Raw genomic sequence first — 144,179 nt, forward strand, 5'->3', positions numbered from 1 at the left:
TGAAGTTTTGTCAGGGCAGGTTTAGTTGGATATTAGAAAAAGGTTCTTCACCCATAGGGTGGTTGGGCACTGGAACAGGCTCCCCAGGGAAATGGACACAGCACCAAGCCTGACAGAGTTCAAGAAGCATTTGGATGACACTCTCAGGCACATGGTGTAACTCTTGAGGATGGTCCTGTGCAGGGCTAAGGGTTGAACTTGATGATCCTTGTGGGTCCCTTCCAACTCAGCATATACTGTGATTCTTTGACTTTAGGGACTGTGAAACAATAACCCAAACACACGCCAGCTCTGCTGCCAGGCAGAGGCACAGCAGTGACTTGGCCTCATCAGAGACTCCCCTACTATACCAGACATTACACTGTCACTGTTGTTTGCAGACTTGACATACCTCTCCCCTTTCAGATGCCACCACCATCTCTCCCCCAACTTCTTTGAGAATACTAAGGAGAAAGGGAGCTGCATCTGCATGTGGAAAGTCTTCTATCTGATGCTCAGTGTTCTGTGGGACTGCAGCGATGCTTTGTTTTTCCAAATGCAGATCTAGAAAGCAAAAGCATATGCAATGAAGTATTTTCTTAGAAGTAAACAACAGCTGAAGCCAAACCCAATAGAAACTCTACTTCTGTTTTCAGTCCTCTTGTGCCCTGTCTGCAGTTTTCACCTGATCTTACGGAGCAAACTATGTCCCAAGAAGCAGTGGCCAAGGGTAGACCATAGGACAAGTGGGGCTGAAAGCTCAACACTCAATTCCTAGCCCCACCAGAAATTACTCTGAGGTTTCTGGTGCCCCAAGCCCATCCTGTGACAACCCTCAGTCCTTCCTCTTAGCTCTGGATTTGTGTTTGGGGGCTGGTGGCTCCTCTACTGCTGGGCCAGAAAGGTCAATTTTCTCCTCACCAAAGAGTTCTCTGCAGTTCTCTACCAGAAACTCCACCAGTACCTTCACCTGCACACATAAAAGTCTTACTTTCAACATATCTCCCTGAAAAGACACCAAACAGTCTTTCTCGCCGCTCCTGAGCCTTGCTTCCGTGCAAAAGGTGGCTGTGGCTGTGGGGCTGCTCTTCCAGGCAGCCACTCAATCTACATTTGCTCAAGGGACAAGGCATACAGAGACCTCTGATCATCCAAGGCTGAAGACAGCTGCTTAATCCGGCATGGCTTCCAGCAGGAACTGGCTGGGCTCATCAGGTTTGACATCAGGTAGATGGTCAGACTGCTGCAACTCACTCTGCTGGTGAAGGTGTTGTGGCCGATATACTGGAGCAGGGGCAGAAGCTGCTTCAGCAGTAGGACATTGGCCACATGCAACTTCTCAGACACCCTGAGGGAACAGCAACCCAGAGTTAGAAAGCAGATGTTGCCTACAGCCATTGGCCAGAATTGCTCGAGGCAGCTGGGAGCCAGCATCTGTGTTGCACAACTTTGCAAGTACTCTCAGCCAGTGGTCAGGGCTCCTTTTCAACAGGCAGTTTGGAGAAAGGGGTTGATAGGAACCTCCTGCAGTTCAATGAGGGAAAGAAGGCAGTCCTGCACCTGTTGAGGGACAAGCCCTTGCACTGGTAGATGCTTCTGGACAGTCAACTGTAAAGCAGCTGTGCAGACACCTAGGGTCATGGTGGACACCAAGTTGACCAATTTAGAGACAGTAAAGGGCCCTTGAGGCAAAGAAGGCTGACTGCATCCTGGGCTGCAGTAGGCAAAGCATTGTCAGCAGATAGAGGGAAGTGGTCGCTCCCATGAGCTGTGTCCTACTCTTGGTTTTCCAGTACAAGACAGACATGGACATACTGCAGAGAAGTCCTGACCCAGCACCCTGTCCATTGTCTGTTGGGCTCCAAAGGTTGGTCAGTGGAGCCAACATCCACAAAAGAGACAGCAACATGAAGCTGTGTTGACACGGAACAGTGCTGGGAGGCAGCAGGGTTTGGCCAAGTAGCACCAATCCAGCACTGGCACCCCACTTCCCATCCTTGCAATCACTGCCTGCATCCTTGGTGTGGTTTTCCCATTCTTGTTCACCTCTCCAAAACACCTTGATATCTCCCTACTCCAGAGGAAAACCAATGTTGCGATTCTTTTCTTGTGCCTTGTCTCGAATAGTGCTAGAAATCAGAGCAATTTGTTCATGCAAACTCACTTCAGAGATTTCCCATGAATGGGTAAACCATTACGAGCAGATGCAGATCCCTGGAGTCTGGGAAAGACTCCTTCCTTATTCCTATAAACTGAATAGAAATGTATGAAAATCTAGTTGATCTTAAGAAATTGAGCTGAAATTTTGAATATTGGATATGAGTTTCAGAAAGGGAAAGATAAGAGCATGACTGGAGTTTCACCACTTAGAAAATTCAGTGGGAATATGCACAGTAAAAATACTAATTAAAATGATTGAGTAACACCGATTTGTTTCTAATTTACAACTTTAGCTTGTTCATAGCAACTCTGTCTTAACACTAAGCAAAGTATTTTTTGTCTACATAAAAGGTACACATTAAATGTGCACATTTAATCTCCTTTCATTTTCCAATGTTTCTTTAAGTGAAAGAAACAATTCTCTGGGAAATGTGATGGAAGTTCTCTGCCTGGTGTTAGACCAGGCAAGCAGAGGGTTACCTATGGCATGGGGGCAAGCAGAGGGTTACACTTACTACTGTTTAAAATCAAAACATTACATGATTTCTTATCACTACTTTCTGTACTTTGCGTTGATACAGTAAGGTTAATGAAAAAAATTAAAATATTCCTATATTTTGTTTAATCTTCAGAGAAAAATTTTCTTCCATTTGAACATGGCTTTCCACCACCTGTATAGAACATAGGACTGAATTCCAAAACTAGTTGAGGCACAACTTATGCAAAATATGAATTTATGCTTATATTTTAATGAAGAGAGCTTAACTTAGCTTAGTTTATAATTGGAGGCTCCTGACAGCTTCAAGTAAATGTTGGGGATTTTTTACTGTACCGCTTGAGGCAAATTAAATACACATTGGTATTTAAGTAGAAAGCAATTTAATGAACAATACATTGGACAGAGTCCTACTGCAGTAAGAGGTTCTACAGGGAGTCTGCAAAGACGTGGTATGAGCCCACTCCTTATACATGCTTGTGCTAGGACCAGTAATATGATTACAAATCAATACTGTAGCATATCCTATTTTATCAACAATGGAATTTGTTCTCCCTTATATAGACTTGTTTCACCTCTTGCATTCCTGTTTCTATTGTTCAACCTGGTTCTAGAGTTATGCTTTCCCACTGCCAGGATCAAGTCATTCCTTGATCTCCCTTTACCATTAGTGAGCAGTTATAATTTGAATTTCCCCTTCATAGAATGTCTCAAGTTAAACTTTCTGCAGCTGTTTTTCTATATTAGATAGTTGCTGTCAATGGCTCTATGATTTTAGGCACTTTGATTATTTCTCCAAAGAATGGCTGTTGTGGCTGTATCTGTACCCTGTCTCTATTTGCACTATGTAGCGTGATCTAAAAGACTGTGGTGGGCTGACCTTGGCCAACTGCCAGATGCTCATTCCCCTCCCCAAATAGGAGGGGTAAGAAAATAGGATGGAAAAGCTTGTGGGTCAACATAAAGACAGGGAGACTGTTTACCACTCACCATCACGAGTAAACCAAACTTGACCTGGGGAAAAGCAATTCAATCTATTACCAATTAAAATAGATTTTGGTAGTGAGAAACAAAGAAGAAAATTTTAAATATCTTCCCGCATCATATGCCCCCTGCTCCCGTTCAGGTCAACTTCACTCCTTCATTCCTGACTCCTCTATCCCTCTCCAATCCCCTGTGAAGTAGAGGGGAGGTAAGAGTTATGAGAGTTAGTCTGGACATAACAGGGTTTTATGACTCACTCCATTGTGAGTCCTCTCCATGGGCTGCAGTCCTTCAGGATAAATCTGCTCCATTGTGAGCTTTCCACAGGCTGTGGTTCTTTCAAGCCATATCTCCCTGTTCCAGCACAGATTCCTCCATGGGGGTACTTGACTTTTAGTGTTTGCACTAGTGTTTCTCACACTTTTCCCTTTTTGTTTGCCCTCACTCCTTATTTCTATGCTCAAGTGGTTTTTTACTCTTTCTTAAATGTTTTTTCATGGAGGTGGCACCAGCTTCCTCAAGAAAATAGTGAATGGCAGACCTAAAATACACTTTTCTGAACCCAAAAGCATCTTTCAAAGGGCTAGAGAACTGAACCTAAAAGTCTGTCTTCAGGACCTAAGTTACATTAAAAATCTGTTGAAGCATTGGGCTAAAGATCAGCTTTCATTTAATTTGAGAACAGGAAGTAAAGAGATCCAATTATTTCCCAGATTTCTTCCTACCAAGAAAAGGGAAGTGTGCTGAGAGGAGGGAGCAGAGGCTTACCTTGGGTAGTTAAACAGAACAATTCTGATATGCTGGAGGACTATGACTGTGTTACTGCACTGTAAAATATATTGTTCTCCTGAGTTTCTGGAATCTTTGTACAGGTCTCAAAGAAAATGCAGGGTGTGGAAAAGACCTCTGATCTGCTTACATGAAAAGCGCCATGTGTCAGCTGTCTGCCAGGGAGGCTGTTGAAAACTCACCTGGATTCATGAGGAGATTGCTTACACAGAAGTTTTCTGTGCTGTATCCTACACAATTGTCTGATCTAAAAAGGCTTTTCACTTCTTGCCAAGACAATCTGATATGTAAACTCCAGTTTCCTAAATGTTATTTCAACAATACTTGGTACCCAGATTCCCTTGCAAATTGAGGCTTTGCTATTCTAAAATAAGTGATAGGGGACCAGTATTGTTCCTGCTAAAGGATTTGCTGGAAATGCTAAAAAGGTGTGTCAAATGTATCTCCTAGTTTATTTTTGTGTGGAATTTCCTACTATAAGAAAGCAGGCTGGTAGGAAAAGAGATTGTAGTGAATAAAGGGATCGAAATAGGAATTAGTGTTTTCTGCACCGTATATGCAGCTTACATTAACAATACCCTTAAGCAGTGCAGGCTTAATGGCTCTTGGACCACTAGCTGAAGCCATCATGACAGAAAAAGCGTAGCTTGATGGAAGCGAGGAAGTACACGTGATGCTTTCCAGTGCCGTATCTAAGGCCGAAGATCTTCCCGGCACCCGGGAAACGAAACCAAAACTTGAAGGCAGGTCCGCGCCAGGAAAGAAAACCGAAACCAGGTGAGACGGGAGGCGGTGGGACCGCCCCAGGAGCCGCCCTCGGGGCTCCGAACTCGGAGCTGCCGCCGACGGCACCTTAAAAGCGGGAGAGCGGCGGAGCCGGGCCGGGTGAGGAGCAGCGGCGGCGGCAGGTACTGTCAGAGCCAGGGCTTGCTTAGAGTTTGTGGCTAGACTTGCCTTTGGAGTGGGGTTTGGGGCTGAGCCTGCGGTAAGGTTAGGGTCGGCCTTAGTTCTGAGGGGCTCGTGGTTGGCTGCAGGCATGATGCTGGAGCTGGGGCTGAGGTTTGCATAGGGTTGCAGTTGGTTTGGGTTTGGTTTAGGGCTGGACAGCATGCTGCGGAACACCTGGGACTTTGCGAGCAGCTAGGGAGCTCTCCCCAGGGTGGAGGGGCAAGAGGAGCGCTGGCAGGGAGTCAAAGACGCCTGGTTGCCTCTGCCCACATGTAGCCCCAGGCACCTCAGGTGTCAGCGTGTGCACTGAAGGAAAGCATCGAGGTAGCAAAATATTTAAACCTTGTTGGTTTTCTTTCTGAAAGGAGTATAGCAGTTCATACATGCGTATGTACAAGTACAGTTTTTCTTTCTTTGAGAATGGCTGACTTTACATTTGCAGAAATGGAAAGTCATTCTTGGTTAGGAGATTGTTGAAGTAGTGGTGACCAATTTCTCGGTTAGTGACAATTTCAGCATGAAGAAGTACATGATTCAACCTAGAACTGTGTACTGAAGACTTTGATATAACTTTTCCAATTAGATAAGAAAATGGAGAAAAGTGTCAAGCTTATTGCTGCTTTGACAAAAAGTACTTATGTAGGTACACAGAAAATGATTTTGTGTAAATGTATGTATACAAATAACTTACATTGTGAGAATAGGTATTAGAATTCAAGTCACCTTAAGCACACCACTGTAATATAGCACATTATGTGCACAGTATTTTACAAGTAGATAATAAAAATGTATTTTTGTTTCCTTTTTCTGCAGCTTCTTTTGCTAGGAACTTATACTAAAGGAAGGGGAAAACACAAAAGAAAACTGGGGCATAGTTTTCTGTTTGTGAGATCTGAAAAATGTAGATTTCACTTTCTTTTATTATTTTTTAAAAAAGGTTTTAAGAAAAATTATAAGACTAAAAATGACATCTAAAGGTCATATAGTCCTTTTATGACCTTAGGGAAATGAAGGGTAGCAATATCTAAAGGCATATGAATATAAGTTGGACTCTATGATCTCAGAGGCCTTTTCCAACCTAATTGATTCTGTGTGAATATTGCAATGGCAAATACTGCAACAATAAGTACTGCATGAGTCTGTCACCTAAGTGGAAGTTCGGGAAAACTGAAGTTCAGAAGAGCGGAGCTGATGAGGTAGGGACTGTGCAGTGTTATCCCAAGCTACTTGTTTGCTTTTTACCTCAAAGGAACTGAACATTGTGACCTAGTGAAGTATGGAGTTACCGTAACCATTACAGTTCTGTGCTTACTTGGTTTGAGAATTCTACCCCTGGAAAACAAAAAAGAAGAAAAAAGGTAAAACTGATTTAAGAAGTAGGATTGATACCGAACCATGATTACTCCCATCATGCAGTGAAGATGTTGTGGCATGTGTATTTGTGACTGGACTAGCATGAGCAGTGTGGGTACAAATCACTTGAATCAGGAAAGATGAATCATTCCTTGGAATGTGCCATGTAGATATACCTAATATAATAAATTATATCTAATCTCCCCAAGGGTCCATTTATGCAAAGTGCAAAACTAATATGTAATGCTCCTCTTTAGTATATATTAAGAAATACAAACTGATGTTTTCCTTACATTTCATTAAATTATTTATTATTTTTAGAATGAAAATATGTCTCTCAGGGAAGTTCAAAAAAAGGCTTCCTGGTTTTTCTTAAAATTTATTCCAGTGTGATTACAAAGTAGGTAATTTAATGGTTGAAGCCAAAGAGCATACTATATTTCCTGAAAATTATCTCTTCATTACTTAGAGTTTTCTTTTTCTGGATGCCATAATCAAGATCTGTGATGGCTTCTGCAGAATATCATTCCAAGAAAGTTGTTAATGAAGATACAAATGAGAGTAACGATGATATGGACGGTGTGTGTAGTGACAGTGAGAAAATGGGCTTCATTGCAGCAAAGGAAGATGAAGACAGAGAGAGTACAATTGACATTGATGAAGAGGATAAGATCAGTGACAAAGTGGAAGCAGCTGTTTTGCGGATGCTTAAAAAAGAGGTAGATAGAGAAAAAGAAGTCAACAACATAGATTACAGTCGCATTGAAGAAGAGAAACAGGAAGCATCACAAACTGAAGATGAAGATTTCAGAGCTGTCCAGCATGAACATGATTCTCAAAGCCATGGTGAGGAGCTGCTAATAACATATGCTCATGTCTGTTGCATTATCTTACATTTTGGCTCTTTTGTAATTAATTGATGAGTTAAGGTTATATGGTTCTATCAATAACCATGTATGTGATTATTTTAGGAATGAGAAAATGTGAATTTCTGAAGAAGTTGAGGATACACATTTGGGCATCCCTATCAAAGGCTAAGTAAGTACCATGGGGTTCATGGGAAAAAAATGCAATAAATGGTAATAGAAATAGTTTCTTTGAACTAAGTAGACATCACAGTGTAGTACCCCTTAGAGAAAGGAGCTATGTTCTTGTCACCTAGGTTTGTGGAAAACCAGGAGACCTAAGGCATGCTTAGGATTTCATACTTCCTCTAGCCACATGAAGGAAGATTCCTAGTATAATAGAAAGTCTGCCCAAAGAGTAGGGATTGTCTGCATGTTTGGGAACTGATCTACAATTTTAACTATTGCAATTTATTTTTTTTTCAAATTCTTTGTCATGCTTTTTTGAGAATTTTTCCTCACATGTTTTAAGGCTACTACTTTTACAGTATCTAAAACAGTTTGCCTACAAAATTTTCCTTTTCATTTATACCTTCTATAGTTTTGCATGTCAGTTCTCATGCATGATCTTCTGCTTCTCCAGATTTGGTTTCCTTTCCCTGCTTGATATGGGAAAGGAATTACCAGTAGTGACACTCACATTGCCGTTGAAGTGTCTCCTCTGCATTCTTGAGCTCACCTAAGAGATTAATATTAAATAAAGGCAGACAAATGTGTAAGAAGTCTGCATACTTTTTGTTCGTGGAAGGCTACTCATTGCATCAGATAGCAAACTGGGACTGTGAATCAAAAGCTGTTATCTCAATCAGAAAGGAAAGCTAGGTCTTCTCAGGTGTGGGACTAAGGTGAGTATCCAGCATTTTTGACAGCCTTGAAGAAAACAAGCACGTTTTTACTATTAGAGTATATTCTCCCACTACGCATTAACACTGTAATATATAATAAACAGTGTCGTATGTAATAGGCAAACATGAAAGCAGAGAAGCTTTAGCAGAAGAGCTTGCCGTTTCCTCATCTGGCCCTACAAAAGTTATTCTGACTGCATGAATCCAACATCATGTTGCTGGATTTTCATGGATTTTTAAGGAACTGAAGAATACATTCAATTCCTAGGATATATTAAAAACTAAGGTTTATACTTACCATCTTCAGATGCAAGGGATTTGTTTAAATTTTGACCTAAGACTCATTAATGAAAATTTTATCAACTCTCATAGTTATCTGAAATAGGAACTGGATGAAGAATTTTTTAATTCTTTGGTCTCTTGAAGTAATGGATTGTGGTTGGACTCTCTTGCTGTTTACGTGTTTTTCTGCAATAGACATTCCTTGGATAAGGGAGGTAGTCGTCATTGTCGTGATAGTTGCTATTTTTAGCTAAAGCTCAGGCAGGAAGGCTCTCAAAATATACCTTGTTATTACTTCCTGTGGGGTATTTCTTTTAGAACAGATAATGCTTCCTGCATAAGCAGGCATGGACAAAGGGTGGTATATAAGTCACAAAAACCTCAGATGCTACAAAAGTATCTGGAATTGTAAAGGAGACAATTTCTAATACATTCAGTAACTGAAAGGATTGCAAGCTATTTAGGAGTTAGATCCAAGAAAGTTGATTTGCTGTTGATTTTATTTATACATTTAATGTTTAATGTATTAGTAAGAAAATTTCTTCTGTCTCATGTCCCCAACTTTTCTTGCAGTAATGTTAGGTACATGTTTTGTGTTTTTCTTTCAGGTATGTCAGTCTGTTAAAAGACTTTGTTGAGTCTGAATTCTTTGTAATAGATGGGGATTCCTTACTACTTATGTTTATAGATAAGAAAACACAATATCTAAACTTCTTCTACCAAATTGAATGCTTTTTGCATGATTTCGCTGAAAAAGGAGCAAAATACGTCATTACTTTCTTCAAGGTACTGAATAAATAACATTTTTTTTCTGTTTAAACCACTGCATTCCTTTTAAACCAACTGCTTGATTCTAATCAGTCTGAGGAATCCGTTCATTGTGTCAACAAATGTAACTGAATAATTTCATTGTGTTTATTTCCCACAGGATGCAGAGCAGATGTTCTTTCAGTATCCTCATTTTCTTTTCTTACGTACTGCATTAATAGAACACCTGAGGCATAATACAAGCATAACTGTTCATACAGAATTTTCCAATTGTTTATCATCCAAATGGGAGATGTTCCTGAAGCAAAGCTATCCTTACTTCATCATCGTATCTGACACAGGACTGAGCTCTCGCCAAACAGACTTTTTATCTATTTTAATTGCTCATTCATTGTCAAAGAAAATCAATGTTGTGCTTGCTTCAGGACAGGAGTATGATCTTCTTAGAGTTTATGGATATCACGTTCAAAGTTTATATAAACACAGATCATTTTTTCAAATGGTAAGCTACACTACTTTGTTGTTGGTTTGCAATAACAGTGTTAGTTTGAATTAGAAGATTTAAATAAAATATCTCAATATGAGTATTTTAATTTACATATTAATATTATAAAGAATTGATATGTGACTTGTTTTCTTTAATCTACTGGTCTCGAAATCACTAACAGGTAAACTTTGTGATTGGTGGCAAATTCGTACCCTGTTCTCTATAGTCTCATTTCACATCCTTTTTCACTTTCTATATGATAGTCCCTAATATAGCCTTTCCCTTATCTTCACTATCACTTGTCTTAGTTGACTTATAATATGCCAGAGGAAGACTAGTGTTTAAGCCAGTGATGTGATTTTTAAAATTCTAGTCAGTTTTTTCTTGGAGGTTGAGGATTTGCTTATATCTTAATGGTTTCTGTCTGTGCCTAGTAGTCCCTAATGCATTGTATCTATTGACTTTTGCATATAACTTTGACTTCTTAGTATGAACAAGATCTGCGATGTGCCTGTGAAAACCTAGTCAGGCACAAACAACCATTGATCCATCTATATGAACATCTCAAGCTGAACCTGAAAAGCATACAAAAAGAGGTAATTTGACCTCTTTGATCCTTTTTCTTTTTTTTTTCTCTTTTTGTTGACTGTCTTCCTTCATTCCTTTACCTGAAATTATTTTCTAACCAGAACTAGGAGCTCTCTGCCTTATCCTGAAGTGATGCCCTAAGTCTGAGAAGGTCTTCTCTGTGGCCACTCTTCTTCACAGCAGCTTGAAACTGTTCTTTCTTTCAAGTTCACTATAGTAGCATGATTCAGCTGAAAGCTGATCAGTGGGATGCCACTAAAGGGATGTTTCTGTCTCAGCAAACGCCTTGTCTTGAAGAAGATAGAAACCATTTAGCATGAAACACCATTAGCACTGGGGGGGTGCAGCTACTACCCTCTGGAGGCACTGTGGCCGTTGCCCCATCCCCATGGCAGCAGCAGTGGGCCAGAGTAAGTGCTGCTGCCAGCAGCAACCTCTTCTGTAGGGATGTGTCTCAAAATCTAAACCTCACTATTGCAGCTGCTCAGGTTTGCACACTCAGTTGACTATTCATGATCTGGGAATTTTTTTCAAGAGCTAGACTAGAGTTGTAAGGTCTGTGCTTGCATGATTAAGCAGTGGTTCTACGATATTTTAACTTCAAAAAATTGCTATTTCTATGGTTACATAGACACATTTAATGCCTAATATACTCCTGCCATTTTCCTGAGCATAAAGTTACACTGCTGTGTTGTGAGCCTACTTCTGCTCCCTCAGAGGACAACAGCAAGGCTTCCTTGGACTTCAGTGGGAATGATACTAGTCTAACAAGGTGAATTTTTAGTCCAGAAAAATATGGTGTTACTCAGAAAGCATTTTAAAGCCCAGCTACTGCCAATATTTTTTAATTATAATTATCTTTTCTGAGGCACAGTCAGGAATTGAATACTCCAGGAGCAGAACCACATCAGGGTGCAGGAAGGGCAGATGGCTGCTCACTTAGGGCTGGGGCCATGGGAGGTTACCTGGGAGGGCAGGGCAGGGCCTCGGAGCCATGGCCTATCCCACTGCCCCAGGCAAGAGCAGGACAGCTGGGGGACCTCTGCAACCCTGGGCATCAGGCTGGGATGGGCTGAGGCCAGAGCAGGTTGTCAGCCTGCAGGGCTGTGGGGAGCTAGAGGCCAGCACTGCTGCTACATTGCTGGGGCAGGACTGACAGCCTGAAAGGGGCTGAGGTAGGACCCAGGGCAGGTGGGAGGAGGTCGCAGGGGTCAGGCAGGTACAGTCAGGGCTGTTGGTGCCCTCAGCGACATGGCAAAAAGGGGAAATTTTTACTAATGATTGTGCCCACTTTTTCTTCTGCAGTTTTTTATCCATTTTTTTCCCTTCTTTGATGAAACTCTGTACAGAATAGGAATAGTCTTTTTTCTTTGTAATTTTTATTATGGTGATAATTTATGCTATTCATAATGTTATGACTACAGGTTTGCCAGGCTATCCATTTGTTGAAACAACTGTGGCCTGAAGGATCTGATATTCGCCGTGTGGTCTGTGTTCTTGCTTGTGCTGTGGGATTAAAAATATACAGCAGCATGCTGGGAAATGCAGATACTCCTATGGGAGCAAACAGAATGCAATCAGCAAGAGTAAGAATTTCGTGAATATCTTCTCAACATGGTAACCCTAAGCATTTTGCTAAGAGGAGAGATGGCTGTCCTTCTAGATAAAAAGCTGAAGAGAGGCCCAGATTCCTCCTTTGTGATTACACTAAATGGTTTGGGTCAAATAATTGCTATGGCCACAGCTTTTCAAAGGGGCATGGTCTCTTTGTGGGTGGCACTGGCCCCCCTGTCACAGTGGCTGTTTCTGGGAAAAGTTTTACCTTAGGAACAATTACTTTCATAGAAAGTTTTATCTTAAGAAGGTAGTTGCACTCATTATTTTTCTTTTCCTAACATTCAGTGCTATACTAGCTTTCACAGAAGAATATGCTTTTCCTCGAGTTAGCGAGACATTTCAGTATAAAGGTTTCTTTCTATGTGTGGTCATTTCTGTGACCATACTACGAGCCTTGTATTTTCATCAAGTTAACACAGATGCAATATATCAGTAATATTTTATTAGAGATATATTCAGTAGACTAGAGGATAGCTACAAGTAGTTACTTAGCAGAGCTCAATTTCCGTACTGAGTTTTTCAGTGCAGTTGAGGAAACAGCATAGGCCTATATCTAGATATTAACTTTTCCTCTTAAAATCATAACATTTCTAGCCAGACAAACTGAAAATTGTTTTCAAGTTTTGTCTTGGTTTTCATAGTCATATTCCTCTTTGGAATTTTTTTTTTTTAACATTATAACTGTTCTGCATCTACCAGCACTACAAGAATGTTCATTTTCAACTAAGTGTGGCTACAAGTAGTTAAAATGGTCAAATAGATCTAAATTATTAGCTGCTTTAACAAAGTGCATACCACTGAATTAAGTAGTGGTGAACACAATTATTCTACTGAAGGATGTGGTCAACTTTTTATCTGTCATCTCTCAACAGAGAAGAAGTAAACACCTATCTCCTGAAGAAGCAGCTGACCTGTGCAGAATGCAATGTCTCACAGTGACTTTTCTTCTTCATATGCCTCTTTCACAGAGAGCTCAGATTAGGGACATGAAATCCTACTGGACAAAGCAAGTTTTACCACTGTTAAAAATGGTATGTGTAGCACTGTCTTAACTTCCTCTGACATAGGGTGCAACTGTAATTTCAGTTTTCATTTTCCTTTATATCCTGCTTCAGTCATCTGATGAGATTAAAGAACGTAATGTACCCACTGGAAACAAACCCTTTGTTTGTTTCTGAGGCTGAGATACTGAATGCCTTCTTTGCTTCAGTTTTCACTATCAAGGCCTGCCCTCAGAAATACCTGACCTAATTGACCATGAAAAAAATCTGGAGGAATGAAGACTTTTCTGTGGTTGAGGAGGTTTGGCTTAGGGACCATTTAGCCAAACTTGACATCCGCAAGTCCATGTACCATGATGGGATGTACCCACAAGTGCTGAAGGAACGGGCAGACATCATTGCTAGACCACTCTCAATCATCTTTGAAAGGTCATGGAGAAGACTGGAGGAAAGCAAGTGTCACCTCAGTCTTGAAAAAGGGCAAGAAGGAGTACCTAGGGAACTACAGGCCAATCAGCCTCACCTCAGTCTCTGGAAAGGTGATGGAACAACTTATCCTGGAGGTCATCTCTATGCATGTGGAAGACAAGAATAGGATCAGAACTAGTCAGCATGGATTGGATTCATCAAAGGGATTCATCATGCTTAACCAACTTGATTGCCTTCTGTGATGAAACAACTGTCTGGATAGATGAAGGGAGAGCAGTGGATGTTGTTTACTTGGACTTCAGCAAGGCTTTGACACTGTCTCCCATGACATCCTCCTAGGCCAGCATGGAAAGTGTAGGCTGAATGAGTGGAAAGTGAGGTTGATTGAAAACTGGCTGAAGAGCAGTTGGTTGTGGTCAGAGGTTTGTGGTAGTGGAACAGAGTCTAGTTGGAGGCCTATCACTAGGGGTGTCTCTCAAGGTTCAATACTGGCCGCAGTATTGTTTAACTTATTCATCAGTGACTTGGATAAAGGGGCAGATGCCTCCTCAGCAAGTTCACTGATGACACAAAGCTGGGAGGAGTCGCTGATACCCCAGAGGGCTGTGCAGCCCGTTAGAGGGACTTCAACAGGTTGGAAATGGGCAGAGAAGAATTGTCTGAAGTTGAACAAAGACAAAGGCAGGGTCCGACATCTGGGGAAGAATAACCCCAGGCACCAGTACAGGCTGGGGGATGAGCTGCTGGGAAGCAGCTCTGCAGAGAAGGACCTGGCGGTCCTGGTGGACAGCAAGCTGTCCACGAGCCAGCAGTGTGCCCTTGTGGCTAAGAAGGGCAATGGTATCCTGGAGTGCATTAGGAAGAGCGTTGCCAGCAGGTTGCGGGAAGTGATCCTGCCCCTCTACTCAGCACTGCATTTGTACATGTATGTGTACTGCTCCTCAATACAAGAGAGGCATGGAGTTCCTGGAGCAGGTACAGTGGAGGATGATAAAGATGACTGGGGGGCTGGAGCATATCTCTTAAGAGGACAAACTGAGGGATCTGTGCCTGTTGAGCCTTGAGAAGAGACAACTAAAAGGAGACCTTATTAAAGTCTGTAAGTATCTGAAGGGAGGGTGTCAAGAGGATGGAGTCAGGCTCTTCTTGGTGTTGCCAAGCAATAAGACACAAGGCAATGGGTAGAAACTGATGTACAGGAAGTTCCACCTGAATATGAGGAAGAACTTTACTGTGTGATCAAGCGCATATTGCCCAGAGAGGTTGTGGAGTCTGCCTCACTGGACATATTCAAGAACTGTCTGGACACAATTCCTGTGCAATGTACTCTAGGATGAATCTGCTTGAGCAGGGAGGTTGGACCAGATGACCCACTGCGTTCCTTCCAACCTGACCCATTCTGTGATTCTGTGAAACCCTACCTGGTTCAGGAATCTTGTGAGCCACAAATGAGTGCGGCTAGGAGAATGGTTGAGGCAAGATCTCAGTAGTTGACCTCTTCTTGGACATCTGCATTTAGTCAGTGTTACTCTTAGCGTACTGGGCTAAACGGATTTTTTTAGTCTCATCCAGTATGGCAAGTTTGATGTTAGACGCTTTTGTTGTTTAAAGTTGGTTATTGCAATGAAGGAGAACCGTGAAAGCAGTTTTCTGATCACAGAGAAGTCAAGTAACAATGTGGTTTTTTTCATGTCAGTAAATCTGTGGTAGTTAACCTTCCTTTGGAGATGCTTTGATACCTCCACATGTAAAGGTGCTCCATAAGAATTAATTGTTTGCTTTATTTTTAACAGCAACAGTTGTGTATGCATTTTGCTCTGGTACAGCTATGTGATACAAACGATTGGAAATTGGATTTAACTTACCTGCCTGATTTAAATGATGATTCGCTGCTCATAAATCTTGCACATTACTATGAGGTCGAATACACTAAAGGTATTTATCATTGTTGAACAGTTTACTTTCTTATAGTTTTTACTTTATTAAGCTGCAAAATGGGAATAAAACTACTTGTATGGGCAGAAATGAGCATAATTTTCTAATGACCCATAGAGCAATGGATACATTTCATGGAATAATAAGGAAACATTTTTTCTGTAACCAAGTTCAAAAAATCACATGTGCAAGTGTCTTATACCAGTACTCATTCAGAATACTTTATCATATCATATCTTTGATGTGCCACCTGTACTAATACATAAAAGAGTGATATAACATAGGCGGCAAGAGTTCTGGGTCACTATTATTGGGTATTCTCAATTCTGTTTGTTTTTTAGCCAGTTTTTTATTAATTTTGTCTTAGTGCAACACAGTCAGAAACTAGATTCAATCCCTACTGTCACTGTGACATTGAGTAATACTTTAATTTCAGATGAGATTGATTCAGACGAGGTCACATATTGTCTTAAACATACAGTAATTTGGGAGCTGGAGCTTTATGAACACCATCAGATGTGTTAAGATTAGCAAAAGAAGTTACCAAAGCTTACAGAAAAAGAAAATACGGAAAAAGATTTGTAGCAAATGTTCTTTCAGAGTAACTGCTTGTTGGTAATCCTCTGCCATGAGTCTGTCTGTGTGGTAGTAAACCAGAACACTTTATAAATCTAGTTACAAGAGGTCCTGTATGTACCTCAGTAAAGCAAGTGTAGAGGAATTTTTAAAGAAAATATAAATTAGGAACACAAAACATTTATTTTTATAATGATACCTATTATTGGGCACTAAAAAAAATTATCAATTCAAGATTCTACCTTGCAGGAGGCAAAGGTCAGAGAAACTCTTCTTTAGCAGTAGAGCTTGCAGACTTTCACAGACAGTCTAAATCTGGGTTTTTTTTCCAAAACACGTATTCTCAGTACATTTCCCTATTTACACTCTGGGCTATTAAAAACTGTGAACATACAACATTCTGTTCTAATTTGTTCTAGTGACTAAAGCCCTTGTATAAAAGTGAAGTTTTTGTGCCTGACGCCGCATAGGTAAATAGATAGGTTCAGTTCGAGTAAACTCAATTTTAAAGCAACTTCCCTCCCCCACCTTTCCTTTGCAGGATTAGAGTTCCAAAAGGATTTGGGGAAAGAAATGGAGAATGACTACCAATTTTTATGGGACGCTGTAAAAAAATTGGCAGTGAAATACAGTTTTGGAGATGCTTTCCCAATACGAAAAACATCCCAAGTATTTCTTGAACAGGAGCAGACATTATTTAGAGGTACTGGCAACTCCACACATTAATTTTAAAAGCATGATCCTCATTGGTATCACTGAAAGTGCTAGGAGTGTTGGTCTGATTTTATTGTGATCGCAAATTCATCCATGCTTCATGGGTCTTCTCCATCCTTCCAACCCACGAGCAAAACTTGCAGCTGATGCAAAAAGAAGTCTGATGTGGCCTTATGGGTGAAGTTCTGACTCCACTGTGGACAGCACAAGTATTGTTATTAACTTCATGGGGAATTGGGTTTAGTTCCGCGACTACTAGCCCAAATCTCTTGTATGGTAAAAAACGTTATGAGTAGTGTAATACAAGTAGTAGTAAAAAAACATATTAAGTACTCATATTTAAAGTAATGATTATGCTGCAGAAAGACTGTCTCTGAGGAACATCTTTGACATATTGACATGTTATGCAGATATTTGGCATGGAATCAGCAAATTAAGTGGAATATAGAACTGTTACCTTAATGGTAGAGAGTCCAGCCATCACTGTAGCTCACACTGCAATTCTTGATGGTTTTAGAAGTATGAGTTGTCCATAAGTGTCTTAAATTACACCATCATCCTGTAGCCCATAATTGGGGAAATGCATGATTGGCTCAGGGATGGTTTTCTTCCCTCACATACAAGACCTGTTCTGAATATCTGAAAGGATTAGGTAGAATTTTTTGCCTGATATCTGACATTCCTTGAGAACCAGCTTGTAACAGCCTTAAAATATTTGTTTTAAACTTAAGAAATTGTATAAATCTTTAGAAGAGACAGTTCATAAAAAAGTCAGTAAAGGCTGGAATTCTGCTTAAATTTGTGAGCGTTCTTCAGCTGGTTTCAAAGATTTCAAGTGGGTAAAGTGGGATCTAGTGGGCAAAAAAGTTTCTTTGTTTTCTGTGTGATATTAGGGCATCTTTTGGCAATTGTATTGCCTATTTCTGTATCTCCTTTGGCTGAAGACCGAAAATGTGGCTAGACTTCAAATGTGCCAAGGATACACAATGTTACTTGTAGTCTTTAGTCATCCAATGTAAGTGCGGTTTGAAAGTCCGTATTTAGGAGACTGTGATCTTTATGGAACCGGTGCAGAAACACAAATGCGTGTGAGATGGGATTGGTTGTAGCATTCAGAAAGTAGCACAGGTGTCTAAAATGGGTCAGGAGAACAACTACTTGAAAGCAATATTGATGTCTGCTACACTCTTCTTTCCACGGTTGAGAAGAAAAAAGAAAAGTGGAACTAGTGAACTGCTGATTACTTTTAGTAAATTTTAATTTACAGAATTTAATTTATAATGTAACTTGACAGAATTTTTAAGAATGATATGCAATTATATATATTCTTAATTAAACAATATTTTTTTTACACTGTTAAGTCTGTGAAGAAGAAATTCCTAACATTGGACTAATCCCAGTGAAATCTGATCTTGTTCAAGATTATGTTGGAGATGTTTTGAAAGACCTACCTGTTTTAAAAAGGTACCTATATGGTTTTTTTTCTAATGAAATAACATTATATGGGCTGATTTTCTACTCCCCTGCACTTTGCATCCATATTATGCTAAATTTTTACAAATGTAGAAATGTTTTTCATTATACCTGGGTAAAATGTCACATACATGTTTACGTGTATTGGTATAAATATTAACAGAAAATTCAGAACAAGAATGGTTAAGAGTAAATATATCCATATTTTCTCATACTGTTATTTGTTTGCATTATAGTCTTTGTTAGTCTACATTCTGGAACTGTTTTTCTAAATGTAAAATTTGTGTTTGAAAGGCCTTATCATAATTTGCAAGGCTCATATTGATTTCAGGAAAAGAAAAACATTAAATAAAAATACTGAAAAAAGTAAGAAGAAGTTATCCTACATTTGCTCTGCTATTTGTGGAAGTGGGTTTTGTGTTATGTAATGAGTATTTTATAGTCGTGTGAATTATGTAGTTACATTTCATTCTGTGATTAATCTGTATGAAAATAAATGCAAAAATGGTGTTTTACTTTGTTAGTATTTCTTTATGAAAAATTGAGGCTATCTTAACAGACTATATTTGGGATAGAATTAAACCCTTTGTTGTTTTTCTGCACAGTAAAACTGTGTTTTGATAAAGACCCAATTTTCAAATGTTTCATGAGAGAAGCTAGAAAACCATTTTAATTTCTGCTCTATTTCATATTTATATATTTCAGCAATGACCCTGCAATTACTTCACTTATTAAATACAAGGAATTCGATGAACGTCGTCACTGGCATTCTGATAGACCTTTGACTGAGGAATATGAGCGAGTGCCATGCAATGCTGATGGTAAGAATAACTAACACAAAACCCATGGGTCTGTATTGGACAGAACATTATTGTAAAGGCTATCATGGTTTTGCAGAAGGACTTCTCATTTCAGAAAACATTTGCAGCTGTACAAATACCTGCCAAACTGGAGCTACTGCAGTAGCCAAATTACACGTAAACTGATACACCGGTACATCATGTGCGTGAATTTTGTATTATCTTAAATTGGTCTGAATATAACAGAATGCGCACCCATGGTCAGATGTTCATCATACATTCCCATTTGTCTGCAAAATGCGTCACAGATTTATACAAACTATGTACATATGAAGTTTAAATATATAGTTAGGATAATGGTTAGTGAGCACATTCACGTACGTGGAAAATCTGCCCAGATGGTTGCACAGTGCATGCATAGCCAATCTTATCTTTTGAGAACAGAATTAAAATAAGAAGTAAAAGAAGTGGTTGTGGTTTAACCCCATCCGGCAACTAAGCACCCCAAAGCCACTCACTTACTTCCCTCAGCTGCAGCAGGATGGGGGAGAGAATCAGAAAGGTGAAAGTGACAAAACTCATGGGTTGATATAAAGACTGTTTAATACGTAAAGCAAAGGCCACATGTACAAGCAATGCAAAACAAGGAATTAATTCACTCTTTCTGATGGGCAAGCAGGTGTTCAGCCATCCACGGGAAAGCAGGGCTCCATCACACATAACAGTTACTTGGGAAGACAAGTTTCATTGCTCCAAACATCTACCCATTCCTTCTTCTTTCCCCAAATTTTATTGCTGAGCATGACACCATATGGTATGGAATCTCCCACTGGTCAGTTTGGATCAGCTATCGCAGCTGTGTTCCCTCTCAACTTCTTGTGCACCCCTAGGCCCCTCACCAGCAGAAAACGTGTTGACTCTGTGTAAGCACTGCTCAGCAATAATACACCTGATTTGAAGAAAATTAACTCTATTCCACTAAAACCAGCAAGAAGTAAATTTAAGTTTGTATTATTCTTGATATTACACATTATAATTTCCTATTAAGTTCTTTCCAGTTTGCAATACTACCGAAAACAAGCCTTGGACTTAGCTTGGAACTTAGATTGGCAAATTTACATGAAATTAACTATACAATACTGTATGTAGCAGGAAGTACTCAAAAATTTCTCTCAAAGATATTTCTATCATCAATAGCATCATACGGTGAATGAAATTGTGAAAAACCTACCAGAAGTTGAGAATTCATGGGTTACTGTTGGTACTTCTAAGGTTGATTATGGTTTTTATTCCGTGACTTAGAAATACTGTTTCCTGAGTGGGTATTTGTATTACTTGACCTATGAAACCAAAATTCCATCTCCTCCTGTTTTTGACTGGATGATTTTTTGCATTCTGTACACTGTGATTTCAGTGGGAAGTTTGGAGAGCATCCCCTGCAGAACAGTATCTAGAGCACCTTCCATAATGTTGAAGGTTTATGACCAATCCATGCGTGCCTTGCATGAATATTCTTATCTATTGAGATAAGTCTTCACACTCAGAAGCAGACTCATCATTTTGATTTTAGGACAGAGAAAGACAGATGCTTGAGTGTGGAAGCATTCATGTGCTCAGTTCAGAATCTTCCATTGCCTAGCATAAGTGTTGTTCCAGCAGATTTATATATTTACGTTCTGATGGCAGACTCTTGTTTTCTTGGGGAAGAAGTATCTTTCTGATCATTTGAATTGCCTTCAGAAGACACCTTTCTATTTTCATAGACTCAAACAGTAATAATTTCCAGACATCCTGTTTTTTAAGTTTTCCAACATTTTTAACGTGCATCTAAAGTAGTTTAAATTTGGGTCTATTGCCTGTCTCTCAGATAGACCAAAGTACTGTTGGATTTCAGTGAGTCTTAGTAGCCAACCTTTTTCAACATGAGATTTTGTCTTTTAGGTCAATTAGGAGTTTTTTTAGGAAATTTGTCAATTACCCAGCTATCTTTGGTTGGTAACAGATTAGTCTGGAATCCTATCAGAGCATTTTTTAGTCAGTTATATTTGTTTGCAGCAAAATCCAAAAGTCCAAAAGAAAGAAGAGAAATACAGAAGTTACAGACTTTTCGTCACTTTTATGGAAGCACTCTGGAAGACAGCCCTTCAAAACATATTGTATATCAAGAGCATGTGTCAGAGAATGCTAATTCTGCTGTCAAAAAGGCACAAAAGAAGCACGTGAGTATATTCAAGTTGCTCTTTCCAAATATTTTTTTCTACTATCCAGGAAAAGATTTCTACTATATGAGTTCTACAGCTGAAGTTTTATGTTCTGAATGTACTAGTGGTTCACAATTGAAGAAATTCAAATTTTTTTTGTACTTCAAATCTAATTAGCTAATTGACAAATGTGTTTTTGTTCCTAGTTAAGAATACTGATGAGTGATTTTATTTTAACAGGCACAGGTAAAAAAAATTAATAAATATGAACTCTGTGAAGGTTAAGGGGTTTTGGCTCATGATCAGTGTTATAATGTGGAGTGAGGGAAACTGGATTTCATTAATTTAATTTTACTTTTAGAAACTTGAGAAATACTAGAAAAAAACCCATTATTAAATTACTTATTTCCTTGCACTATTTGGAAACATACTCTGTGAAAGATCCTGTAGATATTGCGATTAATCCTAGCTATGTGAACATTGTCAGACATCATAGGGTATGTATCATGTGCTTGCATACTTGTGAACAATACTGAGCAATGGTAATTTGAGTAACATTTCATAATAACCTGTAGTATGGATTACAGATTGTGGACTGTTGCATTGCCACTAAAACTCTGTATATAAAATAACTTTAAGTAACTTTAAACTCTTAATTTTATTTAACTTACTGAAAAGCATCCAAATATGATCAGAATTACTATTAGCCATGTATAAAATGAAAGCTTGAAATTTAACTTTTAGACATTTCTTATTATATTTTTCTACATTTTTTTCTTTTTATACTACTTGTGAAGCTTTATACTGGCTTAAAATGAAGTTTAGGGAAGGCCTTATGAGCAACATATATTGGGATTCATTATGTCTTCTTCAAAATGACTTCATTAAAAAAATTCCCAAAACACAATGCATCGTACAGATTAGTTGAAAATTATAAAGCACCTGCTGTGATTGAGTGATTAGCTTGTTTTAGATGATGCTTGGACAGAGTGATGGTTATTTCTAAATATCTTTATTTTATTGGATAGAAAAGTAAAGTGGAAATAATTACAGAGGAAAACAACAGGCGACTAAAAGCTAAGGAAGAAGATAAAGAACAGAAGCAATGGCAAGCCTTATATATGACAACTGTAAAGGAAATAAAAGAAAACCAGACTGTTGGAATAAATAAATTGGAGAAGTTTCTCAAGACCTTTAAAAGTAAATCTGTGAAGTTCAGCATAGAAATGACAGCACTGTCTGCCTGTTTACAAGTGTGGAAGAAACACTGCAAAGAGCAAGGTATGATAGCCAAATTCATGTTCAGTAGTCAACTTCCACTTCCTTTAACCAAGACAGTGGGTGACTTTGGGCATTCTCAGCTGTAATAAAGACATGTAAATACAGCCCTGTTTCAGGAACATGAAAGGTGCTTTTAAGTGTTAACAGGCTCTGATCCCCTTTTGCAAGTTCAAGATGTGAAGTATCCAATGAAATTAGATTGTAGCTGTTTCCCTGTGTTGTTTGTAAACATTGCATACATAAATAATTTTATTTATAGATCTTTAATAATTATCTAGCATGCACAGTAAAATGTTTCTATATATATCATGGATTGTTTATTTAGATGAGGTGATTAGCTTGCAGTTTGAATAATGACAATTTGCACAAGAAATCTGTGATGCCATGGTAAGTAGCCTTCTGTTTCATCAGAATTAACTTGTTAAGTCCATACTCTCAGTCAGGAGAGTCCAAACACACACTACTCTAAACGTGTTCAGAAGAGTTGTAAACATTGGAGTGAAATATGTTGCTAATAAGACTGAGTAACAAATTTGTGCATCAGGAAAGTAAAATGGGGGAGCTCAGTTATTGTGTAGATGTCAGAAGTATGACTTCTTTTTATAGATGAGCATGCAGAAGCAGACAGAATTATTTGGGTCCTTGGTCTTCAGTGGCACTCATTGTAGAGGTGAAAGGAGTCGTCTTTGTCTAGTTGTCTTTAAATAAAATTAATCTTTTAATTGTTATAAATGTGGCTAAGGTCTGTTCTGAAAATACCTGATATCAGAATTCTCTCAGTGATACGATCAGCTCTCAGATAACAGTAGGCTGCTTTTTTTTTTAAAGGAAAGAAATCTAAAGATTTAAGCAAAGCTGTTCAAGTCATGAGGAGAATTCATATCCTTCTTGAAAAATATCAAGATCTCTTGGAGGAACCACATCTACAAAAGCTGACCAAATATCTAAAACTCCTTGGATTTGAGAATTTGGCATGCTCCCTGTCTGGCCAGGTAACTTTATAGTTAACTGGATCTGTAGCTGAATATTAACAGTGATTTCTTAAGCAGTGAATAATGTGTAGGACACCAATATTGAGTTTATTTTATTTTGCATTGTGCCATAAGATTTGGAACTATATTCTTGATTCAGGTATTAATCTTCTTTAGGTTCATGTATACAGTCCTCTGCTTGATGTGAGTTGTAGGTTTAGTAAGCTTCCCCTTTAATAAATAGAACTTTATATGGCTGCAAAGATAGCCTTTGAAAGAGACATCAAGATTAATTTGCTCTAGTTATGTCCCTCTGAGGCCTTAGATGTGTCTGAGAGGTACCTGAAGTTCAGTCCATCGCATCAGCTCAGCTCCGCATGTTAAAAATAAGTGTTAAAAGCTAAGCAGTGAGCAACTGCTCTTTAGCAGGTCCAAATGTGCTACTTTAGAACGGGAAATCTTTTGAGACTGTGGAGGTGGATGAAATCTATTCTGTTTGATGTTATGGTATTTCTAATCGCTTCTGAAGGAAACAGTTTCCAATACTGAATTGCTTGTCGTTATTAGCACTGCAGAGACTACCAGTAGCTACACTGAATTTGGCCTGAGGTAATTTCTCCAAGGACCGACCTTATGCTTTTCTGCCCACTGGCTGATTTAAGAGTAGTTTGATACCTTTGTGTGCAGATGGTATGTTATCAGGGAGAGGGGATGCTAGAGTGGCTCTCAGGCAGAAGAGGGAGTAGGTAGCTTCTCTTGCAAGAATATGAAGTCAATAACAAAAGGAAGGAAGATTACAGTGAACTGTAAAACCAGTATCAGTTACTTCAGTGTCCCATTTTTCAGGTGCAGTACAGTTAGGAATTTTTGGAAGCTTATTTTTGGAAACTGTTTATCATCCTTCCTTGAGGTTCAGGACAGAGGAGAGAGAGGAAGTGAATTTTTTGTAAGAAATTTTCTCCCCTTTAAGAGTGGAAATTATTTTTCTCTTTTTCTGCATGAACTCAACTGGTACACGATGATTACCTGTTCTTGGCTACGTAATTATTGTAAAGGTATTTGGTGTTCCAAAGAAGCTATACTACATCTTAGGAAGTAGAATTAAGGGATCCAGGGACCTCAAAAATTTGCTATAAAGGCTTAGGATGATAGAAGAGATATGTTGGCAGGTTTAATTCTTGCTCAGGAGGGTTCTACATCAGTTGGTGCATTTTGGACTTACTTTTGCTTTTGAAGCTCCTTGTTTATGATTATTACTTTTGCAAAGTTGGAGAAACTTTAGGAATAACTGAAATTTTCAGGAATAGCTGAAAATATTTCCTTGAAGAAATTAAAGAAGTTGGGAAATCTCCATCCTTAAAGACAGTAAAAACTTGGCTGAATAACCTGAGTGACCCATCTTAAATGCAACTGTTTCTATCAGTGAGTTGGATTGACATCCAGATATCTGTAGAATCCTTAAGGTTGGAAAAGACCTCCAAGATCATCAAGTCCAAACCCTGGTAACCTAAATTGTTATGTGATTTTCTGAGTTTCTAGTATATTTTATATGCATAATACTTTTTTGTACAGCTTTCAGGATCAGATGTTGTAACCAGATGCACCCATGAACATTAAATTTGCTATGTCTTAGGGTATACAGGCATTCCTTAAAAATACAATGCTTTTCAAAATTTGAGATCACAGTTACTTTATATTGAATTTCTTTTTGCAAGTGGGATTCATTGCACAAGGGATTGGGGCAGAGTGAAGAAGAGAGACATAAATATATGGTGAGAAGGCTCTGGCAGGCAATAGTTTGAAGAGGCTGAGCTTTTGCCTGGTAGCCAGTTTTGTTAGCTCTTCTGATAACAAAAACAATACCAACACTAATACTCGCTGTGGAAGACATAGTAGTTTTAGAACCTAGTCTCCTTCCAAGAGCACTAAATGTAACCCTAATGTAAGACTGTATAGTGTGGATTTCTGAGAGAAATTATTAAAAAAACACCTGCACTTTCATATGTTTTGCACAGTTCAACAGAGCAAAAGACGTGCCATTTTCTTAATCTCTTTCTAGCTTTCAAACCAACACGAGTTTTCTTTTGACCTTATAGACAGGAGAAAGCAGTAATCAGAATACAAGCAAATATGCTATTGAAGTGGGTTCAGCTCGCTTTCAGCTACAATACATGGATTATTACTTGCTCAGAGAAGAGAGAAATGATCCAGATCCCCGAGTGCAACATTTCATACCAGACACATGGCAGGTAATGAGACACAAACTTTTAGCATGAAGTTAATAGAAATGATCTTTTTTTTGTCTGTCAGACCAAATAATTGAAATAGACAACTTATAATTTGTAGTTCCATTTTTTTTCCACTAACAATTTAAGAGGAAAGAATACAATCATAACACAAGCAAGTTAACTCTGACCCTCTGTAGTCTAAAATCTGTATTTAAATTGTACATACAAAAATAAAAGATGTTTTCACAGAAAGAACACTCAATATGAACTTAATGACAAGATATTTTGATATCTGCTCTTCTCTTAGCGAGAACTTCTTGATGCTGTAGATAATAATGAATCCGCAGTGATTGTTGCTCCCACTTCCTCAGGAAAAACATATGCATCGTACTATTGCATGGAAAAAGTTCTGAAAACAAGCAACGAAGGAGTAGTTGTGTATGTTGCTCCTACAAAGGTAAGGCTGTTTCCTACTACATAGTATGTATGACTATGTCATGATTCTGAAACTGTTTGGGGTAACTTGTTACACAACTTTAGTCGATATATATTTTTTATTAGAAACAATATTTACATTCTGTTTTATATTTACATGCATTAGAGTATGCTTTTAAAAAGTCATCAAAATATTTTGGCTCACATAGAGCTTTTGTCTATTAATATTTGTATAGATAATTTAAGGTCAAAAACATTAATATATAAAAAAAGCTGTAGGTAGCATGTTAGGTAAATAATGAGAGTACCAAAAGTCTACCAATATGATGAAAGTAATATTAGAAAGCAAAAATGACTAAGCAAGTCATGTTTCTCTAATTGAGTTCCAGAGAAAATGTATGAAACTCTAAGTAGTGGGATACTTTTTAGTGAGAATTCCATCCTAATAGTTCAAAACTGATTTAAGTGCTGGGGCATAATGTTTTGGTTTCTTCTAAAATTTATTTTAATGTTCAGTGATATGATTTTTAGGTAGTGAATTACATGTACTGTTATTTGAGAACAATCTCTGTGGATTGTTTTCTGTAAGTAAAATCAAATTTTTTTGTGTTCGTACTCAGGTTGGGTATCAAAATTTCATTCGAATATCAGTCTGGATGCAGAAATGTATTTTAAACATGCAGCCCAAGGACTTTGGGCTTGTAGATGAAGTAAAGTGCTTAAAGTGCTTGTAGATGAAGTAAATGCGCTCTATTTTTAACTGCTTTGAAAATAATTAAAATACAGAATTAATAATGAATAACTCACTTTACACAGCACTAAATTTCTTTGAAAGCATTGGAGTATAATTGAAAATAAAGTACCATATCTTTTTAAAGTTAACATTGGTGAAAGTCTAGACTTAATAAGATGTTACATAGTACATTATAGTCTAGTACATTAATATCAGTGCCAAAATTGAATGCCTTTAAATGTCTCAGACTATCATATATCTTTAGACATACACTCTTTAATTTTGTTAATGATCTTCTTTATTTAAGGCCCTTGTAAACCAAGTGGTAGGAACTGTATACAGTCGATTCACCAAGAAACTTCCAGATGGATTGGCAGTGTGTGGAGTCTTTACACGAGATTATCGCCATGATGTCATGAATTCTCAGGTATATTTTTATGGGTGTTTAACACATAATAATAATAATGACTTCTGTATTCCATCTGGCTTCTGAAAATGTTAATTCTAATTAGAACAGTTGAGCCATTGCTAAGTCAAAAGTTCAGGAAAAATCTATGCATACCTGTACTTAGGTATGTAAATCTGTGGCATACAACCTCACCTCTTCATCATCAGTGGACGTGCAGGTTAAAAGTGGACTTGCTGTGGTTAAAAGAAAAACCATTAAAATCCTTTTGTTACCAGCATACAGAAGATGCCTTATAAATGTCCAGATAGAACATATCAGTAGCTTTTACCTTGTGCACTGATGTAGTCACTTCATTATAGAAGGCCACTAGGCTGGTCTTGCTTGTAATGGGGAGCCCAGAACTGGACACAAGACTTCAGGTATGGCCTCATCAGTGCTGAGTAGAGGGGAAGGATCACCTCCCTTGATTTGCTGTCCAAACTCCCCCTAGTTTGGACTCCTCCTAGTTTCCAGCCCAGGAAATCATTAGCCTTCTTTGCCACCAGGGCACATTGTTGCCTCATGTTTAACTTGGTGTCTACTTGCACCTTCAAGTCCTCTTCTGAAGAGGATTAGACCCTCTTGTTGATCCCTAGGGTACGCCACTGGTTACTGGTCTCAGCTGAATTTTGTATCACTGATCACCAGCCTCTTAGGCCCAGCCTTCCAACCAGTTTTCAATCCACTCACTCTGCTCACCTGGCCCATAATTCAACAGCTTGCCTGTGAGAATCTTGTGGGAGATGCTGTGTGAAGCCTTACTGAAGACAATATCTACAGCTATCCCCACATCTCCCAAGCCAGTCTTTTCATCATATGAGTTGGTGAAGCATGAATTCATGCCTGGTGAATTCATGCTGAATACTCCTGATGACTTTCTTGTTCTGTGTTTGTTTGGAAATGATTTCCAAGATTAGTTGCTCCATCACCTTCCCAGGATGAAGGTGAGTGACCAGCCTGTAATTTCCTCTGTCTTCTTTCTTACCTTTCTTGAAGACAGCAGTGACAAACATGCATTCACTCTTCTTTACCTTGAAATCACATACATACATATTTTTAAATGCTTTTTTAATATAGAATCTGCTTGTTGTTTGCTTGCAAATAATGTTTTGCAAACCTTTCTTCTTAGATACTAGTGACAGTGCCTCAATGCTTAGAAATTTTGATGCTGTCTCCTCGTTGCCAGAAATGGACCCAACGAATACAGTATGTTATATTTGATGAGGTAGGCATCTTTTAATAGTAACCAATTTAACAAATATAAGAAAAACCTTGAGAAAAATGTTGGTGACTCATTTTTTCATTACATAGTTTATTACTGGTAAAAAAACCAGCTTTCAGAAGTATTATTTCAGACTTGTCCTCCAGTGAAAGAACTTAAAACTCTGTTATTCTTCAAGAGGACATACAATTCAATAAAAACTACCAGGAACTTCCTTTATTTCTCTCAAGTCAGTCAACTGAAAAACTAAAAGCCACCACTGTAGTCTCAATGGCACAAATAGAACATACCAGACTGGGATCATACACATGACATATCATACTCTATTGGTCAGACTTTCCAGGGAAGAAGTCAATGATTAATCTTGTTAAATTTAAAATTCCTCCTGTATTGTTTCTTGTAGATGGAATTAATTGCTAATGATGCCAGTGAACATGTAGGGTACAAACAGTAAATGTAGTATTGAAATTTAAACTAATTTGCTATCTAGTTAAGTCTGGAGAGGTATTTACTGAACATTTGATTTGGATCCATGGTCGTTTGCTACAACATAAGGATTATTCAGTTCTCATCTTGCCAAACTTTTGATTTTTGCAAAACACAAAACTCCTGTTATGGATACACGTTCATAAGGAACACTTCTTCTTTTCTTTTAATCCTTTCTCCCAAAAACCTAGGTACATTGTCTTGGTGGTGAAATTGGAGCAGAGATTTGGGAACATCTTCTGATAACAATTCGATGTCCATTTTTGGCGCTCTCTGCTACTGTTAGTAACCCGGAACACCTAACTGAGTACGTGTGGAATTTTATTGCCCATGGGAGCATATTTACATTAGATATGAGCTGTTTTAGATAGATAGGTCAATTAGTATTGGAAAGACAACTGATTTGGAATTACAATGTTATACATATTATGCTACCCTCACTCCCCAATCGACACAAAACTATACTGTAATTCTTAACTTTGTAATGAGAACACACTCTACTTATTCCTTCAGACTCTGTAACTCTGAGCTGTGTGGAGGAATTCAGGAGGCTTTTACATCTGCTTGAATTGCCAAAGCACACTTATCCATCATCAGTCAGAGAAGACTCCTACACTATATATATATGTGTGTGTGTGTGTGTATAGGTACTATTTCACATTTTTTTTATTTGCACCCTGGGATAAGCTGGAGAAAATTGCACTGGAATTGGTGAGAAGGGACTGGAAATTCTATAGGAGAAATTAAGCAGATTGTAGTAACTCATATGTTATAGTTGTACTGATTTTCTTAAAATATATTTTACAAATCTTATTTTCATTTGATTTTTCCACTGTAGGTGGTTACAATCTGTGAAAAGGTATTGGCAACGTGCTGAGAATAAAATAGAAGGAAGCTCTACAAACTCTGAAAAGAACTTTACAAGACAATGTAAAGTGAAATCTAAAGTACAAGAACAAAAGAAATCATATCGTGTTAGACTAGGTGTGTATCGCAATATTTTGTAACTAAGAAATAAACTTTAGTGTGATTTCTGCAAAAACATAAGTCATGGTGTGTAAACTCAAGTGTTTTGGTTTGTTGGTTTGTTGTTGTTTTTTTTTTTTTTTCTTTTGAATAACAATAAACCTTACAGGATTAAATACTTGCTTTTTCAAACAACGAAGTGCAACATGACAACATTTTTGTCTCTTCACAGTCTTGTATGAAGAAAGATACAATGATTTGGAAAAGTATGTGTGTTCTCTAAAGGGTAGCGATTTTACCATTGAACACTGTCATCCATGTGCTGCATTAACAGTCAATCATGTAAGCATAACACTGGTGTCAACATTGCTAAGCAACTATTACATTTAGGCAACATGGATTCCATCAAAATTATTTCTGTATTTTTCTTTTGTTTATACTCCTTGCAGATTGAGAACTATGGCATTCCTTCAGATCTTTCTCTGTCTCCACGAGAGAGCATCCAGCTTTATGACACAATGGCAAAAGTCTGGCAAGACTGGCCAAGGGCACAGGTGGGCATACACAGCTGTAAGCAAAACTTATCAAAATAAATAGATGAAAAAGTACTAGAGTAACAAAGTAATAGATTAAGAACTCTTTAAATTAACATTAAATATTAATATTGTTCCAGGAGCTAGATCCTGAGGAGTTTGTCTCTTTCAAGAATAAAGTAGTAATAAAAAAGGCAGATGCAAGGAAATATGAACAGGAACTGAAGAAAGAACTAAGCGAATGGATTGTGCTTGGCCAAAGGCAGAAGGTAACAGTTGCTAGAGGGCACTTTGTTCAGATTTGTCCAGCTTTAGTATAATAGTAATTATATCTAGTAACATAATTATGGGAGTTTGCCCATATTTCTTACGTTTAACTGTTGCTTTACTTGAAAGATAAGCACTATTTGTAGCATTTTAATAAGCATTTTTAAGGTGATGTTTTCTCATCTCTTGGAATCAGATTTCTGATACTGCTGTGAGATATCAATTCATGATTCCTTTGGGTACCTCCTACAGTTGGTGAGAATATTGTACCTTTGATCTGCTTTTTTAGTCTACTTCTTTTTTGTTGCTTATATGAAACCTTCTGTGTAACATTATGTATGTTCCCATGTAAAAGACAGAAATTCGAGCAATGAGCTGAAAAACATGGTAGCTATGAAAATTCTATTTTGAGCTCTTGCCAAAGTCAGTTGATAACTTTCAGACCTTTTAGTCTGTAAACTATAAGTGACTATTCCAGTTCTGAATGATTTGAAAAATTTGAACTGATAGAATTTTACACAGGAAAATGGAGTCTTTGTATTTGCTAGCTTCCAGACAGAAGTATCTGCCATTAAAATCTCCATAAAACTATTACTTCGCTCAGGTGAATGAACTACTGGAGCACCTTAAACCAAAATCTGTGGATTGCTCAGAACAGCAGAAGTGGGAACATTTTGCAAACTTTGTTGATAAATTACATGAGATGGATAAGTTGCCTGCCATATTTTTTATGTAAGTATGTACATTTCATGTATTATATGTGTATTGCCTATATTCAGAAAAATGAGTATGGAGATAGGCATTGATAAGCAAATACCATTTACATGGTATTTATTACCTTTGCCTTAAAAGTGAAGGTCTATCAACCCATGTATCTTTATGGCACTGAAGTTTAGCTGAAATAAAACTGGGAGCATTTAATTACTGTGTGGAAAGGGTAGAATCCATGCATGATGTCTGAGAAACTTACAAGAAACTTAATCACATTAAAATCAGATTCTCCATTGCTTTGCTCTGGTGTAGTCAGTAAAACTTGTGGAAAGTGTATGCTGTCTATTTAGAGGTGGAAATGATTTATGTAAAGGCCAATTTGCCAAGCAAAAGGGTGAGATGTGATTTAGTTAATGTATTCGTTTGTTACATGGTGATACTCCCACTGCATAACCTCTAAAAATCACATCTTACATCCAGTGACAATGCATCAATCAACCTGGTTTGTATATATGAGGTGTAATTATGTAATATCAAACATGCACAACTTTTATCATATTGATAATACCATTATTGTCAATGATATTGCTTATATTAGTAAATTAGGCATGTACTTCAATGCTGGACTTAATAAAAATAAGCTACTTATCAGTAAACAGCTGTCTAGTGCATATGTTTGCTGTAATAATGCACTGGAACAATCATGTAAATATGGAAAGTTTGCTCATCTCAGTATAAAGCCTTGCCTGTCCTTGCATTAGACACTAGGATTAGCATACTCACTGCAATTTCAGTCCTCACATGCTTATGTGAAGATGAAAATTTTGCTCCTGATCTTGGTGACTGACAGATTTGAATGTGAATATTCCAATGGGTTTGAATACAGCCTCACTGTATGTGTTGCCAGCATCTTGTATGGTTTTAATTAACATTATCCACCTGAAGCAAGAGGAATGAAAAAAATTCTTTTTGAGAGTGAAGCTGGAGAAGTCTTCATCCCAGTTAATCTCCACGGTCCAACAGTGAAAAAGCTATGAGGAAGAACAGCCATGTGGAAGATGAGGACAGGCACCGATTCTCAGTTGGGTAGTTTCGAAGAACTAAAGTGACTTAAGCTGCAGTTTACTTTATGTCCAAGTGTCCATCTTAGGGAAACATAGAGTTGAGCATACTTCCTGTAGATAATTTATTGGTAGAACCATTTTACCACTTGGTTTCGTAATAATAGCTGTTTGAAAGAGAATGTAGAGTATGTTGGACATGAAATAGGGATCAGCTTCTAATGTTTAGATTCTAACTATCATCAGATGATAGGGCTCATTGAATATTATTTTAACAGCATTACATATAAATTGTAATAAAACTGTATTAGAGTTCACCTATCTGATGTATATTATATATTGTTTACTTCAAGATTTAACATCCATTCAGTCGAATGTGCAGCCATGACTGTATTCTCTAAATTGCTGGAAAAACAAGAAAGTATACAAGGTCCAGATCCTGAGAGGGAAGAAGAGCATTTAAGGGAAAAACTAAGAAAAGTGACCAAAATGCTAACAAAATTCCCTGAGTAAGTGTTATAACAAGATGTTATTAAAAAGCTTACGTATTATCACAAAATTACACTCTGTCATAACTTTTTTCTGGGGATTGCACCTTTCAGCAGCACATCCATCTAGCTTGAGGAATAGTAGTCCTGTTCTTCTTTGTGCTCTAGGACTGCACGCTGCTGGAGCAGCCGAGTGGCAGGTATCAACATATCAGAACAGCTCTTTTTCCAAACAGTAAGTTTAGTCGTACAAGTCCTAAAAACAGTGTAGCATTTGACCCTGCTTCTGGGTCAGCCACTGTGGGAGAATATTTTCATAGTTTAGCCTCACCAGGGTAGTGGAACTATGAAATACAGGTTCACCAAATGGTGAGATCCTATTTTAATATTTGTCAGCCTTTTGTTTGGATTGTACTGTATTTTCCCCCCCTTAACCTTTCATTTTATTAATTTTATGATCATAGAGTATGGATTTTATAAGACATTTGGGAGTGAAATATGGCTATAGTTATCAGGAATTTCAAGAACATAAAACATCTTCATTTTGTCCTCCTAATGACAATTTACAGTGCATTCTTTGGACATAATATCATGGAAGAATGAACTTAGCTGACTTTAAATTCCTACTGGATTTTCAAGTTCTCACTTACTACTATTAGACACATATTTAGACATTGAAGTACCTTAAAAATTTGCCCTTAAATACTCTTCCCTCCCCTCTCTTCTTCAAATCCTGTCCTAAATCCTTGCCGCTCATGACATTATTGGCAGTAAATCCATCATGTTTTTCTTTTAATTCTTCTCCTATGAAATCTAGTTAGCTTACAAATTTGCTAATTGAGGTACTTATAGTCTCTGTCTTTATCTTCCTTAATTTTTGTCCTTTCTACTTCACCCCGAATTACTTGCAGTTTTTCATATGAGCCATGATAAAATGAAGCTGTTAGCATTATTAGTATTCACATTAACATATATACCTACAAGTTTGAGCCTACAGTTTAAAAGGGAATGAGTCTGCATCTTTCAGTATCCAAAGAACATTTTAAAATTGAGAAATATATGTTAATTACAAAAAAATATATTTTAATTGTATATTTTACATAGGGATACCAAAAAGTTGAGCCCTCATAAAATGAAAAGCATGGAACTTCTTTCAACTAAAAAAACCAACCTAGAAATAAGGCTTAAAACACTAACTACTATCCCTTCTGTGTGTACTTACGCTGACCATAAAGCAGTGGATGAAGATGTAAGTAATTCACTGATAATTCTAACTTGGTTTTATTTTTGTATGTCTAAAATGTGTGAATTCATGCATAAATGCGTAAAAAGCATATAATGATGCGGTTGTACTTTATAACAGCATTCATTGACTTCAAGAAATATTCTGAATATTCCCATTTAAATGTGATTCCAATCTTAGATAACTTTAAGATGTATGGACAACTTTCATTCTGCCAAATAAAAAGATGTTGACTTCTTGCGATAGGAATCCTGGGATGTAAAATACAGTTAATTCACTTCCATGAACTTCCAGCAATGCAGTTCTATTACTTATTGACTCCTGTTTTTCTGAATCATCAACATAGTGTATATGGCACATTTGTGTACTTAACAAAAGATTTTTCAGACCTTCATATCTTGTAAAAATACTAAATAATAATTTTTTTTAGACTCCAAAAATTCTAGTCCTCACAAAGCAAAATTTTCTTTGCTTTTCAATGTGTTTATGTCTCCCAAGGAAAGGAGAGATGAGAAAACCATTGAAAATCTGCAGGTGTTCATCAGAAATATTAATGTATATATTTGGATAGAAATAATTAATGAATAATTAATGAAATATATTTATATGAGGTTGTTTTCACCAGTAGTGGGTGCCTGGGCCTTGATCCAAGAGATTCCCTCTGGTCTAAATTTTGTAAAACATGGCTGTGGTTCATATAGCTGTCTCTTCATGGAGCAAATGTAATTGTGATATTTATAGCTCTTAATTCTTAATTTGATGAAGTGTCTTGATAATACTTTCTGCTTATTGTGATTTGTCTTGAAAGAGGAAAATTGTGTGCATTGGGATCAAACTCTTGATGCCTTATCTTGGGAACTTTTAAGTCTAATAGCATTTTTGGACTGCTGTGAGCTGATGTGGAAGGAACACTGCTTCCCACAGTAGCACATGGGTTAAGGCAGTGAAGAAGTAGCTTAAACTTCAGAACAGATAACACTTAGAGTGAAGTTCAGAAAATACAGAAAAATTAATAACACCTGGTTATGCTTAATACTTTTGTGGTTTATACTTAACATTTGTTTATTTGTAGACTTTGAGGAAGATTTTTCATCGTCTTAGGTTTGAGAGAAGAGGTTATCTGCAGGAAATGATGGCACTGAGGGGAATTGGGTATCATCATGCATCTATGTCCGCTAAGCAAAGACAAGTAGTGGAGATGCTTTTCAGGCTGGGATACGTGAAGGTTGGTGAATTGGGATCAATTTTTTTTTTTTTTTAAGGTCTTAGTTTGTCCATGCATTTAATTTTGAAATATAGTGTACCTTTCACTAGTGGTAAAATATGTTGCATTTACACACTAAGTGCCACAGCCTTTTCCTCATCCTTTGCCTTTATGTTTCCCCCCAATTCAGTAAAGGATGGAGATTCTTGTTAGTCCTCCTTTTGTTGCTAATGTATTTATAGAAACATTTTTTGTCTTTCATTGCAGCAGCCAACCAAATGTATTTTAGTTAAATGAAGTCTATAGGTTTATTATATATTGTACTGTCTTCATGAAATATTTCAATTTGTGTTCAATTCCAATATTATTGCAATTTATTAGTTATTTCAATTTTCATAATAGATATGGTATAACTTTCAGGATAAAAAGTTTAATATGCAAATGTAATAACTATATGAATTACACTAAAGAGTGAAATTCCTTTACGTTCATAGCTTTGTTAAATTCACCAAATTAAAGCATGATAGATGAGAAATTTTAGCATTATATGAGAAATTAAAGCAAAATATGAGAAATTATAGTAAAATTCCTGTTGATTTAAGTTGAATATTACAGGCGTTGTTTTTTTTTCTTAAATTGAATATTGCCATTTCTAATAGATACACTCATGTTTGATATTTTATAGGTAGTCACAGCTACTTCATCTCTTGCTCTGGGAATCAACATGCCATGTAGATCTGTTGTCTTTGCTGAAGATTCTGTCTTTTTAGATGCCTTAAATTACAGACAGGTATGGAAATAAAACACCCACTTTTTATTGCAAGAACACTATACAGGTGTACTACAGTGTGTAGTCAAAAGACCTATTTCAGCAATTCAAAGATTACAATTGCTGAGTGAAGTAAAGGCATATATTTGGCTTTTAGTTATGGAAGCTGGAAAAACAAAAGCTGTTTGGTTCTAGCCAGGGTTTTACACTGTAAGAACATACAGTGGGATTGTAACAATGAAAGGAAAGATTGTTGACCGGATTAATGGGGACATTTGAGTTCTTTCTGTCTTGGAAGTGGCCCTCCACAATGCAACACAGCAGTGTGGAGGTGAGATTGCAAATGCAACAAAGCAGAATGTCTCTACTCACGGCACAACTTACTAGGTGGGTTGAGAGACTCTAACCTCTTCATCAGCACCTGTTTCCTGCTCCTGTGCTACTTTTCAAACCAGTATTCATGAAATACTGCCAGTGTGAGTGGATCTGTACTATATCTGGACCTATGTGCATCTCCCTTCTGCTGCACATATATATATATATATGACTCCAGCTTTATCACATCATCTGGTACAAGGGGCCAGACAAAGGATAGGTGATCCAAGCAAGAGAATATACCCCTAAGAAGGTTCTCCCTGCTCTTTTTTTATATTCTCTGCTCTTTATTCATTCTGAGACTACCTCTGCTCCAAATCTACTCAGAAATTATTTGGAACTAAATGTAACTTGAAAACAAAGCTAGTGTATAGATATAAATAAAGTTAAAATTTACCTTGAAGAAAAATAAATGTTAAAATGACATTTTAGAGAATTTAAGTATCCTGGCCAGTGTTTAGGTCTTCCATTAAATTTGGAAGTTCATATTAAAAAAAGTAAAGAAACACACCACTTTTGTAAACCAGCTAGATTTGAGGTACAACATATTTTGCACACATTATTTTAATAATTCTGCATAAATGCTTTATTAAGACTGTATAGATGGTATATACAAGTTAGGTATTTTTATTTAAAAATTAATAATGTTATTGTATTAATAATATGATTAATGAATATTTTATTCTCAGATGTCAGGGCGTGCTGGAAGACGGGGACAAGATATGATTGGAAATGTGTTCTTCTATGACATCCCACTGCCCAAAGTTGAAAGACTTATCAAATCCAATGTACCTCAGTTGAAAGGCCAATTTCCTCTGACTATTTCCTTAATATTGAGACTCATGCTGTTGGCTGCAAAGGCTGATGACAAAGCAGATGCTAGAGCAAAGGTTTAATATGTTTTTTTCTTAACTTCAATATAATTAAATACTGTTTCCTTAACATGAGCAGAAAGTTATGCACTTCACAAGTAACCAGCCTGCCCCAAATGAAATGGTATATTCTGCTATAACTGCTTCTAGTACCTGTGCCATCTTCTCCACAGTATTCTGCTGTCCATTGTCATGCATTTATTCTTTGCAATAAATTTTATCATCAGAAAGAATGCCACTAGCAGCAAAGTAATTTTATCAGCTTTTGTTCTATGCAGTATTTGCATTAAACCGGAGAATCAGCAAGTCTTCCAATATTTAAAATTTTAGTTGTATTTGAAGAAAAGATGAGAACATATATTTCCATAGGGAAGATAGGTGCTATGAAGTGCTACCTCAGTTGAAACAATGAGGGAATTCTATATATTGCTAACTTGTTTAAATACACATACTAACTATCTGTAATCAAAGAATTCTTATTCTTGCCATTTAATGCAGTGATTTAAGTAAACAACCCATAAAGATTACAAATTGGTCAGAGATCTCCTCTTGTAAGTGTTAAGGAACTCTTACCTCCAGATGATCTGATTTTTACATCCACTTCAGCATATAGACATTTATTTTTGAGAACTCAATGAATGAATTCAGACATAAGAATTCTTAAGATAACAATGGAGATTGGTAAACTTCTGTGTTAAATATTTATTATGTTCAAAAGGTATTATAGTGAAAGGAGTAATTTCAAAACTTCCTGGGTTTAGTTTACTGATATTTAAATCCTTGTCTTTTAGATCTCTGTATGAATTTAATGTAATTAACTTTACAAACCCCAGCATGCATTTTGAAAATGAGCGTACATTTGACAGAGGATAGACTTTTTCACTAGCATTTCCAAGAGTTAGGCATTCAATTTACATAAAATTTAAATAACCTCTACATAGCATTTTTTATCCTGAAAACCAATTGATAAACAAAGCATAAAAGCTGGATATTCATTTTTTTTCTTGTTACAATATCAACATTCCTTTGGATTTCTGATTTCTGGGTTTTTTTACTTTCTTTTTCCTTTTTATTTGACCAGGCTTTGTCAGTGTTGAAGCATTCACTGATGTCATTCAGAAAAGAAAGATATGCTGAAATATTAAAAATTTATTTTGTGTTTTCCTTGCAATTTCTTATCAAAGAGGTATGTTTTGACTTGTTCCCATAAAGGATAGTTTTTCTTAAATCTACAGATTCTTATTTGTTTATATTTGCATGCTTTAATTTAAAGAACCATATACTTTTTATTTCATAGCAATAGGCTATTTCTTTCTGTTACAAATTTAAGGAAACAGATAAAATTCTTAACCTCTTAAGTTTGAGGTTAATTCTGAGCTACTTATGTTATGGAATAAATTCAATATGGTATGGTCTGTAAGATTACAAATAGATTAGGAAAGTTAGAGTTGTGCACTTATGTTATGTATGAAAATGCCTGCATGTGAAATGATAGGAGTTTAAGACATACTAAGGATGACATGATTTCCAAAGCAAAAGTTTAGAAAGTAGACCTTAGATAAGACTGAAAATTAGTTGTACATCTCTCCATAGTAATAGTTTTAAGTTCGGTGGATACCATTTTGGAAAACTTTCATGCATGACTCCATTTTGGCTTACAGCTGAGGACTACAGGCAGTAAGTGATTACATTAACAAATCATCTGTGCCCAGGTTTCCAAGTCCTGCTCCTAGTATGATTCCTAACTAACATTTCTGCCTCTTCTGGGTGTCTGCTGTTTTTGAGATGAGGGGTCTGATGCTTCTGTTGAAGAGAAGAATCTGATCAATGTGCAGGAGTTCAGTAATGTTTCCAAAAAGTTACAGTTAGCATAAGAACTGGACAAAGCCTGGCCCACACACCTAGTATCCTGTCTCCAATAATTAGTGTATTAAAAAAAAACAACCGTATGATGATTCTCTGAATACTCTGTACTTGCTTACAAGGCATAATGCAGACTGATCTTTCATAGGAGAGCTGTCCTGGAATTTAGAGCCTTTAAAGGAGTTTTAATCCATGAGCTTGTCCTGTTGCTTTTTAAAACTATATAAGCTTCTAGCATCCAAACATCTTGCAGCAAAACATTTGACAGAACACTGCTTGCTGGGCTTTTATCTGGTCAAACATTTAGGTTAATAGTTTTCTCTTTAATGCACATTGCATCAGGCCTTACTTTGATGATTGTGTGCACGTTTCATTTGCAACATGATCTAAATCTATAAGGTCAAAATCTATACTTGCAGAAATTTTTGCCTTTCACTGTAAATTCAGTAGTCTCAATAGGTACCTATACATTAGGCTGAAAGACTGTTCTGAATATCACAATTGTATATTTTTGTTGTATCTAATTTCATCTTTTACAACTAAGCTATTTTTTTTTGCTTTCAAATTAAATAGGGCTACTTGGATCAAGAATGTAACCCCATAGGATTTGCTGGACTTGTGACACACTTGTACTATCATGAACCTTCAAATTTCGTTTTAGTGAGCTTTCTTGTGAAAGGTTTATTGCACAAATTGTGCCAGCCAATTAAAGGTAAATAATACTCCATTCAAGTTAATTGCAATCTATGGCAGGCTCTGTAACCTCGATGATACTGGGTACCTTCTTGCTGCTGCTACCTTTTGCTTGCCTCACCTTCATCTTCAGATCCTTGACCTCTGCCTCTACACACTCTGTGTATGCTTATATTTCTGTCTGAGAAAGCCAAGGCACACATCTGGCAATGCTGGTATCATGAACGTATCTTTGCTGTTTGTGAAACATTCTGGTGAGGTAAGAAGTAATGCCATACATAGAAAAATTAATAATTCTGACTCCAGAGTTAGATTTTAGTTCTATCAAGCAAATAAAATGGATGACTCCTCTGAATATCAACAAATCAAAAAAGTAAGTACTACTAATATCTCATTACCTGAGTTAAATCTATTGTGTGCACTGAGATATGGTACAATATGTTAACATATAGGAATACAGTAATGATTTGTACATACTATTAGTTGCTTAATTATCTACCATGATCTACTACTATCTATTTTGTATCTCATGAGTTGATCTTTATCCAACATAGTTTTGCAAAACCTCTGTCCTGACAGCTGTTATGGTCAAAGAAACTCCTGAATGGGAGTTTATTGTAAGCAAAAGAAAAACAACAGCACATAATTTTTTTTTACACTTTCATATTTAACCCAAGCACTTTCTGTTTTGACACAGACTCAACTGTTTTTTCAGAAGATGTCATGGAAAAGCTGGTTCTCATTCTAGCAAACTTATTTGGGAGAATGTATCTTCCAGCCTGCTCAATGAAATACAAACGCCAATTTTCCCAGTCAAAGGTAGAGAAAGCATTTGTCTTTACTGTAACTTGTGTTGTGTACCACTTCAAACAATTTGTTTCCTTTTCTCAGTTAGACTGGTGTCCTTATGGATGTACAGCGGCTTGGTGCTGCCCACCCAGATGCTCTCTTACTCCTCCATCTCAGCAGGCTGTTGGAGAAAATAGTATGGAGGAGCTCGAGCTCATGGGTCGAGACAAGAAACGGAGATTGCTTACCAGTTATGATCAAGGGCACACCAGCCTTAACTTGTGGAAAATGAAATCAATTTGGTGCCAATTAAAATGGATTTTGGTAGTGAGAAACAAAAAATAAAAATTTCAGCAGCACCTTCCCCTGCCTCTACCATCCCCAGGCTCAACTTTACTCCTTCATTCCTGACTCCTTTACCTCTCCCTTACCCCAAGCAGTGCATGGCTGATAAGAAATGAGAAATGAGCTGTGGTCCATTTTTAACAGCTCTGTCACTCCTTCCTCATCCATGTCACCCCTGCTCCAGTGTGAGTCCTGTCTGTGGGCTGCAGTCCTTCAGGATAAACGTGCTCCATTGTGGGTTCTCCATGGGCTCTAGTTCTTTCAGAAAACATTCAGTGGCTCTGGTGTGGGGTTCTTCACAAGCTGCAGTGTAGGTATCTGCTCTGGCATGGTCCTCTCCACAGAAATGGCCTCAAGGAAGTCTCTGCTCCACTGTGCTCTCCTCTATAGGCTGCAAGGGAATCTGCTTCATTACTTGGAGCACCTTCTCCCCCTTCTCACTCTGCTAGAGTTTTGTCTCCATCTAGGGAGCTGAAGCTTTTTGTGACACATACCAGTGATCCAGAAGGACACCAGCATGCTCTGTGGTATATGACACTGTAGGCTTAAGGCTTTTTCAAAAAATGGGACAGTATTAGTAGGATGAGCATTACCATTAGTTCTGCACAAAGTTACTCACCATGGGTGCAGGCAGGGAAGTGAAACATTTATAAGGTGCTGCTGTTGGCTCTTCTACGCAAGGCCTTAAAATGTTGGAGAACACACCTATGGCTGGAACAACAGAGGAAACTTCTTCTGTATTAGACTGTTTATGTGGCCAGTTTCCAGCGAGCATTACAAGAGAAAAAATGTTATTTATTTCTGAGAAGTGGTTAGTCATATAGGAGGGATTACAGGACTGTTATGGCTAATGGCAGCCATCAGTCTGTCATTTTGGCAGGGAAACCTGTTGAACACCAAGATAGACAAAACAAGATCTGAGAAAGGCAGCCCTTCAAAAGGCCACTTATAACTAGACAGAAACATCTTTAGTAAAGCTGTTTGCCAAGTACCCTGTAAGGAATTTTATACTTACTGTTTATCTTCCATGCCTTTTCTGCTTGAAATTCATGTTCATCTTTAAGGTCTGTTAATTCCAAATGTCCAGGCAGTGTGACAAGCTGGGTAAAGTTTGAAATTGCACACTTCCTTTCTTTCTATCAATATGCTCTGTGTGTACTAATATTTTATGTATGGAACAATGTAGAACTGACACTTTTGGACAAATCACCTACATTAAGCAATGAACTGCATGTTATTTAAGGTCTTCCTAGAAGATCTACCAGAAGACTTTGCAGATGCTTTAAATGAATACAACGCCAAAGTACAGGAAAATTTTGCTCATTTTCTTCTGACAATTGCCAAGCTGGCTGATATGGAACAAGAATACAAACTTCCACTGTCAAAGACAGGTACGAAGTGAAAAATTAATGCATGTTTATAATTTGTGAAATTGTATTAGGAAGATAAGGTTAATTCTCATGTTGTAAAGAAAAAACGTATGGCTTGAGATACAGTAATAAAGACCTACAATTTCTATTTCACTTTTGTTTTACAAGTATTACCAATTAATTTGTATGTGGCAGAAGTTTTGTACAGAGAAAGGATCATTTTAGTTGCTATTCTTCCATTATTCTGTAGGGGGAAAAACCAAAGGGACTATAAAAGAAAAAAAAACTAAGTAAAATTATTGAATAAAAGCCTTTTTATCTGATCATGAGTGCATTTGCAGATCCTCAAATACCTAGAACACTTGAATTGCTTTCAGAATCTTACCAAAGATTAGATTTTCAACATCTGAACAGCCTTAAGATTTAAGTATCAATTAAAGAACATAATATTTTTTTTAAATTAACTGAGTTATTTATGCCAATAAGTGATATTCAGTAAGAAAAGCAATATGAAAAGGCAAGCAAATTACCAAGCAATATAGATTGCCGTTGGGTGAAAAATATTTAACTACTTTATAATCTCAAATTATTTTCTGGAAGACAGATATTAAAGCAATGTAATATACCACTATCCCATTGTCTAGCTCTAAAAAAACGTGCCTTCAAAAATACTATTTTTGCAATAAGAAAGCACTTCAAATATAGGACGTCCTTTATTCTGTCCTTCAATGTAAGACAGAATAAAAGATGAGGGTAAACTAAGTCTTCTAATGGTAACATTGCCTTTGTTTTTGGCATAACTTTTGGCTACAGATGAGCCAAGAAGAAAGGTTTAAGTTGCAAGGAGGGAGATTGAGACATAGTAATTCTTACTATTAGAAAGCTCTTTCTTATACACTATAATCAGCTACACAGAAGTTCTCGTGAACAAAATAAACAAAGATATATCAAGAAGGATTTAAGTTTGGAACATTAACTCTATTTCCTGTCACTATCTACTGCACTGAAAACTTACCACTTTCAAACTAGATTGCTGAAAAGGGGTTTGTGTCTCAATAGCTTATGTTGTATATGAAACTCTTTGTCTAGACTTTACATCTCAGAATTGGCACAGCTCTGAACTAGCATCTTATTTGATGGACAACACCAAAAGCATATCTGCCATCTCACCTTTTGCATGTTTATCTGGAGTGGTTGATAATGATCTATTTCATGAGAACATCATTAATAAAGTAAGTTATTTTTTTCATGGGGGCTAGAATTTTATTGGAGTTCAATAAAGTATTTGTTTAATCACAATCTTCTTCCCTCTGTCTAATATGATAGCACTATTTGCAAGTGTCACTCTTTAGGAGAAATAATTCAGAAAGTGTCAAAAAATAAATATCCAGCATCAAGTAGCACCACATTGTCACAGTGCAAAAATCACAGAATAGATGGATGTAGGAAAAAAAATCTGTAAATATTTTGCTTTCTTACAAGGTCTCCATTGCTTTTGACTCTCAGACAAGTAAAATACTCTAAAATTTCAAACCATATCCCCATATTGTTTTCTCCATGTCAGGAGTTTTCATTTCTCTTTTTAAATCAACCACACAGTAGGCTCAAGGATCCTAGCGAATGGATGCAATACGGCATTGATTGCTTTGTAACTAGAATTGTGTTAGATAGCACATGAGTTAGCTTAATTCTAATATACACCAACATATTTACTGTCGACTTGCATTTTCCTGTGTTATTCTACATGGGCTCTGCAGTATTAGGGAATTAACACAACTCATAATTCTGTAATAGTAAAAAATTAAATTCCTACAACTGGAGATTTGAAATTCACCTTCATCTTTAAAATGTTCCATGTTTAAGTGTAATTAATGAATTCAAAGCATCAATGAATCTTAATAGATGATCTATGCATATGGAAAAATCCTAATCTAAAACTCAAGAGAAATAAAGTTGCCTAGTTAAACTCTAAATTACTCAGAACACTCCATAGCTGCACTAGCAGTTTAAATCGCATTACTAACAAACTCTCTCCTGTGTCTGTAGTCGAACATGTACTTGTGCAGATTTTTGGACTGGATTAGAAGTGTGGAACTTTTCAGCTGTGGGTCTAAAGGTGTAGGTTTGACAAAATAGGCATATAAACAAAACCACAGTATCTATTCAATAATATTTTTTGGTTTTAGGCTGTCTTACGTTCTCTTGGAGTTAATGTCACAAACTGCCCCCTGCTTTATTTGAACAAGTATGATAATCAGGGAAGGAGGAGGCCACTCAATGCATATGCACTGGACTTTTATAAGCACGGTTCCTTGACTGCATTGACAACTGATAACTGGTATGTACTACCATTTAAAAAACTGTTAAACATTACAATATGGTACACAAGTTCATCTTTTTGATTTTAAAGCCTTCTCCCTCCAGACTTTAGGGATGAAACAGCTGTTAAATGTGATTAGTCAAATGTTTTAATAGGAATAAACCAAACTGAAGTCTAATGGCAATGGCTGTAAAATATTATCCGGCTATTCAAAATAGGACCATAAGTGGGAAGTCTTGACTTCAGCAACACGAGTAATTTTGACAGGCTCTTCACGACATTTTTTATTTAATCAAGCCTTTTTTTCACAATGAAAAAGAAGAGTCCCTGAAATGAGGAAGTCCAATGCAATAGACCAGAAGATGGTAACACAGGAGCAGAGAGGTGTCAAAAGCTTGGTCAAATAATATAGAAACAGATTAATGAGTGAATGAATGATCAGTGTCAAAAGACACAGGCATCCAAAACACAAGCTTGGACAAAATTTGTCAGTAATTCAGTATTTGTATTAGTGTTGCTTCAAAACTTCCCTTTCCCTAATTTTTTCTAAGCATTTAGCAACTTGGCCTGATAAATCCATCATACTAGGATTTCTCTTTAAAGAAAACAAAAGCAAAACCAATGTACAACCATACACTAAAAAAACCTCTTTGCCCAAGCTGGCCAACCACTGCCATATGGAATCATATTTTCATGTTTAAGTCTGTGGCACATGCAGTCTTCCTCTCTTCTTTTTGCCTGGATCACTTACACTGCAGTTTTTCCAAAACTGGAGTTTTAATATTTACTTTTAGGTTGTCTTGCCTGTATCTTTTAACACTGATCATTCACTTTAATCTGTTTCTGTATTATTCGACCAATCTTTTGACATCTCTCTGCTCCTGTGTTACCATCTTCTGGACTACTGCATTGGACATCCTCATTTCAGGGACTTCCCTGTTCTTCACTGTGAAGAAAACCTTGATTACATAAAAACCCCCTGAAAGTTCTGACAAGCCAGTCAAACTCTTACACTTGATACAGCTCCTAAAAACTAACCTTTGACACTCTTTCACCTCCTAATTAAGCAATTTATACACTGCATTAGTCTTCTCAGAAGCTAATTTTTTTCTTTATTTTGCTCTTGCCGTTTACAGTCCTGTTGTCCTCTTCAAACTTTTAGAGACGCACTTGCTAAATGTTATGTGTAATTTTCATCATTATTGATTTTGCCTTTGATCCTCACTGGCCTTCTGTAACCTCATTCATTAAATCCATCTCTCTATAAAATGTCTAGATTTCAGTTCCTAATGAAGCCATAACTGTTTTATTTCCAACCCTGGCTCAAAAAAGCTCAACCACAAGCTCCCTCTCTCAGCTCCTCTTATCAAGTATCTTAATTTTGCCGTCATGCTCATAGCCAGTAACTTTTGAGTAAGAGAATACTACCTCACCCCGGGGGTGCTGTTGGGAACTTAGAATATTATCTGCTTTTTTGTAAACTCTTCAAAGCAGATTCTAATCAGAATAATTAGAATACACATTCCATGCACTGTTATGGTTACAATAGGAGAGTTTGGCATTAATGCCACATTATCGAGACACATGGAAATATACCAATTATAGTATCACGTTCTTTGATTCTATCAAGCTGATCTAGTAAAATATGTCCATGCCCATAGCAGGGGAGTTGGGACTATAGAATCTTAGAATGGCCTGAGTTGAAACGGACCTTAAAGATCATCTAGGTCAAACCCCCCTGCTATGGGCAGGGACACCTTCCACTAGACCAGGTTGCTCAAAGCCCTGTCCAATCTGGCCTTGAACACCTCCAGAGATGAGACATCCACAGGTTCTCTGGACAGTCTGTTCCAGTGCCTCACCACCCTCGGATAAAGAATTTCTTCCTAACGTCTAATCGAAACCTACCCTTTTTCAGTTTGAAGCCATTCCCCCTTGTCCTATAACTACAGTTCCTGGCGAACAGTCCCCTTCTGTCTTCCCCGTAGCCCCCCTTCAGATACTGGAAGGTTGCTATGAGGTCTCCATGCGACCTTCTCCAGGCTGCACTGCCCCAATTCTCCCAGGCTGTCTTCACAGGGGAAGTGCTCTAGTCCTCCTATCAATTTCGTGGCCCTCCTCTGGACTTGCTCCAACAGTTCTATTTCCTTCTTATGTTGGGGACCCCAGAGATGGATGCAGTACAGCAGGTGTGGTCTTACAAGAACAGAGCACTAGGGCAGAATCCCCTCCCTTGACCTGCTGGCCACGCTGCTTTTGATGCAGCCCAGGATACGATTGGCTCTCAGGGCTGCGAGCACACATTGGTGGGTCATGTTGAGTTTTCATCAACCATAACCCCCCCAAGTCCTTCTCCGCACGGCAGCCCTCAATCCATTCTCTGCCCAGCTGGGATTTGTGCTTGGGACTGCCCTGACCCAGGTGATCAACTAGATGATCTTTAAAAGTCCCTTCCAGCCCAAACCCTTCTATAATTCTAGTATTTCAACACAATATTGATTAAAAAAAAAAGTGCTATTCTCAATTACTAGAAACTGAGTTTATTGAGTTCCTTTATAGTAATCAGTGGTCCTTTTTGCAAAGTATAGGATCTTCCTCATTGGTAGAAAGCTTACACAATCTCCTGCTCAGTTTAGCCAGCAGGTTCATCTGAAATATAGTGTTCCAGTTTAGCTTGTGACAGGTTTGTTATTCCAATACTTGAAACCATGCTCCAAATATAATATTAATAAATTATCTTTTCTAATATTACTGAGTCTTGTATGTTTAATATAATTATAGAAAATATATTAGCCTCTGCAGCATTATTAAGCTTATATTTTTTCTCCACTGATCCTAATGAACTAATGTCAGTGTTAAGAGGTCATGCAATGTGCTCTCTGCATCCTTACCCAACCCACATAGCTCTGTTTATTAAAGGTGAAACAGTTATAGTGCATATTCATTTGATTATTTCTTTTTATTTCTTCAGGTTAAATGAAGGAGATGCTTACTACGCCCTCAAAGATTTTTCACTCCTCATTAAGTCTGTTGGGTATGATGAACTTGTGCTTTTTAGAATACAATATATATTTCATTTTAAAAGCAACTTAAAATGTAACAATGATATTTTTTTTTTTTTTAAACCAGAACAAGTCTGAGTGAACTATGTGATGATCCAAATGATAATGTTCTACTGGCATTTAAACAACTGGGCGAAAAATACGAAGAGAAACTGAAGCGTATTACTTAAAAAAAACCAAACCCAAAGCAGCAGATATTCTTACCAGAGATAGCAGCCTCTAGGTTAGAAAATTACTAGATCTGAGTTACCAAGTAAAATTTCAGAATAAAGCTTTAGTTAATAATCAGTACTAGTAATAAAAAGTTTACTTTAGGAAGCTAACCTTTACCAATTGACATTTTAGCAGCTCTAATGTCAACTAAGTAATATTTTTAATAAATTACAAACCTAAGTAATTATACATTATCTTTCAGTTGCACTTTTTTTCAGGCAGTGGCATATGTGTTAAGATAGCTCTCAGATATGTACTGAACAAATGTCACAGTTCTGACAGCTGGTGAGATTAGCCTCTCAATAGGACAGTATTAGAAACTTTCAGCACCTTTGTGAAGGATGTTCAGCAATTATAAAAGAAATTGTTCTGTTTTCCAAGGTTTCTATTTAATCATGAATAGTACTATCTTCATGAACCATTATAAAAGCTTTTAAACTGGTCTGCAGTTTTAGTTTACAAAATTTTAAACAGATAGAAGGTTTTATAAGAGAACACGGAAGTTTGATTAATAAAAAGTTCCAACCACATTGCTTCATTTTTCACCTCTTTAAGAGTCAGAAAGATCCAGGACACTTATGGCATACTTGTCGACGGAACAGAGAGATTTCTCTGAACAATTTTTCCTGCACTCTGTAGGCTTTGCTTGCCATGGAAGTGACAAGCATGTATTGTTTATACTTATAGACTGTGTGAAAATATGTGATGTTTATACTTGTTAGCTGTATGTCTAATTATAAGGTTTGAGAACATAATATGTTTATAGTAAGAAAACCTTGAGAACCTAGAGATAAAAGTACACCTGTAGATCTAGGAAAACCCCCTAAAAGCAGATTAATTAGAAAGAGGTTTCTATGCCAAGAATGATTTCAGGTCACCGGGACAGAGCCTCAGATCCAATAAACTGAGAGCACGAGACGCGTGCACAAACTGAGCTATCCAATCATCTTGTTGTGAGCATGTACCCTGAGCAAACTAGACTGTATAAATTTAACTGATTTAAATAATAAATTGGACATTGCTTTGATCACATTGGTCGTGTTGCTATGTCTCTGAGCCTCCCCATTGATACATACTCGTCAAGAAATCTGTGTAATACAAATCACTGAGTTTAGTAAAATATGTTTTTTATCTAATTTTCTTGGTGTTTCATTTTTTTGGGGGGTTGTTTTGGGGGGTTTTTTTTCTGGGAAGAGCAAAGTTTTCAGCAGTATTTTCATACAAATGCTTCAGTTTAACACTACCTTTTCATCTACCTGCAATCTGAAAATATATACACACACACACATATCTATGTTTAGATAACATAGGAAAGTGAGGCTTTGACAACAATCCTCATCGTCATGCAGAATTTCATAGTGACCAAGGGAGTGATGTAAGTTATTCTCTACTGATAATTAGCAGTCATGCACTAAGGACAGCTCTGAATCCCATAGTTTATTTGAATTGGCTCTAGTGTTCATCCAAGATCACTGATTCCCCTGGTCCTGGACAGGACAGGGTGAATTTTTGCAGTAGCCAGGAGGGGGCATGGCTAGGACATGGAGATTATTCTATACCACCTCACATGGAAAAGAAGTAATACTCTAAAAATTTCATAAAGTTTGGGATTAACCCTAGCTCATTAGGAATTTTTTTAGCAGAAAAAAAACCATTTTCTACAACTTTCTGACAAGTTTTATAGATGCCTTATCTGACTCTCTAAAATTGTTCCATTTCTCTCACTTTTATTAGAGTGAGACCAACTTCATCTGTGACACTCTCTGCCATGATCATCTCACTCAGCCTTTGTTTTCCATTTCTCTCCTACACATGCAGAAGAACATGACAAGAATGTCTAGAGACAACAGCAAAGAAATTCTTAGGAGAAAACCGAAATACAGTAATATTTAAGAGATGAACATAAAGAACTAGAAAACTGACAATTAAGAGAATTTTTACCACCTTCCTTACTATAATGCAGACAGAAAGGTAATATTATTCAAGTTTTATAAATACTAGAAATTCCCAGCACATTTAATAAAGGAATGCACTGCCACAGAAAAATTGAGGCCAAGAATTCAACACAAGTAAGGTAAACATTTCCTAGAACAACAATAGTATTTCTAAGTACTATGTCACAGTAAGTATATTAAGTGTTGTAGAGATTTAAACTTAAGTAGTATTTCTCTTATAAAGTTACAGAGATAATGTGCAGATTATTGATTTTTCTAGTTGCCACTGAAAAAGTCTGAAGGAGTATTAAACATTCTGCATTTTGATTTAATACTTGCCAGTTGACATATCTATCTGATGCAAAATTAATTTAAAATCTGGCACTAGCTTTTAGTGAAGAGTGAACAGGAAATAGAGCTTTATCTGAAATAGTACTACTGTCTGTGTATTCCAATAATTAAAGCACCATTATATCTTGGATCCAACAAAAAGCTTAATAAAGTAGAAAAGATGGTTTTTTTATCCTCACTTTACATCATATTTCACAGACTAAAAAGTCAATGAGTTTTGAATCATTAATACACAGAAAGAAGTGCTGTTTTCCCTTTTTCTTGTTGCTACATGGATTTTAAAAGGAAGATTTTGTGTTTTAAAAGCTAGATTCTCCTAATGCTTTCATCAAAACAGCAAATTAATATCTGTCCAAGTATACTCAAGCTGTTGCCAAAAGGAACTGAAAGTGAACTGTGATGTTTCCTTTTCCTAAAGGCAGCATTTCAGAAACATAACTGACACCCTTCTGCAATGTGTAACAAGAACACTGATGTGATGCTTCAAAGTGCAAGAGAAATTATTGAAATTATACTAGAATTTGCACCTTCAATATACATTAAATACATCACAGAAAAGGAAGCAGCCAAAGTGAGATACACAACGCAATTTTCAGTAACGCCTTTAACATCCTTTATTTTCCCTGTGGCTCTCTTCCCTCCCTGCTGTGAGGTGAATGCTATTGGCTGTACTCTACTGCAAGTGCAAGTGCTGCTGTACCCAAAGAGCAATCCTGCTGCTGAGGCTTCACCCAACCTGCTTTCTGGGACACCTCAGCTCTACACCACCCAAACATGCCCCACTTGCACTTCTCAGAAGCTCTGCATCCTTGAAGATGCAGCATTTACGGACATACTTCTGTCTTGATCAAGACATGACATTTTTGGTTGTTGCCTGACTTTGTGATTACGCTACAAATATTGCTTTATTGCACTGTACTTGCTGATACCTCGACTGGCAAGAATCAGGGAGAAGAACAGCTGTAAAATCACTAATATCCCCACCTTTTAAAGTGTTAAGTAGAATTTATTTATTTCTAGTTTATTTAAGTATAGTTATCTTCTATCTCACTCTTTCTTCATGTCTGATTTTCTTCTAGTAGACATTTTGTCTTCTGCAACAGAAAAATATTCTGATGCGTGGTTGGTATCAGTAGAGACACATGTTTGACTTAGCTCCTCAGTGTCAGAATTGCTGTCACTTGGCATTCCTCCTGTCTCATTTACTGCATGCACAGAACCTCCTAAAGATGGATCATTGCATGTGCCAGGAACAGAACACATTGCATTCTGAAACTGTACAGGCTCAAGTTCATCTTCCCTCCTAGGACGCATACAGCCGTTTGCAGCAACAGTTTCTTCATCTTCTACCTTTTTTTCTTGCTTTGTTGTTGCAGTAATTTGAATGGAAGATGTATTCTCATATTCAGCTGGAAGCACAACTGAACATAAAAGCTGACTACAGGAAGCATTATCATCATCAAGCATTTCTGCACTTTCAGCTTTTTTAGCTGAGTTCACAGGAAAGCATGAGCCTTCACATGGATGACTATGACTAGAAGCAGGCTCTGCAGACTCAGAGGATACAGGCTTCCCTAGATTTTCAAGTGTTTTGTCAGGAGATTTGCTCTTCTCCTTTTCCATTTTTTCAGTTCTGTTCCCAGAAAAAACCACAGAAGTAGTCGGTGATTCGGAGGTATTTTTGACAATACCTCCAAATGAAAATACTGATGAAGATAATGGAACGTTACTTTTGAAGGGAAATGCACAATTATTGGTGAGAAGGGGTGATTCAGAGACATCATTCACCCCAGCAGCAGTATTGGTTTCTGAAGTAACGCAAGTTACAGTTGTGCTGGATTCTGAGGCATGAGATCTTTGTTCCCATAAGACAGATGCTTTCTGTGTACCATATTCTGCAGTTTCCTTTGCACAAAGTGTTTTTTCTCTCATGGGAGATAACATTTTTTTGTCAGATGGCTTCTCAGACTGGTTAAGAAACGATGATGGTGGTAAAACCTTAAATGAATTACTGACTTCTGATCGTACAAACCAATCTCTTTCTGAATTGCCAAAGGGAAACAAAATGTATGGCTTTGTGCTTTCTGCTGAGTCTAAATTAGGACTGGCTGAAGAATCACAAACTGTGGTTTTGGTTTCACGACCACGTTTATCCCGGTTATCAGTTTTATCCACATTATCACATTTCCCTAGATAAAACTGAGGGAAAGCACATTTCCTGTCTTGCTTTCTAAAGGAAAATAGACCTCTATCTTTAATAAATCTCGGTAATGAGTTGTTAGTTGCACTGAAAGTAAAAGGTACACCAGAAAGTCTCTCTGCAGAAATATCTAGAGATTCTGAACTTGCAGCAGTAACAGCTACTGTTGCTGCTGGTTTTACACCTGATGAAGTGCTACAATTTGTGTCCATTTCGTTGAAAACAGTAACTGAGGATGGTTGTAACTTTTCTTTAACTAACAAGTCTTTAGAGTTCTCTGAGTCTTGAGTGGTTACTTCCTGGGAATTTCCCTCATGAAACAATTGTAAGTCACCATTTGTTTCAGAAAAGTTTGTATTTGTGGATGGGATGCTTCCAAGAAAATTTCTTTTGTCAAAGCGGCCTGCTCTTCGCAGGGTTGCCATTTTTATTTTATCTGTGTTACTTGCTTTGGTAGGTGAAGATACAAAAGGAGTTCCTGAGGACTTATCCTTCCAGGCCTCAGCAGTTAAAAATTTATATTTTTTATTTGCAGGTAAATTTTGTGTCTTGAACAAATTGTTGAGTTTCTGAAGTTCCATATAGTATTTGTAACGTAACTCCTACAATGACAGCAAAAAAATCCCATTATCTAAAATGGCATTTGTGGATTCAGAGGTTATAAAACTCACATATGATCCTAAGACTGAAGAAAGGTTTTCATATATTCTATAGCATTTATGATGTATTTTTCCATTGCTACTGGAAAGCAACAGAACACAAGTCATTACAGAAAAAAGTTCTTTAAAAACAACTGAACAAAATACACAAGGAATCCTGATGACAACGTAGGTTTTGAAACACGACAGTATAGGAAACTGTATTTAAAGTCACTATCAGAATCAGAAATAGCTAAAAATACTAGCTTAGATATTAAGTGACAACTTCTCATGAAAAACAGCCATCTGAAATCAATTTGGGTGGTGGGGTTTTTGTTATTATATGAAACTGCATTCTTAATGGCAACAGAAAATAGATGTTCTCCAAAATAATATAGCAAAAGAAAAGTAATTCTATATTTAAAGGACCTAAGTAACTTTTTTTAAGCATTCCAGCATCTGCCACTCGTATTCTCAGAACATGTGTAATGTGATTTGCTGCCAGCCATGCTTCACTAACTGAAGCTAGAATTACTCTGTACAGAACAATACTCAGCCAACCAAATGGAACTGTTACTAAGTGAAAAAAATCTAATTGTGTAACTACATCATTGGAAACCGAACAAAAAAGAGACTGGATTCAGTTTTATGTCAAATTATACAGCTTTAGAAGACAGAATTCTATTATCTTCAGAAAACAGAACACTGGCAGATGACCTTCTCTTCATATAAGCATAGGGAAGCTTATTTGGATTAGAAAGTTACAGATGTGACTCAAAAAGCCATACTAAAATATAAAAGTAAGTATTTGAAGCCAGTAGTAAGATTTAAGTTCCAGCCTTCTGAAGACAAAAAAAAAAAAAGTAAAATCCTGACAGCTTTAATACTTAGTCAGATTTCATTCTAGAATTGGAAGGTAACTTTCTACCAAGAAAAGCTTTTAAAACAGTTTTCAGTTATTTAGAAAGTTGCATCATAACATATAGTAACTCAGCCATACTTACAACAGATGTGCAATCATACCTCATGACTCAGATTTTGAAATGCTGACATTTGTGATATCGACATAAAACGAGTAGCGATCTTGCTACCGTCTGCTTCATCCTGTCCCGCCACAGGCTGAAAAATGTTTTGCAGCAGGCATTATATTCCATTTTGATAAGCCAGAACAGATGATATAGTAGTGTTGTAGACTACATAGTCAATAACTTACAAGAAATGTGTTTGGTATATTCTTCTGGTCCTGACACTGCTTCGTGATATCTTTAAACAGTGAGTTCTCATTTCCTTCATATGGTAATCCTATTAGAAAGAACACAGGAATACTATGGAGAGTGTATTAAATATGGAAAACACAGAAAGGCTCCTGTGTACCTAAATACTGATTCCAATTAAGAACAAGAGTATATTGCCCTAAACGAGACCCTAGTCATTGTTGAAACTTCTGTGATATGAAGCCAGAGGCCTGTGTAAGCAGTTTTCCAAATGTCTGGAGAGGCCCAATCCAACACTTTCTCTTGTGAGGTAAAACCATTTAATCCGAGCATAGCCAACATGCACATTACACTACAACAAATATCCATCTAGTTCAGCAACACACTTCTGACAGCAGCGATACTGGTTGTATATGAAAATTATACTTCCCCCAGATTCCAAAAATACAGCCTAGGAACTTTCTAAAGAAAACACATTTATAAACTCATTGAGGGCTTTTAAATGCATTTTATCATCCATTTAATTTGCCCTGATGCTTTCTGAACACTCGCATGCTTTTGCCATGCAGATTGTTCATTAGGAACTGATTCCGCAAGTTGCAGGTTTCTAGAGTGACCTCCCAAATCTTGTCTCCATTAAGTCCTTCTTCCCTACCTTTAACAATGCCTACATTAACAGGTGTTAACTCCAAAGCTATGATTTCATTAACCACAGATTTGATATCCATCTTCTTTGGCATACACACTGGTGGTCTTTCCCAGCTGGATGCTATATTCATCACGTCAAGCTGAGTTTTCATTCTGAAAAAGGAAAAAAAACTAACTAATTTACAACACTTAGTGTTTACATGCCAGCTAAACTACATCTGTCCCAAATCTTCGTTCACGAAGCCTAGCCATGAAACTACATCTGCCTAATATAAAAAAAATATTTTCAAAAAGAAATCACCAAGAGGGAGAAGAAAACAGAAAAATTAAGGCTCCGATAAAATGTCAAGTCCCTCACATTTTTTTTCTTAAAACTTATTACTTGATGATTCATTTGAATTAGGTTCCATACTCAATGAAAATTGTAAGTAGTAGTGTCTGTGGTTCAGCAAAAGGATTACCCTTCTACACTTTTCTTAGTGTACTTTCCCTGAATCTAAATTATACTCCTTCTTCAGAGGGCATTGCTAATGTTAGTCTGAAACACAATGTATTTTAAAGAACTCCATTTCCAATATTCTTTCTTAAACTCAAGTTAAAAAGTTATAAAAAACGTAATTAAGAATCTTTAGAAAGAAATCACAGGGTATGTGCACTAAAAGCACAAAAACAAAGGCACTACAAAATCTCCACACACACACTTACAGTTAAAAGATTTCTGTAAAAGCTCAAGCATGCTTTGGTGTTCCTGAGTTTAAATAAGATACCTAAAAATATCCAATCACCAAGTATTAATGAATTTCTATATTCGCTTTTTGTCAGGTAGCCAATTCAAAAGCTTGATTATCTCTGATCCCTGTAGTCAATTATTAAAATTCTTGATGCACTTTCAATAATTTGGAATACAGAACATCCAAAAATCTTAAAGTATTATGTCTTAATTGTTCAAAACTATTTTCATTTTAAATCGCTTATCTGATGATATCCAAAGTAACTGTTTTTTTAGTTTTTAATGTAAAATATCTAAAATAACACTACAGAAAGCAAAACATGAAAAAAATTAAAATATACCTTGTATTCAAGCCACAGGCAACCTATAAATAAAACAAGAATTTGTAAGATAGAGTTTTCATCCAACTGTCAAAAGAAGGTTATTGCTTTATCAAAATACATGAGAGACTGAATTGCCTGTCTTCATATCATGAAACTATAGGAAATAAACTTGTTAAAATATTAAAAACAAAACAAAAAAACCACAATACCAATAACAAAACAAACAAGCAAACAAAAACCACCACCCCCAAACCATTCAAATGTTAAAAAGCCTAGGAGGATGGTTTATCTTGTAATATTCTGCGTTAAAGAAAAAAAGAACTCCTTTGGAGCCAAATGAAGGGATTTAAATCATGATCCATATGGTTACCTAATCCACTTCAGATGTTCAGATATTTATAAGTATTCAAATGAAAGTCTATTTTGTATTTCTTGATGAGGAAAGCATCTGCTATGTGCTCTCAATATGCTATTACACTATTTAAAAAGCTGTCTTTTAGTTTTAAATCAGGCAGATAAAGGCAGTAAGAAGTGCACTGTACCGTAATCAAGTGGCACTTCCAAAGAACAGGTAATGGAAAGTAAAAAAACTGACTGGATTATAGCTGCTTTCCTATAAAAACCTGGTAATCTTGCTGTAATGAATCTTTAAAGAAAAACAATGTATTGTTATGGAGGGCAGGCCGGGAGGTGCTAAGTTAAAGAGGAAGAGAACAAACAGCAGGAAGAGGAAGAAAATGAACAGGAGGAATGGGAGGAAGAAGGTCAGAAGGGTAAGAAGGAACCAAAGGCAAAAGTGGAGGAGGAACAGAAGGCACAGTTCCATTGAACACTATGATGAAGACTTTCAGGGTCTTCCATACGTAAGTGTACATACTATGTAGGCACAGCATATGCCAGAAGTATCAAAGCTTAGCTTTGAAAAGCCTGATTTACCTCTATTGCACACGTTGGTGGGCAGGCTTAAGTATCAGTATAATCACCTTAGCTCAGGTATCTCAACACAGTACTCCACAGTGCAGCACAGACAAGTTAAAAGTTCTGCCTCAAATCTTTCCCCAGAAAGCATTTTTAGTATCTTAGAAGTTTAAAAATGCAATGGAGGTGCTTAATACACTAAGTATTTGAAAACAAATATGAAAAATAAAGAAATATGAGACAACTTTGAAGGCAGTACTAGTAAATAACTCTTCATCCAGCACTAAGGCAGCTTACTTTCACAGCTGGTACCATAACACAGCAAGTGTTACAGCAACAACTGTACAGTCAACTTTAATTTCATTTGTTAGTGAAGAAAAAAAAGTGTCTACTGAATACACTAAAAATCACCACTGATAAGCTGAAAAGAAAGCTTTTTCAAACTTTTCTAAAAATTAAGAGTGTTGTTATAAATAAAGTATGAAGAGTTAAATAATTTTAGTCTATTTTTTATTTATCAAATTTGTTTTCCCTGATTGAGTCATAATCATAACCTACAATATAGCAGGCTCTATTTGAGTTCATTATACAAGTGACATCAAATAGAAACAAAAGGCCATCACCTCCAGGAAACGCTGAGGATCACACTCATGGACAAGCTTTTCACAATCCTTCAAAAAATTCTCAATGGTCTTCTTGTGAGTTTCTTTCATTTTCTTCCAAATCTGAAATTCTTTCTCTTTTTTACCTCTTTGATTTTCAACATCTTCTAGTAACTGCTGTTTTTTCATTTCTAGAGTTTTGAAAATTTCTCCAAATTTCAGCTCAATTATCTCCACATCGTTGTTCAGCATCATCTAGAAGTGCAAGAATATAGGAACAGACGCAAATGCAGTAGCAGTGTATATTGACTTCTCTAAGTAAGTTCAGAGGACATCTATGCCACAAGAAGGACCTGATGCTCTATGTTACGATTAAGCTATCATGAGAAGAGAAACAAAGACACACACACACATAATATGCAGCATCTCTAACTCACATCCGTATCATTTGGTCGTTTTGAGATCTCATTCATCAGCTTCTCATTTATTATTCTCATTTGTTTCAGAGTGCTGAAGAAGGTTAACTGAAAGACAATTGAAACACTTTATTATGAGTTTATCCATTCCACAAATACATTTCAGTCTTTATCTAGAATCAGATCATGAAAAACAGAGCTACTGGAGAGGGCCCAGTGGAGGGCCACAAAGATGATAAGGGGTCTGGAGCACGTCTCTTATGAGGAGGGATCGCATGAGCTGGGCCTGTTTAGTCTGGAGAAGACAAGACTGAGAGGGGATCTCATTAATGAATATAAATATCTCACACCTGGGTGCCAAGAGGATAGTGCCAGACTCTTTTCACTGGTGCCCAGCAACAGAACAAGGATCAACAGCCATAAACTAGAACATGGAAAGTTCTCAATGTGAGGAAGAACTTCTTTACACTGAGGGTGGTAGAATACTGGAACAGGCTGCCCAGGGAGGTTGTGGAGCCTCCACTCTCTGGAGACATTCAAACCCCACCTGGACACATTCCTGTGTCACCTGCTCTAGGTGACCCTCCCTTGGCAGGGGAGTTGGGTCCCTCCCAACCCTAACTATTCTGTGATATTTTGTACAACGTATTAAACAAAGGTCGCAATTCAAAATATCACTTAAAACATTTAATGCTTTCCTGGATCAGTACACAAACTTTCTTTTGCTCTTTCTCAAAGTAATGTTCTTAGGCTTACCTACAATGCGTACTGCTGAAACAGCTGCTTTATACTTAAAATATTGTTTTACTCAACCTTTTTTTAACCTCCCTTCACACACATCTATCACAATGTAAGTTTTAATTCCAGTTTGACAACAAACTGAGTGATAGTAATTTTTTTTTTATACCTCACATCAAAAAAATAGAAAGCTGTTCACAACCAAGATATCTTGTTTTAAACTAACATTATCACAGATTTTTTTGCTACAGTATCACTAAATTTTATGTAGGATGTCTAGCACAAAGGCTGTTTTCCCCTGGTTTCCTGATTGACATGCAATTGGTGATGGGAAAGGTAGGAGAAAAATCACTGTAAAAGCAACTTTTGTCTTAAAGAACAGTCAGTGCTGTACTTAGTACTTTTCATTCACTACCATGTAGTTGTTTCAATTAGTCTACAACAGAACTGATGTATGACATGCCAACCTGCACCCAGTTTGAACAGGGCACGAAGAGCTCATCCTATCCTAATATTTTGGCAAAAATCACAACCACTACAACCAGCCAACCAAGCATTAGGCCAGGCAATTGCTTCCTTCATGCAAACTGGAAGGCATCTTGGTTTTACATTTATCTAATTATTACTCACCCAAACTATCTAGTCCTAAATATGTAATTATCTATGACCCAAATTACTAAGGCAGCTCAGAGAACCTATAAACAAAACATCAGTAGGTGGATTTTGGTGGTGTTAGTAAGACTGGCATCTTCCTGAACTTGGAACAACTGGATCCAGACATGCAATAAACTCTTAGCATCAGTGTTTTTTCGGCAAAGTCTCTATATGAAAAAAAACCCAACCCACTACAAACCAAAGCAACGACAAAAAAACGAAACCAAAACAAAAACTCTCCAGGTGCTTCAGTAAACTGGGTTCAGATCTGTTCATACTGTAATACTGCCTGGTCCCCTGTGTGGTGGACGCAGTGTGACGGCAGCAGGGGAAGGCACACCCCGGCAGACACGAACAACTCCTGCCTCTGGCTCGAACCAGCACAATCCCTCCGCCTCTCTCCTGACCACCACACTGCGGTTTTCCCTGCGTTTCTGAGTAAACACAACCCGTGACTGGTGGAATCCCCAGCGGACAGCCCGACTTCCCAGTCGGGCCCCTGGCGCGAAGGGGACGCCCCGGGCTTACTTTTTCTTCCTGGTACACCGTGTCTATGAGGTTGACGGAGTGGAAGATGCCCTGGTGCTCCTCGGAGACGCACTGCCCGCACCCCGCCTGCCGGCACATGCGGCAGTAGAGCTGCACCGGCCGGTTCGGGTGTTTGTGGCAGCTTCCCCCGAGCGCCAGCGGGGACAGCAGGTCGGACCCCGGCCTCGGCCCCGGCGCCGCCTCCCCGGTCTTGCGGCGCCCGCCACGCCGGACCGGTAGAGCTTGACCACCTCTCCAGGGTGGTGTTGACGGCAGGCGGCGACGCCGCGCGGGGCAGCAGGCACCAGGCTTCCCTGCCACAGCGGTGCACGGCACTCGGGCGCAGGCGGCGGGCCGCCCCGGCGCCCCCCGGCCCAGGCGCGCCTGCTCCGGCCCCCGCATGCAGCGTGCCCGCAGGCGGGCGGGCCTCGGCGAGGCCAGGCACTCCAGCACGCAGGCCCCGCAGAAGTTGTGCGAGCACAGCGGCAGCGTCACCGGCTCCTCAGCAAGCGACAGGCACACGGCGCACGTCAGGCTTACGCTCCATCGCGGCCGGTGAGGGAGCCGGGCGGCCGCCGCTCCTGCCTGCTGCTCTGGGCCTAGACTCGTCCCGCTTGCCCCGTCCGCTTTCCAGCTCGGCGGCCACCGAGGCGGCTGCGGCGCGGCGAGGCAGCCCGAAAGCCCCCGAACACGGCGCCTTCAGCGCCGCTTCCAGCCGGCAACTCCCGAAGGAGCGACACCCCGCCCGCAGAGGGCGGGGCGAGGAGAGGCGCGTTGGCGATAGGCGGAGGCCTGAGATTGACGTCGCTGCTGTCCAATAAAAGCAGGGAACGACACGGGGGGGGTGGGGCGGAGGGTTGTGGGGCCCGCCCCGTGCTTGGCGCGCGGGCAGTTGCGTTACGGAGCGCGCAGGGTCCTAGCGCCGCCGCCGCCATCTTGTGACGGGCTCTGCGCGGAGTTCCCACCCCGCGTGCCGGCCGGGAAGTTCGGGAGTCCGGGGCGCTTGCGGTGCAGGGATGTGTCCTCGTTCCGATCTGCGAGTGTGCAGGGGTAAAACGAAGTGACTCCACAGCGCCGATGTACGGCTGTAGCGATCTGCCTCTAGCTAGAGCTGCAAAATCAGAACAGAACTTCGGTTTAGGGTTGTGTTGGTGCTTAGAAGTTGGGACGGTGCTCAGCTCATTTTCCTTTTTTTTTTTTTCCCCTTAGTTTCTTTTTGCTCCCAAAGCCGTTCCTCCCAAAGTTCAGGCTTAACAATTAAACTATGCGCTCGAAATGTTTTGAAATTAGTTAAACTCAACAGGGACTCGAATAAAATTTTAAGTTTATTATAAATCAATAGAGTTGTAACATGAAGTCAGTATTTTCAAAGAAGCCAGATAACGCTGCAAATAGTGTTAATTCCACCGGCTGAGGGAAGGACAGGAGCAAGCGGCAGCAAAGCAACCAGATATTTGTAGGTTTCTGTAGCAGTGCTTTATTGTCTCACTGAGCTGCACCTGCAGAAGTGCCCGTGTAAAAACATGGAGAACGGCTCTTCCCGGTCGGACACCTTGTGGCTGCAGGCCAAAAACTAAGGGCAGATATTTCAGTGAATATTACCACACTTTCCCTCATTTCTGTGTCCGTAAGACGCTGACAGCAGGTACGTGCACACAGGCTGGGAAGTCGCATGGATAGGCTGCCCTCCATAGACTCAGGGTGTTTAAAAAGCAGCGCCACGTTCTCTTGTGGAACGGGGACTCGAGGCTGAGCTCTGCTGTCTTCATTCCTTGCTATGTGACTTGCTGTCACCAGGTGTCGTCAGCCTGTGTTTGCAGGTATTCCAGGGAGCGCCGCATCCTTCAGCCTCATTTGGAGGTGCAGTGTCATCGATTAGTAGTCAGCTCCTGAATTAAACCACCCAGGGCATCCTGGATATACCTCCATGCTCTGAAGGTCAATATTTAATTAATGATTAAAATGAAATAGGTACAGATGGAATTCAGAGTTTAATTCCATGGAACTTCTCTGCTCAAAGCTAACTAATGTTTCGCTTTCCAGGGTTTTCCAGTGCGTGGCACTCAATCAAGAATGGTTTGGGTACTTGATTCTAATTTTTTCTTTTGTTTCAAACAGAATAAGGGAAATGCCATGAAGTATGTGGGCCAAATGAAAGAGAATACTAAAGGATTCTGGTGAGTCACTGATAACAGATGGGGCAGATGCTTAATTTGATAGTAACTAAAACAATAATGTTCAAGAGCATAAAATATGAGGTATAAGAAGTAGGAAAGAGCAGAAAAAATTTACCTAAAGGAAGAAATCCTACTGATAAAATTAAAGAAAGCAAAATATTTTTTTTTTACTCCAGTGTGGAAGAGAGTAGGTTCTTCCAGAGCCTGTTGACAAATATTTGGAGTGTTGTGACACGAAATGATAAACATATGCTTACCGGGAGTAATTTTACCACTTGCTTCATTAATTTACATTAATCGTAAAACCAGAAATATTAATTAGAACTAGGAATAAAACCAGCTTCCTGCCAATATCTTTTTCTTGCCGCAAGGAAGATTTAATATTAGCAGATGTATAGTACTGATTTTGCTGATCTATTATGTAAGGTAGGGATCTCTTACAGTTACTGCATTTTGTATAGCTTCAATTTCTGTTTAAAATAGATTTGCACTCTTCAAAGTTCGTCTTCTTACTTAATAATCTTCTGCATCACCAGCGCAGATAGCAAGTAAAGCACTCTCATAATGCCCTGATGCAAAATGCTGCAAGAAAAAAAAATCAACATTTCAGTGACTATACCTTTTCTGAATTTTTCTTCTCTTGGTGTATGACAAGGACTAGACTGCTATATGGTTTTATAAGATATTACACTGTTTTCATAAGAATTACAGGCTGAGATTTTTTTTAATTTCACATACCTTGGTCTTTAGTTGCTCAGGCACCTAGAAACAATGCTGGATCAAATCTGTTTATTACTTCTTAAGTTCAATACCAAAAAATCCTGAGCAGTTTCTTAAAGTTGCTGTGCATCTTGCAGTTAGATTATAGTGATATAAAAAAAGTAAAGTGTCTTAGCAAGAGTAATTTTTTTTGGTACAATTAAACAGTTTCAAATTTTTGTTTTAAGATACAGAGCAAAAGTACAAGAGGAATACTTTTTGTTAAAGTGCTGTCTAAGCATAAGGATAAAACCAGATATTTACTTCAGTTTTGCACAAAAGTGGTATCAGCCTAACCTTGCAGAACAGCATGAAGTAAGATGTTTTCAATTAGTGTCGAAACCATTCACGCAAACTACTCCTCAGCACACACTGTCCTGCCCTGTCTATATACTCCTCTTGCATTGAGGAGGGACAAAATCACAGAGAGGGAGTGAGTTGAGAATTCACTGCTCACTTACTGAAGCCAAACCAAGGCACTGAAAATTCTCTGTTGTTTTTATACATTGCTTTTTTTGTTTGGTTTTGTGTTTGTTTTTTTTTTAAACCAAGTGGTTAAATGGAGATTAACCCTCTGTATTTTCCTGGTAGGGCTTTGCACAGTCTGTGTGATGCCAGTGCTGAATATATGCAAAAGTTTGCAGAAACTTACTTTAATGTCATGGAAGAGTGATTTCCCATATCTTTCTTTGTATCGCTGCCGTATATTTATCAAGTCAATCTCGCTCCTGGCGATGAGAATTCTAATAACTGTTTTATTGTGAAACCCAAAGTCCTAAAATGAAAAGAGAAGATGAGAGGAAACTTGACAATTGGACAATATGTGTTTGCTTATCTGTATATGTTCATAATAATGTTTAATAGATAAAGATAAGATATATCTATATAGTGTAGGAAGGTATATAGGATATATAAGATATATCCATAAAGGTATCCTAGACTTTAAAGGAGCCTAAACATTCAAGGATTTTATCCTATAGAGTTTTCATGTGCTCAAATGATAGAATTTATCTTACTGAATAAGGAGTGCCCACATGCCAGTGTTTATCCATGCATCAAAACTTTTAACAACGAAAATCTGATGATCTTTTGTCAGTAGTCTCAGGAATTCAGTTTGTGTGTAGCGGTTTTGACTGTCATTGTGGAGTCCATTCAAATTATACTGAAGCCAATAATGTGTTTCACAAGAACTGCTGCCACATGCGAGTTCAGTGAGACTTCTAACCATTGGTTTAGAATTCATATAATGTGTGTTCAGACGTGTTTATTCTGTTTCTAAATAAATTTTCATATTGTAATTCTGTGGAGAATGGGGACATCTAGTGACAATAAAAGTAGTCAAAACAGGTTTAGGGCTGGGTGTCAGAGACTAAAATAGTTGATGTTTTATGCATTCTCGGGTTTTTGACACACCTGCTGGGGAGTAGCCGAGCTTGCGGGCTCTTGACTGTTTCCTCCTAAAAGAAAAACAACGACCTCGGGCTATTGACACACCTGCCGGGAAGGAGCCGAGCTTGCGGGCTCTTGACTGTCTACTGTTTCCTCCTAAAAAAAAAGGGAAAAACAACCCCTTATGCCAGGAGGCACTACGGTCCCAAAAAAGGGAAAAACAACCCCTTATGCCAGGAGGCACTACTGTCCCAAAAAAGGGAAAAACAACCCCTTATGCCAGGAGGCACTAGAGCATATAAACTGACTGGTAACTTTGGGAATTCGGGAGTTCTTCTCCCCCACCGCCTGCGAATCAAGACCATCAAGCATCGCTGGACCCCGTGGGCGGTGACTATGGACATCTATCTACTCTCAGCTTTTCTTTCCCTTACTCCCCCTGGCTCTTATCCTGCCTTTCTCTCTCTCCTATGCATTTTTCTCCTCCCCAGAAAAGTTACCTATTGATTATGACAGCACCCCAAAAAAATGTTCACCTATCTGTTGATACAAAACTGTTAAGATAAATCTTATTAACTTACTTGTTGATACAAAACTGTTGAAATAAATCTTATATATTTGCATACACCGATTATTTAGCGTCGCTTCGCTTTAATCCACCCCAAAGGAATTTTTGATAAAACCTGAGTTACCCCCCCCCTTCTCTTTTCCTGGGGCGGGTCGTAACATTTTTGGCGTCACGGACAGGATCCTTTGGATGTGGTGGAGTAATCGGTGTAGTCTAAAACTGGTACCGAGGGCGAGTCAAATGGTGACTGTTCCCTCGCAGTAAAATTATAGTAAGAATTTCTCTCCTCTCGGTGTGACCCGGGCACATCAGACCTGTTGAAAGGTTTCCTGGTGTGGCCTGGACCTGTTGAAAGGTTCTCCGGTACCTGGACCTGTTGAAAGGTTTTCCAGGAGAGAGTCAAACCAGCCCTCAGAGGGTTAAGGGGGAGAAAGACATTAACCTAAGCTGGGTTAATGACTGAGGCGAAGGGGATGACACCCCGGGTTGAGTTATATGGGGATTATTCCCTCCTGATAGCTATCCTTGGTTTAGAACTGTTTTTTTTGGGTGCTGTCTTAGGCTTGTTCCTTAGAGCAGTGCAAAGGCAAAAATTAGCTATTCAAAAATCTGTAAGTGAAGTGACAAAATCTTTCCAAGAGTCAATGAGAACTTTGCAGGACCAACTAGGAAAAGAGGCTATTCAAAAATCTACCGGTGAGGTGATAAGGTCTCTTCAAGAGACAATGAAGGCATTACAGGAGCAATTAGAAAAAGAACGCCTGCAGTTAACTGCTGAACGCCAGGCACTGGAAAAAGAGAGAGAGATTAACTCATTGCTTAGGTCAGCCCTTGAAGATGAGGAGGAACAAAATGAAAGGCTTAAAAAAATACTGGAAATGAAAAATTGTGAATTGCGAGACATCAATTCAAAATACCCTAAACCGGTAGATGTTAACAAATCCCTGTACCCCTCTGTGGAATTAGAAGAATTGAAGCAAAGTTACCCGGAGGAGGGGGTAATACATATGCGTCCCCTCATTAAAACTGAAACCACTGGCCAGGGGGCAGATCGGCAAACTACCACACGAACTACCCCGTACACGGGGGAAGCACTGGCCAAAATTCAGGAAAAATATAGCCGTAAGGCCAGTGAGTCAGAGACTGAATATGTGTGGAGGGTATCCCTTACTGGGGGAGATCGGATTTTGTTGAGTGAAGATGAGGCCAGAGGATTTTGGGGCCCTGGGGTTTTCCTGACCACAAATGATAACCGAGCCCCGTGGTCCCTGACCCAGAGAGCTGCCTACTGGGCAGGTGGGTTAGACCCTATAGAAAGGGGAGATCCTTACACGATTAAAACACCCACAATTCGCCACATTGTAAAAGGTGTACAAAAAACCGCATGTCTCCAGTTAATGCATACAAAATTATTAGACCCACAACGACATTCCCCAATGGAACTCGAGGCAGACCCACAGAGATTTCCAGTTTTAATTCGAGGCCTGCCTGATGCACTAAAAGTTTATGCTAAACAATTACAGGAGCGCATAAAGGCAACCCCCAGACCTAGAGGAAGGGGTGCTCCATCAGGAATAACCTGGTTGGAAATAGCCCAAGAATTAATAGCTACTGGTCAGCAGCTGGGGCTCCCTGGTACCAATGGCCAGAGAATACACTGCAGGAGGGCAGGGAAAGTCCAAAAACCTGCCTCGCCAGGTATTTGTCAACAAAATGTGTCATCTAGCGGAAGAAAGAGATACAGTCTGTGGAGAGAAGGTGTTGCAAAAGGAATTCCTCTAGAAGTGATGGATAAATTACCCACTGCTAATTTAGAATACTTGATAAAGCACTGGGATAAGATCAAAGAGCACAAGGCACCCCCTAAGGGCAGCCCCTCTAAGGAGTCCAACACTGTGATCCCCTCAGCCTCTCCAGAAACCGGACTAACCAGTTTGACCAGTTCTGAGTCAAGGAACTGGACTTACTGCCCTCAAGTAAATAAGCCAAAAAATAGCCAGTGGGTTTATGAGAGAAAGCTTACAGAAAACAACCAGGGAGATTTGGTAATCACTTTTCCTCTTGGCCCTTTTAAATCTTTAGTTACATTCATGGTAGACACGGGTGCACAGGTCTCAGCACTCCAAACTGAAGCTGCTACCCAGTGTGGCATTAAGCCAGACAAAAAGGAAATATGGGTAACTGATGCCTTTGGCAAATCCCAACCCCAATACACTGCTCGAGTGAAATGCTGCTTACCTGGAGATGAGACAGCCCCAGAAACTACCATGATTGTGGGGCCACTACCAGCTAATATCCTGGGGTTAGATTTATTAAAGGGTCGAGCCTGGAGAGATGCCAGAGGGAGAGAATGGGTGTTTGGTCTCCCACCCCTCTCTGTCCGTCTGAGTTTATTTGTTTTTTGGAGAAAACATGTTCCAAACTTCTCTATTATTATTGCCCTAGTAACATTATGCCAGATAAGAAAAGGAGTTGGATAAATAGATACTTCCTTCTTTTTAACAATCGGTCCGTAGTGGGCCAGATTTGTTCTTTTGCAGGAACCTGCCAGCAGATGAGATCAAACTGCATGAAACCAATGGAGCTTCAATTACAGCAAGAGGCAGAAGAGATAACTGCCCCCACAACTGCTTCTATTATCAACTTACAAGTATTCCATGAGAAAACGAAATAGCAACAGGACTGAAGACTTATACTGTTCTTAATGTTTTTATCTTAATAACTTTGTAATATGCATGCCTATATGTATTTTTGTCTCAATATGTAAAAGTTTGCCACAAACATTGTGTTTGTGCTCCCTCTACTCCCAGAATTACTTGTGTTATCAGCTTATTAATAATTGTTGACCTATCTGGGTTTTGTTTTTTTTTTCTTTCATGAACAATTCGCTGATAAGATTGTGTAGGACGAGCCATCTTATGTACTGCTAGTTTCGTTTTGCCAAGTTTGTTTTATTATTTTGTTGGGGGGCAGGTTAGTTTGGGAGAAGCTTTTGAATGTGAGCAACATACTGGTAAAATTGTATAAAGATGTACTGTTAATTTGATTTTTGTCAAGTTCATTTTGTCCTTTTAAATATCTCTCTCGATTGAGAAACTCAACCAAATATAACCTGGGAGTTAGTACAAGTATTTATGCATATTTAGAATTATATGAATATGCATTATATACATTAGTCTTCTGCCTTGAAAGGCATTGAATTTTATATTTGGTTAAATTTAACAAAAACGGAACTAAATTTAGGCCTAAAAGAAAATATAAGAAAGCCTTTTACCAGCTCCCAAGTAACTCAGTGTTTTTTGATGTATAATTTCAAATATTTGTATGTATGTTTGTAACCTCATTAATGTTAAGAAATTTGATTGTAGTCATTGAGATCCTATTACATCCCCTATGACTACTCACGGGGTGGAGAGAGTAACTAGTGCAAATTAGCTTACTATGTTATTATACAATTAGCTTGTTTTTTTTTTTGAAGGGGGGGAGAATTGTAATGCATTAGGGCAATCTCTTCCTTTCCTTCACTCTTCTGTCTCCCTGTCCACTATACGAAAAGCACCGCCCACAAAGAAGATTCACAGAGAACGACAAAAGAAGAAAAACTATTGAATGCATAAATCACGGGGTGGTGTCAGAGACTAAAATAGTTGATGTTTTATGCATTCTCGGGTTTTTGACACACCTGCTGGGGAGTAGCCGAGCTTGCGGGCTCTTGACTGTTTCCTCCTAAAAGAAAAACAACGACCTCGGGCTATTGACACACCTGCCGGGAAGGAGCCGAGCTTGCGGGCTCTTGACTGTCTACTGTTTCCTCCTAAAAAAAAGGGAAAAACAACCCCTTATGCCAGGAGGCACTACGGTCCCAAAAAAGGGAAAAACAACCCCTTATGCCAGGAGGCACTACTGTCCCAAAAAAGGGAAAAACAACCCCTTACGCCAGGAGGCACTAGAGCATATAAACTGACTGGTAACTTTGGGAATTCGGGAGTTCTTCTCCCCCACCGCCTGCGAATCAAGACCATCAAGCATCGCTGGACCCCGTGGGCGGTGACTATGGACATCTATCTACTCTCAGCTTTTCTTTCCCTTACTCCCCCTGGCTCTTATCCTGCCTTTCTCTCTCTCCTATGCATTTTTCTCCTCCCCAGAAAAGTTACCTATTGATTATGACAGCACCCCAAAAAAAATGTTCACCTATCTGTTGATACAAAACTGTTAAGATAAATCTTATTAACTTACTTGTTGATACAAAACTGTTGAAATAAATCTTATATATATTTGCATACACCGATTATTTAGCGTCGCTTCGCTTTAATCCACCCCAAAGGAATTTTTGATAAAACCTGAGTTACCCCCCCCCTTCTCTTTTCCTGGGGCGGGTCGTAACACTGGGACAACTGATGACCAATTTAGATTCTTTAAAGCTAAATTGTAGTTTTATCAGCTAATCATTGATACTGAAATCTTATTCTCCAAAAAGAAGTGATGAACTGTGTTAAAAAGCTGCATGTAGAAAATCTGATACATGTTTGATTGGCTAGATTAAAATCTTTCTTATAAACCATTAAACCATTATGGACTATGTTTTCAAGCATTTGAATCGTGGGTGGGTTTTATTATATTGTATTATAAATTGATGTATAAAATGCTTTTGACCTAATATGGATATAGCTTGGCTGCAAAACCAGACACTATTTTAAATTCTTGCATTTCTTTTGAGAATTTTCTGTGTTCTTTAAAACACTGAGAAAATATAGTAAAATATTAATTAAAAAAAAAATGTAGAGGTTTATTCTTAATAATTAAAAACTTATTTCTGCATCACATATGTTGTCTGAATATAATATAGAATAAAGCTGTTTATATGATATTTCTTAAAATTGGAAAGGAGGTTTTAACTTGAAAAGCAGTCTTGATACAGAACATTGAGAAATATCACTTCTCCTGATAGTTGATATTTCCTGGTAGTTTTGGCAAACCTTTTTCGTGTCATGTACCAGAATCCCCTTTTGACAAGTCAGACAAAATATTGCCTCTTTCTGTCAGACCCTGGGATTTTTCTTGGTTCTTTGCTGCCACAGTTGTTGTTTTAGCTGAAACACTGGACAGCAGTACTGGCAGCATCTGGCAGAGGTTACTGGGACACTTTTGGAGTGTTGGTCAGAAGTTTTGTTCGATGTTTCTGGCTTGGAATTCCTACCTGTGTCATTTCTGCTCTAAGGTGATTCTTACTCATGGCTTACTCTTATGACAATCTTCTAAAGATTATACTTAAAAGATTAGCCTTATAAGATTATACTTTTGTTTTTATAAAACATAATGCATCATAATTTTCATTAATGAATGAAAAACAAAAGAAAATGTCTCCAGTGACATTCCTCCCTAGTAAAAGGAATTTGTAAGTGTTTCTTTGCATTTACCCACATTTCTCCTTGGCACTCATTTATTTTAGTATATTAGCACTTACTCAAAAAATAAAAGAACCTGCATGGAGTCCCACAAGAAAATATAACCATTTGTCTTTATGTAACACTAATTTATTATTTAATTTTTACCAATACTTATTAAATCTCCACAGACAAAAAATTACGTCATAGGAAAAGTGCACGTTGAGTTCTGCACAGCAGGGGGAGATACCGTCCATAGAAAAGAAATGTTTTCAATTAAAAAAAAATTGACAAAGTTATCAGACAGATACTGTTTTAAGGTATCTAAATATTTAACCCTTTACTGCCAAATGCTAACTGTAGCTTAGGCACTACTGCTTTGAAATTTATATAGGTACTTAAATTTATATAGGTATTTAAACAGTTTTAAAACATACAAAGATTGAACAGTGATTTGTAAGTACTTGTTTAAGAATGATCAAACAAACAAATAAAAAAGGGAAGCTGATTTTTAAGACATGTCAAAAATGACTACTTACATGAATTGCATTATAAAGCCTGTAAGCAAAGTAGGAAGGCTTGTCACGAATGCAGAGGACTAGGAGAGAAGAGTTGCAAGAGACAAACAGGAAATTATTATAAAATAATTTCTTTTGGCTTTGGGCTCCTTGAAATATAAAGCTGGCTTTTCATGACTCAGCTTAAAATTAAGCTACCAATATTCACTAACATAACTGTATTTGAGATTTTAAAAATATGGTACTTATTTTGGGTGGGTCCACATTGCTGTTGCATCAAAGAGGTTATTAAATATCAGTGAATAAACTCAAATGACTTCTTTATTGAACTATTATTCTTATTCTGTCAATGAAGAACAAAGGCACATAAAGCTTGAAACGTGTTTACATCCACCAAAGTCCTGAAAACATTGCCAATTATTTAGTATTTTTAACATCAGTTGGAAATGCAGTTATCATTGATCACACAAAGTTTGTTACAAAATAAAGAACAAATACTAGTTCTGGTCAATGAGGAGCTTGTGCTGCATGGATACATTTTTGGATTTACACAGACATGGGAAAGTAGTTAAAATATTCTTCTATAATTATGTCTGAGAATTTAATTGCACAATGTAGGAGATTAAAGTGAATAAAAATATCAGAAAATAATATTCTTGATGCACAAGAGATAACATACTAGATATTTACTAAGAAATTAGTGCTAGTAAAAGTAATATTATTACATTACCTATTGCAACCAGTAATTCTTGAAAGTATCCATCGTAACATTCGTTAATGGCATCTACTATGTCTTGCCCAGAGATATTTTGGAACTCCTGGAAAACTTGGAGGGGAAAAAAAACCCCTTGTTTTATTTTAGTTCATTAATAATGATCAATTTGCTTGTTTTTTAGTTCATTGCTCCCCCCAGTACTATAACTATTGAGTTCATTTTTTTTCCTTATTATTCACAGTGTTTCATTATGTTTATATTCCCCAGGTAAGGCAATCTAAATGAGTAGCCTGAAACCTGGCTTCCAGGAGATTCTCTGCCTGGGTTCTTCGGTCTACAGTCTGAAATGAATGCGTGCCACAGCCTCTGTTTCACTGGAAGCTTTAATAAATTCTCCATCTAGCAACATCTGTTTATGAAATGTAAGACTGTCAGGTCATTAAGGCAAGTTCCTTGCTCAGCTTGGCTAAAACTGGCCAGAGATTCACGGATTGTGACAGGAAGCCCTGGCTTGCATGACATGTGTAACATGTCAGTATCCAGACCTGGACACTCTCTGCATAATGTGTGTATCCAGACATACAAATATACAGAGCATGCTTTCTCCTTTAGGGAAGGAGGAAAATTTTCAGCTCACTGCTTACTACACAACTTGTGGAGGACTACAGTACAGGCAGAGCCCTCAAATCTCAGGAAGAGAGCAGAACATAAAGCAGGTGTGTTACATTATTTTAATCCTGTCAACACCAGCTGAATGAATTTGTTGATCCATGATAGCAAAGTAACTCTAAGCTACTGTTAGCAGTTGACATAAGAAATACAGTTGGCTGCACAGTGATAAACTTGTCACCAGACAGTTTTTCCAGTGCAGAGCAAAAACTCATACTTGTCACCAAACAGATACTATAGGTTTCTTTTCTACAGTGGAAGATCTGGATGAGCTCACATGAATTTCTTGCAATCTGCAATTATGTCTGATTCTCTATTTTTAATAAAAATGACCCTTGTGTTTCTGTGTGTATTTTTGTTATGGGAGAGTGGATGTACACACTGAAGTGCTCCCATCAAAAACTTTTTTGGAACTTCCAGGGAAAGCTTCAACACAGCAATGGGTTTTCACAAACAAACATTTGTTGAAAATACTCCATCCACCTCTCCTGAGGTATTTTCCCTCACAAAAGTTACTTAGGGAAAATGAAGAAAATCATTAAGAAAAATCACCTCATCCTGTTGTGTCATGTGTTAATTCTGGCAGCCATAGCATTTGCCTTTCTTTGGTCATGCATTCTTCCCTCTGTTATTAGGCATCCTGGTGCCTGTCTGTTCTGTCTACAGCTGTCAGGAGTCATCAGGCAAAGTTCAGTTTTGCATTACTTCCAAAATCCCATTAACATCAGTGGGAGTCTGAGCTCCAACAGTTCACACTTAGGTTTCAGGCTAATGCCCTGCTGCACACTGAGTGTCTTGGTATGCAAAGCATGGCTTTATTAGCAAGTCAGATTTTTCCTTTCCACTCTGCCTAAACAGCTGAACTACTGGATTACCCATCCACAACTGCTGGTGGCTTCTGTTGCAGAGAATCATTTGCAGCATGTTTTTGTGTTCGCCTGTTTTCTGCTGACATGCTTCCCATAGAATCTAGTATACCAGAAAAAGGAAAAAACATGCAAAATATTTTAAGTCAGTCCTAAATCACTTTTCAAAGTTTCTATTTTTTTATTTTTTTAATATTTGAGAAGTTCACATCTGAGCATATTTACCATTGCATCCTGAGCAGCCGTAGAAGGGTCTGCATATCCTTCCATCCTTGTTCCCTGGGAAAAAAAAATAACATTTTCTTCAAAAATTAAATCCTAAAACACTGTAGGAATATAAAGTTATCTCTATATGAAGCTAACTTGCATATATCGTCTTTTAGATTGGAAAAGTATATTCCATGGTTGAATTTGCAAATGTAGAAAATAGCCTCAAGTTGTCACATTATGTCTTCATTTTCTTTAATAAGAGGAACTCTGGAATGACAGTCACATGAGAGTGAAAAATGGGGGAATTGGATAAACCTATCCCATTCTTAGTCCCATTTTAAATAAGCTTTTAACCCACCACCACCATCCCACCACCATTTTCAGAAGTATGGATATTATATTGCTTACTGTAATATGTAACTCTGAGGGGAAAATAAGGGTAAGAGTAACATTTGCCATTCACTGATTAGTTCTTATCAATATACATAATACCAGAAGAATCTTTTCTCAATTTTTTTTCTCCCTGCGCAAATCATAGGAGCAAGCTCATCAAATAATGGAAATTTTGCTTGCTCAATCATTGTCTAAAATTAAGAACCAAGACTAAGAAATCGTTTGTCAAGTTTTATACACAAAACACTGAAGAATACTTCTAATGTTTCCATATATTTAATAGCTTTTCAGTTACACAAATCAAGCTAAATTCTTTAATAAACACACTATAAACTGAATTGTATAGCTGTTAGAGAAGAGCACACAACTCTTGGAATTGCTTTTTTGACCATAGCCATCTTGTAAGGATAGAAATCAACCTTGGTTGCAGAACTCTTAACAATCTCAAGCTCATGTAATCACTGCCTTAATATGTGTTTGAAACAGTTTAGTTTAAAATTTACAGTATTTTACCTTATATGTGAAAGGGAGAATTAAAATTATGTATTGGCTGTCAGCTTGTAGAATGACTGATTTGTAGCTCTTTCTTGTTAAAAATGTTAATGTATATTTTAATTAAGCAGTAAGAATTTCACACAGTGAAATTCCTAGCAATAAGATAAATTACTTGAAGTAAATTATGATGGAATGACTGCATAAAGTTACATACACAAGAAAACACAGGAAACAAAGACAAGTGAACAATAACATAAATAATACTCTACATGAGTCAAATGTCCACTTTTGCCAGTAACATTTGTATAATTATGTTTTAAATTGTAGAAAATTATCATATTTTGTTCATCTCAGACTAGACTATTAGTCAGCCTGAATTTGTAATTCTGTTACTTTCTTTAAGAAGGACTATAAACTATAACTTCTAGTCTGCCTCAGGCTGGACTTGAAAACTGTAAATACAGCACAATAGTAATTGAATAGTTTGCTCTCCATATGTGGAGCACATTTACTTCCAACTGTAGTCAGATATGTGTGTCATCAGTCCCAAGATTTAATAGAAATTAAAGCAAAGGGCTTCTGAAAAAAAGCATTAAAGGATGCATCGGAATGTTGCTATAGAATAATCTTCTGTAAATTGCATGGTAAAGGAACTAGAAAGGACCTATTTTAATAAAAGATCACTGAGTTTAAATATAAGATCATATCCAAACATGAGTGATTTGACTAACAATCTTCAAAAGTTGACAGTATAACGGAGTAAAGTTGAAGTTTCCTGCAGCTTTTCCTTGTCTTGAGAAAAATAGCAGATCTTATTAGCTAAGAAGTTGCTGATTTTAGACCTCTTTATCAATGCCTGGGGTTTAAGAAAATAAGGACTAATAATGTATAATCTTAGATTATTTTAAATTTAGTTTGTTTGATGGGTAAAATATGGTTTTAATAAAGATGAGAAGTGAGGTTGCTTAACCTCTAGCTTTTAATTTTCAAGCAAGTAAGAATTTTCATTATTAGGGAAAAAAAATGAGAAAAAATATTTCCTGTTTATAGCTTCTACTTTTGATGCATCTGCTCTTTGTACCTCAGTGAAACCTGCTGCTCTTTCATATCTCAGTAGGAACTTTTTCCCCAGACATACATATATTTATATACAGATATACCTTATGTATGCTGTTATTTCCTTGCAGTACCTTTGTCATTAGTTGTTACTCTGGATTACAAAAGATTTTTAAGATAATGAGCACAGTGACTACCATGAGAATGGGAACTTATGATCTGGCAAGGATGACCACTTCTTTGTATAAAACTACAAACTGGTAAAACTGCAGAAGTTAGTGTGTCATAGTGACACTTTGCCTCTGTGCAAACATGCTGTGATTTAGCATATGCAGTAGCACAAAGAACATCATAGTTAAAGCAGAGATCTCTTTAATACTTTATTTCTTAGTCAAATGTGGATATATCTCCATTTTCACATAATGTTTCAACTGGATTATATATTCTAATAATGGAGAAAAGAGAGCTTTAAAAATAACAATCTCAATTGTACATGCAACTAGACTCCTTTTGAAAAGAGACAGATGGAGCAGAGGATCAGCAGTTGAATAATCAGGGGACTTTATAAAATAACCTTTTAACCTTTGCCTCTATCTGATAGCCAAAGTCTGAGAAGATTACTCTCTCCCTCATCTGATTCCCACCCCCCCCCCCCCCCCCCCCGTTTTGGAAGTGTAGCCCTATTAAACTAGCTTTAACCACAGTCACCTTAAAATTTAAGACTTCTCAAATAGTATCAAAAGACATTATGAATTTTTTAGAAATGTAAATCTTACTACTTGGTTTTACAGTACCTGAGCAAGGTTCATGAGCGTATCTCTGAAGTGCCCTGAAGTCTCGGAATTGATATCTTGTTGAAGATCAGTATTATATTCTAGGTTAAACCAAAAGCATGTAATCAAAATCACAAATGATTATGCTCTGCATAGTACAAATGAAGATTGTCAAACAAAGGATAAATAAATAGGATTCAAATACTTGTCCATTCTCTATGGTGTTTATTCCACTGTAACCTGGGCAGGTTCTCCATGGACCTGGCCATGGGGCTGGCACTTTGCCTGGCCCTGCTGGGGGCACTCAGCTGCTGTCCCACTTGCCTGTCCACCCACCCACGTTGTTTCAGCCTTTGGAATATAGTCAGGGGAGGAGATGGGGAAGGGAACCAGTCAGTATTGAGGAGTGATTTTTGTAGTTCTCTTCCTTTGTGTGTGCTAATACGTCCAGAGCACACATAGTACGACTGCTACAGTGCACTTGTTAGAAAACATTACGCATTAGGTAGGCTTCTTTCATCTGGAAGATCTCCATGTTTGATCTTGAGGCTAATATGTCAATTAGGCATTTTTCTTCTGTGTCTACTCCCTGTGTGGAAAGAAGTAAATACAAAAAGATGAGTAGTAGAAACCACAGTTTTTAAAGGAAAGCAGTGCTGTGCTTATCAGAAGTAGCAAAAGAATAGCAGTCTCTGCTGGAGCAGTGCAGAGTGCATTTTAATAGTAAACCCCTGTATTTAAAATATATTTTTACTTAATCTGAATTTCAGCATGTATATAGCGAGTGAGGAATGAAGCAAGACTAGTGTTGACGGAAACATAATGGGAATGATTTTAGAGCTTTAGTAAGAATTTAGGATTTGCTGAAAGAAATCAGGTGCAAAGATTGAGCAAACGTCCCCAGCAAATATTAAGGCAATCTGAAGCAGACATGAGCACAGCTATTATGTTTGTCTTTTATCGTACCCTTCTTTCTTTCTTTCTTCCTTTTTTTCTTTTTTTTTTTTTTAATTTATTTAGGAATGCTACAGTCTGTAAATTTCTACCATAGAACTTAGTATCTAAGGAAAGCATCATGGCCATGCATTCAGTGCTGCAAATCATTGTTATTTTGACACAGGATTTGAATTAATTTTATAAACTTGAGTTGACATAAGATGCAGTGCGTATGCTGCTTTTGATGTGCACATGTATAGTGTTGGTGAGTATTCTGCATTTGGGATAATGGGAAAACGTGACATTGAGCCTGAACCTGTAGATACACGACCTGTTTTTTTACTTTGGCTATATAAATCCAGACCAAGATAGAATACTATAAGAAAGTTCAACTTTGAGCCACATTTAGAAAAAAATAAAGTTTGGCAATCTTTTCAATAATGTTAATAAAGGACATGATTCTGTTGTTAACAAAGATATTTCACAATTCTTTTGATGACAACTGGAATAAAAACGTATCAGTAGCTCTACAAAGTGCATTTATTTAAGTGTCTGAAGAAGTGTTAATATTTTTCTTTTTTTGAGGGGAATCTCAAAATTGTCAAGATAGATCATCTTGCTCAAAGTTGTATAACTTGTGACTTATTTGTGACAGTGGACAGTAGCAAATATTCATGGAAAGAAAAAAAACCAGTGTTGAACTCTGATATACCTTCCTATCTTTCAGGAATGGACTATCCAGGAATTTTCTGAGAAGGATTATTTTCAATAGCAAACAGTGAACCTGTTTTCAAAGAGATTATTAAAGTACTTGTGCTTTTGGCCTCCACAGTGCCCTGTGGGAATGGATTTCACTTTTATATACATAAATATAATATACATATTATATACATGATATGTGAAAAAATATTTTTGTTTCAAAGCTTCAGTTGTGTGAGGAGCACAGTCTCAGATCATGTGAAGAAAATGAAATTCTTTTTTCGAAATAGGCAGTCAGTTCAGTTTGAGTGGAGTGATCATTGCTTTGTCACAGGGTAATTTGTAAATGTTTATGCAAAGACATGTTCTGTTAAAGAAATATTGGTCTTTCCAGAGGTGGATTCTTAGTGTATGGCACTGGGTGTGCAAATAAATTTGATTTCTAGCATACGTAATAGCTTGCAGGAACAGGGCCTTACATTTCCCTGTATAATATTTCTTAATATCCTGAGTTTACCGTGGGTGTTAAATGGGTTATATTTGTTACATTACAAGGATATTATTTCTGCTAGTTTTAGCATACCGATGAATAAACTTCATATAGCACTGCATTTCTGATGACCTAGTATACTATGTGGTAGTATACTACTCCAGTGTACTAACTTCCATGAGTTTATCAACCAATTAAATGTCAAAAAAAATAATTTAACATATGTTCAGTACTCTAATTAGTGACTGCAACTCTAAGCAATTCTGAATTTGACAACTACCTTCAAGGCATGCCAGAGCTCGTGGGCATCGTAGGAGGCAGGTGGATACATCAAGCCAACCATAACTTCTTTGAAGTGATGAGAGAGATTCTCTTTTAGGTCTGTTATCAGATCCTTGAAAAGAAAAAGAAAGTGCAGAGACAGGATTATTTCAATAGTTGCACTTTATTAAGACAGATTAAAAAATTATTAGTGATTTTCTCTGTAAATGAATACAGATGGACTGTCAAAGATGAATTCTGGCTAAGATTCGGAAAAAAAATGTTCTTTTAAATAGCACCAGCTTGTTCTACTAGTATGGGTAAGATAAGAAAAGATGCATAAGCTAGTAGACCACAATGGTTTGTTGGTTTCTGGTTTATTAGAATACAGAAGAAAATGCAGGATTGTAAGTGCAACTACTACTTAAAGTTTTAGAACACTGAATATCATGGCAGAGCATCTGCAGCTTTCCTTGGCATATTCCCTGTGCAAATCTGTGGGAGGTAAGCACCTTTGGAAATCGAATCACATAGAATCCAGGTGATTTTTTGTGCTTTTTTCAGTGTCACTTACCATGTGAATAAATTAAAAAATCATCTGTATTGCTCCTAGTACATAAAAATACCTGCTTTGAGTTGCTGGAAGGTTATGTACTTTTGAATATTTTATATTTAAAATAAATTCACTACTTTTGACAGATACTGGATTAATAATAAGGAACCTCCCTCTTCCCCCTCATGTGTCTCAGTTCTTTCTTGCAAAGTAGCTGAGTAATGGGTCAGAGTTTCCTCCTCACTCTCTCCATTCCCGGTAACATCTTTCAAAACACTGCAAATGCCAAAAGCTTGTTAGCTTACTATTGGGGATTCTGTTAAAGGATACTTGTGCATGCTTTTTTTTTTTTTTTAATGTTTTATGTGCAGCACTAGACAGCAGTCAGGTATGTTCTGATCTAAGTCTGAATTGAAATGGTTCCCATGATATAAACTATTACATTTTCAGAGCTGCACATTTTTCAGGCCTGTACTTTGCTTTTGATACATTTCTGAATATAACTGATATATTTCTGAATAAAATTAATAGCTAAAGTAGCAATGAAGGAGGACAAATACAGATTAAAAATTAAATTTATGCTGAAGAAACATACGCAGTCTTCAGTGAATGCACATTAGATGAATTTGACAACCCCTAAATCACACCTGGAGTAGAAATTAATTCATTAAGACATTTCACTTCTGACAACATGCCTGTGGGAAAATGGATTAATAATACAAATGGATACTATTTAAAAATTACTCCTGCAATCAGAGCTAAGGGAAGTGAAGTATTAAAAAATAAGAAAAGACAACTCTAAATTGTCGTTATTTTAATTTCCTAATCATCTTTGCTGTACAAAATCTTTGAAGGCTAATTGTAGGAAGGAATCTTAAAGCTTCTCTGTATGTCTGAATCATGCAGCTAGTTCAGGTTTTTCTTTCCTCTTCTTATATTTCTCTCCTTCTAAGATGTTGTCTAATGAATGGGCATAGTGGCTACCATATTGAGCAGACTGAAGTGAAATTAAGAGGGAAGAGGATTGGACCAACAGTTTTACTTTAAATTGAACTGAGAAGGCTAAAACTGCTATTGCCTCACTGCATGTCTTCTGTGCCCTGCAGTGTTTACCACTCATAAACTGGGACTGCCAAATAGCACATTTGCTCAATGCAATATAACCATTAGGACAGATCACAGCCAGGGAAATGCTATCACTGGTGTGCTAAATTATCGGCAGTTCAAGGTGTGTGGTTTGCATGTGTAATGGTAACCTAATAAATACCTCATAGTAGAAAAACAGTTTTAATCATTTAGGTGCACTGATTTCAATCACTGTTGCAGTCTTTGGAAGGTGGGTAACTGTGATTCAATTATTGTTCTTTTAATGTCTGTTCAAAAAACACTCATCCATTCAAGGCTACATCTAAAGTATCTCAAATATTATGTGTTTGATTTTTTGCTAACAATCCAAATAAAGTCATTGATCTTCTAGAGATGAGTAACAACACAAAATCAACCCACTACACTGATTAAATCCAGCTCTTTTGCTCCCAGTTCTAGGAGAGTGTTTCAACATATTTAGGGATGAATGGTTTTGAGGTATTTTGATATACAGTTGGCACAAAGGTTGTCTGTGGAAAACTTGTTGGCTACCTAAAGGAAAAAATACACTGTTCTACTGGTTAACAAACTGGTGGTGTAACAGTGCCACATCATGTGGAGTTTTTGAATGAACCATTTCTGATTAACTCTAATTAAGGCTGATGGCTGTGTGGTAGCATCTGTGCAAGCTCATTGTTCTCATTCACGCTGATCGATTCAATGGCAAGCAGACACTGACCTTAAAGGAATTTTCCAGTGAGCTGTTAGTTTTACAGGCTTCAGGGAAAAAAGAAAACTGGATTTTGTTGTGTTTACCTGGCTTCTCTTAGGGGAAGAGCATGTCTAGTCAATTTAATCCAACAGTATTTATTTTCATACAGAACTTTTCATCAGTAGATTTCACATGAATTTTGGAAAAGGTGTTGCTATTTTTTTGCCCTTGTATAGCTGGTGTAACTAAGGAAAATGCAGGCATTGCAACTTTCCTGAAGTTATTTGGTTATCAATAGTAGATCTGGAAATAGAGTGAGGATATCTATCTCTGTGTATGTTTAAGAATTCATATAACAAAAATTACATTGTTATATACAGTAAAGATAGATAAACTACATTTGAAAAAAAGGCTAACTTTTTATGTCTTAAAATTTTTTAAACACCTTTCAAAGATTCATAAATTTAACATTAAGCAGCTGAGATGAGTACTGTGCTTAGTGTATGGATGGATTTACATGAGATGAGGCCTTAGAATGTCAGTGCTTGAGATGAGAACATTAATCAGTATGTAAGATAAAAAAGCCTATAACTGTTCATATGATGTTTTTCTTTGGTTACAATACTATTTTATTATCATGTCCTTTTCTAACTCTGTGCGGCAGACGTGCTTCTACCTCTGATACTGTCAGAGGTACTGATAGTCAACAAGCGAAGTTGTGTGCTGACCTGTCGGTGCCAGCCAGCTGTCTGACAGGCTTTTGGTTCCAGTGACTGACCTGAGAGAAGAGCTGACCAGCTGCACTGGAGGCAAGAGAGAAAGAAGTAAATGAAAGCACAAAGTGGCTGTGTCGTACCCTGCCATACAGGTCCCTGTATGCCTCGGCAATCATGAGCCGCTGGGAGTTGCAACGCTGAGTTAGGATATCAATCAACACATCTTTTTCACAACCTGTAAAGGAAACATGACACAGACTCTAAATTAACAATGTGTTGTTATTTACTTACATCTGTGATTTTTCGTGTTTTATTCAAGAAGATTATACTAATTTCTCAAAAAATTAGGTCAATAGACTAATATCCCACTGGTATTTACCAATATTAGTTATATTTACCCTGCTTATGTATCTTGCACTTGCTGGTGTAATACCATAAAAAGGTGAAGTAGTCTGTTATTACCATATGCATCATCACCTCTCTCAAGCTCAGTGGATTTGAAAGCATCCATAAAACAGATAGACGCTTTCATTTATTCAGAACTAGGCACAGTAACAGGATTTGTGGCTAAGCCTTGGAAGTCATACTTGTATGCCCTGTTAATATTGATTAAATAGTCATTTCAGGCTTAGGGATCTCTTTTATGGGGATGACAAATTGTGGTTAGACCATTAGTTGAAAAAGCCAGCAATATTTTCAGAGGAGCTGTATAAAATAAGTTATGAAGTTTTAAAAAAAACCCGTATTTTACCCCATTTCCAAAGACATTTTATTGAAGGCTACCTGTGATCATTTGCTTGATGGCTAGAGCATACTGATAAACTTCTATAATGAGTCAGTATTTATTGCTTGTGAAAAAGAAGATTACTAGCATATTCAGAAAATTATTTTAGAATTATGAAACTTTTTTGGCATCCCAGAGGTTGACTTTTGGTAATTTCAGATGGCTGAGCATTTTAGTGACATTCCAGCATAAATACATCCCCAAGTGTAAATCAATTGACTTTGTGATGATTAGATGAGTTGGACTGGGAAGTATGGGGTTCAGTTAGCATCTGAATGGAGTAGGATAATGTCTCAAGTTTCTGGCAGTCATTGTTGTATGGGCATATATACATATGTTACAGATACACATTCTGTACTTATTGCACCTTTGTAAGGCAGCTATTATCATATAATCTATAATTGTCAGGTTCCATTCTGACACAATTGCAACTGGGCATTGAATACTTTTGTTTTTAAAGTTGGCAGAGGAACAGTTGTGTGTTTGCTCTTTACGCTGCAGGTTTAGTGCTCTTTACGCCGCAGGTTTAGTTCTCTTTCTGTTGGATCATCTAGCCACAATTACACCAGGTTTTTAGCAAGACTCCAGTTTAACATTGGGATGATTCATTTCCATCAAACTCATAAAATAGAAGTATTACTGAAACTGTGCATAAGGATTTATTTTTACTTTTCAGAAAATAATTATCACCAGGAATCTGTATGGCTTACGTGGTCTCTAAATTAAAATAAGAAGGATCCAGATATAAATAACTCTACTAATTTCTGTAATCATGCTGGTATCAGTGGGACATCGTATGTGACTGAACCTCCTCATAAGAATGAATGTCGTGTACAAGATTCGGGGTCAGGGTGTCAGTGCCTGTAAAGGATATGATGACTTTAACTCCTCTGAAACTGAACTGTTTCTTTTGCCAGTTGTCCTTGAAATTAGAACTTTGTTCCATGTACTCTGATAGGTAGATTGAAAGTAAGGTTCATGGCTGGGCTTCGCGAACGAAGATTAGGGAAAGGTCTCTACCCACGTTTGTCACAAGTGCACTGAAAGTAAGGTTAATGTGCTTGTATTTACAGTATTAAATAAAGAATATCATCTCTGCCTTTTCATGTTAGCAACATTGCATTAAAAGTATTTTTTGAAGTTTAGAAAAATGTTTGAAACTTTTCATCTGTAGCCAACTTAGTCATAAAGATACTTCAGATGCTCCTTGATCTTTAATGCTCATTGTAATTCATTTAACATTAAGTCTGAGTCGTCACATTTACATTAAAGAAACTGAAAACAGAATGCAAGATTTGGTGCTGTACAACCTTGTGAAAAGCCCAAGGCATATAAAAGTTCTGATACAGAAAACAATTTTCATGTGAGGAAAATGTTTCAGATAGTAAAAAAATAGATCAATATTCTGACTCTTAGCAATAGCAACAATGTTCTACAGGAGAACAAAAAACTGAACAGAGAACAATGCTTTGATGAACAAAAGTTTTTTTGTACATACATTGAAAGCAAAGATTGCTCCTGTGTCAAAGATAATAAATTCTTTAAACTTTCTACTCCAGTTATTTTTATTTCTTGATGACTGATTAATAGTTAGCAGACCTTGGTAGCAGTTAATTGTTGAAGTTACAACTAAAAACCTTTCGTTTCTGAGCCTTCACTGTAGTGACATATCACAGATTCTGTTTTCTTTTTCTTGTTTTCTCAAGGAAGAGTTCATTACTCTAAGTGTTGGTATAGACTTTAGATTAATCTTGATCGTCTCTTAGTTCCTGTAAATGGAAATATGTGGTTTATTTGGACATCATCAGTGTGTCTTATTGTGTTTCCTTGAAGAATCAACAGATAGGTAGTGACACTTTTAATTTGTTTAATGTTTTTATTTTGCCTCATGCTTGTTGTTTTATGAGAGCTTTCTAGAAAAAAAGGAAATAGATCAGAATACTTACTAATTCCCTGTAGAGCTCCTCCTAGCAACTGGGCATCCATAATAGGGTTAAAATTTGGAGCGGGAAAAATCGTTCCTTGTGTCTGCTGAAGGAGAAAGCAGACTTTAATTGAGGTGTTTAACATTTATAGCACTGCATATATAATTCTTTTGAAAACTAACAGTCATAACTTTAAATTATCTTTGCCTCCTGAGGATAACAAATTATCTGTGGCTAACTGAGGAAAAGAGTGCACGGTCAGAAATTTTAAGGTCTGAGTGCCTCAAGATTTGAACAAAACTCTCAAATTTTTTTAGCTGTTAATCAGTAGCTATAGCTGGACAAGCTATAATTAAGCAATTGCATTGTGAATCTTGCATGCCTGGCTAATTTTTTGTTTTAAGGAAAAACAACTGAGAATAACTAAGAAGAACTGAGAAGTAACTGAGGAGTGATGAGGGGAAGGGTAATTCCTTCGGGGGAGTTCATGACCACCAACTCATTGTTCATGACCACCAGTTCATTGACCGCCTACTCAAAATAGACCCCAGACTCAAAGGTAGGTAAGAACTGCACATGCAGACTAATTAGCATGAGAAGCAACAGGTATAGCTAGCATGTAGTGGTTTGATTAGTAATTAATGAACAAGTTATGTAATTTGTAACCAATGAATGCTAATAGTATGATCTTGTGACTTTTCTTCCACATGCCTTAAGATGGTCACTACCAGAATGAGCAGGAATTACACTTCATGGCAAAGCTAAATCTACAGCAGTGAAAGTTGTATCGTGGTTGTCTTGGTGATGTCAGAAGCCTTGAGGGCATTCATACTGAATATCATTTCTCTAAATACAATGTTCTCCAACCCACCCACACAAGTAAGACAAAATTGTGATTCAGAAGTAACAGGAATCTTTTTGTAAGTTGAGAAGACCAAAGACATTTTTGGATCACTTAACATTATTAATACTAGAACTTTATCCACATCTCATGGACAGCATTGGTGGAGGTCTTTTTACTGATTTCAGGGAGCTTTTAGGTCATGCCCTTAATAAGTAAAACTGCTTTACATCTTGCTGAGAAAAGTAAGGAGAGCTTGTTAATGGTTAGTAGGGGGTCTCCAAGATGGTCAAAAGGAAGGGGCACTTGCCCTGTGAAGAGAAGCTCAGGAAATTTGACTTAGCCTGGGGAAGAGTCAACTTTGGAGGGACCCAACAGCTGCTCTGCAGTGTCTATGGGAAGACCATCAAGAACATAGAGCCATCCGCCTTACTGAGGTGCATGAAGAATGAAAGGCAACAGTCATAAAACAAACCAAAGAATATTCTGGCTCGATATGAAGAAGTCATTTTTTACTGTGAGGATAACCAAGCAGTAGAAGAAGTTGCCTGAAGAGATTGTAGAGCCTCCATCCTGAGAGGTTGTAGAAACTGAATTGGGCAAATCTCTAATCTACTCGTTCTGAATTTAGTGTAGCCCCTGTTTTGACAAGGAGGATGGGCTAGATGACCTAAAAACCCTCTTTCAATCTGATAATTCTATGATTTTTTTCAATGCAAAAAATTAACAGAAATTTCTCCAATAACATTTTTAAAATAAGTGAACATTATCAAACACCCATTTGTCTCAATGATAAGGGATTGAGTGATAAAGGTACTTGCATTATTCTCTGTGTGTCAGTCCCATAGGATGTATACTAATTCCAGACATATATTTTGAAGAATTCTAAACTTTTTTCCAGGATCAGGCACAAAACCTGAAATCTATGTTGGTGAAATTTATATCTGGTGATCACTGTTGTCCAGTGTACATACTGTGATTATTTGAGTTATCATGATGGAAAGAATTTTCAGAACCACTATGAACTTCATGTGCAATTTATTTATACATTTTCATTTCCTAAAAATGGAAATTAGCAAAGGTATAATGAGCAAGGAGCCTAAGAGATTTGACTATTAGAAGTGACAGACTGATATTTGCACATAAAATAAAGTTGTTGTTTATGGATATTTAAATATTTAAATAATTATGGGTTTTACATGTAGATGGGGCACTTAGGGACATAGTTTTGTGGTGGACTTGGCAGTGCTACGTTTATGGTTGGAGTTGATGATCTTGGAGGTCTTTTCAATGTAAATGATTCTATGATATTAAGTGAGCCTAACTGTAATGTCTGTATGGAAGCTACAGCAAGCCAGTTTATTTTTGCCAGTCATAAATCACTCACATTAAAAATATTCCTTCCCTAAATGAGTTTTATTTATAATAATCTAGGACAGATCCCATAGTGAAAAAACTGTTCTCTATTTCATCTGTATCTGAATGTATCTACACCCTTCCAAAGGGTGTTGGCATACAGTGAAACTGCAGAGTTGAACTTCTAAGCATCTGGGAGAAGATCAAAGTCAGTGCAGACAGCTCATTATTCATCTCATGGCAAATGTAGTAATTTGTAAAAAGAGGGGAGGGGGATTTTTAATAAAAAATGTTAATAAATTTTTTAATAATAAATATTGCCTTAAGGAAATACAGATATAAAAAGCATAAGAAGCAAAGAAGAAATATGGTCTAGGTCCTCAATTGGTGTAAATGTACAGAACTTGGTCAAAGTCGGTAAAGCTTTGGTTTAGACAAGATGATGGTTAAACAAATAGTCTTGTAACTCCTCTCTTACTCAGATATCCTTCAAATATCCTCATTACTAATATGCTACATGTTCCCACTACCTTCATAGTGAACCTTGAGAAAACTCATGAATTTTTTGTGGCTCTTCCCAGATTTGCATATGTTTAGATATATTCATTAGTGCAGTGGATGGGATACAGAAATCTAAACTTTTCCTTCAAGTTATCTGCACTCACAAATATCCATCCTCACAAGTGCATACACACACGTGTTTTGCTTGCCAAACAATGTCAGATTCAGTTCCTCAAGTTGGGTGCAAGATTGTGGATTTTGTGGATATGAGTATGGTATATTGTTTTGAAATACAAAATCAGATGTGTTCAACGTGTTGTGATACAAGTTCCTCTGTGAACACTGCAGCTAATAACAACAGGTTTCTTCAGAAGAGATTGTATTCCTCTGCCAAATATGATACAAATTCACTGTAAACTTCCAAGTCACTGGTAAGAAACAAATACATGGACAAATACAAACAAATGCAGCCAGATTTTCTGAAAAAAGCAGAGGTTGATGTCTGGTGTAGTCATTGAAAGGATGTGAGGGATTGCACATTTTAAAAGACTTTTAATTTTGGTATCTGGATTCTGGCATCTCTCATGACACATGCACCAGTTTGGTGGAGCACCCATTGTGAGCACAGTATTCAGCATGGCAGGGCTTTCTGCATTGGAAAGAGAGCGCCTTCAAAGGGCATCTGAAGAACATTGTTTCTGAGGGCAATTTGGCCTTTTTATGGGTTAGTTTAGACAAAATGATGTATGTGAGCACGGAGAAATGTTTTTCATACTGGCTTTCTCCTGGAGCATCCTAATGAAGAGCGTATCTATCGTTTAGAAGGAAGAATAGCAAGAGTATTTTGCTTTTTTCTCACAAAGTGTCCAAGCACCTGAAGGTAAGGCAAACAAATCTCCATAGGTGATTCAGTTATTTCTGACTTAAAGGATTTTAATCCTCTTTCTGCTGTCTTCCTCATCTACAAAAACACAGATCTGTTTTCACAGAGGTGGCGCAGGTGAGCACTTTTTACATCTCTCTTTGTTCACATGTGTTCATGTAACTCGCCTGTAAGGAACTGATTCCACAGTCAACTGTGCGGATGGAATGCAGACAGGTTTGTGTGGTGTTGGTTGAATGAATCAAAACAACAAAATAAATTGGAAAGAGATCGAAAAATTTATAATAATTCTAAAAAATGATACTTGCAATTTACCTTCCTTCTGTGCAAGAGCAAGGAAGTTACAGCTTTTTCTGACCGAAGCCATAAGCATTCAACAAAAGTATCAGTAAAAGCTGAGGCTGCTTTTATCAAATTATGTTGTGTAAAGTTCAGGCAATTCAATCTTGTGATGGAAAAAGCAATCTGAAGTATGAACAACCTTCTAATAATATTTGTTCAGTAAGTCATTCTGCTGATAACAAACAAAGTCAGACTCCTTAGTCTGAATGTTTCCCATAGGGAATGTCTACTGAAATAAAGTGCTTGCTTTATTACGTAGCTATGTGCTATGAGCCAGCTATACTTTGGCAAAGATATCTTTTGTGTGCAACTTTATTAAATAAAAATTTCATGAGTATTTTGATTTGCTTTGTGTTTATTGTATGTGTTACGTTTAATTTGAAAAATAAATTTTGCAATAGTAGAAGGGATACTTCTAAATATAGAAAATTCTTTCTCCAAAGCCTCCCATCTCCCCCTGAATGTGTATTTCAGAGGTCACAGATTTAATCTTGTCTAATTTCTTGTAGTTTTACCTGTGATACTGTGGGGAGCCATTTTCTCTGTGTAATCTCTGATAATGATGATGCCCTGCATTGCTGAATCTGGCAAGACTGCTGCTGTTAACAGTTTGTACATCTCATTCTTGATCTTGGGGGGACTCCATCCTATCCAGTTATTCATAGATAAAATATGTAATTACTAATATGAGTGGCATAAAATATAACAGAGGTAATCTTAAAGAACCAAATACATTCTGAAAGTAGTGCTTCCAATTCTTTTTTTCATGTTTCTTATGCTTCTGAATTAACAGTATATCAATGTCTGAGGATTCCTTAAAAAATATTTTTAAGTCTAAAGTGTGTTTTTAAGACTTCTTCTCAATTTAAAGTTGTGTTTCAGGAGAGTAGACAAGAAATTAATGTGATAGCCTCACCACTCAGTCCTGTGTAAGCCCTATTTTCTTGTTTGAGATTTGCTAGAGTGATTTTTCTGCTATTTTATTGCTGAGTGTCTTCTGAGAAAACTGCCACTGCTCCAAGACTGACTTTATCTTGAAGAACCAGCAGGCACCCAGGGGAGAATGTTTACATGGGCTCTGCATTACATGGCCCCATTCTGTCTGGGTGCCTCAACAGGGTAGTCTCCACTGGTTAGGATCCAGTAATCTAGTTCATAAAATAACCCTAATTTCTCTCCCTTTCTACTCCACAACACATGGAAATGGGAATAAAGAATAAAAAATTTACTTGACCTGTGAATCCATCAGAGAAAGCCTGTAATCAGGTTATAGATATGCACCCCATTGTCTACAGTTGCTTCTCTGCTTTCTTATTTCTGTGATTATGGAAAAAAACAAAGGGCATATCGGTGTGCCTTTCTATGTTTAGAAGAAGGGGAAATAAAGAGATGGTATTAACATTGTCTATTTTGGAGTATTAAGAATTACCATCTAATGTATTAGAATTTCTTTATAATACTATCAAAATATTGCATTATTATTATTACAGGTATCATAATTGCCAATTGTAATGACTGAAAAGCAAAAGAATTTCTCCTGTAAGTTATTTTTTAATGTACTACTGTTAATATCAGACACCATACTATATGCAAATATAGTGTCAATTATTGAAATACAATTGGTATCAATAAATCAGTAGGAGAAAAGAAACTGAATTTCTTGAAATCTCCAGCAGAAACTAATCTACTACCTTCGTCAGATAGATTTAGTCTTGCTGTATTCATTTAATTATTAGAAATAGATTACAACATCACTCTAATTTAAAGAGAACAAAAAAAGAAACGAAGAAAATCCCTTTTAAATTCTTAGCTGGTCTAGTAAAGAATGCGAGATCCCAAATTGCAGAAAATCAAACACATTAATAATGCCCATTCAATAACTATTACTTTAGAAAAACAAATATATTCAGTAGAATTTTATCAGAAGAAATACTTTACTAACAGGATTGGAATAATTAGTCAATTATACTTTCAATTAAAATAAGTAAGGAAAAATTTTCTCCTTTAGAAAATTCTATATTGATTTGTAAGTTTATTGGGAATGTACATGAAAATAAAATTGAGAGAATGAATAATTATTCTTATTAATAATAATTAAAAGAAAGTCCTTAGTGAACATAATTATCAGTATGCCAGGTACAGAGAGCTATTTCATATTTTGATGTCATGAAACTCTAGTAGCTTCCACAATGGAGATTTAAAATTGCACTATGAACTTTTCTTAAAGAGCGCTAATGAAACCACTTAGTATATTGCTACATTTTTTGATGGGAAACAATAACTGATATATGAGAGATAGCATTTCTTTGCTTTAAAATATTTTTCACACTGTGAACAAAAACAGATGTTTATAAATGTTAAATCTATTCAGTTACTTTATGCAGTTACAGATGGTCTTTTGAAGTTATAAGCCCCTCAAAGTAGTACCAGGAATAGGTATCTTCTGAGAAATTCACATATTTATTTTTAATACAATTAGGTGATAGTATGTAATTTAGTTTCTTGTGCAGTAGCTAAATGCAAGCATAGAAAACCCACAAACAGAGCCTCACGAGGAGGCTCGAATTGTTTTTTCTTGAAAGGTCTAAAATTCTGAGACAGGAACTGATAATTCTTTATATTTTAATCTTCATTTCAGACACTTGATATATATACTGTAAGTAACACCAGGATTAGACCCAAATCACATATAAATTAACTTCACCTGAGATTAATTTCTATCAGTAGAGGGAAATGGATCCCAATGTATGTGATGAGAACTCAAGAGGAATCAAAAGTTTTGAAATATTTCAGAGAACAAATCATTCTACTCACATAAGCTCCACAATACATTTTGATTTGAGTCTTCAAGTTCTGTTGAGATGAAAATAGTAGCTTTTCCAGACTAAAAGTAATAAATAGTTCAGTAAACTAATGTTATAGTTAAGTCTTATTCTGTTTTGGAGATTTGAGGGAAACCATCCAATCAAAGTGATATCAAGTGAATAAGGCTCCAAAGTAATGAAGCAGAACAACTGTGGGTACAGTATGTCCTTGGGTTTTATAGATTCTCTGTATACTTAGTCATTAATCATGTATTGAATAAGTGTGATTATAATGTAAGTAAACAGAGTCATTAGTACGACACCCTCTGTTCTGCTGTGTTGATTTTAAGAATCAGAATTCTGCTAGTCAGCGAGTGAAACACTCGCCTACAGAAAGTGCTTGTGTTAATGATTTACTTTTCAGATTCGGTCTGGTCTAGTTCCTCTTTCTCCTTATGCTGAAATTGCTCAGCTCATCGCTCGTTCCAAGAACTCTTTGTAGCTGGCATGCATAGGAAGATGCTTTATAGCCCCTGTATGTTACCCAGAGTAATCAGGTAGGCCTCAGGAGAACTGTGCAGATGAAGGGCTTTTCAAGCAAGTTACAATTCACAAAATCCTGTGAAGAGCTCATAAAAAATCCTGCAACGTTGCTGTATTTGAGGACTTCTACAGAATCTGAACTAGCCAACTGACAGCAAACCCATGTTTTTCGTGTCTAATAACGTGTATTTTTCTGCTCATGATAACTATTATTGTAATAAACTATTGATAAAATAGTGAGTTTTCTCACACACACACACAAACACACACACAGAGGAATATAAAATAGAGGAATATAAAAATAGGGGTGCAAATCAGTCTGTATATCGTCTAGTACAACTTGAATGGAAGGCATAGGCTACCATTATCCTGATTGGGTACCAGCATAGAAAGGTAATGTTTTTCCAATAGTTTGACAGTAGTAGTAGCGGAAAATCTGAATTAAATGACTCCAAATTTTCTTGGTTTTCTTAATGAATCCATAACAGGCTTTGAAGCACTTACTAAAACTTCTTTTTTTTTCCTTACAATTTAGGAAGGCTTTGGGAAGAATCAAAAAAATATGGATTAAAATGTAATATAGTTAATCTTCAATACAACAGAAAATGGATTAAATTTACAGGATTACATTAATGTTTTGTTCTGCTTGTGTCAAAATCTTCAGTGGTCAGGAACCATAGGATGTAAATAAATAGTCAAAATTTGTTGTTTTGTGAAACACTAATGCCTGGCACATAATGTGAGGAAAGCACTTAACTGATTAATGAACTAGATTCTGTTTAATGAAACTTTCTGAGAAAAGTGGTGAGAGTCTAGAGAAAATGGGAGAGAAAGGTTTCAACCTGCTTTTCCCTTCGAATGTCCTTTGGCTGTCCTTTCCTGCCATGTCCCCTCCAAGGCAAGAGGCAGGGCTTACCAACAAGGAAATGAATAACATATTTGCCCATATAATGCTCAGCAGAATGGATCCAGTGTTTGTGTACCAGAGTGAACATGTTGAACCTCACATTTTCTTCAGGATTCAGTAGGTCAGAGGTGTGAGTCATTTCTAGATGAGTTGCTTATCCTGTATTTTGGGGGAAAACCAAAGCTGTGTCGCAAGGGTTTTTGGCAATATCACTTTTGAAGAAAAAAAAAGACTGCTTGGAGATACTGCAGAAGAGAGCAGCAGTAATTACTTAGGCAGAAAGATAGGAAACACATGGTTTGTTTAAACTAAAGAACAGTAAAGGAGCCTTAATAATTAAAGAAAAGAAAAGGTGTTGCAAGGGAAAGGGAAAAATAATTTGTCTTCCTGTTCACAGTGAACTGGACAGATTAAATTTTTTTCCTGTTTCACCTCTATTTAATCTTTGCAGTTCTCACACAGTTATAGGGTGAGATTTTCATTACTCTGTTACTAGGCATTTAATTACTGGTCTGGTTGCTTTCCTTCCTTTTTGCTGTTAAAAGGTTTCTTGTTTCTGTTCTTTCTTAATTTTCTCATCTCTCACTTTGTTACCTATTCTTTTTTGGACAATCTTCATTCTTTTCTGTTGAAGCAAGGAGGGGCCATTACCTCTTCTTCAGGTCCTCACAAATATTGGAATTTCTCACCTGTGCTAAAGATTCTTTCTCAAACTTCCCCAGTCCTGCTCATTGATGTGCTTAGGCTTAGACATTGCAACTGATCATTTCCATGTTACTCTATTGGAAACCTTGAGTAAAAATAATGAAATATAATTAATTTTTATTAGAGATCTGCCTAAAAAATTATATTATTAAAATTAGAACTACAAATTATTAAATATTAAATAATTCTATTTGCTTTCCCTGAAAATTATCTTCTTGTATATCGGTTACAAATAAATTGAAAACAAAATCCACATTATTGGTGTAATAATTTTTAAGTATTGCTCTGGAGTCTCATCAGATAATTGAAATGTTTGTCCAATATTTCTGCAGTGGCAAGCAGTAATGTGTTAAAAGCATGGGACTTTGTGCTTCTGAACATGCAGTTTATGTGGTGGAAAGAAAATCTGAATATAACTGGGGCTGGTAGAATTTCTAGCTCTCACCAGAGTACAGAACGTATGAGCACACTACAGAGGTTAAGAAAAAGGGGTGGAAGGGTAATCTCTAGCCTTAGTGTAATAATTACAACCTTGGGTATTGGAAAAATGTGGCGATGGGAATTTCATTGACTGTAGGAGCTTGTGTAGAATGTGTATGGAGCATGTGAAGAATTTTACTCACCATGATTAAGCGAAGTATTTAGTAGCAAATATCTTAAGATGATGAATCACTGTAGGATCTATGACTCAAATCCTAAGCCTGTATATATATTACAAAAGGAACTTGGGTACTTACCTATCTGCCAATTCCACTCAGTGTTGCCAAGGCCAAGGTCTGCCCTCTTTCTGAGAAGAGCTCTGAGCATGGTACATGTACATGGGAGGCAATTCCAAATACTGTGGAGCTGCTAATCTGTGCCTTGGAAGGGCAACTGCCAGCTCCCATTTGGGATGTAGCTGTTGTCAGAAGGCTGACCACATGAAGCGATATAGGCTATTAAAGAAGAGAAGAGGGTTTGAACAAGACAGTGGGTAATGAAAGATGGTAGTGGGCACAGCTTTCTAGAAACAGCAGAAGCACTTACTTAGTGAGTAAAATTCTGGTTTCACAATTGTGTCAATATAATTTAGAATTGCAGTTTCTGGTGGTTCATCAGTGGAAGAAACTGAAAAACATCTTGGGCCTACAGAGCACTTCTCAGTCCTGAGTATCACTGAATTGGATACTGGGCAATTATGCTAAGCTTGCACTAATGTTTTTGACTTTCTGGAATTGCTCTAGCTCAGAGTTCTAGACTGTAAAGTACTCCAAAGTTTCATTGAAGTAATATTTGCTTAGGAGTCTACTTTGGCAACAGCTAACACAGTAGTTTTCAAAATATTTGAATCCTGACCACTCAAAACTAAACACCAACACATTTTTGGCAAAGCTCTAATTCTCTAAATTACCAACTTTGCCACTATCAGAGGTGCCTTCATTTCTAAGTATCACATAGATTATTTAAAACTAGGGAAGATGCGGTATACTCTCCTTTAATTCCTCAAAGTGCTTGCTGTTTCCCATAAAAAATTGCAGGCTTTTTCCACAATACAAAACATCAGGCCTCACAGCAAACATTTTGTGACATCCTTCCATGAGGTGGCTGCAAGTCTTCTGAGCTGGAGGGTAGAGCCAACAGCATCACCCTGAACATTCATGGTCTTGGTGCCCCAAAGAGAGATGCTGAAAGCAGAGGTCCACTGGATCTTCCTTCTTTCCTCTTTTCTTCTTCCCAACCTGCCGTGGCAATACAGAGGTAAAGCCATTAAGCATGTTCAGGTCTTCTTTGAATTTCAAGTGGTGTGCTACAGGGAAGATTTATTTGGAAGGAGTTAGGGTTTGCACCAGCAGCTTCATAGGCAGTATTTATTCTCTGGAGCAGGTGTGCTCTTAGCATCCTTGTTCATCCTGGTCCCCTGATTATCCACACTGGGTAGGTACCCATGTAAACTAGATGTCAGGGTTGAAGGAGCAAAACATGCTGGATTTTTGTTCCCTTCTGAAGCTCCGGTGTGACAAGGATGCTTGCCTCTACTGGGAGCTGGGTATGGCCAGGAGACTTTGAGGTGTCAATGTCACATGGGCTTAGCAGCCTGAAGGGGTAACAAGGTAGCTAAAGCTTTTTTTGGACTGGGGCTCTGAAGTTTAGTCAGTGATTTATAAGCTAGACTTCAGAAAGTGCAAGGCATTTTATTTTATTTTATTTTCATCTACAAAAGACCTTATGTGATATCATAGGAAGGGAAAGGAACTGAAGGAAAGTTAAAGAACTGGAAAGAGTCTAGATTTTTATGATCTTTAAACCCAGAGAGGATCCAAGTGACTTCTCTTGGGACAAGCATAGTTCATCTAAAAAAAAAAAAAAAAAGAGCAATCAGCATATCAAAAGAACAGAACAGATCCCTGATTTAAGAGAAAGCAGTTCTAGTGGGTCAGTTTCCCCTTTAGCTCCACTGCCTCACAAAACCTCCTCCCATTTTACCCTTCAAAAGTTTTCTGTATTTCTTTTCCTCTTAAATCTGCAAGCTACATTTAAACTACTGTTAGGTAAGGGAAGGTGAGCACATATATATACAGTTGTTACCACATTTGCAATTTTAGAGTGTTGTCTGGACAGAGGTTTGTTTTTAATGGGATGGATATAAAAATCGCTTTTATAATTTTTAATCTTACACTATAGACTCTTCCTGCCACTGTAATTGCATTCATTTACAGTCTTTGTATAGCTCTTTCATGTTTAACCTATTTAGGTTATGTTTAAGACTGTGGCAGATATGTACCTAGGTTTCCTAGGGTTCTGATCACTTGTTTTGGGGAACTGCTTGAAGCATGCTTTTCTCAACAAAAAGTCTAGGTCTGTTCCTGTAGAAGAATATATTTGGTTTATATATTATTTAGAGATGATTTCTTAGTGTCATGCCGTGTTTTCCTCTAAAGTTATTCTTGTTTTATGGTACAGTGCTAGTGTTTGTGGGTAACTTGTGTGTTTTAAGGGTGTGAAAACTGTTTCTACAAATTTGTATTTAGGAATGGAAGCAGTTGATGTGAATTCATTTTGAGGAAGATTTCTTGCTCTTTGGACCTTACTTCCACTGACAAGTTTGCATGTTTCTAAAATTCTTGCAACTGTTTTTCTGAATTTTGAGAAAGTACTAAAGCAAACATCTGTATACATGCAATTTTAACACCTATGGTAATGAAGGACTCAAGATTTACATTCTCAAAGCTTGGTAGCTACATGAAAGATAACTGTATGTTTCCAGCCAAGAAAAACTTTTCCTTATACAAGTATTTCAGCAGAACTTCTGATACCTTTGGAATGGTTGTATTTAAGTCACCATGAGTGCTTTTTTTTTTTTTTTTGTTCATACTGCAAGGAAAATCACATTATTTCAAAATATTTTTCTCTAACTACCATGGAAGGAATTTTTCACTGTAATGAGACTTTCCAATTATTTGCCTAAAAAAAGAAAAAAGAAAAGGAGTTAGCCAAGCTTAATTAATAGTGTCAGCATGCAACTTCAATGGCAATGTGTAAGTTCCAGCAGAATGAGAATCTGACCTTGGTATTGTCTTCCTACAGACATTTCACTTTCTCACCGTACACCTTTCTAGGAAGCATATTGTCTATACCAGACAAGTAAAATACATGTTTCTTGAGTCTTTGTTATTACCATGGCAACTGGTAATTGGTATTAAAAATTATTTCCCTTTTAAACTGATTTTTATCCTGTTCAAGGAAGATGTTTTGTTTACAGAAGTTAGTTTTAAATGATTAGTCATGGATAGCTTGGTAAACCATGCAATATAGATGGAAGGAAATGCCATAGTAATTGTTTTTACGACTTGAAATAAAGTACATATTTATCAAACATGTTCATAGCACTTATATTGCCTCAAAGTTTGAGTATGCAATAAAAACCATTCTGCTTTGTCTAATTTATTATTCCTTTATTTGGAAGTTGCCTTTTTTTGTGCTTCATAGTTTATGTCTAATCCCATTTCCCTTGTTTACCTCTCAACTGTTGTATTTCCCAAGATTACAGTAAAACTGAGCAAAAGATTAATTACTGAAAGAATAGACATTCAAATGAGCAAATTAAAGGCAAGGTCTTACCACAACCAGTTATTTGCAGCTTGTATCTCACTCTGAGCTGTATTCTGCATATTTTAGCACTGCTTAGTAAATTATACTGAATTTTGGCCAAGCTCTTATCAGCTTCAGGCTTCATTGAATATGAAGCCTGAAGGATCATTTGCTTAAGTAAAAACTGTGTGATTAACTTTATAATTCCCTTTTCCTATCAATATCTCACTTCACAGAAGTGTTTACTAATTGTTGATGTCTGTAGCACCATATAAATGATTATATTCCTCACTTTAATTTATTGCATGTTGTCCACAGAAAAACAGGATTATTTTCTTATTTTCCAAATGAAGGAAATAGTGATTAAGCCACTTGTGTAATATTACCTTGGAAGCTGGTAGCAGGTGTCAAGGCTTTCAGACTTTTAAGTAAAATTGCTCTCCTATGGTTAGCACAGATTTCCATTTACAGGAAGACTGTCAAAAATGCTGTTCTAGTGAAAACAGTCTCATAAGGTGATGGGTTGACAGAAGCACATGCCATTAAGGTTATTTCAGAGGCATGAGACTAATGATAGGGCACAAATATCACATAGTCTAGTTGGTATAAACTCAAGTAGCTTTGATTTGGCTCTGAGTGGGAGGGCTGTAAACTTAGGCTCAGCTCAGTACCAACAGCTCTGTAGTGCTCCTGGAACATGTGGATGTACATATCCACTTTGGGTACGTGCTGCATTTTTGTCTCAGTTTGAGGCAATTTGGAGGAGCAGAGGCCTCAGAAGTCTCCTCCCTTGGATTCAATACCCCTGGCTTCTCCAATACAGAGGGATGTAAATGAAAAACTAACATTACCAAGAAAACTGCTAATGACAATACTGATAAAACTGGGTTAAACCAACAGATGAGGAGAAACTTCCCAAGCCTCACCCACCAGACCAAACTGGGATGGCAGCCGGCCTCCCCCACCTGGAAAAACATACATTGTCACAGGACAGAGACAAGGTGGCTGCCCTTCCACAAGATTCACCTCCTCCATGCCCAGAAAACCTGTCAGGAATAGCTGAAAAGTCAATGCTGTTAGGAAACAGCAGATAGCTGGGATTCAATACCAGCAGGCCCTTGCATGGTGCTTGAATGAGATTGCCATGCTGGTATAGGCAGTCAGAGCAGGGCTGCAGACCCCCCATGCAACTGGAAGGACCCGCAAGACACTCACTGGGTCTAACGACAAGACTTCACTGTTGCAATTTCCATGTTTGTTGGTCAAAGTGGTGGGTGTACTCCTGTTGAAGTGGTGGTGACAGTCCAGATCCATCAAGGTGGTGGTAGGAGCCCCAGGCAGTGAGGGAAGCCCCAAAACACAGAGTTATATATGCTCAGGTTCAGGTGGGAACACCTCCAATACCTCCCCTGGGCAGGGAGTTGTACACTTGATAATGTAATACTGTGAGTCAGGAGATATTTTTGGGAGTCTTTGACACTTTTTAGGATGTTGCAGTGGTCTCTTACATCAGTGCAGCTGAGTCCACTTTAACCCCCTAGGTCTCATCAGCAAGAGATGAACCCCTTCAGACTGGGTGGGAATGTTCCAGGGAGTTATCACAGCTGAGTCATCTGTGTAAGGAAAAAGAAACACTACCTCACCTCTTTCCTTATTTTGTTTAACATCCAGCTTGTAGCCTGAGGTGTCAGGTGTGCACACCTTCAGCCCCTGGCCTGGGTGGCCACTCTGCATATTGTTAGCAAAGCACACTGCTGACTAAGCCATCAGCACCAATCGTCCAGTCTCCTACAGCACCTGGGCAGTCACTTCAGGTGCTCAAATATTTTGGTCATTAATCACTAGCAGTTCAGACTCTTTTAAAGAATGCAAAACATGAAAAAGCCAAAAAAGCATATTTGGGGAAAAGAAAAGGTGCATACCAGAATTTTTATGTAACCTAGGACAGCTGGGGATCTCTGCGCCACACTGTGTTGAGTGACGTGCCCAGATTTCTTGCTTTCTTCTTGTCTAGCATGGTTCAAGTGATTGTCCACTGTCCATTTCAGAAGGTATGCACATGTCTACACTGAAGTCCTATGGTGGCATCTCTCTGAATTACATTTCATGAATTCTAATTTCCTTCTAATAATTTCTCTTTGATGACTCAAAAGGCTAAAGTAATTAGCATTTATAAGAAAAAAACTAAGCTTTAAATATATTCACTATAGAAATGAAATATTTATATGAACTAAGACAGATTTCTGCTGACATAGCAGCACTGGCTGTGGTCCAGCACTATATAAACTATTCCTTTATTTTGACTTTTTTTCATGGGGTGGTTGGGCATGAGAATTAGGACTTTTTTGTGAAGAGAATTAATTCATGCCTGAGACAGAGGTAAACTTACAGAATATAGTGAATGCATGGTAAATTCAGGAAGTTACAGGGCAAGGTAGTGGAAATAAGGGTGAGTGGAAATGAGTCTTCCTTGAAGTTGTTTTCTTATGCTTAAACAGAATTTTACTAAATACAACTTAAAATATTCTCCTGGATGTTTTTCATAGTGTTCAAAAATGCCTTGTTTTATTAATTTCAACAAAATTCACTTTTTCTAGAGAGCCATATCAGAGGAAAAAGGCATTCCAAATTTCTTCACTACCAGTTTGTGTAGATGGCAGCAGTGTTTCATAGCCTTCTTGATACAATGGTGTTCCAGTTTAAATTTAATATGGTTTTCTAGAAATACAGCTATACATGGATTAACTCTTGGTTCTGATTAATGTGGTATTTTATGACTAAATTTATTAATGTCACGGTATATAAATCATAGACATGTAATTTATCTGATAACGGTTCCAAAAATAAATCAGGTAATTATATGTATATAATTTACTGAAAGCACTTTGAGCATTTGATATGTTTTTATGAAGAACATTTAATAATTACTTTATATATACAATGAAATGCTCATTGTGCTCCGATAGATGGCACATTACTTTTTAAATAAAATATATATATAAAAAAATATAAAACGGTGTTAATTGAGGCAATTTATTGAGCCTGGCTATGTTTGGAAGATGTAGCTGCAACTTTCTACTTTAATGACTGTTTTAAATGTTGTTAAGCCCTGTCATGTGTTGTGAATTGCACCAAAATCAGCATAGACAATTAATTAATGATTAGAGACCACTGATTTACAGGGACACTTTTAGAAAACAAAATATATGACTTGATGTGTGCTAGACTGTCAAATTACAGCATCGTTTCCACTATGCAAGCACTTGATCTTGCAGAGGATGAAACATTTCTCTACTGCATGTTTATACTGACAATGGATATTGCTTATCTCCTATGCAAGCTCTCAGAAAGAAGCAAAGTGGCTGTGGGTGTGTGCGTGGGGCAACTACAACTTAGCTGGAGAGTGGTTTGTTTGTGAGCTTTTGTTTCTTGTGAGGAACTTTTCTGTTGTAATGACATGCTTAAATCCATTAGCACATCTCTCGCCATAAAGACTGAGAAATACAATTAGCAAGTTGTTTACAGCAGAGTTACAGCTACTGTGACTAAAGTGTTGTGGATAGAGTGAATGAACTTATGAGAATTGTTTTCCAGAGATTAATTTAATAAAGGTTTGATATGATGCTGTAACTTAGCCTTGATTAGGTACAATGTAAGGCTCAATATTATGTTTTCACCATCAAATTGCTTCACATGAAAATGACATGATATTTTGCTTACATTATTCCAGAGAGTTAAGCCTGTTCTTACCACTTTTAATCCTAGTGATTCTATTAGCCTTGGAGCCTGGAAGCTGCTTGATTATAAGCACTGTTGAAGTTTCATTTATTTGGATGCCTGAATCTGAAGCAAGGAATGATAATAACTTCCATACTTAAGCTAGAACAATTTTCTGCTAGGGAGTGAAGTCAAAAGAGCATAAGTAAAATGTGATGTGTACAGAAGAAGAAAGAGTAAAATTAATGCTGTCTGTTTAATATTCTAGTGCCAGTCATCTGTTTTTAAAATCTTTGCCAATGCTGATAGTCACAACTCATGCATAAACAGGAGCTGATTTTATCTGCCTTGTGAATTTTGTGTGTGTGTTCTCCTTGTTGCCTTAGTAACTTGAGTAAGGTTGGCACTAGCATATGCACTTTCATCTGAAAAAAATAACATTATTTATGTCTACTATGCCTGAGGAAGAAAGCATAGTGATATAGCCAGTAATATAAGCCTAATTTTCCAAAGTTGGCCACAAAAAGAAAGAATCATCTTAAACCCCTCTCCAATGTTGAGAACATGGCTCTTTTCTGTGATAATTTGTATTTTGGTCATAATTTTCAGTACTGTGAGAAAGAACTGATAAAACCCCCAAATGGACTTTAGGATGCCTGATTTGCATTCTAAGATACACAATCAGTGGGCAGAGGCCCCATCTTCTCTCCATAAGTGGGTATAAAGATACTTTTTATAAAGTTACATAGATGCTGTTCCTGAAAAGCACTAAATAAGAACTGATACACACGTGTCTTTATCTTGTATGCAATATATTATTCTGAGAGTATAAATAACTTACAAAGTGAGACAGGAAACACTGCGTTAGGCTGAAAACAAACAATATGAGCTTGATTTCCAATATCTCCATGGCAAAGAAGGTATGAGTCCCCTTTCTTTTATTGTTCAGAGATAAATGAGTATTTCATTTATGATTGGTTTGATCTCTATATTGAAAGATCACCATTAATTTTTACCTCCAGTCTGTAGAATTTATGTACACCCAACCACAGTTTTTACTGTACATAGACTCTTATATTTAAGCTGGAGGAGGTACACCACTGTACAGATTTTTCATCTTGTAGAAACTTGCGTAACTTGCATTATACTTCCTTCTCATTCTTCCGAAGCCATTACATTTTTACCAAACCATTTTATATGTTCCTGCAGTATTTAGGTCCTCCAGTGAACATCTCTCCACAAAGAATAGCCATTACAGCGTGATGCTGGGAAACTTATTTTCCAGATATGTTTAATCAATATTTTATACTTATTCTTTTACTCGTGCTATCTTTCAAGGGTTTAAAAAAAAATTCCACAAATCTTTTTGTTTATGTATCAATAAGAGACCTATCTGGTAACAGTGTTTTTGCATTATGTTGATGTTGTGCAAAATCTTTAATAAAAAGATAATTAGAGTAATCTCAGTAGCATTCAGTCCAAACTCTGCAACATCTGTCATCAAAACTGTAGTCAGTGAATCTCTTTTTCTCTATTCTGTTTTTTTCTCTTTTCTATTGCACAGTACTTGGAAATGTTGTACAGATGACTCCTGTAAACATTTTGGCCTTGAATATTATAGTCTATATTTTTGATTCGATACCCATGATCTGATATTTTCCTCATCAGTGACTGATTGAATGAAGATTTCACATAAGAGGCTGTAATTTGAACTCAACCTTGTTTTTACACTCATGATAGCTATTTATCTTAATTTACCAAAACTTTGATTACAGATGTTTCCATATTTCTCTGGCCCTAACATATGTAAGAGTCATGTGTTAACTTTTCCTTAGCAAACTACAAAATCCAGGCAGGATACAATGGAGAGACTTTGCATCCTTCAAGAACACTCCTGCTTTTCAGCATACAGTGGGATTCATAATTCAGTCAATGATGAAACAAGTTGTGAGGAGACTGTGAGCCTCTGCACCTTTGTGCCAGTGGCTAAAGTTGGAGGTGATAGTAACAAGTGTGGACACAGGAGTGTTACTGGCTGAATGAATCTGCTGGCATACTACCCAGCAGAAGTAGAAACATTCAGCTGATAAAAGTATTGTTAGATTTTAAAGAACAAAACCCAAGCCTATACTCATCTTGGTTTAGGCTGTTCTTCTAACATATGAGGAATAAGACTGAAATTTTGAGCTCGTTGACGGCTTTGACTAAGTGATATTACTATTGGGGTGAATGCCTTAGCCACCTTCCCAGGTGCCCTGGTGTAATAGGCAGGAGGATCTACGAGCAGAACCAAAAAATTACAATGGTTAGCAAGGATGATGGTTCATTTAGCTTGAAGGTGTCACCAAGGTTAAGTTGCCCTATGCCCTGCTTCAAAACTGCTTCCGTAACAGATGGGTCATGATCAAAGGAGACTCCCTTCTGAAGGGGACAGAGGCCTGATATACAGACTGGACCCACTTCTCAGGGAAGTCTGCTGCCTCCCTGGGCAGCAGGCTAAAGATGTGAAGAGAAAGCTTTCTGCCCTCATATGGCCCTCAGGTTATCATCCATAAGAAGAAGAAGAAATCCAAGGGCAATCCAGAGAGACTTTCGGGGCCTTGGGACAACGGGTTAAGGGATCAGAAGCACAAGTAGTGTTCTCCTCTGTCCTTCCTGGTGCACTGAATGATGAAGGAAACAGGAAGAGACAGCAGATCAATACCTGTCTCTGAGTCTGATGACAGAATTTTGGGTTTTTTTATCATGGGTTATTTTATACAACACCAAGCCTGCTGGTGACAGGGTACACCTGTCTCAAAAGAAGAAAAGGATCTTACCTTAGGAGTTGGCAGGACTTATTGGAAGAGCTTTAAAATAGATTTGAAGGCAGAAAGAGATTAACCCAAACTATATAGAGCTAAGCCTGGGGCAGCACACCAATATTTGAGGGATGACCTCATTGTGCTAATGAGGTCCTTTGTTCTGCTGTCTCAGTGGAGGTAGGGGATGGAGATACATGAGGCAGCAAAGACACAAGGACTATTGATGTGTTAGAAACCATGGAAGTGCTTGAGAATGGTCATGTAGGAATTAAGGCTTCTCGCCCCAAAGAGGGGCAGGATCAATAGCCCAACTGAAGGGCATCTACAACAGTGCATGTAGCATGATGCTCTAAAGCTTGATGATAGTGATGATAGGGTTGAGCACTTATGGGTAGGAATTGGGAGAGGCCAACAGGGTGGGTATCCTAGTGTGAATCTTTTCAGACCACCCAACCAGGATGAAGAGATAGATGAAATACCCTATAAGTAGAAGGGAGTAGTTTTGTAATTGCTGACCCTTGTACTTGTGGGGACTTAATTGCCAGATGTCTGCTGAAAATCCCACATAGCAGAAAGGAAACAGTCTAGGAGGTACCTGGAGTGTGTGGAAGATAACTTCCTGACACAGAGGGAATCAACCAGGGGAGGTGTCCTGTTGGACCTGTTCTCAAACAGGGAAGGATTGGTGATGTGATAGTTGGAGGCTATCTTAGGCAGAGCAATCATGAAACAATAGTTTTTGATTCTTGGAGAAGTAAGGAGAGGAGTCAGCAGAACTTTTACCTTGGACTTCCAGAGGGCATACTTTGGCCTGTTTAGGAGGCAGTTGGACAGAGTCCCTTGGGAGGCAGTCCTGAAGGGCAAAGGAGTCCAGGAAGGCTGGACATTCTTCAAGAAGGAAATCATAAAAGTTCAGGAGCAGGCCATCCCCATGGGCCGAAAGATAAGCTAGCAGGGAAGAAGATCAGCCTGGCTGAATAGGGAACTTTGGCTGAAACTTGGGGGGGAAAAAAAGGAGAGTTTATGACATTTGGAAGAAGGGGCAGGCATTTCAAGAGGACTACAAGGATGCTGTGAGTTTATTCAGGGAAAAAATTAGAAAGACCAAAGCCCAATCAGAACTTAATCTAGCTACTGCCATAAAAGACAATAAAATATGTTTCTATGAGTACATGAGCTACAAAAGGAGTGCTAAGAATAATCACTATCCACAGAATTACAGAATCACAGAATCAACTAGGTTGGAAAAGACCTGATATCATCGATATCCTCTATTGGATGCGGAGGCAAACATAGTGACAAAGGCTGAGGAAAAGGCTGAGGTATTTAATGTCTTCTTTGCCTCAGCCTTTAATAGCAAGACCAGTTGTACTCTGAGTACCCAACTCCTTGAGCTGGAATACAGGGAGCAGAATGAAGCCCTCATAATCCAAGGGGAAATAGTCAGCAACCTACTACACCACTTAGACACACACAGATTTATGTGACCGGATGGGATCCACCCAAACGTACTGAGGGAGCTGGTGGAAGTGCCCACCAAGCCACTTTCTATCATTTACCAGCAGTCCTGGCTAACCAGGGGGGTCCCAAGTGACTGGAGATTGGCAAATGTGATGCCCATCTACAAGAATGTCCAGAAGGGGGAACTAGGGAACTAGAGACCTGCCCTCAGTTTGGGGGAAGGTTATGGAGCAGATCATCTTGAGTGACATCATGCAGCACATATGCGACAACCAGATAAACAGGTCCAGCCAGCATGGTTTTATGAAAGGCAGGTCATGCTTGATCTCCTTCTATGATAAGGTGACCCACTGTGAGAGACTGGATTAATCCCACTGGACTGTTGTGTCAGAACAAACCTTGTGCATGTGTGTATTTGGCCAGGACAGAAGGCACATGGCCCACAGCCTAAGGGCACCACGAAGCTCCCATGGGGCAACTGTCAAACAAAAGGCCCACCTGGATCCTCTGACTGGCTGCACCACCCCTCACTCTGGCCTGGAAGGCACTGAGTGGTCAGTTGGGCTGGACGTCCCACCTGGGAGAGGTGGCCATGGTAGTCAAAGCAGATAAATACAGGAGCACAAGAGCTCCATTTTGCCTTTTGTCTCAGGACCTGCCATCAACATGTGACCCTTCGGTGGTAGCTATGCAATTGGGTTATTCTAACTGCTTTCATTACTCCTCCTTTCTTCTCTTAATCTCTTTTCTTCCTTTGTTCTTTCCTTAATCTCTTGTGGGTAACTTAGAACCAATGAGTTGTATTTTTACTAAGTCCTATGTGGGTTGGTGTTTGCTGGGTACTTTAGTGGAATCTTCTCCTTGGTTGTATGTTACTTCTGTAAACCTTTTGCCAAAATGCCTGTTTTCTCACTAAATTAAAAGAAATCTCTTGGGAAAAAGTCTGTAGCTTTTTCTCTTTAGTGACTTCAAGGTATTAAGAATGAAAGGCTCTGCAAAAGTTTGTTGCGAACTCTTGGAGTCTTAATATAAAGTGATGCTCCCAGGAAAGCTTGATGCTTCAGGACTGGGGTGTTACATCCACTTAGTGGATGTTATTTAACTGAACATTAGTAAAAGCCATTGACACCATTTCCCATAGTATTCTGGAGAAACTGGATGCTCATGATTGGGGTGGCCGTAAATATGTGTAGGTGTGGTGCTTAGGGACATGGTTTAGTGGTGGCGTTGGCAGCTCAACTTGATGACCTTAAAGGGCTTCTCAAAGCTAAATGTTCCTAAGTCTATGATTCTGTGATGCCATGATGGTGACAGAAACAGAGCAGAAGAGGTATTATGGCTTTAAAAGGCATTTGGGAAGAAGATGCTAAGCAGAAAATGTGCTATGGACAAATAAAATTCACTTCGTATTTACATGGCAACTGACAGAGACCTGTCTGGTAGATGTAGGGCAGCACATTAGAAAAATGCATTATTTTTTGCATTACTGAACCAGCACTTCACACATCATTTTATGTAATGATGTTTCTGAGTGTTTTTAGATACTGCCTGGTGAATCCTGGAAATTGTTAATTCTGGCAAAAAAGGGACTTGAGGACAGCACAGACATTGATAATCCCATGGGTAAAACATTAGAAAAAATATGTTTATATTAATTAATAATTTACAATTGGTCTTTACCAATCAACATAATGGATTTGATCTTCCTATGGCTTGTATTAGGCACTATGGCTTCTTATGACTCCTCCTTCCTCAGAAAAAAAAAAAAAGAACTGAAGACATTAGGAATCCTGTGAAACAAGCTGCTGATTGTAATTCAGGTTTGCTTAAGTTCTCCTGTCAGAGGATACATTAACTTTTCTCTCAGATGTAAAAATTGCTGCCTCTTTTGCTGATTCTTTTTTTTAGGCTAACATCTGTTCTCTTGATTTTGGCTTCTGAGTAGGTATTTCTTCACAGCACATTCACATTTCTAAATGGCTCATCAGAGAGTCACTTCTGCTTCTTTGTGAAGAAGGCTACAGGCAGGAGGTAATCTTGTTTCATAGTACAGCTGAAGTCAGGTCATGAAGAAAAAAGTATCTGAGAAATCTTTCTTCTTTCAATAGTGATTCACAGGGTTTTCAAGAAATTCAGTTGGATGAATATCTGTATTGTATCAGAACTTTGGAATTAAAAAATAAATTTAAACAAACTTAGAAGGTGGTCTGTAGCCAGAGGTGTAATTTGCACCAGCTTGCCTGGGGCCATTGAATCAACTTGTGTCTGCCTGGCACAGTTCTTATCTTGCCTTGGTGGGAGGAATGGCTGGTTTTGATAATGCTTCTGCTTGCTAGGGCAGTAAGTGCCCTGAACAGTAGTGTAGCATTAGCTGGTGTTGGTGTGAGCTTCTCTCACTCCCCTCTGCTTTCTTGCTAGGAGCACATTTTTCCCTGCTTGCGTGGGTACATTTAGGTGTCTTTAGCTGGTACAGAAAAACTCTGTGAGTTGAACATACACAACCCAAAAGTGTAAAGCAGTATGAGTCAAGGTGAGGCGGCTGTGTTTTATCAGAAGTGGGCCTTGAGCTTGTAGGCAGCTAACCAGTAGGTCTGTAGGTGGTGAGGAGCTGACAGCAAGGATTGCAGGAGAAGGGTTATGGCACAGACCGTTGTGTGCCCTGAGCCTAGTCTAGATGTGGGATGCTCCAACAGCAATACAACTTCTCTACTGGAGAAGTACTATATAGTCTATTAGTTAGATCACTGAGAGTAATTTATGTTATTAGGCAAGGTTTAACCATGAAAGAATGGTTTGCTTTTGTCGTATTCATGTAAAGATGGAAACATTTCTGTGATGAAGGTGGTTATGCAAGGAGAACACATAATCACATTTCAGAATATATTCTGCAAACGTATTTGTTTGCTTTAGTGTATTTTTAATTTTTCTTTATTTGCTGCAGTGTTTTCCTCTTTAGGAGGATGACAACCTAAATGCACTTTTGTCCTCTGAGGCTGGCACTGCCTGTGAAATTCTCCCCACCCTCCATGCTTCTGTTGCCAAAGCATTTTCTGCTGACCCTCCACTCACTTGACCTGGCAGAGTGTGAGAAATGTAATGAAAAACAGCTTAGTGAGTCTTGCTATTTCTTGGTCAATCTGTAAAACATGAGCTTCCTTTCCAGTCCTGTAAAGGGTTTTCATTTTTGTTTCTCCAGCAATGATTAGGCAATGGGAAATCACAGGATAATAGAAGTTTTCTGTTCAGTTATTAGTTCCTCCCCTCATCATGAAATCTTCTGAATTAACTCTTCTGTTGTGTCTCAATTACCAGGCATCTTTCAGCTTGCCTGGCTTCTTCTGTTATAACTCTCTGAAGATAAAATGGTAAAACTTCATAATCACAATAGATAATTAAAGGGGGAAAGATGATGTTGACACCCATGGCCAATTAGCTTCACTGGAGTCTTTTCCTGAGGACACTGTCGTGGTAACATGTGCCCATTACTGGAAATCTAGCAGTGGTCTATGTGCCTTGTGCAGATCACATGGAGCCAGGATCTTTCTACTCTCAGGGGACAGATCAAGATTAAGAGCCCTGGAACTATTTTTGAGGACATGAAACCAGTTCCAGTTAAAGCAAGTTGCTCAGTCTTTTCCAGCTGAAGACAGCCACAGTCCCCAGCATCCTACTTAGCAGTTGACAGCGTAGGAGGCTCGTGCTCTCTGGACAGGAGGGATCAGATGTTGCACTGTGAGCTTCATGTAGATCTCCACTGTCATCCCAAAATTCTTCAGCTGTTACATATTGTCCCAGGAATGCAGTGCAAACCTAGCCCCCATCAGCATTGTTTCACAAGTGTAGAAAGAGTGTGGCACATAATGAAAGTAAGTTTCTTTTATGAAAGGCTGTTCTTCTCGTCTTCCTTACTTACTGATGTATTAGCATCAGGGTCTGTGCTACTGACAAACTCACTATGAAAGCTCCTGTCATGGCCTAATACACAGCAACTGACTTAGAAATACAGTTCTGAAATAATACCTACATATTTGTTATGAGTAATATTACCACTGAGCCTTAGGTCCTTTTACCACTTATTCTATGTAGAGGCATCTTGAAATGGCTGAGTAGGATTTAGAATAGCAGAAGAATTGAGAGACTGAATTTTCCTCTAAATTTTGTAATTATTGATATTTGGCTTCTTCTACAATGGAAGGATTCTTATAGTTTGAGGGCAAAAGGCCTGGAGCATTATGACTTGATCTTCAGTAAGAGACTCTTGGTTGTGCAGGTTCGTTGTGTATATCTAATTTTTCACAGGAGAGAATAAAATGAACATGTTTCCCATTTAAAAGCAACACTTAGCATGCTACAGTTCAGGGGAATTTGGTATGTTGATAGACCTTAGGAAAATACAATACTTAAATATGTCTAAATATTTTTCATGAACCAGAGCTTTCTTGGTAAAAGAATTCCTTTTAGGTTTTACCAGGAACAGTAGTTAGGAAAGTAACATGTTTAACATAGTCATCTTACAGTTTTACTTCCTTCTTTCTTATTTTTTTTTAAAGTCATATTTTCAAATCATGCCAGCTTAATTCTGATGAATATGGATTAGCTTAAATTTGTTTAGTGGCAGGAAGGGTACAACGTTACTGGCTTAGGAACAGAACTCTGGAAAAATAAACACCTGAATAGCATGTAGTTGCAGAGTAGCAGCTTCCAAACCAGTCTAGCTATGCAGCTGTGTAGAAACACGTGCTGTATTGTGTGCAGTTCAGCAGATTGCTAAAAATGCTGGGTTTGGACTTGCTGTTAAGGCTGTTAATCTCTGTCAATAATTATGTGAAAATCTGCCTAAATTTTTAAAGTGATATGAAGTTAAACTACTTTATAATACTATGAACTTTGTGATGATCTGGACAGTGCTTTAAAAGAAAATTATTCAAAATGATCCATCAGCCTGTTTATTAGATAATTACACACTTTTGCTAGTTAATGTGCATTGGACTTTTTCTGGCAATGCTTGTGAATTCAAAAAGAGTAAGTGGAAGCCACTGAATCCTTAAAGGTTGAAGTACAACATGTGACAAGCATTACCTCTGTCCTTTCACAGCTATGTAATTAGGAATATTAAATATTGGAAAGGAGGATAAAGCTTCTTCATTATTCTGTTAATATCACACTTCTTTTTTAGTATAGGAAAAGAGAAAAGTGTAGGCAAGTGAAACAAATGTTTTATTATTTATTTTAAGGGGAAACGACACTATGGGCTTGTAATTATACTCCCATGATTGAGTCCTTGGCTACGTGTATAGGCTGTACTTCCACTGTTTCCAGTACTGAAAAGAAGAGAAGGTAAAGAAAAGAAGAAAATTTCTCTTAGAGGGCTGGCAGATAGGTTTGGGTTTTTTCCTTCCCAAATTTGGGCTATTTCCAACAACTTTTTCTTTAGTTGTGCAACTCTAGTTGGAAGGGAAGGAAGTGAAAATTCCAGCAGAGCAAGTGATATTTTTCTTTGGGGGAAGATAGAGCTTCCATGAGAATTTTGGGGAAAAATTCCAGAATTAGATCATCAAGCAGCATGAAAGCAGACCCAAACTGACTGTGCCAACTGTCTCTGTGTTTTTCTTATGCTTCTGCAGTGACTGGTTAGGATGAGGAGAAATATTCAAGGATCTAAAATACTGTCTTACATTCATAAGCATATCACATGGTGTGTGCAGATAAATAGCAGTAAGTTTCAGCATCCACTGCATATGTATCCTTTCTATGTAGAGATATGTTACTTGAAACCTTGACTGATAGGCTAAGCCAGAATTCTGGGTATTAGTGTTGTAAAATTTTGAAGTGAGAGTAGCTCACATGGGTTCTAATTGAAAATTTAAAATCTTGTGCCTTTTTTTCACTGCTTTCATTTATGGTGCCCAAACAAATAATTCTGAAAATCTTAACAATGTTATCATGAAGCAGAACCCTGATAGGAAGTTAATTTGGTGACATACCAGTGAATTTTGTTTCCAAGGTTTCAGAACTGAAATGCATGACATATAGTTCCCAAATCTCATTTTCGTGCCTAATTAGGCATCCTGATTTTCAAAGTTGCTTCACTTCTAGCATCTGCCTTCAAATCTTGGCAGGGGCATCTATAAAAATATAGATGAACCACTCTTCTTTTTAAGACTTGGCTACCAGCAATTAATTACTTGGTTAAAAACCCCAAAACCAAATCAAAACACAACCATCAGAAAATCTTAAAGCTGCAAATAACTGAGTCTGTAGCTAGCAGGTGTTGAAGCTTAAAATACAGATGCAAGTAGTAAATAGCAATTTTGAAAGCAAAAGGTTTTGTTTCCTATCATAAATACAAAGTTTGAGCTGAACTTTTTAAAGATAGAAATAACTTACACGTATGATGAGATCCCAGTGAGCTGAGAACCTAATCCTAAGCAGCTGAAATGTGAAGTCGAGCTGCTACATATATAGTAGGTAGGATTCTAATTAGTCTGTCTTCTGCATAGCAATGAAGAGATTACTTAATCTTCTGATACCTTTAGCTAATCAGGAGTTTGAAGAAAGAGAAGTCAGTAAATACAAACCCAAGATTAGTAAATGCCCATGGTTGAAATGGAATGACAAAAGTCCGAGGGTTCGCAAATACTTACAGAGTTTTCTTAGTAAATTTTACAAATGACATGGACACTGGTGTAAGCTAGTCCTTTATCTTCTAATATAAACATAAGGCAATTGATTTTGAATGAGGTGAAAGAGAAGAAAATGAGAAAGAGAAGAGAGGGAAAGAAAGGAAGAAAGAAAGAAAGAAGGAAAGATAGAATGAAAGATCACCAGTCCTGGCTCCAATGTTGATCCAGCTGATGGGATGTCCAGGGTCCTGGGGGTGCCACCTGGGCTTTTTTGGGGTAGCTTTTTACAGATAATTTTTCTCAGTCCTGGGGCTAAACTTATCTCTTTCTACGCAAATGAGCTATCATGTGCAGTTCATTCTTCTAGACGTTTCTGGAAATGGGTCAAGGGCTTTAGGGATCTTTGGTGGTCTTGATCCCTCCCTACTGAACTGACCTTTAGTTGACAGTCCATGCCCATTTCTTGACCTTCTTCCTGTGCTTGCGCTGTATTGTGTTGTGGTTATTTCCAGGAGCCAGAACAAGGATGTTTGTCACAGAAAAGTTTTGCCTTGTCTCTGCATGGCCCCCTTCTCCAACCACATCCTGTTCTTTATCACAGCAAATTCTTACCAACAATCCTTAGTTGGCTCCACAACCATCAAGCTATCTGTGTTTGAGACACATTACATATTAGCCCCTTATCTTCTGGGATTCTACAGCGGGAGAGTAGTCGTTTGGGGGGAGTGGGTGTGTTTCTTTTTTTTTTTTAATATTAGAATTTTGAGTGCTGTGATTGAGGCTAGATATCCAATTAGTCATGTTATAATTTCATAGAATCCAGTGCAATGCAAATATTGAAAAAGGAGTGACGCATAGGAAGAAGTGAATGCAAACTACTCTAAGTACTTTGCTACATTTTCCTCGAGTACATTGATGAGGGCAACATTGTTTTATAAGAAGGTTTGTGACAGAAACTTTCTGCATTGGAATTATAAATATTTTCTTGATTTGTTTTGTCACCTACCAACTTCTAACTTGATTAATATTGAAATTCCTCATTTCTCACCGAAGTTTTGGGATATATGGCAGTTGAGTTTAGGTCCATTTTCATTTACTACAACATTTTTTAAATAAACAGAAATTAAAGTGTTTGAATAATTACTGATGCAACTCCAAACTGATTTGTAAATTACTATAAAATATTGAGGGAAGAAAGGAGGGAGGATGTAGTCAACCTCAGCCAGGTAAATTTAGATAAATTCTGCAGTATAAATATGTTTTCTGCTGGCTCATTACTCTTACTGTCTGCCAGTGAAATGTGACTGTCCAGCTCAAACTGGAATTTGTTGTTTCACTTTCAAACAAGAACTCTTGATTCTCTTCCTAAACACTTTTAGAGGGAAATGGTGTTTACAGTTTGCAAGATCAGCCTAATTTCCATGACAACTACTTTTGGAGTCAAACATACAGGATCAGTAATTCTGACAATGCCAAGCAAAAGAGCAGAGAAAATAATTACCTAAAAAGACAAGTGGCTTTCAAAATTTTTATAAACAACCCCTTGTTTTTGACCATGACTGTAAAAGCATATCAGACCAACTGTGTATCTAAGATGGTTTCCTGACTCTGAGAACAGCCAATAGTAGGTGCTTGGAAAAGAGTGCAAAAGTAGGCCAAGAATATAGCAAGTTTTTTCTTGTCAAATTGTCTATGTATTTTTCTCCATATATTTTTTTCTGCTGTTTTTTTTGAAATTCAACCATGATGTCTCAGAGAGTGTGGAGTTGAGGATCAGAGGATGCTTTGGGAGACTGGCATGGAGGGCTAGGAAAAGAATTAATAGGGCTTCTGAGGGTCAGCTGGAAGAACATGAGGGAATCTGTGATGCTCAGAAGTGATGTGAAAACTGGCCAGTGAGTCAAGGTGGACGACCAGAGATTGCTGGTGAAGTGGGATTCTTGATAAGGAAGGTGAACTGGGAGTGCTCAGAGGAACTTCAAAGATTGAGGAATGATTTTGCTCTTGCTCTCAGGCCAGCCTGTTCCTCTCTCAGTCCCCTTCATAAAAAAACTGCTACACTTGCACTTTCAGTGACCTTCTCCATCACCATAGGAGAAAGCTCGTGTCTCCCAGCAGCAATCCTTGTGTCTCTTGGATGGCTGCTTAGGGAGGGAGCAACCTTTCATAAGGATGTTTTCCTGATGTTGCCAGCATTCAGCTGGGGCTGGGGTAGTGACTCTTGCTGCTGTGGGAGGCCACTTCCTAAAACAGTAGCTAGCTCTGAGTACCACTTTCTAACACTAATCCAGAGACTGCTGAAGGAGGAAGGCCAGTTTGGCTGTACTTGGCACACCGACACACAATCCCTGTTTTCTTGGTTCAGATGAGCAGCTGGTCATCTGTGTTTGGCTTACTTTTGCTCAATGTGGCATGTTTTCTTTGGGAATATAGATCTTTATTGCTTGATCTGATCTGTATTAATGAGCAGTAGCAGCAGAGTAAAAGTGACTACCTTGACAAGTCTTTATTTACAATAGGCCAAAAAAAAGAAAAAAAAAAGGAATTCTAAATGGCTGCAAATTTTACTCACAAGCTTATTGTCCAGAATAAGGCAGAAATAAAAAGAGATTAAAATATGTTTTTATGTAGTTTTCTGTAGCTGTGCTTTAGTCAGTGCATAATATTGGCTTAATAAGAGACCCAATAGACAATAGTAGATTTTAAACAATGTGTATGATCTTCCCAAGATCTAAATAGCTGACTAAGTAAAAGTATTGGGGGTGTATTAGCAGAATGGGTTTATTGTTAAGTACAGGAGGGTGTCTGTCTGTTTGCTGCTTTTATTTATCTGAGACAAAAGTGGAAATTAGGATAAAAGTATCCTATGTGCCCTGTTACATGGCAGGCACAGTCTGTGATGCTCACAAAAGATAGCAAGAACTGGTTTTTTTCAATGTGTGACCAAAGCCCACACAGGTCCCGTGCTGTTACTCTGCATTGGAAAGCTATGAAAGGTAGGTATTGCTAACAAAAATCAGGTATTAATTAGAAGAAAATGACAAACTGCCATGGCCCGAGGGAAAAGGGAATAGGGATGCAACTCTACGCAAAGGGTTCTGACAAAGTAGAATGTCAGGGTGTAATGGCCAGTTTATTAGGGAGAACAAGGACTTTATATAAGGTTTGGGTAATGGGAGGTCTGATAACTGGGGTGGAGAATGGGATTGACAACTCGGGGTGAAACAGGATAGAAGAACAAGGAGAGGATGGGGGGAACTTAGGAGTATCCAAGGGAAGGGATCAATGGGAACTCACTCTGCACTGCGGCACCCATCAGCCAATCAGTGAGAGATGAGCGGGAAAACCAGGAGAGAACAAGGGAGTAAACAACTTTTGGTGGGGAAAAACATGAGGTCAAGTCCAGACAAGCCCTGAAGAGTACAAACCAAGAGGAATTAACATGGGAGTACATTGAACAAAGTATGAAACTGGGGAATAACATAAAAGTCTGTGGATCAATAGTCCTTTCAGGTCCCATACAAGTCCCTTCAGGCCTTAAATCTTTCCCAATCGCTTGGGTGATCCTCCTCAACAAACCTTTCAGCATAATCTTTGCTTATGTTATGGTGGTAGCCAGTGGCTCTACTTGTGTAAATGTAGTGATTTGTTGGTACTGCAGTAGCACATAGGAGCTCTAGCAGAAACCATGCAAAACAAAGTAGGTTTCCTTGTACAGCATTTCTGAAACAATACTGAATGTGCGTAAAAATCAGTCCTCTGTTCTGTTAATTACCCTGTATGGACTGAAGTGACCAACTCAAGGCACCATTTAAGTCCTGCTTACCTAATTATTTGGCATTATCTAAGTTGCATGTTTCACTGGTTACTTAATGGTCTATAAAATAATGACATAGACATTTTCTACAGATGTTACGTGATGTGCTTTTTACTTCTACAACATCAGTGTTGTAGTTTGTTATCAATGTTTACAGCTTCTGAATTGCTTTGGTTCTGCCCTGTTATTTTCTGTAAGAGCTACAGACGTATATCATACAATGCATAATTAAGAAAGTGTTATTTTGCTTAGGCTTATGAATGTTGTGCTCCATTTTTGCTTTCTTGTTGCTAAATATTTGTACTGCATTTGAGTTGATTCTGGTCCATTAAGCCTTACTAGCCCATATGCTGCTGCTGCTGTGTACACTCATATATGAATTCCCCAGGAGCTGAGGGGGAAGATGGTGTTAGTGGTGCAACCTCAACTGCTTTTGTAGAAGTGGAGTATTTGCCTTTGCAGGAGGGCTTCTATGGGCCAGGTGTAGTCAGCTGACTACATCACACAGGAAAACAAAATAATCCAAAGACAGCTGGTAAGTTTCATGTTTCTTGCTTAGGAATGTTGATTATAACTGCTTAATAGCAATAGTAATGACTAATTAATGAGGCTGGAAAATGAAGAGGGGAAAGGAAACAGCAACTTCTACAAGGATTCATGCATATAATTTGTAATGATGAAGAGCACTATGCTTTCCTTTCCTATTTGTGTGTTGGGAGCAAACAAAACCCATCATAAAGGTAGCTCCAAAATACCTTTTGTAAAGTCTAGAAAAAAGTATTTCCAATATCTGTAGAATTCTATGACAGAGTGTATTTGAAATGCATCACCTATACCAGGATAACTAAAAATACTATGCAACTATATTTTATTCTCAGTGTTTTGACAGTACAGGCACCTTTTATGACCTGACCCTGTGCTAGAAATGATTGCTTATAGCATTAAAATCTGACCTAAATCTCATTCAAGTTAGAGGTAAACTCCTTGTTCTTCTGGTCTTGTTGTTACTAACCAGAGAAGACCTTGTGATCAAGTCCTTGTATCCCTTGAACTGATCCCGACCTATTACATACTTCTCAAAATTTTCTTTAATTTTTACTGAATTCTGTTTCCTGATATTGACCTTCATTTGTTCTGTTTGTTCAAAACCTAATTTAGTCTGTTTAGCAATAACAGTGGAGGCTCTGGGCAATTTCAGGGGATTAATGACTGATTGAGAGGGTTGATAGCCTGAGGCAATGACTCAGGGCCATTAACTTCATGTAAAGAAAATGTATCAGGAAATATTTTAGACTGAAGTTGTTGCTTGGCAGTCTGCAGCTGTGCCTGAATTGAGAGAGGGTCACTCTATGGCAAAACCAATTACCTATAAAGTCTGAATGGGTTTATTAAAAGATACTATTACAATTTTGTTTTATAGCGGCTCTAAAAGGCCTGAACTAAAACGGGGATAAGGCAAGAAAACAGAATGGTTTGTTTTGCAGTGTGCTCTACAAAAACAAGGTAATGAGCAGTTCTTCTAAAGAAGCTTTTATTGTCTTTTTAAAAAAAATAAGAACATATTGTAGAGGTTCATCAAAGAGGTAATTCCAGTTTCTCTTATAGTTTTAAATATTGCACTATTCAAAAGTATTCCAAAATGGATCTTTAAATCGGAATTGCCTTCCAGAAGTATTTGATATCCATGACCTTTTAAAATTACATTTCCAAGTTTTTAAATATTAGCAAAGACATATTCAAATGCATGAGAATTAGACACATTGATTATGTGTGTATGTAGGTCTCCTAATCAATAATATGTGTCATAGGCACTGAATTTATTTCCATAAAACTGCTTGAAGTAAGGTTGTGTCCTTACTCCATCTTCCGATTGTTTGAATGAACTGACAAAGGTGAAAAAAGTTACCTGTAGAGCATGCAGAATACTCATCCTTGGAGCTTTCCAAATCTTGCCTGCATGAGACCCTGAGCAACCTGCTCTAACTTCAGAAGTGTCTCTGCTTTGAATGGGGGCTTGGGCAAGATGATTTCCAGGATGATCCAAAAGTATCTTTCAACCTGCATTATCCCATGATTCTTTGCTTCTATGTATATGTGACAAAGCCAGGAGTGGAAAGGTCACTTTTTCAAGTGAAAAAACAATATATAAATATATATTGTTTGAAAAAATATATATATAAAAACAATATATAAATATCATGCTAATCTCCTTTAAATCTCTGACTTCCAGTGGAATATGGGCTTCTAAAGTTTTTAACAGATTTTGAAATCCTTCCCATAGGTGCTTTGCTTTTTTAAGCTAAGGAGATGCATGCAAAACTAAAATTAGTGGTTATGTTGATGTTTTTGCTTTAGCTGGTTTTCATAGTTAGTGCTGGCATCTGACTTTATTTTCAAAATGTCTTCTCTGGAGATTCTCTTTTGGGACAAATTCATGAATTTCATGGTTGGTCATGGGAACAAATGTTAAATGGTTTTTGTCAAGGTAAGTGCTCGAAAGTGCGTTTTGGAAATATTTCTGTGTGCAAGCAGTGCGTCAGTAGTGCAGCACACCTCCTCAAAAGGCTGCTATTTCAGGTGTGCTGCCACGAGCCAGCCTCTCGTTGTAGGGCATGAACCACTCATGCTCCAGCCCCACAGATCTGCTTTTCTATTCTTATGCTTTATATTCTTGTTTCTCTCATGTAATATCTTTATTGCACTAGGTTTTCTGTCTGTGATGCCTATTATTTTTGATCAGGGATAGGTGTTACAGTTAAGAAACATCTTCAAAAAGTGGGCACAAGGATTTAATTAAAATTCGACTTGAGCGTGTGTGCATTTTGATTTTCATTTTTTGGTCTTTTCTTTCTGACTGGATGTGAAAAGGCACACAGTGAAACATTAGGAATAGATATCTCATATGAAAGAGCCATAAATATCTATACTAACTGAAGAATTTTATATCTAGGTTTTTAACTAGTGTTGCATCCACAAAACTTGGGGAATACAGGTCACTAACCTGTTTGCTGCTTGTCCAAATCAAAGCCTCAGCAGACAGCTTTTGCCAAGTGTTCAGGAACCATCAAAGTGACAGTCATTGTGCGTCTTTATCCCCTTGTTAACACACACTTTAAAAAATGGAGAAATACATCGGTATTTTGAGTTTTCTACTCTTTGAACTTGCAGCTTTCCTGAAATCCCATCCTTTCAGACTTTGAAATACAACATCAACATTTTTCTTTACCTTATTAAATAAGAAAAGACAATTTATTGAATGTCGAGCTATGTAAATATTTCCCTTCTGACCACACGGACTTCATTCAAAGAATTATGGATACTTTTCCCTGTTTGATTTTGAAAGTCTTAAAACTCCTTAATGATATATGTAAACAACAGGTCCACATACCGTCTGAGTATTTATAGAACTAAATCACTGCAGTGAGTTAAAATGTGGATACAAAAATCTCTGAGAAGTGATCCAAAGCTACTGGATAATCTTTATTTTTGACCCAAAAATGCTTTGTGGTGCCCGTTTAAGTGGGGAAGCTCTTACTAGTTTCTTAGTGTATCTTCAGTATTTAGTGGATCAGTGTACTCTTGGATGATTATACAGTGGAGGATGAGGGGCATTCAGTGATTGTTGTCTCTTTTATTCCTTTGTTGGTTTCAGCTGTAGTAGTCTGTCACATCAAGCTGTAAGATAATATTTTTATATGGCATCTATTGAAGAGCAGACAAATTACGTGTGTCTGTGGATTAGAACACTGTTTTGTGTCTGTTTCTCTCCAACCACCACCTGAATGTATTTTAGTGTCAGTGGGGAACATAAAGAAAACTGATAATATTGAACTAAATTTTACCATAATCAGGAAATGGAGATCTGACAGCCCCACTGCCTTTATGTCGGATACACCTGCTGATTCTGATTTACATTCTTACTTTTTCTCCTAAATCTCCTGGAGTCTTATTTTGTTTTCTTATCACTTTGGTAATTGCAGGTTTAATTTTCCAGATCCTTCTGTAAACATAGCAGGTATGGAAGCCCTGGCCGTGTTGGGGTGTGGAATGGTATCTGTGTTTTGCAGAGGTCATGGTTAGTTTCATTGTGCAGATGTTGAATGAAGATATATCTCTTTCTCTTGAGAGATACCGTTTTATAATTTCGCTGTTTCTCTGAGAAACCAGGGCTATGGTGTCATTGCGTCCGCATAACAGCAATAACTTAATGAGTTTTGAGTGTATTTGCTTGAAGAGGAAGTTTCTTTTTCTCGTTTCATTTATGCCAGGTGGTGGCAGCAAAGGACCTTTACTCTTTCAGCATATGCCATGAAGTACAGAAAGTCTTCAGACTCCTAGCCCCCCTCCGAGGGAAAGGGCTCACTTCTTTCATTCCTGTTTCTGTCTTGCAGCTTGTTATGACATCTATCATGAGACGGAAAAAAACAGCATGGCTTGGATTGTAGGCTGTTTGGGCTTTTTTCTCATTCTTAATAAATAATGTATACAGTATCTGTTTTTCACTTGCCTTTCTCTGTATGGGCTTCTCATACTGTATATTCTAGTGTAACCTTTCCATGTATTCCATACAGTGCAAGCTGTAGTGTTTGGTTTTGGTTTGAAGATATTTAAAATTGCCCCTGGAAGTTTAGAATAGTTTGGATGTTAAGGGACAGAGTGTCCCAATAAAGCTGTTTAGCTGGTATTTGTCACTCAGGCAGATGGTAACATAGCAATGTTATGTCAAAAACATTTTCAAAATGAAAAGCCTTACAGTGAGCCTGGAGTGTACCTGCTGGAAATTGAACAAATCAGCCATTCACAACTAATGTTTTATTGAGAGTCTAAAGGAAAGGAGGAAAAAAAAAGGCCAGACCAGAAAACAGAAATTAATTCAGCTTTGCCTTGAAACTGCCTTTCTTAAGCTTATATTTAATGAGCATAGGGCAGGATAGAAAAGTGACTAGCTTTCCACTTCTCAAACAAGCCATAGCAATGCCTGTTTAATACAGAATGTGCTTCACCTGTGGTTTTGATTATCCAGAATAGTGCTGTCATGCCATAGGTTGTGGGATGAGCTAAATATTTTTCGTGTGGCAAAAAGAGATCTGAAAGCATCTGCTAAAATACCTTCTGCTGTAGATTAACTTCAGGGAGGGTACCTGGGTCTATGGAAAGGTAAGATTTTGTCCATCTCAAACTATGTGTAGCTTAAGACTGGCAGTGCTGTAATGATAACAATCTCATGTTTTAATTCAGAAGGAGAATAAACCTTTGAAGCAAGTGTTCTGGTTGTGTCCTCTTACTGAGCTTTGGTTTCCACTGCAGAGTGGTTTCCCAGGGTGTTAACTGGATTGACTTTGAACAAACTGGAAAATGTGTTGTAGGAATTTATCTAATGTGCTCTGGTCACAACAGAGTTGGACTGCTTTTGTTCATATTTTTCTTCTGCAGACACTTCACAGAGTTGGTGTACAGCCATCAGACACTGAACTAGTCCATTAAGGTCTCTCCTTTGTCATATTCAAGTGATGTTATTCGTGCTTATAGCAGAAGGTCATGTGGGAAGCTGCTAGCTTCCCATGCTTGGGTTTGGTTGTGTTAGATCTCATTCAGCTTGTACTATTTCAGTTTTGCAGGTTTTTTTTCTATTTTTCCCCAGCATATTCCTGCTTTCACTTGTATCCCTGTTAACTTTGTGCCACTACTCGACCTCTTTAGTATATATCAATTCCTCAAGCCAAAGCTGCGAGTGTAAATATTAAATAAGACTGTTCCCTAAGCCATCCTCCTGGGAACTCCAATAGCAACATTTTTCTAGGCTGAAAATTTGCATTTTGGCCTGGTGAATTGATGTGGCTGATGTAGTCACCTTGACCTTGTGCAATGAATAGGGTTAGTACGTATGTCACAGAATTTCAAAAGAAATATTGCAAAACCCCCAAAATCTGTTCTTTATCAAGAGATTAATCACTGATGCATGTTGTCAGGGAGCAGCAGGGGCTGGCTGCTCCCTAGGGACTGGGAAGCTGAGCGTGATAGTGTGGCCAGCCGGGGATGTGGCCCTTGCCATCTGGATGAAGCAAGCAGGGCAGACCCAGAGCTGACAGACCAGCTTAAGCAACAATTGAGACTTCCTGCTGGGTTTGTGGTGATGAGACAGGCCTGAGGTCAGGCTGGGAAGTCAGTCATACAGGTCAGGGTTGGGAACCATGGGGTGTGTGGTGGAGCTGGGACCTGGTACTCCTCTACAACTGCCACCTGGGGCTGGGATGAAGCAGACTCTGGGGCCTGTGGTGTGGAAGCTGGCCCCAGAAAAAATTTGGCCAGGGCCACTAGGACCTCTAGGTGTCACATCTCCGGTATAGATTCGGTTGCTGATCAAGATTCCTGGTAATTTGCAATATGGTTTAGTCAGCATGGTGGTATTTGACTGAAGTCTCATCTTGATAATCTTGAATGTCTTTTCCAACTTAATGATTCTCTGATTCCATTATTCTAATTAGAGGTGTGAAGATAAACATATTATTTGCATAATGTGAGGTTGTCTGTCTGTGGAAAAGTTTCCTGGATCAAATACCTATAGATGAGGAGAGTGTCTGGGGCTATAAATTTATATGGCACAAAATAATTCTTCCTAGTGCAGTCTTTTAGTCCCTATATGTTTCCAGACTGGGGAAAGGAGAAAATGAGGAATTACTAACTGATTTCTTGTTCTGTGTATATTAAAGGTTAAAGGGATCTGTTTACACCTGTTTTTTAATTTGTAGTGTAAGATTTCCTCAGTAGCTATGTACCTAGGCTATACTTATGTATACTTACACAAATAAACATGCTCAGGAGTGTTTCTGAGCATTGAAACCAACTAATTGACATGGAATAGCCTGCACTGCTCCTTTTAAACTTTCTTAGCCTTAAAAACAGGAGGCTACATACCATGAGAAAACTGCAGATTTGATAATGGTCCCCATCTTGTGCTAATGTCTGAACTGGGTCCTTGTCAGGAATCATTTTGAAGATAACTAGTTAATGCTAGAACTGCATTTAACAGTTTAGAAGATGAGTGGTTTGGTCTGCTTTTATTTTACAGGTATATGCAGGCATTTAGTACCTTTCAGCTTTTGAAGGTCATGGAAAAGACAGTTACATGTAAACAGAGGAAGCAAATTGGTTAGGAAAGACACTCGTGAGTGCTTGGGATGTCATCTAAGTGCTTGGGAAAATATTCAGTTTCTTCACCTGAAATTTTCAAAGCATATAGTTTTGATGTAAGTTACACTGATAAAAAGTGAGGTGAAAAGGATGCTGTACTGCTGAAATGGCAATTATATCTACAGACAGACCATTCTCCAGTTTGTTGTAAAAATGCCCATTAAATAGCTGCTTAGTTAATATGCTCTTGCTTTTTCGGTGCTGGTTAAAGCCTCCTGATGTTGAAGAACTGTGTGTAGAATTGTACAGGTTATGGATTTGGCAGAGCTGTGTAGATCTTCAATTACAGATATCAACATAAAACTGGTGATCATTTTCTGTTCAGCATGGAATAATATAGGAAGACAAGTCAAACACTGTACTTTGAAATTGTTTGCTTTGAGGGCAGTGGGATGCAAGACCTTCAACCACAGGAATTTAATTCTTTTGAATTAATAGAAGAAGCTGGAAAACAGGCTGTCATAGAAGTTCAAGCTTGAATATTTTTATAATACTAGCTGACCTGATACTTTTCTTTGACTGAAAGGATGATTGGCCAGTCAAAAGAAACTGAAAATAATTAATATGTATAGATTTCAATAAAGTATTTGACATTGTGCCACATGGAAAAGCAGTAGGTAGATTAAGATGGGGACTGAAATAAAATGTGGGAGTTATGTATGGAATAGATTAAGCAGGAAGTAGGTTATACTGACAGGGAAATTACTAAAATAAAAGGAACTTTTAAGTAGTGTTCCTCTGAGCTTGGGGTTGGAACTGATAATATTTATTAACTTCATAAGTTATTGAGGCACAAAATTACACTTTTTAAATGTACTGCTCAATCTATGCTTGCAAAGTGCTGACAGATTCTCAAGAAAATGTGGAGAGCAATAGCAGAAGAAGCTGGACAGCACTGTGAACTAAAGCTTGATGTAATCTAAAAATAAATCTAATAGTACAAAGGACAAGGCAAGCACTTAAGGACTAACAGTAAGGATTGGTAGTAAGACTACCAGTTCTTATTCATGTTCAGAAGAGATGGAGTCTAATGATGTTACAGGAAAATAAGAGTTTGTCTCACTGGGAAATTTAAAAAAGCTTTCTAGTTGGGCAAAATAAAGACTGAGAAGTATGGCAGTCACTCAATATTTTAGAATGATAAACATCATGCGTAGCGAAGATAATTTTTGTGTAATGGACAGTGTTGACATTGGAAGAAATAAGTACCAGTGCATAAATATATTCTGGCAAAATATAGCTAATTTGAGTAGCAATAGTAGTAGGTTTTCTGACATACTGACTAACATTTTGGCTTCTAAGGGTTTTTATAATATGGTCTTATTAACTTGTTTGACAATAAGCCAGCCCACCATGAAGGAGAACAGAATACAGTACTCTCAAAATTAGAGATACAGTCCCAATTATACACAACAATATTATAGAAGTATTTGTGAGAGTAAGAAAAATATTTGAATAATTGCTTTCCCTTTTTTTAATTAATTATTACTGAATAATTAAGTTGGTCTGCAGAAGATGACCTTTCCTTAGCTTTTGTTCCATTTTTTTTCGGAACTTCTGTGTGGTTAGAATGCCAACCACTGTTGCACTCCAGACTTTTTCTATGGGCAGAAATTAGACACACCTCACATAAAGCCAAGAATGTATTGCTAACATAATTGAAATCTTAATAGTCTAATCCAAGAACTATTACTGGTCCAAATGCAATTATTACAGAAGAATACATCTATGCAGAAAAGTTTAATAATAATGAAAAAAAGAATTAAAATTGTTATTCTCATGCTTCTTAGGAGGGAAAGGGTCAGAAACTGTTCTACTTTCTCTTCCCCTACACTTATGGGACACAAGGCTACAGATGTGACCATCTTAATGGAGAAATTTCTCTGACTAACTGAATGTTTGAGATTTTGATGTCTCTCTCTGGTTGGTTTCCCTGTACAGCTGTCTTCCAAAATCACCTGTTTGGGTGAGAAAAATACTTCAGCATAGATTCATAACAGTGATAGGAAGTAACAGAAAATTAGGTATCTATAGTTTTGCAGAGAAATTGAATGAAGACTCTTTCAAAGGTTTTGCCTCAATGTACTTCAATATAAGGCCTATTTTTTCTGTTTTTCATTCCAATTCCATAGGACTGCAAAACTTGTGCAGTTCTTCACCGTCTGAGAATTTGAACTGTGATCTAAACTCTGGATTTAACTACACAAATAAATCAGCTGCAACTGTCCATTCTTCTTATCTGCCCAGGAACAGCTCTGCTAAATTGCTTCTACATCATTTGTGATGGTCTTTTATCATCACATTGTTTTGTTTCTTGATCAGTTTCTTGCAATATATTTTTGTCCTCTATCAGTCTTTGCAAAGAAGAAATTCACCTTTTGTTAAACTCTTTCAAAGCAGTAGTAGAGGGAGGCATATTCTTAGTGGACCACGACATCTGTGAAAGTGCAATTTTGTCCTAGCAAGATGCAGAATGACAGTACTTTCCTTTCTGTTTTTTGAACAGCTTTTAAAAGTCCAATTTCTTATTTCCGCTAGAATGGCAAAGAGCATGTGTTGTCTCAGAGGAATTCATATAAATTTATGATGTCACAGGCTTTGTTCAAAGTGGGAGGATTTCTCCTGAAGAAAGGACTGGCATCACTGACAACAGGTTGTTGACAAGAAAACCTGGTGTGAGTCAGTACTTCCAGGTCAACTGATCTCTTCAACAGGACATTTTATCTAACCTGTACTCCTAAGTCCTTGTTACCAAACAAGGTGAGGCCTGAGAATAGAATGAGGCCAGCCTGGAAAATGAGAAACAAGAGAGAAATTCAGCTTGTGCTGTGACAAAATGTTTACAGCAGAAATGACAATTGTAGAGAAGGATTTATTGAAAGTTGGTCTTTTGTTAGTAGAGTCTCTATCTGGGAGACATAGGATAGCTTGACATCTGAGGTGGTGATGAAGAGCAAGAGTACACTTTTTTTAAGAGCAGGTCTAAATATAACTGCAAACAGTGTGAATTGCCTGGGGCCAAAATGCTTAGGCCTACTGTAAACATGAAGTCAGTGTTGTGTTGTTTTTAGACAATATGAAAAACATCCATACCAAAAAAAAGTATTTGTTCATACTGGTCATTTCATATTACTTTTAGATAATAGTAATTTGCGGTTTATGAGTGTCTTGAGTAGAATCTTTTATTCAAATTCAGCTGAATTAATGACTTCTGGGATCTATCTGTGCCATAGGCGTGTTCACATTCTTAGTCTTATTTTGGGATATGAATAATAAAACCTAACTGAATGTATCAGCATCTGCCTGTCACCCAGTATTTACTCACAAACTCTGTTTAGCTGCCTCTTCTTAGCTCTCTTTGCAGCTGGTGCTATACAGGAATGATGAAGTTTCGTCTGTTCTAGTGATGCCAAGCTAATATATAAACACTGCAAACCACTAGACATGCACAACTGCCAGGGCTGCTGAAGAGTCGGGCAGTGGTTGGAGGCAAACAGATTAACACTGGAGCATAAAGGGATGTCTCTGCAAGGAGTATGAACTTGGGAGAATAGATGCTGGAAATGGTGCTTCCCAAAGAGTGCAGTTAAAGACATGGTGAGTATCTGCCAAGTGTGATGCAGCTGTGCTGCTGGGAAGGTCATGAAGTGCTGGCAGCTTTGCTTAAACCAGTGACAGTAGGATATAAGTACATTTAATGATGCAAACTTTCATTCATGTGGTTCCAGGAAGGCACATTTTATACAATTATGCAGCAAATGCTTTTTAGAATCATGGAATCACAGAATTGTTTAGGTTGGAAAAGATCTTTAAGATCATCAAATCCAATCATCAGCCTAGTATCACCACCATGTTCACCATTAAATCACATCCTCAGGCTATATCCACACATTTTTTGAACACTTCTAGGGATGGTGACTCCACCACTTCCCTGGGCAGCCTGTTCCAATGCTTTACAACCCTTTCTCTGAAGGAATTTTTCCTAGTGTCTAATCTAAACCTCCCCAGACCCCGCTTAGGACCATTTCCTCTCATCTTGTTAGCTGGGAGAAGAGACTGATCCCTTCCTGTCTATAACCTCCTTTCAGGTAGCTGTAGACAGTGATAAAGTCCCCCTCAAGCCTCCTCCAACTCCCTCAGATGTTCCTCATAAGATTTGTGATCCAGAACCTTCACCAGTTTCATTGCCCTTCTCTGGACACACTTCAGCACCTCAATGTCCTTCCTGTAGTGAACTGAACACAGGACTCGAGGTGCAGCCTCTGCTGTGTTGAGTACAGGGGGCCGATCACTGCCCTGGTGCTGCTGACCACACTATTTCTGATACAATCCAGGATGCCATTGGCCTTCTTGGCCACTTGAGTGGCTGAACAGGAACCAACACTGTTGGTTCCTGTTTGGCCAGCTATTGACCAGCACTCCCAGGTCCTTTTCCACCAGGCAGATTTCCAGCTGTCCTACCCCCAGCCTGTAGCATTATGTGGAGTTGTTGTGACTCAAGGGCAGGACCAAACACTTTGTCTTATTTGACCTCATACCGTTGGCCTCAGCCCATCAATCCCGCCTATCCAGATTCTCTCTGCGGAGCTTTCATACTCTCCAGCAGATCAACATGGTCACCCAACTTGGTGTCATCCACAAACTGAGGGTGCCCTCTATCCCCTTGTGCGGGTCATCAGTGAAGGTGTTAAACAGAGCTGGCCTCAAAACTGAGCCCTGGGGAACAGCAGCTGTGACTGGCCACCAGCTAGATGTAACTCCAGTGACTTGTTTTCTCCTAGATCAGCTGAAGGGGGTGGGAGAAGATCTAAAGCCACCTACAGGAGGAATGCACAGTGAGGAATGAGTCACTTTTATTTGAACTGCTACTAGAAGGATTTAGTCTTGGCAGGAAAACAAGAAGTCTGTACCTTAACTTGATTCAAACTGAAGCTGCTTTTTACTTCTTGACTGTTGTTTGTTTCCCCCATGATGAGACCTGCTGACACATCATCAAAAGATGGCAGGCAGACTTAGAAAAGCAAGCAAAGCAAAAAATCAGCAGGAAGAAAACTTGAAGCTGCAAAATAAAATAATGTAAAAGACTGCTCCATATCAAGGAAGCGTAATTGAATTTGTGAATAGTAGGAAAATATTACCCAGTTTAAAAAAATTGCTGAAATCAGGTCGTCTTAAAAAATAGGATACAGAATAAATCATGTCTTAAATTTCTGGCAGTGGAAATATTGTAAGGCATCTTTAGGAGGAGGCTTTTGCTATACAAAAAAGGCAGGTTTGGATGAAATATTAATGAAATTACACAACAGTCAAGGAATAAGACATAAAATGAGTAGTCCTCGTTCTTAAGAAGTTTATTCCTTGGAAGGACCTTGGCATTAAACAGGAAGAAAAAGTGACCAAGGAGAATACATTATTCTTTTCTATTCAAATGGGCTGCTAACATGTAAAACTTGACCAGAAAAAGTTCCTAACTGAAAGTTCTTAAAATTAAAAAAAATCACCTCACATTATGTGCTGTCTTCTATTTTCTTAGATATAACTGTGTAAAACAAATGTATGTGTAATTTATCATAGAAAACACTGTATGAAGTATGGGAAATTTTAATACTGGCACCATATGCAATATTATAATCAACAACACACTACAAATTATTGACCTAAATAAGTAGTAAGACTGCAGTACATAGTTTTGTATGCAACCTATACGTACTAGAAAATCATTACCATTTTTCTGGATGCTAACTTTTATTGGCATTTTCCTCTACTCTACACAAATTTTTGTGGTATTTTCAACATTTCAATATTTTTTTAAATAATATATTCTTGTAAGAAAAAAGTTTCATGAGCAAATATAGCATTATCAATATTTACTCAAGAATAGGTTCAAAAATTCCCTTTCTGTTATATTTACTTTTGTGCACCTATGTTGCATGTGGTCATTATTAAAAGAAATTGCTAAAAGAGCTCAGTATTTGAAAAGAATTGCCAGGTAGTAGGATTTGTGAGTTTTTGCATTTCCATTATACTGCTTGCTATTACCAAAGTGGCAGACTGGGAGGGTGAGTTGAACAGTTTGTACAAAAAAATCCAACTCTGTGGAAGCATGATTAAGTTCTTCCTTGTGGAGGTCAAGTATTGCTTTCAGAACTAAAACACTGAGAAAGGGAGGGCTAATAAAACTGAGGGGAATAAGGGATATAAACAGTGATCATATTCTGTATGGCCATCTAAGTTGCAATTACATGTGATGGAATAGCTAATAGAATCACAAAATAAGATATTGTTTTTCTTCTTCTTTTCTTCATGTTTTTAGTACTTGGAGTTCTTAGCAAAATATTTCTATAAATGTTTCCAGATATTTAACTGTCTGTGAAGAGTTTGTATGAATATTTTAAACTGAACTAGCTTAGATGAGCTACATAAATCACATTATATATTTTAGTTCCTGTGGGAAAAATGAATGTGATCCTTCAATCTTTGACGGTTCTGCCAATGTGCATACCTGTTGTGCATATGCAGTCACATTTCAGTTTTTAAAAAAGTCTGCATTATATCATATTTTCAGTTCGCTTCAAATGTGTGTATGTGTAGGAGGAAGGGAAAAAATAGTGGAGCGCTGAACAATCATGCAAATAAATTAACTATATTATTTACCCTCATGCTTACTGCTTCTACCCTCTTGATTTGTCAGCTCACAAAGTTGAATCACTTCTACGCTAACTACAGGTATGGTTTGGATCTGAACTTCTTGGAGCAGCTGCTCTTTATGCAGGCTAAACGAGGGAGCAGTTCAATGCTCTTCTGTTTAATAATTGCTAAATCAGTGGAGGCTTCAGTCAGTAACATAAACCAGTGGATCTCAGATAAACAGAGGAGAGGATATGGCATGTGACTAAACAATTTTGGAGATGGTGTGCTGGTTTTGGCTGGAGTAGAGGTAATTTTTCTTTACAGTGGTTGGTATGGGGCTGTGTTTTGGATTTGTGCTGAACACAGGATTGATAATATAGAGATGTCTGTTATTGCTGAGCAGGGTTTACATACTGCCACGCTGGCAAGGAAGTTGAGAGTACATGGGAGACTGCGAGGAGACACAGCCTGTCTCGCCTCTGCATTTTTAGAGACAGAAGTTCACCAAGACCTGACAAAGGCAATGATTAAATTTGTGTAATGAGTTTGGTTTTGTTATCTTTCTGTTACTTGAGTTCCTTGGAAAAACTTACTGATTGTGTTATCACATATGATCTTTCTGATAGCTGTCATAGTCTTAATAGCTGGTGATGAACTAAACTACCAAAAATTTAATGTTTTTTCCTTTGCTCTACTTAATATTGACTCCTGATCTTGAGCTGCAAGGTACACAAAGGCTAAGTTAATTAGAGACAGTAGGCAAATTAATCTGATGAAGATAGTAATTAAACATATAACTAATTGCTTTTTACATGCTGTAAAAAGTTTTTTAAAAAGATTTGTGACTAGATTTCTTTTAGCAAATGTAGTTGTTTGTTTGGTGTTTTGGTTTGGTTTTTAATAACTAGCCTGGCAACTACAGATTTCTAGTGACTTTGGCTAAACATAACTAGATGATGAAAAGATAAATTGGATTTCCTGACCATAATTTTTCTTGTGAAGAGGACTTCTGTTTCTCTGCAATATTTTCATGCCTGGAGTCCTTAAGGGAAGCAATCTGAAGAGAATGCATGGAATAGGAATACCAGCTGTGAAAGGTAATAAGTGCTGGAACTAACTTCCCTCCATGAACCCATACATTTCTGGAATAAATAGAAGAGAAAATGGAATGCCTTTAGCAGCCTGATTGGTTATTTCCTGTTATTCTATTATCACGCTTCTAAGAAAAAAAATGAAACTCCTGGTTCAGAATCTCCTGGTTAATATCAGTGTTCATTAACTTACAGCTTCCAGTATTTAATTTTTTAAAATAATTTTCAGTGCTAATAATATTTTCCTTTTACAGTCCTATAGTCTTTACTGCTTTCAGGGTCACATAAGTAAGTATACCTAAAAGGAATTCCACTGATAATTATTGGATTCAAGTAACTGCGGAAACATCAATATGAGGTCTGAAAGCAGCATTTGGAGTGGTTTAAGGCAGTAGTATAGATTATTCATCACAAACAATCTGTCTTCCTAAACAGAAATGTTTTGTCCTGAGAAGCAACATGCTATGTATTTAAGTGTGCAGAACCCCAAATCAACCAAAAAATCCAGGGAAAAAAACTGAACCTGGAGGAAAAAGACCTCCTGAGGGATGCTCAGCCTTCTAAAAGTAGGGAAGATTAAAAGAAATCAGAATGCTCATCCTTCAAAAGGGTTTCTTCTTTATTTTATTGGAAAGTTAAAAAATACTTATCTGCAGATTGGTAATCCCTGGGTTCTTTGTCTCTTGTTCTGTTTGGTGTCTGAAGATGCTGTCTGCATTCCTTCAGTATTTCATACACTTTTGAGAACATTAAAAATACACTGCTGTTTAGGATCATATTGAAAGGTGACAAAATATTTTAATTTTTTTAAAATATAAAAATACAGGGTTTTTTTAAGTTGTTCACTGATTTCTCAAAATCTGATAGATTAAATTTATTTGTTCAATAGTTATCATTTCACTTTGCTTGATTCAAAATGTGAGCTAGTGGTACTTTGATAAATGAATGGAACAGCCATCTAGTTTAATTACACAGTAGTTCATTCAAATGCATCTGTACCTCCAAAACCTTGTAGAGCCATGCGATGACAACAGATCCACTTGTGCTTTTTATTCCAGCTCTTTCCAAAGCACAGTGGCTGTTAGAGGCAAAAATTCCTTTTAGGCTAGGCTCTCGTGGACCTATTTTAACCACCTAATATCAGAATAGACTTCAAAACTCACAGAGGCATACTAAATAAATTATGAGGCTGTGATGAGCTCTCAGCCAATGCAGATAGTTTGCAAGCTGGACCTGAACTTGTTTAATACTCTGGGTATGTCTATTTTAAATCTGTTAATAAGTTACTATATGTTTCTCTGTTGGAAAATTCTAAGAAAAATTATTTTTGTTTATTTAGGACAAAGTTATTCTATATGCTGGAAATGCTAGAAATATTTTTTTTTATAATTTTTAAAACCTAATGTTGTTATTACTGAATCCTTTTTTAAATAGATCATCTGTTCTAAATCAAATTCCTCCTTGTTTGTTGAGTGAAATGGCACAGTACTCAGTGATGATTAAGGTAGCTAAACCCAAAGCTTAGAGTTGGATATATATTTTAAAATTGGTAAAAATAAAAACAAACAAACAAAACAAACAAACAAAAAAATCTCCGAAGAGGGCTTGGGGGTGTGTATGTGGATGTAAATTCCCTCAAGAAGCGTTTTGAAAACACTTTGGCTCTCCAAATCAGAAAACCAAATCAGACACATCAGTTTACCTGCTGCCCATGGTAGTAATCTCCAGTTTCTGTCAACTCAGCTACAGGGTTTAGCAAGCCTGTGTGGAAGAGCTGAGTCTTCTCAGCAGTGTGCAGTAGACATAACTGTACAATCCAGCCTCCTTAAAACTCGTGTTTCTTTTAAAGTGTGTGCCCTTTCCTCCTCTGAACCACCTGTGCTTATATGTACAGCCTGCTTGGAACAGCTGGCCCTAAATCTCCTGTGATTGAAATCTCTTTTGTTTCCCCCTCATGGTTTGAACAGCAGTTGTAGTTTCTTTTTCTGTTTCTGATCAAAGATTTCTGCTGGGAGTTGCCACAAAGGGAAAACAGGTTTTGGTGTGTAGGTTAGGATAATATATTGATCTGCCATAAATGTTGCTCAGTTTACTCATGTTGGTTCCTACTTCACACTGTTATGGAGCTTCCTTGGTCAGCCACAGCTCAGCTTATGCTTCGTAACTTCCATATTTGCAGTTTCTAAAGTTGCTGCTTGACAAGGTGGTGTTTAAGTGAGGTTGAGCTCTGGAAACATCCTGTCTACATAGTATGGAGCTATGAAAGCTGCTTATTATTCATATTATTTATATTAGCATAAATACTATTTCCTACCAGTTACCTCCATGAAAGAGTGCACAAATTTAGGTCTGTGCGAATCAGGAAAAAACTCAGAACTATTAAAGTAAAGGTTTGGTTGTAAAAAATAATGTTTCAGGTGAGAAAAGAAATATTCCACTATTCAGTCAGCTGGGGAAGGAAGAGAAGCAGAGTTTGATTCACTTGACTGCTGTTGTATTTATGCAGATGTCTGCTGTTCACCAATGAATTTTTTTTAGAAAACAATTCTGTTTTCTAATATATAAAACAATCATGTTTTCTAAATTATGTTTAAATGACACTGTTCCTTTGCACCTAGCAGAAACATCACTAATGTTTAGAGACCAGTGCAAAAACTTAATTTGCCTCTGTAGCCCGACACCATTTTAATTTGTAGGCAGAAGATGCAAGCACTGGTTTTAAAGAAGCAGCAGTGATGTACATGCAGCAGTCAACACAAAAATCCCCTCTAAACTTCCTGAGACAGACACCACTATTTATATGATGTAAAAAGGTTTTACTTCTTTTTTTCTTTTTTAATAAATGTAGTTGCTATAGAGATAATCTGAAACTCATCACTGTCTCTAGCTACATTCTGTGACCTATTATTTCTGAGGAATAGTCCCCAAAGCATCATAGCAATTGGTTACAATTTTCCTCTTCCTAAAAATTGCCCATTCCCTCTGCATGAATTGCTCAAATAAAGGGGTTGTCTGTGAATGATCTAGGCATAGTTGTAGGAAGTTATTTTGCCACTAGCAAAACTGTTGCTGTGCGAAGAGAAACCATATATCTGAGACGATATTTTTCTGCCTTTGTTCTGGCTCTTTGGCAGCCAGGAGACTCTATCTGCTGATGGAACTTTTGATCTCTAAATGTTCAACTGGCCAGTGTACTGCTCTGCAGTGGCATGAGGAAGGCACAGTGTTTATTTCATAGCTTGCAGAGGGACTCAGTTCCCAGGTATGGTATTCTCATTTTTCACTCTGAAAGTGTATCAAGGTAAGCAATGGTCTTAAGTTAGACAGTGCTGACAAACGTGTTGCTGGTCATAAAATGATAAAAACAGTACATCAGCTGGTCCCTGGTAAAAGATTTCACAGAAGGTGAACTCACGCACTACATAAACACATGTTTATAAATGTGATTAGTGAAGTATTAAAGCTACTATACAACACAAGATACTGGGTATTGAGGAAAAGAAAGGGAGCTATCTGTGAAGAAAATTGCCTGATACACAATTGCTGGAATTCAAGTGCTTTTCAAGTTCTTGTTGCTTGGGAAAATTTTATGATGTTGACTCTCAAAGAGGCTTGCTTTGCACTTCTGTCATTCTTACGGGAGAATTTACAGCAGGACGTAGGGCAGCTGGGCATGGATCCACCTCCACTTCACACAGGAAAATAAAGCCACATAGATCTGGCTCCTCTTCAGCTCTGGGTCCTTTGTCTACCAGTTCATGGTGAGGAATCTTTTCTGTAAAGGCATGCAGTATGGTGCAATGGCACATTTCATGTCACTAACCAGACTGAATGAATACTGTATGATGTCTCTTTAATTTGTAGTTTGTTTGCACAAAAGAATGCAATTTTTTTAGAACAAAGCAACCATCACAAAATTTGTTATGCAGTTATAAAAGAGATGTAAAAGGTAAAGAATGTAGGCAATGTAAGCAAAACTAATGTAAACAAATGTAGGAAAGAAAACAAAAATACCAAGGGCAAACTTCTGACAGCCTACTGTAGTTTGTGATATATAAATATTAATATATATAAATTCATTTCCTTTTCATTTACCTATCAATTCTGTTGGCTGCCACTTCATTGTCCGTATTCTGGTTCCTCTAAGGTGTATGTAGTCTTCAAGGACCATGTAATATAGTGTTATACAGTTTTCAGTGTTTTATAAAACTGGTATACGTTTAGAGTAAAAAAACTGTACCTAGAGAAATCTATTTTAGTTCCCCACTCTGCATCTTTCAGTTCTGAGTCTTTAGACTTCCATAGCTAATTGTGTCTACTGCCAACCAATCCCACTAAAGTTCCCCACACATTTATTTTAAAAATAGGCATCTGTTTTTTAAAAAAGTTGTGAAGATTACTTTGAGTCTGTGTTGGCAGACATGTATGGGTATTTCTGTGAGTTCAGGTTTAAATGGTAGAGAAGGAATCTTCCATTTCATATCATATATTGACCTTACTTAATGAAGCAGCTGTTTGTAACTCGATCACCTGCCTGATGGATGCAGTCTAGACTGAGAACATGGCCAGAGTATTCTGTGGGTCAGTTATCAGCATTATTCCTTCACTTCAAAATATGGTTTTGTGACATTATCCTGTATACTTTCTAAATTTCATGGTTGATTTTGAGTACAATGAAACCACCACCAACAAAAACACTAGATCAAAGGACCTCTGAATATTATTCCTGTGCTTTATTATATGTTTATACTTTAATTTGTCAAAAATCCTTACCCAGGAAAAGTATGTTGGTCTTATCTAGTCTGAACCTGGAATTGTCACTTGCAAATAGATGTGTTTTCTTTTACAGACTCAAAATGTAACTGTGCTAATACAAGACCAGGTGCAACACAATTCAAAAGCTGGGAAAGAAAGGGGTTAATTTCCAGGCCAAGTTCAGGCCATATCAAGTGTTCCAGGGAAGGTTAAAGGGACAGTTGCAATGCATAAGAAGGTGACAGGAGGAATAATTATCACAGCTGATTTCCAGGTGATTGTTTTCTGAAATATGTAAAAGGAGTAGGGAGGAGAATGGGGTATGTGATGTATTATTTTTGAGTTATGTTTAACTAGGAGAAGAAGAGTAAAAGTACATCACATTTTTATGCCTACTTTAGGTGAAAATAAGAATAGTAGTTTATTTTTTGGGGTGGTTGTTTTCATGGGTGTTTTAGCTGGTATGATGGTGCTGGTGACTTAAAGGACCTGTGTAGGAAAGGTTTTTAATTTTATTTTGCAGTCTGCATTCTGTTGCAGATGTTTCTCCCCATTATATATTCCTCTCTTGATATAAGCTTCACTTTGAACTTTATAACACCTTTCCATGTCTGTAAACTAATAACTCAGATTAAATCAATGATCTTTGTTCTTATGAGTCTTATAAGTTTTGTAAATGGTTGTAATTCAGTAATCAAATAGTGATGCAAGAAACCTTCTTCTGTGTCTGCTTTTTAGGTTTAGTTACCTGTGTGTTCATTTGTAAATGATATCCATCAAAAAATCATAAAAAACGCCGCAAGGCAGGTTACAGTTGATGAGTCTTGTGCCATTCTAAGAAAACAAGCCCTGAATAAGATGAAATAAGAGATGTTTTTCTTTATAGAGTTGTCCTAGTTATAGGGACTGGGACCAGTTTATCACTATGTGGGTATAACGAAAACTGTGTATTCTACACTCTCTGTGTCATTTCTGATGGACTGTTAATAAATGCATTGTTTGCAGCAGCTGCCCGGGGCACACCTGACATCTCAGGCTACAAGCTGGGTGTTAAAGAAACCCTGTGAGACAGTGGAGTATTCTTTTGTTTCCACACTAATGACTCAGCTGTGATAACTCCCCTCCAGAAAGGCATTAACACCTTCACACCCAGCCTGGGGGGTCATCGCTGCTAATGGGCCATACTGGACTGGCATAATAGGCAGCTACAACATCTAGACCATCAAAGATTCCAAAAATATCCCATGACTCACAGAGTTAAATCACCCATTGTGAAACTCCCCATCCTAGGGGAGATACTGGGCATTCCCACCTGAATTTAAGCATATATAAACTTCAGGGTTTGGGACTTCTGGCACCACTCCTCTGATCCAAAGGACGACCAGAGCTCCAACAGGACTGTGACTGCCACTCTCAACAGGACTGCAACCATCACCCAGACCAACAGGTTTGCCTTTCCTTTTACTTTGCACCTGGGGGGGGGCACATGATGCTCAGCACAGGGGTTGACAAAACACCATTCTGTTCTTGTCCCAGGGTGCAGGGTTATACATCCATCTTTGTGGGTTAAAACCAGTTTTTCTATGTATCATTGTATTTATTGTAATCTTTCTAGTAAATTGCAACTCTGACTTGTAATCTCTCTTGAGTTGGGTTCATTTCTCCCGCTGGTTTACTTTTAAACCAGCACAAGAGTGCAGGGATTCATTCAGGAAAAAGTAACCTCTAAACTGAGGGGGAGCAATGTTAGTTAGGACTGGAGCCTGCCTTGGCACTCTGCCGAGGGTAGGTTGCAGTGTATTGATGCAGCGCAGCAGGAGCAGATTGGGGAATCTGACTGCAATCTCCTTTCGTTTACTATCACGCTGGGTGAATGGGGTAAAACACCAATTGTATATATGACTAAGGAATATTGAGAAAGTACTGAATGAATTTTACCTGTCTTCCTTAGCAATTTAGCTGCTGGAAATTATTGCAAACTTGTATCATAAGATCAGTCAGTATTAAGAACTGCTGTTGGAGAACATCTGTGTTTAAATGATCAAACAGCGCTATCAAAAAGATTTCTTAATTCTTATGCCCCATATATTTATGTGTGACTAACCATAAGTACTAACAGCATAACAGCTGTTATTTATTTTTTAAAAATTAAGGAGGTGGCTTAGATGTGGAATTTTTCAGTGTAGGAGGTGATATAATCATAAAAAACAGAGGGTGGTATGATGCTGGCATATCTAAAAGGCTAGACAAGTCAGCGTACTGCTTTAATGTCTGGAAGAGTTCCAGGTTTAATAAGCATTTAAGCTCTTTTCTGCTGTGGGAACAGCATAACGAATACTGACAAGCCTGTGTTGCAGGTTGGCTGACGCAGCTGTCCTCACAATTCAAGGGCTTTAATAGCCACCCATCCCTGAGTTCTTCTCTGTTTTTGAGTAACCCCCTGGCCTCAGACTCAGTACCTTCCTGACAATAAAATCAAGTCAAAGACTTGGAAAATTGCTTTCACACCACTTCTGGAAGTGATAAAGAGTAGTGTCATCTTAACGACAAAACCCCCTCCTGTGCTTCATTGTGCTATGCATGAATGTCAATCTTTGTTATATACTATTCTGTACACGCATATTTGGGGAGGAGAGTGGATGTAAGTTCAGAATGCTGCCCTCTAAACAATTGTAGAGTAAACTTATTTTACTGAGCATAACTTCTAATTATAGTGAAAGGAACCAAGTGGGTTGCACAACACTGCTCTTTGTTACAGCAGGGACTTTTAAAATGTGTATTAAAGAAAAATAGCCAGGGTATCTATCAGATGAATATAACACACTTTTGCTATACCTGCATATTCTGTTACATAGTAAATGCTCAGTCTTCTTAGATATGTGTGAGCCATCAGGGAAGAATTTGTTATTCCACAAAGATGAAGGTACAGTGATAAGTAGCAACTACAGTGAAAATATAGAGGAAAAAATACCAATTTTTATTTTAGTTGGGGAAGGTACACCGTGTAAGTCTGTGGATGTCTAGGTGTGGGGTTTGTATGTATTTAAAAAGTTACTCAAAATCCCCTCTTCAAAAAGACGTAGGACATTGCATACCAAACCTGGCAATCACTATGAAGACAGAGCTCTTGCAGGCACCTGGGGTAATGATTTACTTACAGGAGCCAGTCCTAATGCCTGGCAGCATGATTATTTTCTCATTCAAGCATTCCATAATGACCTGTGCACCTGTTATTTTCAGAGCACATGCTGAAAGCCTCTTCGAGACTGGTATTGTTTCAGACTGCAAGTTTTAGAAAGAATTTGAAACAAAATCTATGATGTAACATTATGCTGTTTGTTTGATTAACTCTGCAACAGCCAGTAGTAAAATGTGGCTACTAACAGGTGAATCTGATTCTGAAATAGCAACTTTGGCAGATGAAACATCTAAGGGACCCACAAGGGTAACATATCCTGCCATTCAAAGCACACTTCTGAAACACTGGATCACCTTAAAAAGGTGATGATAGTAGATGCTATCAGTAGATAATAGCAAGGTTTATGCTCCTGTGTAACTTGGAACAGCATTTACTTTGGACAGAAATTATTCTTGAGTGTTTTAGTGTTTTGGGTGTTTGATTGTTGGTTTTCTTTTATTTTTTTTTCTTTAAGCAGTTGGTGTAAAAGGCTGCAGCTGAAATCAGGGCTCTAAATGTTGTTAAATCTATCTTTGCGTGTAAGTTGCCAGCAGATTTTTATTCAACCATTCATGATAAATCATGCTTAGTGTTGGCTGGGAAGGGCTTTTGGACTTGTCTAGTCTATTCCTGGTCAACTTGCTTATTTTTACTGAGTAGTGAGAAAGTGTATGTAGCTTTTTGATTCTGGTTCAAAATATTTCAGATATGATGTATTTTACTCTAGACAGATTTAGTAAGTAATGTGACTAATTCATTAGCAATACCTACATTTCATGTGTGCTTTCAACTTCCACCAGATGACAAAAGAAGTTAGAGGTGTGAGAGATTAACTTCTGGGCTTTGTGCTGGGGAGACCTCTCATCCCCAGTATTCCAGAGTATGTGCATTTGTGGTTTGATCTGGACCATCTTTCATGTTCCCTGCACTCCTGTGAGTGATGTCATTTCTTGCCTAAGAGGGATAACCCTGAGGAGAAATCCAGTTTGTATATTGTTCTGAAATGAAACCTACAGAGTTAAACTCAAGTCGAATAGCCCTACACCTTTCCTATGCAAGCACTTGAAGCCTTGCTCATCAAAAATGCTTATCAAATTGAGCTGAATTAGTGTACTACAAATTTGGGATGCTCAATTTAGCATTACAGTGAAAAATCCATTTGGGATAATAGATTTTGCCCCAGGGGTTTAGAAGAGCCACCAGAAGGGAAAAAAACCCAAACAAACACAAACAAAAAAGGAAGTTCAGTCTTGGATTGCTAATTAAAAATCAGTAGCATTGGGAAATGTTTAATGCTTCAGTCTAATTTTTGACAAATATGAATCATAGAATATCCTGAGTTAAAAGGGTCCCATGAAGATCATCAAAGTCCTACTCCTGGGCCTGCACAGAACAGTCCCAAGAGTCACACCATGTGCCTGAGAGTACAATCCTAACACTCCTTGAACTCTGGCAGGCTTGGTGCTTTGACCACTTCTCCTGGGGAGCCTGTTCCAGCACCCAACCACCCTCTGCGTGCAAAACCTTTTTCTATTATCCAACCTAAACTCACCCTGACAAAACTTCAGGCCATTCTGTCACTGTTTGCCAGAGAGAAGAGATCAATGCTGACCCTTCTGCTTCCCCTCAGGAGGAAGTTGTAGACTGCAATGAGGTCTCCTCTTAGTCTCCTCTTCTCCAGGCTGAACAGACCAAGTGACCTCATAGAGCCTCTCCTCATACAGCTTCCCCTTAAGTCCTTCCACCATCTTTGTAGCCCTCTTTTGAATGCTCTCTCAGAGGTTTATATCCTTATATTGCAGTGCCCAAAACTGCACCCAGTATTCGAGGTGAGGCCACACCACTGCAGAGCAGAGTGGGACAATCCCCTCCCTTGACCAGTCAGTGATGCTTTGCCTGATGCCCCCCAGGACACAGTTGGCTCTCCTGGCTACCATGGCACTGCTGACTCAGATTCAACTTGCCATCGACCAGGACCTCCAGGTGCCTTTCCACAGGGCTGCTCTCTAAGCTATTGCTACATAGTGTTTATGTAGGTGACAGATTCTCTAGATGAGTTAATATGGAGAGATGCTCAGGAAAACTAAGGAGATCCATAATGGTGTCTGTTTTGCCACACTAACCTTGTAGGGGTTTTGAGTCTTACCTGTTTTTATTGGTGACCTGAGCTGAAAAATGGGATAGGTTGCATTTATTTCTTACACAAGGCTGTCGATCTCCATAAGAGCTGTTGGTTTTACAGATCACTAGTGTTCAGAAAAAGGACTATATTAGTAGGGCCAGGTGCAATTTAACAGTATAGAGTGTGAGGTTGTTATCTTAAGAAACTTTTTGCTATGAGGTGTGGCTTGTCACTTTAGTATATTATAGGAAAAGTATGTACTACTAATGCTGTAGACATTGCAGCAGAGGCAACTGATCCTGATCCTATGAAATCTGGCAGGAGACGTTGAAACACCAATGCCAGAACAAAAGGGTAAGTCTTTGCATCAATGTGTACACTGTTGAAATTGCAAAGTGAAAACTGTTTTTCCTCTCTCATTTCTGAGGGCATCTTAGGACCCAGAGATTTTTGGTTTGTTTATTCTAGCAAAATGGAGCCTGTCCAGGCATGCCATTTCTCTTTATTAATACGCAGAAGGGTTAAATAAAAGGAAAAGAGAGAGGGAAGTAGATAACTAAGAGAACTTTGTTTAAGCAGACAATGGAGTTGGGCTACATACTAGGAGGCAATCTAGTTGTAAGAGGAAATTATTATTGTACATGCCTTGATGGGAGTGGGGGAAAAAAAAAAAGGCTGAACTTGTTTCTGCAAAGGAACCTTCATAAATCTATAGAGTTTGTTATAACTGAACTTTGCAGCACAGAAGTTATGTTCATGATCCAGGAGACCTCTTCTAGTCTTCGTTAGTAGAAACTGTCCTGCATTTACATGATCTACTTGGCATTAGCTTTACAGAAAAATAACATAATACTGTTTAAGGGAATATATGTAAATATTTGTGTAACAAATGCTACATATGTCAGTTTGTGTAAATAAGCCCCCTTCCATTCACTGCGGGGAGCACAAAATTAATTTGATTATCCTTTGTGCCAGAAAGAATATTCTGAATTAAAAATATATCCAGTAATTTTACTGCTTGTGGCTATAGCATTACTTTTCTGATATATTAGTGATTTTAATCACAAAAGGTAACTTTCAGGCAATTGTCATAGAGAAGAAAGCCAAGTAAAATACTGGGGGAAGAAAAGTATGATGACAAAAATTGGAAAGACGTTTTTTTCCTTTTTTTCTTTTTTCTTTTTTTTTTTTTTGCAAGATTGTGTACATTTTGCTAGCTGCTACTTCATAGAAAACAATAAATTTAGTAATGCTGACTTTGTAAATCCCATTAATTTTTCCCTGAAGTTATACACCCTCCCTTCCCTGCAGGGAGTATTAATAATTCCGAGTATCATGGAGACTGGCATCAGTGTAATTATGCAGAAGATCTTCTTGTCACCACTTTGAATGCAAGTTAAGCTTCTACTTCTGTTTTCCCCACTGCTGGAGACTGCACCCTACTGAGCACACAAGAGTACAGTCTGGAGTTTATGTATGTTTTAGTATCGAAAACTGAAGATTGCTGTTGGGGGGGGAATAAAAGAACAATCATTATGACTCTTAGCATTTTTTTCTGGACTTGATCTTTGATGTTGGATTCGGTATCTGAAATGCTGTAAAATAACTTATTGGGGATTTCAGATGCCTTTGGGAAGAACTTTTCTGGAATAAACTGAAGCAGAAAAGTGCTTCTACACCCTTGCTAATGAGGAAAAATAATTCAAAGATGTCTATATTAATTTTAGTGTGATACAGAGTGTGAAGACAAATCTTAAGAACAATACCTTCTAAACAAAGAATGCTTTCTGATGCATCTACAGCACTTAGATGTACTGGTTTTGTCAAAACAGTATTACATTTATTTAATATGCTCAAGTTCATAAAGTCTGTTCTGAACTAATCTCTGACCTACACAAACATTCCTGCAAACTTGTGAGTTGTGCGCTTTTGCCCAGCTCATACTGCATTCAGCCCAATGTAAAGCTAAGCATTCTGGTGACTGAATATTGATTTTTGTGGGAGTATTGCATTCACTACACTTCAATTTAGATTATGTGGAAATTGAACTCCTGTTTGGATGTAAGTGCCCTCAGAAGAAAACCCATTTTTTCATAAAGAAGAACTAATCTTATAGAGAGCTATAAAACCAGAGATAGAATATATAATTTTGGAAAGACTTTCATATATTAATGTGTTTCAGGGTTTTCAGTATAACGAAGTCACAAACGTTGATTGCCACTATGCTATGCTCCGTCCAAGTCCTGCCTCTCTGGTGTCAGGACTGACCACAAGTAAAATTGGTTAGAAACTTTGTTTGCAAAATTGAAGCTAAAGGACTGGCTCTTTCTGAGTTTGTTCATCTCCAATGACTCCCAAGGCCTCTATTGATTTTAAAATTAACTCAAGGCTCCTTATATATTTTTCTATTTTAAAAAATCTGTTAGATAGCCAGTGTATAAAAGCTAATGATGACAGAGTCACAAAAAAGCAAAACGACTTTTTTAGAGGTACAGATCTTCTAAGGAATACAATTTAAATTGTTGTGAAGGCATGTTCTTTGCCTCCAGTGTGCTTTCAGGGAACAATTTCCTTTTCTAGAGAAAAGCTGAAAAGCCTTATTTAGACTGTATGCTTGCATATTTTATTTGGCACATTGTTTTTAAATCAAGACTTCAATATGTTTTCTGTAAATTACTCCTTGAAGGGCAATCTCTGTAATACCTTAAATACATGAGAATATGCTTTGTTCAAAGTAACTCACTTCTGTTTTCCTTACGTTTTATAAAGGTCATTTTGGGGAATTTCATGTTTTTGGATGCTATTTTATTATCAAACATTCATTGTATCAGTTTTGTTTTTGATGATAAAATGCAAAGCACCAGGCTAGTGAAAATCTTGCTCACATTAGTCAATTCTGTTGTAAATCATTTTGGGGGAAAGAAGGGGAAGTATGTTAATCATGAAATTGGAATTACCGAGGTCTCTGATGGTCCTCTCCTCAGAATGAATTTCATTCAGAAATTTGATTTTGGTCTTGAACAGGGTGACAGAACTCACAGCTGTATGCAGTGTGGGGAGGACAGCCATGAGGCCCTTGGGGGCTGGGGTGTCTGCAGACTCTCGCTCCAAGAAGGGCTTTTGCAGCAGGAGGAGTGCATGCAGCAGCCTTTGCCAAGGCTGGAATTCCTGGGTGGTAAGCCCTGAAGCCTGAGGGGTGGGTGGGTGTGGATGTTGGGATGACTGGAGAAGCCCAAGGTGGTCAGTAAACCCCACTGCCTGGGTTTGTCCAGGGGATTTGGAAATCTTGGCGGCCCCCAGGGATTTCTCCACAGAACTACTCCTCAGGCAGATGGTGCCTGACTTGTCTTGCACTTCTTTCCCAGATTGCAGGGCCTTGCATTTGCCCTTGTTGAACTTCATAAGGTTTCCTCTGTTACCTTGCAGCTCTGCCTAGGACTGTGTTGGCTGCCTCTTGGAGAAGTAGAGTTAGGACCAAGGTTAGACCTGAATTGTTATAACTGTGAGCTAAGTTTATTGCAATGTGCATCC

General features: G+C 37.7%; 4 protein-coding genes and 2 long non-coding RNA genes across 8 annotated transcripts in view; 4 read left to right on the forward strand and 2 right to left on the reverse strand.

Moving 5' to 3' along the window:
- Positions 1–6,605: 6,605 nt before the first annotated feature.
- Positions 6,606–40,630, forward strand: LOC103766109 (probable ATP-dependent RNA helicase DDX60). Its single transcript, XM_029960365.1, has 31 exons — positions 6,606–6,714; positions 7,202–7,555; positions 7,681–7,747; positions 9,350–9,527; positions 9,670–10,011; positions 12,009–12,170; positions 13,074–13,232; positions 15,425–15,566; positions 16,684–16,845; positions 18,218–18,320; positions 19,035–19,150; positions 21,185–21,348; positions 22,359–22,611; positions 23,440–23,603; positions 25,679–25,831; positions 26,118–26,267; positions 27,286–27,405; positions 28,556–28,651; positions 29,326–29,441; positions 29,973–30,118; positions 30,333–30,442; positions 30,550–30,654; positions 30,774–30,902; positions 31,505–31,632; positions 33,026–33,181; positions 34,265–34,409; positions 35,476–35,628; positions 36,293–36,397; positions 37,441–37,641; positions 38,705–38,809; positions 40,060–40,630. Exons 2-31 carry the CDS (start codon positions 7,216–7,218, stop codon positions 40,204–40,206), a joined length of 4,617 nt encoding a protein of 1,538 aa, XP_029816225.1. The 5' UTR covers positions 6,606–6,714; positions 7,202–7,215; the 3' UTR covers positions 40,207–40,630.
- A 1,533-nt stretch (positions 40,631–42,163) lies between these two features.
- LOC108639404 (probable ATP-dependent RNA helicase DDX60) lies at positions 42,164–49,405 on the forward strand. 2 transcript variants are annotated; one of them, XM_018071046.2, is made up of 5 exons: positions 42,181–42,704; positions 43,773–43,915; positions 44,870–45,021; positions 47,975–48,037; positions 48,133–49,403. In XM_018071046.2, exons 1-5 carry the CDS (start codon positions 42,536–42,538, stop codon positions 48,233–48,235), a joined length of 630 nt encoding a protein of 209 aa, XP_017926535.1. In that variant the 5' UTR covers positions 42,181–42,535; the 3' UTR covers positions 48,236–49,403. The 2 variants fall into 2 exon arrangements, with proteins under 2 accessions (XP_029816227.1, XP_017926535.1); XM_029960367.1 differs by having other exon boundaries at positions 42,164–42,704; positions 47,975–49,405.
- Positions 49,406–51,152: 1,747 nt separating this feature from the next.
- LOC103766108 lies at positions 51,153–60,389 on the reverse strand. Its single transcript, XM_008933110.3, has 8 exons — positions 60,173–60,389; positions 58,274–58,360; positions 57,858–58,091; positions 56,335–56,357; positions 55,271–55,416; positions 54,615–54,703; positions 54,425–54,520; positions 51,153–53,365 (listed from the first exon to the last, which is right to left on the reverse strand). Exons 1-8 carry the CDS (start codon positions 60,269–60,271, stop codon positions 51,611–51,613), a joined length of 2,529 nt encoding a protein of 842 aa, XP_008931358.1. The 5' UTR covers positions 60,272–60,389; the 3' UTR covers positions 51,153–51,610.
- A 790-nt stretch (positions 60,390–61,179) lies between these two features.
- LOC108641056 lies at positions 61,180–72,694 on the forward strand. Its single transcript, XR_001921719.2, has 3 exons — positions 61,180–61,222; positions 62,291–62,349; positions 71,953–72,694. It is a non-coding gene; the product is annotated as an uncharacterized LOC108641056 (long non-coding RNA).
- On the reverse strand, positions 62,791–91,075 carry ANXA10 (annexin A10). 2 transcript variants are annotated; one of them, XM_029962614.1, is made up of 12 exons: positions 91,047–91,075; positions 84,331–84,415; positions 81,741–81,835; positions 78,553–78,666; positions 76,646–76,736; positions 76,169–76,248; positions 73,446–73,499; positions 73,230–73,323; positions 71,701–71,796; positions 70,992–71,050; positions 63,761–63,883; positions 62,791–62,931 (listed from the first exon to the last, which is right to left on the reverse strand). In XM_029962614.1, exons 1-12 carry the CDS (start codon positions 91,062–91,064, stop codon positions 62,863–62,865), a joined length of 978 nt encoding a protein of 325 aa, XP_029818474.1. In that variant the 5' UTR covers positions 91,065–91,075; the 3' UTR covers positions 62,791–62,862. The 2 variants fall into 2 exon arrangements, with proteins under 2 accessions (XP_029818474.1, XP_029818467.1); XM_029962607.1 differs by lacking the exon at positions 91,047–91,075 and having other exon boundaries at positions 84,331–84,454.
- A 52,584-nt stretch (positions 91,076–143,659) lies between these two features.
- The window catches only part of LOC108642147, an 18,036-nt gene continuing 17,516 nt past the window's right edge, over positions 143,660–144,179 (forward strand). The window contains exon 1 of the long non-coding RNA XR_001922492.1: positions 143,660–143,823. This is a non-coding gene — a long non-coding RNA (uncharacterized LOC108642147). The remainder of the gene's footprint in view (positions 143,824–144,179) is intronic.

This window comes from Manacus vitellinus, unplaced genomic scaffold, assembly GCF_001715985.3.
Source record: "Manacus vitellinus isolate BGI_N305 unplaced genomic scaffold, ASM171598v3 scaffold_0_pilon, whole genome shotgun sequence".
Classification (NCBI taxonomy): Eukaryota; Metazoa; Chordata; class Aves; order Passeriformes; family Pipridae; genus Manacus; species Manacus vitellinus.

What these genes read in the sequence shown, in the direction of transcription:
- LOC103766109 (XM_029960365.1), top strand. Translation starts at nt 7,216, where the DNA reads ATGGCTTCTGCAGAATATCATTCCAAGAAAGTTGTTAATGAAGATACA. An exon ending in TTTTACCACTGTTAAAAATG is followed by an intron (nt 13,233 to 15,424) that starts GTATGTGTAGCA and finishes TATTTTTAACAG; the next exon opens with CAACAGTTGTGTATGCATTT. An exon ending in AACCCGGAACACCTAACTGA is followed by an intron (nt 29,442 to 29,972) that starts GTACGTGTGGAA and finishes TTTCCACTGTAG; the next exon opens with GTGGTTACAATCTGTGAAAA.
- LOC108639404 (XM_029960367.1), top strand. Translation starts at nt 42,536, where the DNA reads ATGAACTGCATGTTATTTAAGGTCTTCCTAGAAGATCTACCAGAAGAC. An exon ending in ACTTCCACTGTCAAAGACAG is followed by an intron (nt 42,705 to 43,772) that starts GTACGAAGTGAA and finishes CTCTTTGTCTAG; the next exon opens with ACTTTACATCTCAGAATTGG. An exon ending in GCATTGACAACTGATAACTG is followed by an intron (nt 45,022 to 47,974) that starts GTATGTACTACC and finishes TTATTTCTTCAG; the next exon opens with GTTAAATGAAGGAGATGCTT.
- ANXA10 (XM_029962607.1), bottom strand. Translation starts at nt 84,454, where the DNA reads ATGTTAAACACCTCAATTAAAGTCTGCTTTCTCCTTCAGCAGACACAA. An exon ending in CCACCAGCAGTTGTGGATGG is followed by an intron (nt 71,797 to 73,229) that starts GTAATCCAGTAG and finishes TTCCCCTCCAAG; the next exon opens with TTTTCCAGGAGTTCCAAAAT. An exon ending in CACTCTTCCATGACATTAAA is followed by an intron (nt 62,932 to 63,760) that starts GTAAGTTTCTGC and finishes TTTTTCTTGCAG; the next exon opens with CATTTTGCATCAGGGCATTA.
- LOC103766108 (XM_008933110.3), bottom strand. Translation starts at nt 60,271, where the DNA reads ATGTGCCGGCAGGCGGGGTGCGGGCAGTGCGTCTCCGAGGAGCACCAG. An exon ending in AACGACCAAATGATACGGAT is followed by an intron (nt 58,092 to 58,273) that starts GTGAGTTAGAGA and finishes TTGCACTTCTAG; the next exon opens with ATGATGCTGAACAACGATGT. An exon ending in TTCAAAATCTGAGTCATGAG is followed by an intron (nt 53,366 to 54,424) that starts GTATGATTGCAC and finishes CTGTCATTGTAG; the next exon opens with GAGTTACGTTACAAATACTA.